The sequence below is a fragment of the Centroberyx affinis genome, unplaced genomic scaffold, assembly GCF_046629955.1.
Source record: "Centroberyx affinis isolate AG114_WGS23_722 - 3 ecotype Tasmania unplaced genomic scaffold, CSIRO-AGI_Caff_v1 ptg001521l_1, whole genome shotgun sequence".
Classification (NCBI taxonomy): Eukaryota; Metazoa; Chordata; class Actinopteri; order Beryciformes; family Berycidae; genus Centroberyx; species Centroberyx affinis.
The window spans coordinates 203,175-343,616 of NW_027279983.1; the positions used below are offsets into that span (position 1 = coordinate 203,175).

General features: G+C 40.5%; 14 protein-coding genes across 16 annotated transcripts; 8 read left to right on the top strand and 6 right to left on the bottom strand.

The window, feature by feature from the left end:
- Positions 1-7,780: 7,780 nt before the first annotated feature.
- On the bottom strand, positions 7,781-11,010 carry LOC139650634 (monocarboxylate transporter 2-like). The gene is made up of 4 exons (XM_071527360.1): positions 10,794-11,010; positions 10,411-10,554; positions 8,093-8,959; positions 7,781-7,980 (listed from the first exon to the last, which is right to left on the bottom strand). The coding sequence occupies exons 1-4, from the start codon at positions 11,008-11,010 to the stop codon at positions 7,781-7,783; spliced, it is 1,428 nt and encodes a 475-aa protein (XP_071383461.1).
- A 2,548-nt stretch (positions 11,011-13,558) lies between these two features.
- Positions 13,559-15,329, top strand: LOC139650636 (uncharacterized). The gene is made up of 3 exons (XM_071527362.1): positions 13,559-13,585; positions 13,787-13,975; positions 14,437-15,329. The coding sequence occupies exons 2-3, from the start codon at positions 13,934-13,936 to the stop codon at positions 14,629-14,631; spliced, it is 237 nt and encodes a 78-aa protein (XP_071383463.1). The 5' UTR covers positions 13,559-13,585; positions 13,787-13,933; the 3' UTR covers positions 14,632-15,329.
- Positions 15,330-17,895: 2,566 nt separating this feature from the next.
- LOC139650620 (calcium-independent phospholipase A2-gamma-like) lies at positions 17,896-21,493 on the top strand. The gene is made up of 8 exons (XM_071527342.1): positions 17,896-18,513; positions 18,728-18,880; positions 18,973-19,130; positions 19,221-19,315; positions 19,460-19,631; positions 19,724-19,781; positions 20,037-20,231; positions 20,695-21,493. Exons 1-8 carry the CDS (start codon positions 17,959-17,961, stop codon positions 21,151-21,153), a joined length of 1,845 nt encoding a protein of 614 aa, XP_071383443.1. The 5' UTR covers positions 17,896-17,958; the 3' UTR covers positions 21,154-21,493.
- Positions 21,494-25,625: 4,132 nt separating this feature from the next.
- Positions 25,626-35,544, top strand: nfascb (neurofascin homolog (chicken) b). Its single transcript, XM_071527341.1, has 26 exons — positions 25,626-25,701; positions 25,815-25,920; positions 26,029-26,219; positions 26,847-26,969; positions 27,201-27,419; positions 27,917-28,028; positions 28,213-28,400; positions 28,475-28,606; positions 28,715-28,858; positions 29,412-29,523; positions 29,633-29,796; positions 29,909-30,056; positions 30,225-30,349; positions 30,427-30,528; positions 30,684-30,881; positions 31,000-31,070; positions 31,413-31,635; positions 32,117-32,232; positions 32,728-32,938; positions 33,137-33,259; positions 33,655-33,828; positions 33,957-34,088; positions 34,209-34,278; positions 34,849-34,860; positions 35,096-35,131; positions 35,310-35,544. Exons 1-26 carry the CDS (start codon positions 25,626-25,628, stop codon positions 35,542-35,544), a joined length of 3,543 nt encoding a protein of 1,180 aa, XP_071383442.1.
- A 3,191-nt stretch (positions 35,545-38,735) lies between these two features.
- On the top strand, positions 38,736-42,109 carry LOC139650622 (acidic mammalian chitinase-like). The gene is made up of 10 exons (XM_071527343.1): positions 38,736-38,764; positions 38,995-39,219; positions 39,426-39,482; positions 39,603-39,768; positions 39,943-40,067; positions 40,170-40,293; positions 40,403-40,585; positions 40,755-40,871; positions 41,563-41,688; positions 41,852-42,109. The coding sequence occupies exons 1-10, from the start codon at positions 38,736-38,738 to the stop codon at positions 42,107-42,109; spliced, it is 1,410 nt and encodes a 469-aa protein (XP_071383444.1).
- Positions 42,110-48,012: 5,903 nt separating this feature from the next.
- LOC139650608 (acidic mammalian chitinase-like) lies at positions 48,013-50,693 on the top strand. Its single transcript, XM_071527323.1, has 11 exons — positions 48,013-48,037; positions 48,131-48,157; positions 48,337-48,541; positions 48,624-48,680; positions 48,769-48,934; positions 49,043-49,167; positions 49,254-49,377; positions 49,487-49,669; positions 49,843-49,959; positions 50,094-50,226; positions 50,407-50,693. Exons 1-11 carry the CDS (start codon positions 48,013-48,015, stop codon positions 50,691-50,693), a joined length of 1,449 nt encoding a protein of 482 aa, XP_071383424.1.
- A 1,312-nt stretch (positions 50,694-52,005) lies between these two features.
- On the bottom strand, positions 52,006-56,914 carry LOC139650627 (N-fatty-acyl-amino acid synthase/hydrolase PM20D1.2-like). Of its 2 annotated transcripts, none has more exons than XM_071527349.1 (13): positions 56,665-56,914; positions 56,437-56,523; positions 55,595-55,830; positions 55,382-55,468; positions 55,109-55,242; positions 54,691-54,810; positions 54,408-54,483; positions 54,239-54,300; positions 54,079-54,157; positions 53,896-53,967; positions 53,637-53,802; positions 53,445-53,544; positions 52,006-53,070 (listed from the first exon to the last, which is right to left on the bottom strand). In XM_071527349.1, exons 1-13 carry the CDS (start codon positions 56,882-56,884, stop codon positions 52,941-52,943), a joined length of 1,569 nt encoding a protein of 522 aa, XP_071383450.1. In that variant the 5' UTR covers positions 56,885-56,914; the 3' UTR covers positions 52,006-52,940. The 2 variants fall into 2 exon arrangements, with proteins under 2 accessions (XP_071383450.1, XP_071383451.1); XM_071527350.1 differs by having other exon boundaries at positions 52,006-53,087.
- Positions 56,915-57,848: 934 nt separating this feature from the next.
- Positions 57,849-63,624, bottom strand: lemd1 (LEM domain containing 1). The gene is made up of 9 exons (XM_071527361.1): positions 63,436-63,624; positions 62,150-62,261; positions 61,604-61,753; positions 61,442-61,510; positions 61,101-61,162; positions 60,829-60,987; positions 59,999-60,088; positions 59,501-59,574; positions 57,849-58,170 (listed from the first exon to the last, which is right to left on the bottom strand). Exons 1-9 carry the CDS (start codon positions 63,622-63,624, stop codon positions 57,849-57,851), a joined length of 1,227 nt encoding a protein of 408 aa, XP_071383462.1.
- Positions 63,625-77,918: 14,294 nt separating this feature from the next.
- On the top strand, positions 77,919-81,029 carry mfsd4ab (major facilitator superfamily domain containing 4Ab). Its single transcript, XM_071527357.1, has 10 exons — positions 77,919-78,148; positions 78,340-78,538; positions 78,809-79,051; positions 79,276-79,438; positions 79,613-79,728; positions 79,884-80,057; positions 80,229-80,376; positions 80,467-80,537; positions 80,682-80,802; positions 80,938-81,029. Exons 1-10 carry the CDS (start codon positions 77,919-77,921, stop codon positions 81,027-81,029), a joined length of 1,557 nt encoding a protein of 518 aa, XP_071383458.1.
- Positions 81,030-81,899: 870 nt separating this feature from the next.
- Positions 81,900-85,281, bottom strand: LOC139650607 (acidic mammalian chitinase-like). Its single transcript, XM_071527322.1, has 11 exons — positions 85,257-85,281; positions 85,089-85,118; positions 84,702-84,903; positions 84,482-84,538; positions 84,211-84,376; positions 83,775-83,899; positions 83,457-83,580; positions 83,075-83,260; positions 82,748-82,867; positions 82,346-82,487; positions 81,900-82,225 (listed from the first exon to the last, which is right to left on the bottom strand). The coding sequence occupies exons 1-11, from the start codon at positions 85,279-85,281 to the stop codon at positions 81,900-81,902; spliced, it is 1,503 nt and encodes a 500-aa protein (XP_071383423.1).
- A 3,341-nt stretch (positions 85,282-88,622) lies between these two features.
- Positions 88,623-90,428, top strand: LOC139650637 (CMRF35-like molecule 1). Its single transcript, XM_071527363.1, has 4 exons — positions 88,623-88,660; positions 88,764-89,129; positions 89,664-89,724; positions 89,907-90,428. The coding sequence occupies exons 1-4, from the start codon at positions 88,624-88,626 to the stop codon at positions 90,073-90,075; spliced, it is 633 nt and encodes a 210-aa protein (XP_071383464.1). The 5' UTR covers position 88,623; the 3' UTR covers positions 90,076-90,428.
- Positions 90,429-91,504: 1,076 nt separating this feature from the next.
- LOC139650628 (cell division control protein 42 homolog) lies at positions 91,505-96,599 on the top strand. Of its 2 annotated transcripts, none has more exons than XM_071527351.1 (6): positions 91,505-91,611; positions 92,199-92,333; positions 92,496-92,568; positions 92,673-92,782; positions 93,650-93,847; positions 94,753-96,599. In XM_071527351.1, exons 2-6 carry the CDS (start codon positions 92,229-92,231, stop codon positions 94,840-94,842), a joined length of 576 nt encoding a protein of 191 aa, XP_071383452.1. In that variant the 5' UTR covers positions 91,505-91,611; positions 92,199-92,228; the 3' UTR covers positions 94,843-96,599. The 2 variants fall into 2 exon arrangements, with proteins under 2 accessions (XP_071383452.1, XP_071383453.1); XM_071527352.1 differs by lacking the exon at positions 94,753-96,599 and adding an exon at positions 94,040-94,725.
- Positions 96,600-96,682: 83 nt separating this feature from the next.
- LOC139650624 (F-box only protein 6-like) lies at positions 96,683-101,987 on the bottom strand. Its single transcript, XM_071527345.1, has 6 exons — positions 101,605-101,987; positions 100,252-100,513; positions 99,577-99,691; positions 99,392-99,487; positions 98,885-99,020; positions 96,683-98,795 (listed from the first exon to the last, which is right to left on the bottom strand). Exons 1-6 carry the CDS (start codon positions 101,722-101,724, stop codon positions 98,541-98,543), a joined length of 984 nt encoding a protein of 327 aa, XP_071383446.1. The 5' UTR covers positions 101,725-101,987; the 3' UTR covers positions 96,683-98,540.
- A 1,889-nt stretch (positions 101,988-103,876) lies between these two features.
- LOC139650625 (dnaJ homolog subfamily C member 11) lies at positions 103,877-111,294 on the bottom strand. The gene is made up of 16 exons (XM_071527347.1): positions 111,195-111,294; positions 110,332-110,461; positions 110,076-110,149; positions 109,500-109,601; positions 109,262-109,390; positions 108,963-109,085; positions 108,737-108,810; positions 108,449-108,638; positions 108,262-108,347; positions 107,883-107,999; positions 107,150-107,305; positions 106,930-106,999; positions 106,601-106,658; positions 105,060-105,202; positions 104,643-104,772; positions 103,877-104,337 (listed from the first exon to the last, which is right to left on the bottom strand). The coding sequence occupies exons 1-16, from the start codon at positions 111,264-111,266 to the stop codon at positions 104,312-104,314; spliced, it is 1,680 nt and encodes a 559-aa protein (XP_071383448.1). The 5' UTR covers positions 111,267-111,294; the 3' UTR covers positions 103,877-104,311.
- Between the last annotated feature and the right edge of the window lie 29,148 nt (positions 111,295-140,442).

The window sequence follows — 140,442 nt, forward strand, 5'->3', positions numbered from 1 at the left end:
CAAAGAAATTTCCTTTCATTTTCCTTTGTCGAAAATTCTGCAAATAGTTGCATTCTTAGACACACACACACACACACACACACACAAACCCCAGAATCACTGTACACTGGACCAAACAAGTTAATCAGAGATGTTCTATTGGCACCTCCCACGTGTGCTCTCTCTCTCTCTCTCTCTCTCTACCTCTCTCTCCCTCTCTCTCCCTCTTTCCTTTTCGGTGCCCCTCTCACTGAAGGGCCCTTCAGACCAGCAGCAATCATCCTATTTAGACAGCTGAGAGGACTGCTTTTTGAAACATGGTACTTTGGTATTGTATAATGCTGCCTGTGCTTGCAATCATGCTCTTCACTCTGCAATGATGAGGTTAATTTTGGTCTTTTGTGTATATTTTGCTTATTTGCTTGTTTGTATAAGCTGTTTATTTACCTGCAATACAAGCTGGTTTTAATTTAAAAAAATCAGTGGTCAACACTGCTTATGAAATGACTGATCATGAAACTATGAATCACAGCCCATTTCAGGGATTCAGGTACCATTTCAGTATTTAAGTCCAGACTCTATCAATTTAGCATTTGGCCTAAAATTTACCATAACTCCCTCCATACCAACTATTATCCCATCTTCCCCTGCCCGAGGGGTCTGAGGGCCTGCACACCTGCCCTGCCATTGCCCTGGAGCTCTTTCATATACACACATCTATTTGCATGCACATACACACACATACACCTCATCTCATTTCTTAAAATTAAAATTGTAAATTGTTCATTTTAATCTTGTTTTTAATCAAAATTACCTGTCATTTTGTTGTTCTTTTAAAGCACTTTGCAACAGCCTTACACTCTTAAAACACTTAATAAAACACTTAAATAAATTTGGCTACTTTAGTAATAGATCATGGACTCAAAAGAGTTCAGTATTTCAATGGACAGTAAAGGAAGGAAAAGACTTAACAAATTTGTTTATTAGCTTCCCAGATAAAAAACATTTTCTGAGGCAGGGCCAATCCACCACTACTGACCTACCTTATGAATACATTACAATACATTAAAGTTGATTGGCTGCGCAGGAGGCAACTTGTGAGTTATGTGGTTTGTATTCAGTGCTAGTTTGTCAGCTCCCTCAGGTGATTATGCATACTATTCTCCGTTAATGAAAAAAGTTAGCCAGACTTCAGTGCAACTGTTTTCTAGAAAATCTCTATGAAAATCTCTATCAAAATAATTCTTACAGGCTTAATTTATCTATATAAATGGGAAATGTTAAGAAAAGCATTTCTAATTCTTACGTCTAGCTTCATTGGAGCCTACACACATATTGCACTACAAACAAATACTTGATAATCAAATGCTCTAGTAAGCAATTTAAGGTTTATCTGGAATTGATCTGTCTTTCCTGGCAAACTGGAATGACAGCATTGATTTCAGAGGGGGTAAATAACAGAATTATGACTTGTGAAATGATGTGGAATCAGTGTCTGGTGTAAAGACATGAGCTGACATTAGGAACCAATATATTTGCAACACATGCAATAAGCTACACATTCTGATTTCTTTAAAGATCACATGAATAAACCAAAGCGTTTCCTTGTAGATGTGGAAGAAGACTAAAGCAGCAACTAAGCATCACTGTAAACATAAATTGTTTAGACACCCAAACTGTGGTTGCAACTGAGCAGCCACTGAATGCGGAGAGTTACAATTCTTATATTGCTGGTACTTGAATAACACTAACTGTCCCAAAAACACTCTTTATAGTGAGTGTTCTGAGACATATACTGTAAATGGTGCATTTGGGCTCATGATATAAAATATTGAGCACCATTCAATTGAGTGCTTTTGACATATTCACACATTCATTGCATTTATTTATTTAGATAATCTTATTTATTTAGATAATCTAAAGTAAAGAGGAGTAACATAAAACATTGGAGAGAGAGAGAGAGGATAATCAGTGTGAGAATTAAAACCTGTGACATTATGAGCATGTAATATGCTTTCTATACCACTAAGCCACTGGGATCCCTGCAGGTTTGAACTTAAAAAATATATATATACAGTATATATATACTTTTCCTTCTAAAATAAACTCACTGTCTACTAATGTCAGTACTGTATGGTGTCAGTCTTCATACCTAGTTAATGTGCACTTTTCAGATGATGATAGTGTGATAGTATGTGTCAAAACATACTGGTGTTATGGTGTTTTAAGTCATGCTCGCCACACTTCATAGCTAATGACCTCGAGCCACACCTCAATCCTCAGCACTGCCTGGGTCCAGTGAATACAGTTGGAGATAATGGCTTCTGTTAAGAAAGGAGAATGTTTCAATCAATGTGCACATAGGAGGTAGGTTTAAAGTATGTGATGTTTCTTTTTTGAAAGAAGTCTGTGAAAAACCCAGTAACTGGTGGTCATGATGCTGGTGCCACAGATGGTGAATCTGGAAACTCTGAGATAAATTTTGGCTGTTATCTCAGAAAAGGTTTTCAGATTATTTTCATATGTGTCAGTGCCCCCTGTAAGCTGCTTTAAAATTGATGGGTAGCTGGGAAAAAACCTAATGGACAAGTGTGCTGTGGTATTATAAATTGAATCTATCTGATGATAAATTGAGAACATCGGTTTGAGCAATGGGAAGACAGGATTTCTCGCGGATCTGTTTTAGGACTGTGCTTCTGTTTATTGACTGTCATCTTGTTTTTGTCTGTCACTTATTATGAAACGTCTTTATTGTTCTCCAGTTTTAACTAAACAGACTGCTGCTGTCTTGGCGAGGTTTGCCTTGAAAAATTCTTGTTTTCAGCAGGACTAACCTGGATAAATTATGGTTAAATAAATGAAATGAAATATTCAAAACATACTCGTGTTTGGAAATCTCTTCCATTTTTCAAAGACCTCATATGGGTTTTATTTTGGGAGACCTTGAAACAGCATTTCTAAATTACAAAATAATACTTCTATTGTCTCAAGCCATTGGATTTTGAAGCACTTTCTTCTGCCTGTGTATTCTTACAACTGCTCTTCAATTGTTACTACAGTATGTGATGTAATAAAACAACAAGATCGTGCTACATACAGTAGACTGTTACACAAAGACACAATGTATACCTCCTGAGAGCATCCATTTTCTATCACCGTGTCTTTGTGAGAAAGCCTATAGTGTCCACACATTCAAGACTTTTTTATTGACTTGACCATATGGTTTATGGGTTTCTAAATAGCTCCACCTCTCTTTAGGAAAAGAATGGGAACTTAATCACACACCTTTGGCGGGCTTAGAGAGGCAGCTGTCACAGTCAACAACCTCATCATGTCTGTGTGAGACTCAGGAGAGACTGCCCTTGAAACACAAAGAACCTCTAAGGACATCGATTCACTTCAGCTACTATAGCGCTCATTCACAACAGTAATTGCCAGTGTACTCAAAACTTTTTTTTCTGCGCAGTAAGGGGACAAAAAAATGACAGTGCACTTTGCAGTATCAAAGTAAGAGTCAAATGCCTCCCACATTCCGAGTGATGGTACAAAAGCTACCATCATCATTGACAACCATTGGAATTCCCTGTTCGTCTGCCATATTGGCTCTGGGTAATGACACACTTAATGATTCTGTGTCCGAGCCAGAAACGTGCATATGACACAATATGGTAACAGAATCCCAGTATTACAAGGTTCCTGATATGTAATTACACAGATGTTATGACTGAAACGGGCTATACGGGCTCGCAGTTGATTTGTGCCATCATGTTTCATCCTGCTTTTCATTTTGAGGCAAGGACAAGCCGATACGCCTCAGTTGCTCTTATAATTATTTCTGCTCTTCTCCTTTCTCCATGCCCAGTCTCTCTGTCATGCTTTCAGTCTCAGCCAGGGCCTGGGTGTCGATCCCTAAGGACACGACGCTGGAATGGCTATCTCGGGCGTCTGCAAATGGGGATTGGGAACTATCTTAGATTCAATACGATTTTCCAAATTAAGACTGAGGAATTAAATGAAATCTTACAGTGTTATCTCTCGGGTCAAATTGGTCGCTCAATTGTGCTGCCCTGATAGATTGATAGCACAGCCCACTTACTTTTTTACCATCCCCATGCCACAGCTCACATCTATCTGAGGGCATGACTGCACAATGTGTGCTATGCTATGTGCACATGCTAACACTTGTGAGTGGTTTTATTGTCATTCTGTTCTTCAGCTCTTCAATCAAATGTGTTTATATGTATATATATAGCAATATAATTCGGTGTAGTATTCAGAGGCTAGATTGTAATCCATGGGACAATCCATTCTTCCTATAATATGCTCACAACAGCACCACCATTCTCAGACATGCAAGCTTTAGTGGTTGTCTGTGTTCACCAGATAAAGAGGAACAATGGTTCTAATAGGCTGCAGAGAGACTCCACAACCAATGTTTCGGAGACACGCATTTGTTCTCACAAAGGCTTAATGTATTTTGAGTGGCAGATTAAGGATATTGGTCAGGGGCTGTGCATTGTCAACTCTGAAAAGTGGGGTAAATGTGTGTGTGGATGATAATTCACACATTCTTAGACTTAACGGCAGACAAAAAAGCCACACTGTTCTCGGTTTGGGGAAATGTGTTTCACAGTTTGTTAATTATGGGTAACATAATCTCATTAAGTCCTTTTGCTTTGCTTCTCAATTTCTTTTACAAGTGTTAGTCATAATTGAGTAGTTTGGGGGTTTAAGTTCCGCTTTTGTCTGAGTTCAAAAAATGGGCTTCTTCATAAGGGCTCTGTTTGGTCCCATTTGCATTCCACGAGGAAGCCAGATGTGCTGTACTAGCACAGTTCGCCTAGCCTAGAGCCTATAATATCAAACTGTCTCACTCTGGTAACATGGACATTTATATTAGAAACAGGGATTTCGACGGAAAGTATTCACCCAAAATTAAGGTAGTTGAGGTTTATTTTTACAATATGATTTCGCTATGTCTTTGACAAATAACCAGTTTATACATCCTCGGTACAGTATGTCGCTCTCTTGACATCTTTCCACTTGAAGATGAACAGTATCTATTTTAACCAGCCATCTGTGTATTTTGTTGAATAGTTCTCTTCCATCTGGATAATTGATGCAGTCTGCCCTCTAGGGATTGTCGAAGGTAAAACAAAATCTACACATCCTCTGCTCTTCTTTCTACACACACTACGTTCAGATGTTTTACAGAGAAAATTCAAAGTTTGACCACTGGTGCTATAGTCAAAATCAAATTGTCAGCATTATATATGGGAATATTGACTATCTTACTGCGTGTAAATAACAGGGTGACCATGGGCCATGTTATGTTCACTGTTTGCCGAGTTTATTGATTTTGAGTGCAGAGTGGGTGAATGCTCCTGTGCTGTTTTTTTCACCCAATGTAGTATTCACAGTAAATCTTGTGCTTTATCAGAGATGGTGATCAACAAAGACACACATGGTGTCTCTAGTCTCTGGGAGGTGTGATTGAGTCCTTGAAAGCTCCTTGGACAGATTGGCATGGCAATTGCTCCTCTGTCTGCTGGTACATCTCAACATCCCCAATATATCCATGTTAGAGGCCCAGCTATCCATGTTTATCTTGGACCGGCGACGTGTTAGAGTTAATAGCTCCATCCACAGGGCTGTAGAATAAAGTCTTAAGTCTCTGGTATTCACATGACGTGGCCCTCCCTCAGAGTGTAAACATTGTGAAGACAGATTAGTTCTGCTGCTGTGGGTAAAGAAGATTAGCGGAGATTATTAACAAACATGTTGGATTAAACAGACGGTATCACTCCCTACTTTTCAGACATCCCAACCACGGTGTTAAAACAGGAGTTGGGGTGCAATTGTTCAAATTGATAGCTATTCAGTTCTGGAGCTTTGAATTAATAGGTCCACAGTTGCATAATAAACTCTTAGTGGTGTCCCCAAATGGAAAGTGAACTCCAAAAATGAGTACCCAATTAGTCCCCATGATACTGTTAACACTCTCATTAGAATATGATGTGGCCCAATATCTGTCGATACAGTATAATGAGTATCCTTCAATCTTAATCAATACATGGCATAGATTAATATATGGCAAACACGATTTTATAACATAAATGCTTGCTAAAAATATTCTCACATCTTGCTGTATTATCTTTAATTTCTGTAGCTTGCTTCATACTGTATGTCTCCCCACAGTAGCAGTTATCAAAGGGATTGACTGCAAAGCTGCCTGGATTCAATCTTCTGGGTCTCAATTAAAGTCAGATTTACTGACATCAGTCACAGTTCATCACAGTGATTATGTTCAAGCTGTTCAGTGAGGAGATGATACACAGAGCTTATGGGAACTGCCACTAATTGGAGGTCCTCACTTTCTCAGTTTGTGTCCGCCCATTGAACTTCCCTGTAAATGCCATCAGGATTGCTAAGTCACCCTGGTCCTTGTGCCAATCAGCCATTTGCCCATACATGCAAATAATTACAGTAACACCTGCATTATGAGTAAGGACAGCCTTTAACAAATCAGTCATGCCTGCTCCAAGTTGAAAATGAAATCAGAACCTGCAAGAGAAGACCACCCGCCCCTAGATTCTTTGCCTCGGACTTACAATGTTTATTTGTTTTTCAGATAATGTTATCAAAGGTTAGAAATACACATATTGATTCCCTCAGATAAGCAATTTTCCTGCCATCTGGAATATGGGGTCAATATGTGCCTTACAGGGACACGATGAGGATGGATCATTTGAGGATCTATCTGTAATAATAGCATTGTTCTTTTCCGTAATGGCCGTCCCATGTATCTTGTATTGGAGTTGCTCAAGGCTCAGCACCGGGCCTGTAATCATACAATATTTTATAAGGTCTGATCTGAGACCAGTTTACTATATGGGCACGTAACCTGGCATGTGATCATTGGTCAATACTCCTGTTGTGTTCTGTGTAATTACCCTCACAACAGTTGCTGTCAGATATTTTCTGCATCATGTGACAAAGGGGAATCTTTGATCTCACTAAGATAAAGTAAGCTGACGATGGGATTATGTACTGGAATACACTTGCTATATATGTCAGTTATACGATGCTGGCCTACAAAATTACTTTGGTCTGTGAAAGATAAACAAAAGATTAAACACTACAAAATATTTTGTATTATAATAATAATTTGTAGGACTGGCCTGGCCTGTACTCTAAGCAAAATTGTTTTGGAGCTTTTTGTCAGTAAAGCAGTTTGAATTTTATATGACAGAGCGCACTCTAAAGACCAAACTACTGCAATGAATTTGCCTCTTGTTTTATTGTAGGAGAGATGTGTGACACCTTGATGTCTCACATGATAGTGTTCAATGCCATCTAGTGGTAAAAAGACAATAATAATAAATACATAGTAAAGCATACACGCATTTCCCACATTGTGGATTTTGAAGGAACCACATCAATTTATAGAACCATAACAATAATACTACTAAATGGATCAGGGACAGTTCTGGATGATTTATGATCAAAGGCTATAAACAGCTAACACATAATGTAATAATAACTACATATAAAAATAGCCATTAAAAATACCAAATGTTGATCTACAGATATGTGCCAGAAAATGTTACCAAAAGTTGTCCAACAGTCAAAGTCCAAAACAGAAAATCATTTTAATCAATCACAACCAATATACAGTATTTCCTGTAGTAAAGCCCATGCAGCATCATCTCCCATATACCCGTTAAAATAAAATGATGGTCAGCAGGTTCAGCCATCTGTCTCATTCGCTGTTTTATCATCCTGGCTCATTCTGAATTTGTTATTCATCTCCCTCCTCCATTACAGACAGCTTTGCAGTCCTCATCTCCATAGCTAAACTCTGCCTCTCCCTCTCCTCCTCATCCAGTCTCTTGTAGTTGAAGTAATGCATTATGAAGAAAAATATGCCAGGCACCAGCATCATCACACCACATGCATAGTACATGTATTTGTAGTCCCCGTAAACATCAACCAGTGCCCCTGAAAGAGAACATGACAAAACACTCAGAATTTTACAGATGCCTGGATTTCCAGCAAAGTTAAAGCTCAAATTAAAAAATCTTAATTTCCATGAAGCTGTAAATGTACTAACCTGAAATTGGAGGACCAAGAAGCACTGGGCCACACTCAATAATGGTGACAAGTCCAACTGCACTGGAGAAGCGCTGAGCTCCAACTAGATCCATCAGAACTTCAAAGAGCAGTGAAGAAACCATACCGAAAGCCAAACCAAAGAAGACAGCATAAACAACCAGGCCTACATATCCAGGTATCAGTGGGCATAAAAGGTGGCATAGGCCATTATACGTAACTGCGAAACTGAAAAGATATTGGATCCTAGGCCTAATCCATTTGGTGTTGGCTAGGAGACCAGTCGCTGGTCTGATAAACATGTCCACCAAGGCAAAAAGAGAGAGCAAGAAAGCGGCTGAATATTCATCGATCCCTTGATCCTTGGCATATGGGGCCAGGAAAACCACTGGTGCAAAAAAGCCAAAAAACATGACCACATTACCAATGAGGTAGATCAGGAAGCCCCGGTGTCTGAAAAGTGACACATCTATGAATTTGCCTGCACAGCCCGGACTCCTACTGCGCTCACTTTGCTCTCGTTCAGTTAGGTGGCCAGCTGACTGTGCACCAGTGTCCTCAGCAGCAGCTTTCTCAGCGGCCGCTCCGTTCGGCTGGGGCGGTTCAGCGTCAGGTTTGGGTTTTACCTTTTTGTTGACTGGCCTCATCAGAGAACCGGCTACACAGCAGTTCAAAACACAGCCTCCCAGGATGAGGAAGCTCCCTCTCCAGCCGAAGGAATCAAACAGGAACTGATTGAGAGGAGCCAGAGTGGAGAGGATAACTGGACTTCCCGTCATAGCGAGCCCATTTGCCATCGGCCTTTTGACCTGGAAGTAAGTACCTATGATTGTGAGGGCAGGCTGCAGGTTGAAGGCAAGGCCAAAACCTGTTGAAATAATATGCTTCATTAACATGTTATGAATAAGGAATCTCCCTTGGATCATATGAACATACAATGGCAATAAAAAACCCTTATGAAACTCTTGTGAAGTGGTCTGTTGTCTTATTAGAATCAATTTTTAATTTGATAATCACAGTACAATACAGTTTCTTTCTAGACTAGATAAAGGTTTAGAAGAAATTATCTAGAAGAATGAAAAGTGACATTTACGTTATCTACAAAAGAAAAAATCATATTAGTATCCCTTGAGGAGAAAACAAGTGGACACCTAGTTCAGTAATAGATACAAAAAAAATATTGCCTTGGAGAAATTCTTGACCAAAATACTGTATTTCATTTTTTTCAATGGTGTTAATGAGTTTTCAGCAGAAGACCAGCTTTGCGTCAGACTACTCTGGAGTGTGTGACATAAATTGATTGACTTGTTGCTTAAACTGCAGCATGAGCAACCAGAGGAGCCTGTAACGCTCATCCTACTGCCTCTCAGGCTGATAAAGGCATTAGCCTTGAAAAACCCCACAAGTGAAACACCCATGTCCACCGTAAGGAGGCCCATTGGGAGGCTGACATTTTTTAGCTGCTTGGAGTACTTAAGACCTGGCCATTGGCTGAGCAACATTAAGCTGATTTATAAAAAAAAACAAAAAAAACAACAACAACTATATTCTGGATTTACTCCCAGGAATTGCGAAACACATTTTGCCAGACTTACAGTTGTAAAACTAGAGTTCATCTGATAATAGATGTTTGGTTACAAGTAAATATTTAAACTTTTTTTATTATTTCTCATATGACATTATTTTTATCTGTACAATGGACAAACACTTTGATTCAAAATATGACAAAAAAAAGCAGTCTACTTTGGTTATTTACACATACTGTTTTCCTTGCCACAGTATCTACACTAGAATAAAGATTCAGTTTAAAGTCTGAGAAGTTTGTTTGTGCAGTAGATTGTTCACTGTGAAGTGAAGCTACACACTGATTCAGTTTGGCATAGATGCATGTATAGATTTTCCAAATAAGCCAAGTTGAAATGACAAATCCCATTACTTCAATAGCACCCAAAACAATGCCTTTTTGTAGGGCATTGATATTTTATAATGACTTGACCATGACAAATATTGACACACTGCACAAAATGGCCCAAAATGACCCCACACAGGGACGCAGAGAGGATCCTAGTGGACTGGCTCTGAATGATCAAAACACTACTCTTGTCTATGAGTGGGAGGATATAACCCTTACTCTACTATCAATTCATCCTCCTCTGTTCCCAGCCAGTCAAAACTAGGCAACATAAAGCAAACATTAGATAGAACAGCAGCAACCTTACTGGAGAATTAATTAGTCTGAAGTCTGAATTAACTAAGGGAATTTGCAATTAACAACAAGGAAAATTATCATAAAAGAAACCAAGAAAAATTATTATTTACCTCCAATTACACCAACACACAGATACAAGTGTAGGATACTACTGCCAAAAGAAGCGGTCACCATGGCAGTCGAAACCATGAGCCCCCCGACCATAACTACAGGTCTGCTGCCATAGCGGTTAACAAGTATACTGCTCACAGGTCCTGCACAGAGGAGAGAAACACGTTACCTCTCTGGAAGCTTCTTTTAATTTTCTGTCACAGTTTACAGCACTTAGGCGGTCTCTATTTTGCTGAAATACAGGGATAAGAAATTTGTATGACAGGAATTTTAGAATCACGTCTAAAGTCTAAATGTCCTTGGAATATGTTGTGTGGGAATGTGCTGATTTTTTTTTCACAAGACTTTGTCAAATAATCCAAAATATACAAAGGCTACTTACCTCCTGCATACATAGCAGCAAGCATAATTGAGGACACCCAGGCAATCTCACTGTAGGAAACTGAAAAATACTCCTGAATCTCCTTAAAGTAGATGGTTAGGGACTTAGGAAAGGCATAGGAGAAACCTATGGAGATGAACGCACCAAAGACTACAGCCCAACCCCAGCCTCCATCTGGCGGGGTGTAGTCTAGGTTGGTGGCTGCCGCAGGGGGCATTATTTGTTTCTTCGGCTGGATAGTAGAAACAATGTTAAAAGAAGTGATCAGAATCGAAAAGCAGCTGTATATTTTCTGAGCAATGCTACAGCAATGGTAATGCATGAGTAAAGCATAAGTATCTTAAGAGCTCACCTCTGCACAATCCCTGGAACTGTGTTCCCCAAGTCCTGAACAACGTCGATGTGCCAGGCTGTGGATATCTTTCTTAGAAAGGCCCTGTTGCAAGGCCTTTGATCTGATCACGTGTGCTTGGTCTGCTCCTCTATTGATAAATACAAGTGACCATACACAAAAAGAGCAATAACCCTAGCTGATGATTTTGATCTCCAGAGGTCTGGCTATGAGTCAAAAAGTAAAAGTCAATCCCAGACAAGGTCAAGTAACAACATCTATCGGTCAAGTAAAAACATTACTTATTTTTTTCATCTTTTTCAAGGCTGGGGGATGTGCTCGTGTTAAGGCCCTTTGTACCGTGTGTGTGTGTGTGTGTGTGTGTGTGTGAGAGAGAGAGAGAGAGAGAGAGGGAGAGAGAGAGGGAGGGAGAGAGAGAGAGAGAGAGAGAGAGAGAGGAGACTTTGACTTTTGATGTTCTTTAATAAAACATCTCACCTAAAACAAACACCCGAAAAACCAGCCACTATGCTAAAAACCCCATTCCCATAACACTCCATAACCACCCTCACCCACACACACACACACTTGCTCACACCTCCCACCCAAAATGTCAAACTGACCGAGCCACAATGCAACACACTATAAAGCAACAATACACATGGCATACATCGGTAGACATTGAAATGAACAAAACATGCAGCGAAACATGATGCAAAACAATACTCACAGCCAAACAGTAGCACACACTGCAAACCTGAACAGCCCCTGAAGAAAACTGTAACAGTTACATATAGACACCCCTTCTTCCCCAGTAGTACATACAGCTCCAGACACGACACCACACTCTGAAATCCAGCAGTATCAATAACCAGAGTGTAATTCTGCCCTAAGGCACGCAGAGACCATCCCCCTGAACATTAACAGCGGGTCTGTGGGCCCACTCCCCGGCTACACCTTGTGTCTCCTGGTCAGCCAGGTGGCCAGTTTGGCCTGACCAAACACGAAGCAACACACGTTTAGCTTTCTTGCTAACCATCTAATTCTTCCTTAATAGACTGGTCCCAAACTAAACAGCCCCACAGGGAAACTCCTTGCCTCCCACAGAGTACATCCAACAAATCCAGAACAGGTTCCACATGCTTACATTGTACAAACACATGTTGAACAGTCTCAGATGAACTTCAAAATGGACAGCCCTTCTCCACACTTAGTCCACCCTTGATGGAATCTTGTTTGTTGCGAGGGCCCCATGCCCCGCTGCAGGTCCCCTGACCTCTTAAGAAGGGGGAGCTTGGAAAGCACATTCCATCTAAAGCCTGGCATACTCTGTTTATCTAACTTAACCCCTTAAAGGCTATAAACTAATGTGCTACCTTTTGTGGAGAAGAAGCGTTCCTTAAGCATTTAATGGACATCGGCTGAAACTGAGATAAACCGTACTGTACAAGGCACGGTTGTCAAATTTTGACCTACTTAAAAAGACAGCATTTTTGATCTTTAATTGTTTATATTGTACAATATTGCCTTTTTATTGTACTTTGCAAGTTATTAAATAAAATAAAAATGTTCTGTTGTCTTCGGGACTAGATGCTAGTAGTAGGTAGCCTAGGTGAGCACGAGCGCCATGAACGTCTCCGCCCTTTTCTAACCCAACTGTTGTTCCAAGGTCTAACTACGCGAGATTACAGCCGCCGACCGTCCTGGAACGCTGGTTTGAATGCAATCTGTTTGAATGCTGAATGGGAATGCCCGTTCTATCCAATGTATTTCTATGGCCATAACACACCACGCCCCCTCCATGCTCCGGACAGCTGTGGCCGAACCAACAAGGTTATGTAGCGTTAGCTGGTGTCTATCAAACCATAAATTCAAAGCTTGTGTGGAATTAATGTTGTGAGACAAAACAGGCGAGGTATAGTGCCTGCTCTGCGATTGACCCAATACCCAGTTTCTTACGGTTTTTGTTGAACGACATCAGTGAGCGTCCATTGCTTTGAGTGTTATTGTTACTCAACCAGTTGTGTAACACGTGAATGTAATGTTAGCTTGTAGCTACATTAGTTACATGGAGTTTGCTAACGTTACCTTTTCATTCATCCTAATAACTAATTATATTTAGGTTTAGCCTGGTGTGGCTGTAGTGAAGGTATACACTCTGGGTGTTGCTACCTAGCTGCTTAGTTCGCAATTTTGGTGGATTCACTGTATTTCCAGATGCTTGCCAATGTGAGAACATGCCTAATCTCAGGTTTGGTCAGAGGATTTCCTACCTGTACTAATTCAAGGGCCGTGATAAGGACGACACCAGCCCTCTTGAACCACCAGCATCGGACCTTCACCACTGAGTCTGGAGGTGTCAGGGTAAGGAAAGTTGCTGCCATAGACATGTTTGTGTTTACAAAGCTAGTTACATTATAAGGGATGGGCAGACCGTGTTCAAGCAGCCGAGGTGGAAAGGGTACTGAAATATTTAACCCAAGGACAAGTACTGTTCAGTTAAATATTGTTATAGCTTCAAAAAGCACAGAAGTATTAAGTTACTAAGTTACTACTTCTCTGGTTTTGCTCTTGTACTGTGAGTGTAATATGCTAAGTAGTACATCTAAACACTAGAATGAAGGCAGGCGTGTTTTATGATCCATGACGTTCTCTGTTACAGGTGCTGTATGATGGACTTTGTCCTGTATGCGTGACAGAGATCCGGTTCCTCAAATACCTGCAGAGAAATCGACCGGGGAAAGTAGAGTTTATTGATATCGCCCTCCCAGGTTATGATGGAGAAAAGAACAAGGGAGTCAGCTACGAGATGGCCATGGAGGAAATGCATGTGATTGATGAGAAAGATGAGGTAAAGTCCAATTCCATCCACTTTACAAGTATAAAGAGTGGGATATGTCAAAGTACCATTTTGGAAGTCTGTTTTAGTTTTATGTCCAACAACTACAGGACAAAATATTGCATAAATATATGAGGTGCAGCCAGGGATGAAACATGAGGATTGTGGGCTCCAACCTGGCTTCACTGTGCCATCCCCATTAGCCCACATTCAAGCTGGCAAGTGAAGGTGATTTTGCTCTTAACCCAGACTAAAAATGATTAGCCGCGGGCAAACAGGCTATCGTGATTCAAATCCTCATATATATCTCTCACATAATGCCAAAAGTTGGCAAATGAATCATGGTAACGGCACAGAGCAAATCATAATATCAAAAACCTGCTGTGTCAAAGGGGAAGTTTGTTGTGCATTCCTAACAAACTAGCCAAAATGTAGTATTTTGCCTATCTGCTAACCTCCTGTGGTATCGGCAGGTTCACCGTGGGATTCCAGCATTTGCAGTCATGTACAGTGCAGTGGGCCTCGGCTGGATGGGTCGCTTCATGATGTGGCCACACGTGAGGCCGTTTATGGACAAGTCATATGCCATCTTTGCCAGGAATCGCCTGAGGTGGACTGGGCGTGGGGATGAGTGCACTGCAGGACACTGTACAAGGAAAACACAATGACCCTTGGTCAGAGAAAAAATGATGTACTGTATATGCTAAGTAAATTATATTCAATGTTAATAAGTGTAAGATAAAAACTGTATGGATTGGAAGAGTTTTAAAGCTCCTGTGTTGCTGGAGGGAAATATAGGCTGCCTGATGAAATGTGTATGTTGTTGTGAATTTCTTTGCCTATGACAATTAGACTCGGTCTGAATAGACTTTACTTAGTTCAGTTTATTTATTTCCACAGTGATAAAGCATAGAAGCAAAGTGATAAAAAAATACTGCATAAACAACAAATGATTAAAAAGTCAAAAGATGACAAAATCAGCAGATTTGTGTTGGTGAGACTGCAAAAACGCTTAAAAACAAGGGTCTTAAAAGATTTCTAACAAAACAAACAAACTTTTGATGCCAAATAAAATTCGAACCTAACAATGGGTAACATGAATACTGTATTATGGATTAAGTCTTTTAAGGAAGTAAAAACAGTCAATTTCTTGTAGTTTAACTCATAGACATCGATTGGACTGCAGATAAAAGTAGATCTCCAGTAACTGTTGTGAACCTGCCACTAGATGTCATTGTAGTTCTAAAAAAAAAAAAACATTCCGCTGTGAGTGAAATTGTTACTACTCAGGGATTGTCTGATATATAAAAATAATGATTGGTATATTCACTGAATGTTTCATTTTATTTTTAAGGCTAATAAATGTAACCTCAAATGACAATGAATGTTATCTACAATACCAGGTAAAAATTTCTATGTTAGTCGATCTGAGAATAAAAGCACCTGTAAAACCAAAATTGAGCGAAGTGACAAAATATTCTCAGTAATTTCTCACTATGCTGGACAGTCGCATACAGACACTCAAGTCTGTCTAATCTCCCATGAGCCTCTCTTGTCTGGAGCATGTTTCATCAACAATACAGCACAGAGAAGCAAATATGGGAACAGCATGTGCTTGACAACGGTTGAGGGATGCATGTGATTCAGAATGATGTTTACAAAACAGCTCTGTGAAATATGACATCCCCATTTCAGTTTGTTTTATATACTTGACTAGAATCAGCATTTTGATAAACCATGCAAGACCATACCATATATACCCAGTGAACTGTGCACAGTTTCTAAGAATCAAAGTACTGGTTACCGGTTTTACTCCCTGTCTGTCCTATACCTTTATCAGAGGGAAGTGTGTTTTCATGTGCTGTGACGTAAGTGCCAACCTTAACTCACTGAGACCCTTGAGTTATCGCCTCACCTAATTTTAGACTTCTGCTTCCAGTCCTGCAGTCAGCAATGACAACACATGACCTTAAGCCTGTGTGGTCTTACATTGGTCAGCCAGAGGGCAGGCACGTCCGCCCCTCAGCTGAGCTCAGCCAATAGGATTAGAGCCCTACACGGGACAAGAATGGAATTAAGTATCAAAACATGGTTCTTCTGACAGCATGTCTGAAGTGGTGTACTGGACATCAAAGGACAGAATTGGTTAAAGAAGAATTGCAAAAATAGAAGAAAAACTAGGTATCGTGTCTCAGGTAACTTTTCAGTCATTTTTCAGACATTTTCTTTCAAGGTTAGACTAGCTATAAGCTCCTTTGGTACATGACCTTCCCCCACTCAAGTGGAAAACAATCATGGTAGATGTTTGACTATAACGCACCTAAGCCATTTGCCTTTCTCTTTGTCAGTGCTCTGAAGAAAGCTGTTTTTATGTGTGTATATGTATGATTATTTATGCACTAATTATGTTTTATTCAAGTTACATAGTAAAAAACATACAGATGTGTATGTGTTAAGATATGTAGCCAAACAAGAGCAACTAAGGACACAGCTACCCGTGTTCTCAAATTTCTGTGACCTTGCAGACAGATCTTGTGACTGTAGAGAGATTTATTTTTACAGGCCATATAGATTGTTATATTGCTCAAAGGCTTCATGTTACATTTCAGAAGGGACACAGTACTAGGAAATAGTGGAAGTGCATGGCTATTTTGGCACATGTAGTGTTTGTACACAAAGTGATCAGCTCCTCCCTTGGTACATGAAAGCATGCACACTCCTTTAAGAGCGACTTGTTTATACCAGTGAGAATGTGGCTCTGTTCTGACCAGTCATGCGACCGTGATATTGATATACCACACTGGTAGGGCCCCATGTGTTGAGCATAGGTTGCGTTTTTATTTTTCAACTTTGTCATGTTTTTCTTCAAGGGATGATAGGTTGTTTTCAAACTTTATATTCTGCATAAACAGAGATAGAAGTTAGTACAAATTACATGTAGCTTTGTTTCAGAACTTGGTCACTGACATTGAAAGGAATATTAATACTGTGTATCTTCTTGTATTTCCTAGATACCTGATGGTTATGCTTCTACGGCCTAAATCAATATAGGCTCAAAAGTATCAATTACACAGTCATCACAGTCAAACATGGGTCGCTACCTTAGCATCAACCTACGTTCAAATTCCTTGGATGGGAAGACGTTACGATCGTATTGCAAAATCAAGTACCTCATTAGCATTCTCAGAAACTTCCCTCATCTGGCTAAGACGCCCCTCTCCCTGGACCTCCATAGATATTCACTGCTGTCCTCTCCTCATCCTCCAAGCTTTATGCGAAAAGCCATCTTTAGAAATACAAAGTTAAAACACAGTACTGCACGCTCTACCTCTGGCCACTTCCCCAGAGATTGTACCATACAAGTGACACATCTCCAGGCTGTGCGTTTTTACTCCTCCTCCAATAGGGATGCATTCAAAGCTGAGGCGCCCATTGGGGTCTTTCAGGACGCACAGAGCACTTTTCACTTGAGTTCACTGGGAGTACGTCTTGGTCAATCATTTAATCAACTATCCAGACACATAAATATTTATTTCAAGAGAAAAGACATACCTATTGTCCCTCTTGCTGGGAATGCCGGTCTTGTTGTCACAACTCCAGAATATCTAGGCAGGTTACAGAGGCGCAGTCAAAGTCAGAGGGCAGCCAGAGAGAGAAGAGTATCTGAGGGCAAAGATACAACACATACCTTGAAATGCAAAGACCAGCAAGAAACCTCAGAAACCCAGCCAGAAACAAGTCCTCCACTCCAGGCATATTCTGGACTGCAACTATTTCACATCAGCACTCTGGCAACAAGATTTGGAGAAAGCTACAATTATGTTGCTAATCACATCAACTCAGTTTTCTCCCAGGGTCCTGCAAAAGAAATTCAAATGCAGGAGACTTTGGAAAAACTGTCTAACACCAGAGGGTCAACCAGGAGGCAGAGGAGGAGAAAAATTCAAACAAGTTACAATAAAAACCCCAAAGAAGCTGAACAGTCTGAAGTAAAAATGGATTCTAACCAAGCAACAGTGAAAAGTAATGATATCTCCAGTAACTGGGATGAGGGTTACCTTCACTTTACAAGACACATCAATAGATACTTTGGTGCCAAAGTTACAGATGAAGCTGATCATCTTGCTGTGGAAAATAGTAGCGCTTATCAAAAACATTTCTCAGCACAATCTACCTCAAACACTCAAGATGCATCGTCACAACTGAAGCAGGAAGAACATCGCATCCCTAAAACTGGAGGCCTTTTCCACACCAGCAGCCATACAACTAATTTTGGGGAGAGCTACTTCCAAATGGCTGGTCACATCAATCAGTATTTCAAGGGCCAAAGTGCTTTGGAGGAAGAAATGGATAGAGATCTCCTTATTGGAATGGAGCCTGGATCTGCTACCACCCAGAAACTACAGACTGTATCCTTCATGGACTGCTTTCGGCACCCCACAAGTGCCATTCCTAACCTGCTGGGTGGCTATCTAAAACTGGGCCCCTGGGCGCAGACCAATCAGTCCAAACCTGCCACAGCTTCACTGGAGACCACATTTAATAGAAGGGTGAGTTTAATAATTAATTCACTTTCACCAAATTCAAGTCAGTATTATTTGTACACCTGAAAAAGTATGCTTAGGTTGCGGGTTCTCTGTAATCTACTAACAAAACACTGAGGAATTCAAAATGTTGCTTGTCCGATTGGGGGAAAAAGATAAAATGCCTAAACCCAGTTGTTACACAAATGTTTGTAACTAATACCTGTTTCTGTGTTCTCAGCTTGTCTTGAGTAGGAGGCAGGCAGAGGAAACGACACATGGGTTGATTGGCAGTCTGGGACAGGCCTTGTCTCCAGAAGCTCTGACTGCCTGCATGGAAGCACTCAATGAACACCTTATCCACTACCCATCATGCAAAGCTTTACTGTGGCAGGTCTGTTACAAATTAAACAATTAGATGATAAAAGCATTTGTGCAAACTGGTTTCTAACCCAGTGAATGATTCAAAGCTGGCTCTATTTCCAGGAGAAAACTGCAGTTACACTGTTGAAACAACGGCGCAGCTATAGAGACAACCAGGAACTTCAGAGTGCCATAAGAGAAACCTTGGCTCTGATTGGCTACGTGGATCCAGTCAAAGGTCGTGGAATAAGAGTGCTCTCAATTGACGGTGGTGGTACAAGGTACTTGTGAGAAACTCACTTCATGTGTACATGCTGTATGTAGAGCCCCATTTAAGACAGTCTCAATGTTTTTGTACATGCCTTTTCCAGAGGAGTGGTGCCTCTGCAGGTGTTGAAGCTGCTGGAAGCTGAGACAGGCAAGCAGATCCACCAGCTGTTTGACTACATCTGTGGAGTGAGCACAGGTGAGGAACAACACAACTGAGGAGACATACCAGGAATAACATAACCTATATCGTATTGTCATAAACAGCTTCATGCTTCTCAACCTAAACCTTTCATGTCTGCTTGTCCTACTTTTTCTCTCTCTCTGCTTGTGTATATAAAAGGCGCAGTTCTAGCCTTCATGCTGGGTCTGGCCCGTTTCTCTCTAGAGGAGTGTGCGGACATGTACCGTCGATTCGGCTCTGACGTCTTCCGTCAGAACCCCCTGGTTGGCACCGTGAAGATGGGCTGGACACACTCCTACTATAACACGGAGACCTGGGAGACAATACTACAGTATGCACAGTAGTTAGAATGATTTCTACAGATGTTGAAAGCCAGCATTCTGCTCTTAATGTATATTTCATTTCTGTTTTTATCTTATTCAGAGAAAAGATGGGTAAAAGAGTACTGATTAGAACTGCCAGAGATGAGTTAAGTCCCAAGGTAAGGAAGCTGCCATCACCATGGCTGATTTTATGATCAAAATCACTATGAACCCCATTACAGTAATGTAATATTGTTGATGAGGCTACAATGGCTATAGAGTGCCCCAGTGTGGTCAGACTATAGATAGCAGTTACAATTTATGTAAGCATAAAACTACAGCATAGTCTGCTCTCTCCTCTCTGTAGTTTAATATTGCAGTAGTTTTTGTGAATATTCCAAAGATAACAGAAGGTGCTGTTAATATCTGGTCAGGTTTCAGCAGTCAGCGCAGTGGTGAACTGGGGTAATAGTCCAAAGGCCTTCGTCTTCCGTAACTACAACCACACACCAGGCTCTCTCAGCCGCTATGCAGGAGGCTCTGGCTACCAGATGTGGCAGGCAGTGCGGGCATCGTCAGCTGCCCCAGGCTACTTCCAGGAGTTCCCCCTACAAAGCGACATCCATCAGGTAGGAAAATACAGTCACTTCTGCCTTTAAAGTTGAATGGTGCATTATGGTTGAGAATGCATTTGTTTGACAGTCTACCAGTCAGCTTGTTAAGTCAGCAGAGTCAAAATGAGGTTACTAAAGAACATATCTCTTTATTTTTTGGCTGAGACACAAGACACATCATTAGATATTTTGATGCCAAAGTTACTGATCAGCTATGTCCAAGCCACAAAGTGCCTGATCACAACTGAAGGAGGAGGAAGAACAAATCAGTTCTTCTCCACTCCAGCAGCCAAAAAAGTTTTGGAGACAGCGATTTCCAAATGATTAAGAATGCATTTGTTTACCAGGCTATTTGTTAATTAAACATAATGGACACTGTTTTTTATTTTTTGGGTTCACACACATGGCTCAGAGTGAGACAGAATTGAACAAAATGCTTATCTTGTAGAAACAGGCTTATTTCTGTGTCTCCTTGTAGGATGGAGGCATTATCCTCAACAACCCCTGTGCCTTGGCTGTCCATGAAAGTCGTCTGTTGTGGCCCAACCAGCCTTTCCAGTGTGTGCTGTCACTCGGAACTGGTCGCTATGACAATGCTAAGAGGGGCCCCGCCACCTCCACCAGCTTGAGGGCCAAAATCAGCAACCTGATCAGCAGTGCCACCGACACTGAAGGGGTCCACACCCTGCTGGATGACCTGCTAGCCCGAGACGTCTACTTCCGCTTCAACCCCATGCTGAGTGCTGAGGTGTCGCTGGACGAGAGCAGGCCGGGGGCCCTGGACCAGCTGCACAGAGACACCCAGATCTACCTAGAGAGAAACCGGCCCAAGCTGGCCAGGCTCTGTTTGGTCTTGGGTGCAGAGCGTTCACCTGTTAGCCGAACCAAGGACTGGATCAATGAGAGGGCCTGGGAGATGAAGCAGAGATGGGTATGAGAAGGTATGAGGCGTGGATACACGAAGATGCATATGCACATACAGACACACATACATATGCACACATACATATGTACTACATTAGTATTCTGTTCTGAACATGTCTCTTATGTACTGTAGTAGTTTGATGACAGCTTGACAGGCACACACAGAGACAAATATGCACATGCAATGCGCTTTAGCTTTATAGAGCATGCTCATTGTGTAATCAGTACAGTACAACATAAATACTATCTTTTGAAAATGTTACGTTTCTCAGTGTTCACAGGTTATTGACTCTGTGATGTATGAATACTGCTCACTGTATATTTTCATGTGACATAGCAGCTGATGTAACATAAAATATTATTGTATTACTTGGGCATTTTGTGGGTGTATGTTTTAAATAAATTGATATTATTAATTGTGAATTGTCTTTTATTCTTGATGTTTAAAAACTCCTACTTAAACTTGTACTTCACACTGAAGTAGTTATCTACACTTCTCTTTGCCCCAGTAAGTCATCCTGACCACGGCTAATGATGTAAGAGCTTATCAATAAAGAAGAAATCGTCCGTGCATCGCATTAACTAGGAATCACTTGAATGTGACGGGTTAAATTCACCCCCTTGTGTCTGGAAACTGTGCCCTCCCTGTCCACAATAGACTGACTTTGTTTGAGACAGAAAAGCTTTGTGTGAGAGAGTGTGTGTTCGTGCCAGCCAGAGAGAAGATACAAGGTCAGTATCCCACCCCCCTCCCAACACTTCACTCCACTGAAAAACAACAGCACTGATTAAAAACGACATGAAATTATTTGATCTCTTAAATAAGATGTAGTTTTTTGCTGCTAGATTAAGGTGCAGGCATGCAGGTTCAAATAATCAATTGATGGATGACATATCATTAACCTTACTGTCCTAGTACAATGGAGATGACGTTATATTTATGTGTGGATTTCACAAAGGATTTATTATAACAGGCGCTCAGGCCCCGTTTGCCAGTCGTGTGACCAGAGCTTTGGACAGCCGTTCAGATGGGCCACATGGGCCTCTGTTATCTCATCTGTCATTCTAACTCACCTGCTCAAACATGATGGAGTAACAAATAAGACTCTAAAAACAGATGCTGCTGGTAAAGTGAAGCTCAGAGTGGAGATGCTGCCTTCAATCTACTGTGACAGAAGAAGAGAGGAGGCTGCTGTGTAACAATGTAGCAGCCAGCTTTCAAGGCAACGAGTGGAAAAAAGTGACCAAGGAGCAAAGAAAACACAGGCCCTTAACTCAAAGGTAGGACCTTTAACATTCAGCAATTACTCCTGGTTTAGCCTATGGTGAATATTGATGCTTTGAATATAAAGTATACAGCATTAAAGCACCTTAAGATGCCGATGATGTGCTCTTTGAATGTCCCATAAGAACGTACTATATCACCATGTGAAGGAGTGCTTTAGTCCTCGCAGCTGTAATTCATTCAAGACAGGCATCACTGGAAGTCAAGCTTTTAATGATGTCATGCTTCAATGAGTGGAGGGCTGGGTCTGCAACTGAATCAGCAGTTTTGTATGAGAGTGAATACTATATTGTTTGGTTCCCACGACTTCCATTGAGACGGTTGATATGCATTTACATCATTCTTCCTTGTGGCACTGGTCTTTTTCGATGCATTTGACTTATTTAACTTGATATGAACTACTTACCTTATTACTTACGATATTAGGAAATCAAGTAAAATTTTAATGTCATAGGTTTATAGTGCTTAATATGCATGGTTCTTTGTCCTAAACAATTTTTACAGGATGCTTTTGAGAAAGTTTGTTGTCCCAATCTATTAAATTATAATAAGTTGAGTCAACAAGTCAAGCAGTCAAGTCTGAAAGATGTAGAGGTTCTGATTATACTGTGGTGATAACTTATAAATAGGTCTTTGTATGTAGTATAGGGTTCTGCTCAACAGGAATTTCTCCCCTACCCCTCCTTGTACTCCCCCTGATGCAGTGACGTCAAAGTGTGAGTGATAGGTGCTCGCTGAGTCTGAACAGGCAGCTTGTGTGGTTGAACACTCCCACATGCCATCTGCTCTTACCAAAGTCCTGGGCACACGTGCCAAAGGAGACCCGTGAGCATAGAGACCTTCTTGTCGTCACTGAGCTGGCTCTGTCTGCCTCTCTGCCTCTTCACTGTGCAATCTGGTGCATGGCACTGATCACTGCTCACTGCCAGGCCTGAATGTATGGGGAGAAAAGCCCATTCTGGGAGCCAAGTGTCCCAACATACTCTTCTGCTTTTGTTTCCTGTGTGAGGCAACTCAAGATGTGTTTCAGTCATGAAGACGGAGGTGGGGTTCGGGGCCAGAGAAGGCAGAACGTCAGCTACTCTGGCTGCGTCATCTGCAGTGCTAACAGAGTCTTTAATGGTTTACGTCACAAAAAGATGATACCCTTTGCAAATGTGCATGAAAATAAATCCTATCCATCCCTTATGAGTAATGCAAATAAGAATACTTCAGTTCTAGTAGTAGGCTATAAATATATGTAAAAAAAAAAAGGTTTGATTTCATCTATAGGGTGTTATCCCACCTTTTTTTATTTTATATTTTTTCCAAAGCTATTGTTTAGCCCAGTCAATGCTGGTCTATATATGGGGGCCTATGTGGATGCCTGAGTGCCTACACAGGTCAGCACTCTGTGGACAGCCTTCAGATGGCTTTTGTCTCGCACAAATAAAGCTCCTCCTGGGTCCTTGGCGCTGTTTCTAGAAAAGAAAACTTTTTCTTCCCTGCAGGGTTTTTTTATTCAGCTGAATAGTAATGACCTTTCTTCCTCTGAGGATATGCATCTGGGTGGCTGAGTGAATCTCTGTTCCACACAAAAGAGGATGCTAATTGGTATCTGGTTACAGAAAATTGAAGAAGTGGGAGGGTGTGGAGGAAGTTTATAATGCAGAGTTTCACACCACAAAAGGTTAGCATGAAGAAATACTTTTTACAGTTTTAAGTAGCTCCTTACTGAGAAATATTTGAATGTTCTTTGATATTTTTGTCCTTTCTCACGGCTATTGCACTCTAGTCATATGACAAGAAATTTGCCACATGTAAAATTCATATGAGAGAAACAAATACTGCTTTCATACTCTGTTCCCTGGTTCTCCCCAGTCAACAATAAAGCCCACATTTTGATGTCATGAAAACCAACAAGAATGCAAATTGCACAGAATATGGGTTGTTTTGTGCTTTCATTAGGCCAAAGAATTTCTATGTTAAAGATTATTGTTTTATTCCAGGTTAAAGAAAACATTATTCAGCTTTGAAACAAACTCATTACTGAGGCAGTTCTATGTGGCTCATACTAACCTCAAGAAAAGGATGTCATGCCCTGCCTTTCTCTGCCAGAAATAGATAAAATACCACATTATTCCTTCCCCGAGTCTTGACGTAAGCAATTTGAAACAGTTATTGTCACATTTCTTAGAACTTTTGTTCGTTATGTATTTATGTCTTTATGCAGACAAACTTTGTGATTGTGCTTGATGGAGATGAGTTGTTAAGAATCATGAGAGCCTGGCAAGAGCAGTGAAGTGGGTGAGGTGTAGGTGGTGTATGGCGCTCATTCATTATTCATGAGATGGGTGGGCAGAGTGTAAGTGGCAGTGACAGACAGAAACTGTATTACTGAAGCTTATCCACTCGCCTGGGGTTCTTGACCTGTTATTTGAAGGACTAAGGAATTAATTGGTATACTGCACAAACAAGGATAATTTCCTGGAGAAATTCATTGGAATTATCAATGAATTGGGGAAGCCGCAGAGATGGGGAGGAGAAATCCCTGATTTGACTTTACATGAGAGAAAGGTAGGCTAATGCCAACTGTGCCACAGGAAATAGTTATGTTTTGTTATGTTTATACTCTGCAACATAAGTCATGGTTTATTACATATTTATAGTGATAACTTGAGCTTTTGAAGAAACATCTAATGAAAAGCATTAGAGCCACACTGATTCAGGGTCTCTTGATGTATTGTGCCTTTGTTTGTGATACTGTGTATCACAAGTCCTCATTCTACTTCCAGAGACTGTGTTTTGTCCCATTTAATTTCAGTTGCTGTTCAACCTAGTCAGACACAGTACAAGCGAACACTACAATTTACTCCTGTAATGCATTCAGGGGGTTCATTTTCATGGATGGGATGCAGTTGGCTTGAGACACAGTTTGACCCCTGCTCTCGTGCTGCTGGATGTGATGTGTGAAAATTACAATGAACTGCTCTGTTGGAGAGTGTGATGGTGTGATCCAAGTGGGAGAGATGTTCATTGCTGCAAGGCAAATGCATTGTGGAGAACGTTTAGGATGCAAGGTTTCACATCTTACGTTTAGGGTTGTCATTGCACAAAATGAATGTCTTGTAGATGTCGTCTTTTTTGTGTTTTCTCATTAAATTTTGAGAATAGGAGAATTAGCAGACCAAGAGTATTGCTGGATTCCATGCACTGTAAAGATGGGGACACTGGTCGAACCAACTCTACTGCTGCTTTTATGGCAGAGTGTATGGGCTTTGGACATACCACTGGAAAGTGAGTCAATAACTTATGTTCTGTCCATTTGCTGCTTGTAATTTGTAATATATATTGTTGTCTCGCATGATAAGTGCCTGATGTACTAAGGTAATTTATTTCCCCGCCTACAGTCAGACAGCCCCCAACCATCATAAAGCAGTCTTTGAAGGAGCATATTGTTGACCCCAAAGACACCATGGTCATAGAATGTGAAGCCAAAGGAAACCCTCATCCAATGTAAGAGCTGACGCAGCACTATCAACACTTTTGTAAATAGCAACTTCATTCTCTGCAAACCAATTCATGGTTTTTCTGTCTTGCTTCACGCTTTGCTTGATCACCAAGTTTCTCATGGAGGCGCAACGGGAAGTATTTCAATGTGGCACGTGACCCTCAGACATCGATGCGCAGACGCTCGGGGACACTGGACATCTACGCCTGGAACAATCCTGAAGAATACGAGGCAGAGTATCAGTGTATTGTTTCCAACGAGTATGGCTCTGCATACTCCAACAAGATCAGACTGCGACTATCCAGTGAGTTCATTATGATGACTATTATAGAATAAAATATTTGTATGTATCCATTACAGACACTGACAGGAGATGTACAGTGACCTTAGTAATATTTGGGCAGAAACATAATCCACATGATTATTACTTTGTAAGTGAAATGACAGTAACAAAATGTTTTCATCGGTATTCACACACATTAAGATTGTATACAATAAACTAATAATTTTCCATATGTAGTCACACATTTGTACTGTGCAATGGCTTGTAAAAATCTGCAATTCATAAACATCAGCAGATGTGACATCTGTCAAGGTTTTCTTTTAATCCCATTTCCATTTCACTGTTTCTGTGAGGATTCAGCTTTCTTTATGCTTGGCTGTATATTGAATATAATCTTTCAATACATGTATAATATGACCAAATACTGAAATGGGGGAGGCTGTATAAAAGAGTTCAACATCAACCAATTTATTGCTGTCCAGATACTTATGGAGCTCACTGTATGACAGCAATGAACATTAATCAGTTAAATAAATTCCAATCTACTGAATATGTTTACCATTTCAAATCTCAGTCTTCAAAATTTAACTTGAATCAATACTACAAAGAAAAATCTATGAAGAAATGTACTCATGTGTGTTTCTGCAGGAGCTCCTCTCTGGCCCAGGGAGATTCTGGAGCCTGTGGTGGTCAGTGTCGGCTTGCCTCTGGTCCTGTCCTGTGACCCGCCGCCTGGCCCACCTAAACCTGACACCTACTGGATGTCCAGCTGTAAGTGCCCCTCTAGACTTAAATCTTGTTTATGTAAAAGTTTCTGATACACAGACGTGAACTGGTTATACCATACAAATGAAGTGCATAGTCAAGCACTGATATTGTTTAATAATCTGCTCTTTCCTGGACAAACAAGCTTTCATTACTTCAGGAATTCTGGCTGTTGTGATACATCTTCTGTGATTTGACTTTCATTACATACATTCACAGCACCATTTTTCATTTCAGGTTCCTTTGCGAGACCTTTTAACTGGCCAATTCAGACCGCTTTCCCCACCATGCAGCCCGTGCGGCAGGACCGCAGAGTATCCATGGGAGTGAACGGAGATCTGTACTTCTCTAACGTCCTGATCAATGACTCTGCCACTGACTACTGCTGTAATGCCCGCTTCCCTCACAAGAATAGCATCCAGCAGAAGATGCCTGTGGTTGTCAAGGTGCTTACAAGTGAGTAATGATTGTGCACTGACACTTGGATACTGCGGCACCACACAGGCTGGATGGAGTATTACAATATGGACATGGAATAATAATCAATACATTGTCAAAGTATACAGATGAGCTTCTATTCTATTTCTCTGTACTAACTAGCCTTTTTTTTTACTCTCTAAGTGTTTTGTCTATTTTCCCCATTACTGCTGGTAATCCTGGGGGTTTTTTTTTATCATTGACATACTTACAGACTTATGGAGCATTTTGTTTTATTTCAGACAATCCCTAAAAAGACTCATCATTGTTTCACTCCAGCCTTACTTTAGTGTGGTGAGTGTGTGCTCTGCTTCAATTGCCCTTCCTTATTTGCTTCCTTGTTTGCTTCCTAAAATGAATGACCTCCTCTTCTTGTCAACCTACGCTGCTGCCTTAATTCTCTTATGCTCAAACCGGCTTCTTAAATGCTTGAGGCTCGTATGACTGGTGTGTTGTGGTGTGTGTTCCCTCTGCAGCTCGCACAGTGGCCGAGGCTGCCCCCACCTGGCTGTCTCCCACAGGTTCATCCAGCTCCATACTGGTCCTGCAGGGGGAGGAGCTGCTCCTGGAGTGTATCGCTGCAGGAGTGTGAGTCAACTCGAAATCCCAAGAGGACCAGTTGTTGCAGACCATTCTGTCATGCTATATTCAATGCCAGTATTAAACTGATGAGACAGACAGAGTGATATGATAGATTTGTGGGCATGTGTGTGATCTTCACTTGATTTCATAAGACATCCTAACTAAAGCTTTGTTTATCTTTATAATGAAGGCCAACTCCTCACATTACCTGGACCAAGGATGGTGAGGACTTGGTGGTGACATCACACATGAAAGTAAAAAACTTCAACAAGATGATTCAAATCCCCAAGGCGTCTTTTGATGACGCGGGTGAATATGCCTGCACTGCTACCAATAAGATTGGATACATCGAGCACACCATAACGGTCCGAGTCAAAGGTGAGACACATTTTCTCCTTCCTTACCACACAAGAATGTTTTTCCACAACTAACATAGAACTTGTGTTTGACAGCTGCCCCATTTTGGCTGGAGAAGCCCACTAATTTGGTCTTGGCCCCTGAGGAAAACGGACGCTTGGTATGTCGTTCTGATGGGATCCCTCGGCCGACAATCCGCTGGTTTATCAACGGGGAACCAATTGAAAGTAGGCGTCCACCCAAACAGCATTGCAGATCATACCTACAAGCTGTAAATAACATTTCTCAATAATATTACAGATACAGTATTTTTCTACTATGTCTCTCATCTCCAGCTGCCACACCGAACCCTAACAGGCAGGTGTCAGGAGATACGCTGACCTTCCGTGGTGTGACACTTGCAAACACTGGTGTCTATCAGTGCAATGCTTCAAATCAGTTTGGATACTTAATGGCCAATGCTTTTGTCAACGTACTACGTAAGTTACCACTCTGTCATCCATGTCACATACAGTGTACAATATTGAATACCATGTACCATGAAATACCATGGAAAATCCACCCTAAAACACTTTAACACTGTGCCTTGCATTTCTGGGTCCAATTTGTTGTTTAGTGGTGTACTTTTCTTATTCCATTAACTAGCCAAATGTAGACGATGCAGTGTCATGTCGAGATATTTCTAGCGCAGCTACAATGCGGTTGATAGGAGAATATTTTTTTCAGTTATCTAAAACACAAATGGTAAATATGAGATTTTGGTGTCAATCCATCAGAATCAAAGAGCAAGGGCTTCTTTCTAGACACATGTCCATTCTGTGGATGTTGTCAAAAATCACTTACTTAAGTAGAGGTGGCTGATCCAGGTTGAAGGAAAGTGGGTACACCAAAAAAGCAAATTACAATACTTCATCACAAAATAACTCCTGGAATGCTTTGAATAACAGTGTAAGTGTATGTGAGGGGGGATTTTCCTTTAAGTTACTATGGCACTGGTCTTGCATGGTAGAGTGTTGTTTTCTATATTCCTAGATGCAACGCCACGTATCCTCGGGCCCAGGAATGAGCTCATTAAGGTGGTAGAGGGCAGCCGCACCCTCTTAGACTGCCGCTACTTTGGTTCTCCAGTGCCTGACTTGCGATGGTGAGGACATGCTTTTTATCTGATACTTTTCTGTAAAGAGTATCTTCACACATCAGCTTGGAGTGGTGCGTGTCTGCATGTGTGTGTGCTTGTGCGTCTCTTCACACAGGTCTAAATATGGGCAGGGGAATCTCGAAGGAAATCGTTTTAAGGTCTACAGTAACGGGACCTTAGAGATCAAGCGCATACGGGTCGATGACCAGGGAACTTACCTGTGCATAGTCAGCAACATCGCAGGAAGAGACGAGAGTCAAGTCCGAATAGAAGTTAAAGGTGAAGTTTGCAGTGGTGCATGCCAAAAATCTTTCAGTTAGAGATTATATTATATGATACACAAATACTTTTTTCCCATTTAATGCTGTATTTTTTCATCCATTCCTCTCAGAGCCTACTATGATTACCAAAAGACCACAGAATATGAAAGTTATCCGTGGAAGCGATGTGCGCTTTGAGTGTGGCGTGAAATCCGATGTCAGCACTTCTGTCGCAACCACCTGGATGAAAGACAAAAAGGCAGTCACCTTTGGCTGGAGGTGAGACATTTTTAATAAATGAAATCTTCTATTTGAAATTGTATCTATAAAGACTGTCAGTACAATGGAAGATACACTTTTTGTTCTCTCGTGATTAAATACTGTACAAGACTGTTACTCAAACCAGTGAGCTTCCTGGTGCCACTAGTACTTCTTTGTAATCCTCAGGATCTCTCTGGATGAATCAAATCTGGTTATCACTAATGTAAACAGAGGGGATGAGGGCAATTATACCTGCATCATCACGACTGATATGGACCAGAAGTCTGCCTCTGCACGCCTAATGGTGATGGGTATGGCACGTTTAAAATAAAAGACATTTCATTGAACATATGTTATGCTTTGTAACTTTTCATCCTCTTTTGTGCAGACCGTCCTGACCCGCCCACTAACTTGCAGTTATCAGATCCATACGAGCGCAGTGTAAGACTCAGTTGGGTTTCTGGAGACAGCAACCACAGCCCCATCACAGGTAACAACCCTGCAACTAACTAAACCTCTACATGTATGATGTGTGTTATTGTTTTATGTTCATTCTTGTTATAATTACCAGACATTTTGGCTGTTTTCTATCAGTAAACTATATTTGGATAATCAATGGCTCGCCCTTGTGCAATTCTCCAACAGAGTTCCTTGTACAGTATGATGAAGATGACTGGTTGCCAGGCAAGTGGAGAAACCTGTCAACTTACCCAGGGAACTTCAACTCTGTCATTCTGCAACTTTCACCATTCAGTTACTATGAGTTCCGGGTCATCGCTGTCAACGCCATTGGACCAAGTCGTCCCAGTCGTCCATCCATGCGCTTCCAGACTAGCGGCGCACGTGGGTTTCATGCTCAAGAACAACAGACATTTGCTTGCTTATGCTCTGTTCTCTAACAAAATGCATATTTGCAGTCAAAGGTCAGTGATCTCATGACTGGATTTGTTTTCCTGCACAGCCCCTGATGTCATCCCAAAGAACATAAGAGGAGTGGGTACATGGAGAAATAACATGGAGATCAGCTGGGAGGTAATACATATTGTATCCTCCTAAAACTGTTATGCTTTTGATATTTATCTTAATTATTGAATCTTGAATATTTATCAAATGCTTCCTATCACAATAAAATCAAATGATAATAATCATTGTTAAATATGATTTCCCTTGAAAGAAGAAAAGGCTTCATGTTAAAATGTCATCAGTAAAAAAATATGCATATGCACACTCTATGCATATTATGCATAGGGTGTGTAATGCTTTTTTCTTCTTTCATGTGAGATTTTTGTGCCAGTGATCAGCCCCTCATGAACATTCTTTCTGTGTGCATAACGTCCACATGAATATGATTTCCCTGTCTGATCTTGTCCTCAGCCTCTGACCTACAGAGAGTGGAATGGGCCCCACTTGAAATATCTGGTATGGTGGAGAAGAAGAGATTCCAGAGAAGAGTGGAAGAATGCCACCACAAAATGGCTGAGATATTACATCTATGATGCAGACACCTTCACTCCGTATGAGATAAAGGTCCAGGCTGTCAATGACTTTGGGCTGGGCCCAGAGTCTCCTGTTGTCATTGGTTACTCCGGGGAAGACCGTAAGTATCAACATCATCCATTGCCAATCAGCAACATTACGATCAATAAATAGATACAGGTCCCATTAATAGTTTTCTCTGTCTCATGTCCAGCTATGGGTGTCCAGTGACACTAGAAAAATAAAGAGAGGAGATCTAATGCAAAACGATAGTTTAGGCTACATGCTTCGAATGGATAAACTGTCTTCAGGCAGTCTCAGACAAGCACTAGCTGATTTTATTGTGATGTATGTATTGTATTTCCATATTTAGTTTTCATCTTTGTGACTGTTTACTTGAATCAATAGTGTTCTTTTTGCATTAGTTGGAAAGCAGAGAGGGAGACAGAGGAGGGGAGACACAGGGGTGATAGTTCTGAAAGAATTTGATGCTTGGCCAGCAGGGAAACACACATAGCTTCAGAGGCAGCGGACTTAACCACTCAACAATCTCTGAACACTTCTCCCCGTAGTAGTGTATCATCTGAGCGTATGTTCCCCAGGTCCCCTAACTGCACCTATCAACCTGAGAGTGTCCGACATAGAGAGCACCGAAGTGACTGTGCACTGGGACCCAGTGTCTCGCAGCTCTATCATGGGAGAACTGAAAGAATACAAGGTGTGTCTACTGTGAAGTGTAATATGGGCGTATGGATTAAAGCTAAGATATGATCAAGATATGAAAAGCTTATGCCTGTTCATAAACAGAACAAAAGAAATTCAGGGCACACTTAATTTGGATAGTCTAATGCTGATGCACAACTTACTATTAAGTGACTATAATGTGTCACTAAAAAGTCTACTGAGTTTCAGGTGATACAATAGTGTGAAAAGTAGTAAATATTTAAAGTCTGGGTTAGGGTTAATCTTAGGGTTGTGCTTAGGTTTAGAAATGGGGTTAGGGTTAGGCTAAAGTCAGGATTAGGGTTACATAGTCTGTAGAGATGCAGCAAACAGGCAAATGACACTTTGTTGAGCATCTACTTTTTGTCCGGATAGTTGAGTATTAACACTGGACTGTCCAAATAAAGTGTTACTGAAATTCACAATCCAATGCTGTTAGGGCATTGCAGCAAAATCAAAATGCTGGGTGTGTTGTTTCTCCATCTCCCAGGTGTACTTCTGGAGGGACAGCAGCCAGCTGAGATGGCTGAGTGTCAGCAGGGCTATGAAATCTAAAGTGTTCTCAGGCCATGACCCAGAGCTCTCTGGGGTCCTTTCTGGGCTCTTACCCTACAGCAACTACAAGATGTACATAGTGGTGGCCAATAATCGATACGAAGGGCCGCCCAGTAATACTGTACATTTCTCAACACCTGAAGGAGGTAAGAGTTGTCACATAACCAAAGTTCAGGGTTTTTCCTCACTAATATTACCTTGCAAGGAAAAAAATATGAGTATAGGTATAAAAAAAAGACCATTTTCGGTCTGTTTGTCCTCTTCCCAGTGCAAGTAAAGCTCAAGTAAATATGTTTATTTCCAAACCTTATGCTTGTGGTGTCCTGCTGTGTGTCTGCCTGTAGTACCATCTGCTCCCAGATCCTTTAGGATCCAACAGCGACATCTGGACACTATTTATGTCGACTGGGACCGGCCGGCAGAACCCAATGGAATCATCACTGGGTATTCCCTCAAGTACCAGACAGGTAGGCCAGCTCATTATTGGAAACTCTTGAATACCTCCAGAGATTTTTCAGCCTTCATAGACTACACATTCAAAGTATAATGTACTATTCTGCTTTCCTCCTTGGAGAAATACTAAAGTTTCTGTAACAGGTGGGGATATATTCCACTAAATACAGCCGACAAGAGTTTTCACATGACACTTAAATGCGCATCCCCACAGCACATAATAGCGCACTTAAATATGCACTCAAAGACCAGGATATTCGTCGAACCCACTGAAGTGTGTTCTTGAGAGGGCAATAAACACTTATGTAGGCACTCTTAAAGTAGGTAAGGTACTTAATAGCTCAGTCGTGTGCACTCTTGCAGCATGAAGAGGTCTCGTAGCTCACTGACAGTTTCCCTCTCGCCCCAGTGAATGCCACCAGGGGAGAGGAGCTGCGGGTGGAGGAGTTCCCTGCAAATGTATCAAGTTTCTCTGTTCGGCGATACGACCGCTACACTCGGTACAGATTCTCCCTGGCAGCAAGAACTCGTGTCGGGATCGGGGAATGGTATACCGAGGAGTCACCCCACTACACCACTGAAGGTAACACTACTTGGTCCATGCATCAAGACATTTAGTGGTCTAGCAAATCAGCATGCGAACAATGACTTTGATGATGTGTGTTTTTTTCTCCATGTGTGCTTTTTGTGTATGTGTTTGTGTATCTACAGCTTATGCTCGGGACCAGGTGGACATCTCCACTCAAGGCTGGTTCATTGGAATAATGTGTGCTGTGGCTCTCATTGTGCTCATCCTTCTCATAGTCTGCTTTATCAAGAGAAGCCGAGGAGGGAAATACCCAGGTACGGTGATGCGATTCATTGCACTTTTCTCATACAGCTTTTTATGTAGAGATCCATATTTCTGAACCGGATGGGGAAGAATGTTCACGTCGCTAACAAGAGAGCATGTTTCAATTTCAGTACGGGACAAAAAAGATATTTCATTGGAGCCGGTGGATGACAAAGATCAGGAGGGTTCATTTGACTATCGGTAAGCTTTAAAACTGATTGATTGGACTGATTGGAAATTAATAAATGACTTAAGGCAAGCGTCACTGCTGGTACCAGAAAATAAAATGTTGACATTTAAGTACATCTTAAGTTATCAGTCTGTCCCATGTCTTATCAAACATAGTGTTTTATAACATCTCATTTGAGGTTTCAAAGGTATCTTAAACCATGTACCAGTATTGATAGCATAGCATGGTAATAATACTCAACACTCAATAAGTCATTGCATTTCTAACACTGTACCACACAGTACTATCATTGTTAAAGAATATAATGACAATGGGCATATTTTTACATCAAGTTGCTCTATAACTGTGCATTAGCATTCTGTTTGGTGAGTTGATACTTTTAAACAAAAGTAATTGTTGCACAGATATCAGAAAGACTTCATGTAAAGTGCTGCCCACAGTAATAATGTCTTTATTTTTGGTAACTTCTTGATCATACTCCCAATATCTTATGAATTTTTCTATTTACTCTACCCTTTCTATCTAAACCTACTTTTCCCCCAAACTTCCACCCCTATTCTTTTCGCACTGGACCACTCAAGGTCTCTTGAAAGGTATGAAAAGACTAAACATTGACACATTGACACTATTGACACTTAAACTGTATGATTTAATATTCATTCATTTGTTTAAATGTAACAGACAGAAGTGTGGAAGAGAGGCTATTCAACAGGCTACTGGTAGTACTATAGGCATGTTTTGAGTGGGTGATAAATATTATCAGATCATCTATACTCTCAAACAAACCCTTTCAATAATGATCTCATAGAAACCCTTCTAATATTTCAGGATAGCACGTGTCTCCACTCTTCCTTATCCACGGCGGTATGTATTCTGTCAATGTATTGCTGTAAAATTGATACATAAGAAGCAATTATATCATCATCATACTTGTATAAATCCCTGGCTAGTGACAGTTGAGCTTTAAATCTGCATCTTCTCTACCGCTGATATCGGGTAACCATAGCAAATTATGCGTCTAATGTCATCTTGTTTTTTGCAGGGAGGAGGAGAGAGGGCTCCAGAGAGGCCAGGCGTCTGTGGAGGCAATGATGAAGCGAACAGACAGCGACGACAGTCTGGTGGACTATGGCGAAGGTGGTGAGATCCCGTTCAACGAGGATGGCTCGTTCATCGGCCAGTACACAGGGAGCAGGAGAGATGTCAGGGAGGAGTTGGACTTCGGTGGGAGTCTGGAACTCCACTCTCCAATGAATGCCATCTACTCCCTGGCATAACCTCCAACCGACCAGCTTCCTCACTTAAACTCCACTCTGTCGTCTGACTTTACCATGCTTGTAGCCTCCACCTTGTATTAAGAACCCGGAGGAACCATGGTGCTTGTAGTCTATCTTTGCTGTGCCTGCAAGAGGGAACAATTGGAGCCTCTATCTCCTCACACCTTGCTCTGCATTGACAATGCAATACACAAGCATTTTAACAAGAATATGGTGGAACAGCTGGGACAATGCTCCGGGAGATGAGACACTTACCCATCTGATAAAAAGGAAGCTTTACACTTTGTTACTTCTGTTGCATTTCCTGTAAATAACTACACTGTGTGTGTGTGTGTGTGTGTGTGTGTGTGTGTGCGCGCGCGTGTGTGTGTGCGCGTGCGTGCGTGTGTGTGTGTGTGAGTGTGTGTGTGAGAGAGAGGGAGAGAGAGAGAGTACCTACTAGTAATGGCGAGATACTGACTGCACATCAAAGGAGATAGCGGTTGTTGAGTTTATCATGTTGATAAAAGCTGTTGCAACTGATAAAGAAGACCAAGTTAACTACTTGTGCTACATCACTTCTTTCTTTCTTTCTTTCTTTCTTTCTTTCTGCTAATTTGATTAATGAGAATCATGTTTTTTTTGTTTTGTATGATGATAGTTTTAATGGACCACATACCATACTTTTCAGGATCACATGACACATTATATAATCCCAAAACCTATATTTGCCTCTCTTCATTTTATACACCAGTGATGAAAGTACATTGTGGCAGTATGTTCTCGGTGATAGGTGAAGGATAATAAAATCTCTCCAGAGACTAATGATTCTTCTGCACTGCCAGTGTAATATTGTTGGTTCTCATTTTGATAGTTCACTATTGATGGGGGACAAGAGGTCAAGCCAGCAAGGGAATCAGCAAGCAGCAATTGGCCACAAACCAGCTATAAAATCAGACAGTCACTGATGTATTTCTATAAAATGGTCTTATTAGATGTCTCTCTATTTCACTCAGAACGGAGATAAATGGATACAATTAATCTTAATGTAACAGCCTTACTGCTTCTTTAGTTTTTTTTCTCTCATAACATTATTGTGTATTACCACAGTTGTGTTCTAAAGTAAATAAAGATCTTGTTTTTGATGGACAGATTTGCAGCATTTTTTTTTAGATGATTGTGAATATTGAATTGAGCAAGTCTGTTTGAGTGGCAAGTCTTTTTGTATGGTCTTCATCAGTTTGAGATTTGAGTTGAGATTTTAGTTATATGCTCATGTTTTGAAGTTATGTTAATGTACTGGTCTACTGTCCAGCATAACCTTGAAGGTCAACCAGACCTGACTCAAATACTAGCAAATAATTATTATAGTTAGTATTAAACTGTTACAGTACCAAATGTATGGGGTTTATGGCACCTGGACAATTTAGACAATGTAAGGTAAATTGTGAACTTAAGACAACTCATAATTACTTCATCCAGGGATCATACAGTTTAATGGAAAACCATATCTTATCTAATAACCTCCTCTACTTTATGAAGGATCTTATGCAATAGCCTTGGACTAGCATTATATTACGGTTTTATTGTCGTAACACATTGATAACAGCAATGAATGTCAAAATCTTAAAGTCTGGGGCGCCCTGGTGGCTTACCGAGTAGGGCGCGTACCATAAGGCTCAGTCCTTCCCGCAGCGACCCGGGTTTGAATCCGGCACGTGGTCCTTTGCTGCATGTCCTCCCCTCGCTCTCTCTCCCATACCTTCCTGTCTCTCTCTCAAATAAAGCATTAAAAATGCCAAAAAAAAATCTTAAAGTCTGAAGGAACTTACAACAAGGGCTTTAGTCAAGACCACCTTAGCCAATTCCAAGACCTGGTCCAGTTGAATTTGAGTCAAGACCAGCTCCAAATGAGGTCAAGACTGAAACCAGAGTGAAGCGTGGTATTCAAGACCAAAACAGACAATAAACAATGTACATGTTTTTCCATATATAAATATAATGCCTCTTATCTCTGTTTCTTTAGGATTAAAGGATAAATTTGGCGATTTTGGACCTACTGTATATATAATTAGTCTCTTACATACCTGTAGTACTTGGACCCGCCAACAATATTGGCTCTCCAATCAGCTGTTGGTTGAAATCGCGAGCTCCATTGCTAGCCTCTTGCTGTTTAAAATGAGTCCAAATGGGGTTTGTCAAAATATCTCCAAAAAAGCCATTTGTAGTTGAGAGTAAACGTAAATTAAAATTAGCTCTGATTTCATAACACAATTCTGCCATTATGCACACTTTCACTAATCAGGAAATCACAGAACTATTTTTCTCTGCCGCAGCACAGACAGCTATGGGGTGAAAGTGTGTCACTGGCAACGTGATCTAGTTTTGCAGACAGTCAGGTCAGATTGTAAACAATTGCACATGGAGGGAAAAAAAGTCAGAAAGAAAATAAAAAGTCGAGTCAACATCCAGTAGTGGCTGAGACCAAGACAGGTCCGAGTCAAAACTGGACTCAAGAACTACAGGCCTGCTTACAACATTAAACAAATGTTGTTGCCAGAGGTAGGCCCTACAATCATGATGGCGAGTCTGAAAGATATTATGAAACTAAAAGCTCAGAAGTGGTGTGTTAGTGTCATCCTTCATGAGCACCATGGAAACTATCAATGTTCCCAAATCCTGTAATAACCTAAAATACAATGCAGTTGCTCATGTTTTTCAAATTAATCTTATCTGTATGGATTGGTCACTTATCATGATCTGAGCCACTTTACAGAGACATAGTTTACATAACCTCACCTACAATAAAGATAAATCTCTGACAGCTCATCGTAGTCTAACCTGACTAACTTAACAATGACATTATGTATCCTGTCCTGGAGAATCCATTACACCTTCCTGAAATACAGCCTTTGCCCCCGTCTTATCACAGCTACATATATAAATGACTCCCAGAGGAACCAGAGGCTTTAGTCCCTCACTTAGAAACAGGTAAGTCACAACAACACACTGTCGCTTTTAGTATTACTTTAACAAGTTAGAGGAACTCAGGTGTTGAATTAGGTGTAGCATTACTACTTATTGTGGTACAAGCGATAGCCTGTAGAACTGGTTACAAAGGCATATCGTAATGCAACCTTATAAGGATTCATGATACACAACTATTTCCATCCTTGCAGGCCACTTTGAGAAGAGAGCCCAGCTAACACACCATGGCTCGCCTAACAATCTTGGCTGGTAAGTTAGATTCTTACTTGCCACTAGTTGCTGTAATTCATTTAAAGGCAGTGTTACTGTACAAGTATGGTGCAGTTTCTCAAACAAAATGTCTATTTTTTTTAGGACTGTCGCTTTTAATGGGCCTTCAAATGGGTATGAATCAATTCTCTTCTAATTTAATATTTTATTGATATTTGCAATATTATACTCTTCGTAATTGCCATTACTCAAAAGGGAAGCTTTATTTTAAAGATTTCTCCCTTATCCAAAAGTGTCGTCTACCAAACTGGTGTGCTACTTCACCAACTGGTCCCAGTATAGACCAGGCGTTGGCAGATATACGCCTGACAGTGTTGACCCCAACCTTTGTACACACCTGATCTATGCCTTCTCAATAATCAACCATGCCAACGAGCTGGTCACCTACGAGTGGAATGATGATGTTCTCTATAAGGCCTTCAATGGACTCAAGAATAGGTGAGTTGAACATGCTGTGCAAAAGACCAAGGATTAAACTTTACTGTTAGCCATAAGTCTGTAGTCATGTCAACTGTTATTTTACAATAACTAGTGTTGTTGAAGTTGGAATGTTTTCCATATGACTGGCTGAGGTGTTTGACAAATATTCTATTCAGTGACACATTCATTGTCAATCAGAGAGTTTCTATGCAACTCCTTTACAGAAACCCTGAGCTGAAGACTCTGCTGGCTGTTGGTGGGTGGAATTTCGGATCAGCACAGTGAGTTCAAAACGCCTCAATAGCATGGAGTCTTGAGGCCGTTGGATTACATTATTTATCTTGTTTATATTGAAGAACACTGTCAACAGTATAGCTGTTGGTTGTTTTTCATTTCTACAGATTTGCCATCATGGTTTCATCCCCTGCTAACCGCCAGAGGTTCATCCAGTCTTCTATCAGTTTCTTGCGAATGTATGGCTTTGATGGGCTGGACTTGGACTGGGAGTATCCTGGGGCACGGGGAAGCCCTCCAGAGGACAAGGAGAGATTCACACTGCTTTGCCAGGTCAGTTTGAAAATTAAAACCTCAGACTGAAGTACCAACAGGATCCTACTGGTTGATTTATTATCACAACAACACAGCATCATCATTTGAGCTACACAAATGATGTTGATTCAAATAAGAGTCATTCTCACATCAAACACATGATTATCCTCAAAATTTCCCTCTTGGATTTAGGAGTTACTGGCCGCCTATGAAAAAGAAGCTATGGAGACCAAAAAACCAAGGCTGCTGCTCACAGCTGCAGTGGCTGCTGGGAAGGGAAACATTGACAACGGTTATGAGATTGCTGAGGTGTCAAAGTGAGTTAATGTGACAAAAAGTCAGGTCCTTGCTTTAAAATTGAAAAAATACTTTTAATTTTGTCATCAATCCGCTTGTGTCATTGCGTGTCTGTATAACAGGTACCTAGACTTTATGAATGTAATGACCTATGACTTCCACGGAGCATGGGACCCATTCACTGGTCACAACAGCCCTCTGTACCGCAGTTCTTCAGATATGGGAGAACACATCTATTTCAATGTGGTAAGTAAAATCCTCAACTAATTTCAGAAAAAGTCATCCCATCACAGCACCTGCATACCTAACAAGTGATTGTTTTAAATATTAGGCTAATACACTTTTTTTCCTACAGGACTTTGCTATTAAATACTGGAGAGACCTAGGAGCTCCTGTTGAAAAGCTCATGCTTGGTTTTGCCACCTATGGGCGCACATTTCGCACATCTACAGCAGCTAATGGTGTTGGAGCACCAGTCAGTGGAGCAGCCTCTGCTGGCCCCTATACCCGGGAGGCTGGGTTTTGGTCCTACTATGAGGTCAGTGAAACTACAGCAACAGTAGTCAATCTGGGACACCATTTAATACAACACAATGGAAAATTGAGTTCATATTGTTCAAACCATCTAGTTAACATAATTAAAGAGATGGTTTAAACCGCAAATTATGTTGATGGTGTTTCAGTATCATATTCTTTCATTTCTACAGATTTGTACCTTCATCCAAGGAGGCAGTCTGCAGTGGATTGATGAGCAAATGGTGCCCTATGTCACCAAAGGCAATGAGTGGGTTGGGTTTGATAACAAGCAGAGCTTTGAAATCAAGGTAATATATAACATATCAGCCTTACAACCCATGCTTATAAAGACTGCAAACAAGTGAAAACTAGTTACATGTTTGACAGCTTTGAGCAGTCTAGATTACTACAAAGCCAAGACAGCTAACAACAGCAACTGGATAGCTGATCGTAATGAAGCTGAACACTTGCATACAAAAGCGCAAAAAAAACAACAGTCGCCATATTTTCAAAGTTTGAAAAGCAACCGAAAATATAACAAGTGTGCTAGTACTTTATAGGTGCTGGGGTGGGGGATGGGAGGGGGAGTATGGAGATGACTGCCACAAGTTGAAAACTTGAAACTGAAATTGAAAGTTTTGAAAGGATGAAACTTAGTTTTGAAAGCTGGAAGCTAGTTTTGAAAGGTTTGAGATCAGTTTTGAATCTTCGCAGGAATTGATTTGTACTCGTGTTTGAGGCTCTGTGGTTGTAAGAACATTATTCACACTAGAAAATAGAAAAATCTATCTCTGTAATTCCAGTTTGAATACTTGTGAAAAAGTTTGAATGCTTACAACAAATTGTAGTAGTCTGATTAATGGTTACACGTAATGAAATCACCAAAATTTTAAATGTAAAGCGAGGGCACCCTATTCCTCCTCTGTTGAATGTGATAGACTATATTTATGTGCAGTATCTAGCATGAAGTTGTTCTGAAACCTAATTGTTATTCCATAGGCACGGTATCTGAAAGATAACAAGTTTGGTGGAGCCTTCATCTGGGCTCTGGACCTAGATGACTTTGCTGGACAGTTCTGTGGGCAGGGAAACTACCCCCTTATCAGCTACTTGCGCTCTCTTCTGGCTTCAGGTAAACTGAAACTAGATGTCAACACTGACTTCAGCATATAAAAGTTAATCACTGCTTCAAAATAAAGACCCTCTTTCTACAATTTCCTTCACTTCAACACAATTTACTTTGCCAGATTTGCCAACTCTGCCTCCCATAACCACCCATCTGCCAGAGATCACAACGAACGTCCCAAACCCATCCATCACCACCACTACTGCTGCTGCCACTACCACTACTGCTGCTGCCACTACCACCACAACTACCATCCCTGTTCCTGGCAGTGGTTTCTGTGGGGGGAGGGCTGATGGTCTTTACATTAATGACAGAGACGTCAACTCGTTTTATCAGTGTTTCTCGGGACACACCTACCTCCAGAGATGCCCACCTAATCTTGTTTTCAGTGAGAAATGCAAGTGCTGTGACTGGCCCTAAATAAACACGTGGAAATTATTTGTCAAGGAAAATAAATCCTAAAACCCTGCACTTTATTGTGGCTCTTGTGTGTGTGTGTTGGCCTCTTGGTGTGTGCTGGTGTGTGTCTTGGTGTTGACACTGCTGAGGTCTGATACTAGCTGGTTCCGGGAATCACATTGTAGAGATTGCTGGTTGCAGAGAAGGGCTTGATATTTTAATGATTGCTGGTCTGATTGGTTTAAGTGTTGCCAGAATTTATCTGCTATTTTGGTTGACTTATTCAGTTTTGGGACAAGTCTTCATTGTTTTAAGACCTTGATTACATTTTGTGCATGGAATTAACTGTTTGGTTAAACAGTGGTATTAAGATTTGGTTAAACAGTGGCATTAAGAGTTTTAAAAAAGCTCAGTAATATCACAGCAGAAGAGGTGATGTTGTATCACATCAGCATGACTCTGATATGAGGCTGCAGACAGTTTATACCATGTCTACTGTCATATTTATGACACTAGACTCAAATACCTAGGAAACAATGCTGTCAGCAGATCTCCCCCTGGCGTCAAACCAATGACACTGTTGATGCTCCCTGTACTGCAGTGTCGTGTTTATGACGCCAGGGGGAGCTCCACAGACATTGGTTCCTTAACATTTAAGTCCTGTATTCAGCCATTCGTTATAGTCACTGCCACCTATAGTGTTTCTAAGGTGATCCAGTCAGTCACTGAAAATATGACCATCTACAGTGCATTTTCACTTTGTAAGATACACACACAGCTTTCTATCTCTCTATTTGGCCCTCTGTGCCCACTGCTACTACTGCAAACACCAAGTCAAAGTGACTGTTGTAAGAACAGTAAGCACACTTACATATTCTTCAGAAAATTTGGCCTTTTCTAGTTAACAATACGGCCTTCCCCCTTCCCACTATAGACTGGATGAGGTCCAAGACCTAGATAACAAGACAACACACATCTTGTTCAACTGTGATCATTCATGGTGAAAAAATAGGAATTCTCAAGAGGAGACTGAAAATACTGACCCCACCTAATAATTGTGTTAAATATAATTGTGTTAAATGGATATGTACATTTACATAAGCTTGAGCAATGGATGGGATGACATTCACCTGTGACGTGCTAGAGAAGTTTTTTGTCAAGGAAAAGAGAATTGCTTACGTTCTCATAATTTCCTGTAAATTACCTTTCTTTTTTAAAAATGGTAGCTGTACCTTAACTCCTGCATTAAACATGGTGACAGCTGTGTGTGTCCTAACAAAACCATTGGTGTCTGGTCTTTCCATTACACTGCAACATAAAACATAATAATAATATATTTAAAAAATATATATAATAAAAAATAGGAATAAAAGGTAATACAAGAGATAAACAGGTACAACAAATACAAACAAACAAACAGGGATACAATTAAGATGGAACTTTAAATAAAAGTGTGTGCCAAAACACAAGAAAGCAATAAAAAGGAGATACAGGTACAAGTAGGCTACACTACCTTTCAAGTGTCCGGAACCACCAAGAAATCTCCATGCCCCCCAAAGACACCGATACCCCAATCCACCAGGGCAGCACCAAACTGATCAGAAATACAGCCGAGACACCGACAATGCCACAAACCAATACCTCCACTCCCCAAACCCCCCGCCCATCAAAGAATCCCCCATGCGCAGCAGTGACAGTCCCGCAGACCCCAGGCACTCCAGCCGCCAGGCCCCCAAGACACCCAGCGAAGCCCCACCCCACGCCCCCCGCAGCACCCGCCACCGGTGCAAACGGCCCACAGGGCATCCCCCACGGAACGCATGATCAAGCCGCCCCCACAAAAGCCCGACAGGACCCGGACCCAGACCGGGCGACCGCACTGGCCAACCCACCAGAGACAGCACCAGTCTCCACAAACCCATCAGCCGACTGCCGCCCCGAGAGACAAAAGCCACCCCTAGCGCGACACCGCCAAGAAACCGAAGACCGCCACACAAAGGCGCACACCCCAGCATGAAATCCCCAGCCTCCCGGCAACCCCACGCACGGAAACAGCCCCCTGCCTGAACGCAGGGCCCGCGAGAAACGCCCCATAAGCCAATCGCACCCATGGCAAGCGCCGCAGGAAGCGCCCGGCGAAACCCCAACCGAGAATCCCGAAAGCCCGACAGCCAGAACGCCCAAGGCCAGCAAAGATGTCACTGCCACAAACGGAGGACTGCCGACGAACAGAAAGTCCGAAGAACAGAACAGCCACCCGAAAACAGAGGCAGCGGTCCCCAACACCATCAATGCCCCGGCTGCACTCCCCGACCAGTTCAATGCCACCCTAGCGAACAAAAGCAGGAAACCCCCCCCCCCCAGGAAACACAAAAACCCCTCAGTGATTCCAAACTCCCGAACAGCAGTGCATAGGGAGTGATTCACATAAAAGCCTGTTTATATAAGTGTGTTTTTAGGAGGGATTTAAAAGATGAAACTGATTTAGCTAGCCTAATTTCCTCAGGCAGGTCATTCCAAAGTCTAGGCGCCCAATAGAGAAAGCGCAGTCACCTTTAGTCTTGAGCCTCTGTGGAACAACCAAAAGGGCCTTGCCTGAGGATCGAAGGCTGCATTCCGGCTCATAAAGAGTTAAAAGGTCAGCAATATAGCTAGGGGCTAGACCTTTCTGTGCTTTAAATGTAATCAGTAAAATCTTAAAATCAATTCTAAATCTTAGTGGTAGCCAGTACAGATGTGCTAAGACTGGGGTAATATGGTCTCTACGTTTAGTGCCAGTTACAATTCTAGCTGCAGCATTTTGAACAAGCTGGAGACATGAGATTGATTTTTGACTGAGGCAGGTATAGAGAGAGTTGCAATAGTCTAGACAAGATGAAATAAAAGCATGAATTACCTTCTCTAAATCAGCATGCGATAAAAATGACTTGATTTTTGATACATTTCTTAGTTGAAGGAAGCAGGACTGCACGCCTCTCTTTACCTGCTCCTCGAAAGTCAGGTCACTGTCAAAAATCACTCCTAAGTTTCTGGCCACAGGCTTTATGTTAGATGATAAGTCACCTAGATTATGTAAAATAAGATTTCTTGCGTTGGGCTGCCTGAATAAGACTATTTCAGTGTAGTTCAGTACTTATGAGCCAGGTGGTCAAACGTCTCACGTTCAGCCCCATGACCAAATATCTTCGGCATGGGGTTCTCTTCTAGTTTGAGAAAATAGCTTGAGGCAGCAAAAGTCTTGGATTTTGATCAGCAACACAATACAAAAAAAAAAAAAATGCAAAGATGTAGTGGAACATATGGTCCAACACATGAACACTTGGTCAGGGAGAATCATGGGAATATATCACAAAGAAAATTAAATGAGCTCAGGATCTACCAGTAGATAAGTGCGGAAAAAGCTTTGATTCAGAGACAGAGCAGGTTATGAACCCTGGTTCTGGTAAGTGGTCTGGGTTGGGGAGCAGGATATATACCCTAGGAATAGGGGCTAGGCTGATGGATAGGAGATCAGGGGGCGAGGTAGAGTCTGAAGAGATGGGTTTTCAGTCAGCAACAGAAAATGGGGAGTGACTCTGCAGTCCTGAGGTGATAAGATTATTTCACCGCTGGGGTGCCAGGAGCTGAACACAGGGCGCAGGCTGGAGTGTAGGGTTGAATCATGGTCTGTAGGTATGAGGGTGCTGTGCCCTTGGTCGCCTTGTAAGCACCAGTGTTTTGAATTAGATGCAGAGCCACTAGGAGCCAGTGGAATGAGGATAGGAGGGGAATTATGTGGGAGAATTCAGAAAGGGTGAAGAGAAGCTGGGCTGTAGCATTCTAGATGAGATGTAACGGTCTAAGAGTGGAGGCAGCGAGGCCTCAACTCCAACTTTTACACCATGCATCTTAAGTACTCCAAAACTGATGAGGATGGTAGGAGAATTGCTGTTACAATTGCTTGAATTGATTTTGCTTTTTGTCCATTAGTGTTGTAGTACTTGAGATTGGCCTAGAGACCACATTTTTAAACTCTCTGTCTCGTCTTGGAATCAACTGCATTTTCACTCGCTCTTGACTGGGTCTTGGACAAAGAGGACTCGGAATTTTATTTCAACACCGGTCGAGACCACAACTGCAGTAACATCATTACTTGCCTGTGCATTGTCTGATTTATTTTTTATTTTTACTGCAACCAATAACTATTTTAAGGTTGAAAGTTTATGTTAATTGTTAACATTACTGAAATACCACATGGTAATAACATTACTTAACGTTAAAGTTTGTAGTGCAGCAGATCCCGTTAGTAACACAGAGTTTGGAGCAAATTGCAGAATTTTAAGTTTCACTTTAGTTCCAATTCTGTCGGATTGAGTACACTGCTTTCCCAAATGTCAAACATGACGTGATGTGTACATTAGCCGCATTAGAGATCAATTTACATCAATTTCTGTACACTGACCAACATTTTATTTTGTGGCAGTACGCCGCAGATCAGATGAACCTATGTATGGGAAAAATTGCATCTCGCAGCCAAAGACGCCTTCTAGAGGCCATCTCACAAAGCATTGTTGACTGCCTGCCTGCCTGACCTGAAGATGCCTTGTGATACTCTCGGCTACACCATGGGAAAAACACTCAGCAGAGTGTATAATTTCAGTGTATAATGTCAGTGGCTGATGTGACAATTTGGGGGACTCATAATTTAGCAGCAATCAGGTGTTTTAACACTTCTGTTTCATTCTTCCCACTGTATTGAGCCTTTCCAAAGGTCAGTGAAATGGAATTACAATGTTTCCAATCAAATGATTGCTTTCTGTCACTGAGTACGTATTTTACCAAAATTCCTAAATAATGCTATCTTTTTTTACTAAAATTCCTAAATAATGCTTTCTTTCTTTTAGAATTACAGCAGAAAAATGTTACAAATGTTGAGCCATGACTATGATTAGTCATGGTCTTGAATGGGACTCACATTGGTCTCATCTCGTTCTTGACTCAGTTTTGCCCCCCTCAAAGTCTTGGTCTTGACTCAGACTTGATTCGCTCTGGTCTTGGTTTTGACTCAACCTCGGATTATGTGGTCTTGACTACAACACTACTGTCCACTATCTTCCATGGCCCGTTACCTTCAATGGCGACCGCATGCAGAGAAAAATGAAGCCCTGTTTACTACAGACACAGGGAAGGCCATGTCCAGGTCCTGGTTTGTTGCCCTTGCCTGATATCAGACAGAATTGTCAACCCGTTACACTCCATTTCCATCTTCAGCAGCAGTCAACTCGGTGGAGTGGGCGGATTCAAAGGTCTGGAACCAGGCAATTGCTGCCTGACTCCATCTCTTGCGCTAGTGCTGTGGTCTCTCTCCTGACCTGTACACCACCCATTCTTTTAGTATTGGTGCAGCTTCCTCAGAAGTTGGACTGCAATTTTAAAGGCCATGGGACATTGGTCTTCAGATGCTTTTGAACGTTACATTAGATTAAGCTCTAGTGAGATTATTTCAGATCAAAGAGCCATGGGCGTTGATATTTTAATCAAACATGCTGTAAGTGCATCCTACTAATAAACATGCTGCATTAAAAACAGTGCATTAAAAACGATGGCTAGGTTTCACTTATGCTGACGATACCGTATATTTCCTTTATATCACATGGTACAGCAGCTACGGACCATCTAGCATCAGTACACATGGTCTAATGGAGCAAACTTGCTCCATTAGGAGCAATCTCATGACTCATTTAATCTCATGATGAGAGTGTTTCCTGACTGAACTCTGTTATTTGACTAGTTGATGTAGCAACAGGTTCATGACACAAGCTTGGAGTCATATGATTTGTTCCTGGTTAATGATTATCATAGTTTGTGTTTTTTTTCATGTGTCTTATTTTTCCATTTTCCCTATTTCAGGAGCCATTTCAAGAGCTCATCAAAGCGGTAACACCATGAGCAAGCTAATTCTAATTGCAGGTACGGCACATTGCAAATTGATTAAATTAATGTTCCCTTTACTTGAGTAAAATTTTAACCTTATACTTACCAACTACATTTGTGATTTTGAAGGTCTCTGTTGCACCCTTGGCAGTTTGGGTGAGTTGACAAATTGTATCAACAGTTCATAATACAGTCTTATCAGCAACTGAACAAAGTCCCAAAATAAAAATGATCTTTAATTTAATGACGCATGAAGTATATGAATTATAACGGATTATTCTTCAAAGATGAATGAAAATCAAAATTTAATACATGCTTTTTCTTCCATGTTTCAGCCTCTTCTTACAGACTGGCATGTTACTTCACTAACTGGTCCCAATACAGATCTGGAGATGGGAAGTTTATGCCTTCAAATATTGATCCAAACTTGTGTACCCACCTGATCTATGCCTTTTCTGCCATTAATGATGCCAATGAGCTGGTCACCGTAGAATGGAATGATGAGGCACTCTACAAATCCTTTAATGGACTCAAAGACAGGTCAGTCCTTTACACCAAGATTTAGTGTGAAATGTTATGGGAAGTAATCATTGTTGAAAACTAACGTTGAATGTTCCCATAGGAATCCTAATCTCACAACACTGTTGGCAGTTGGTGGCTGGAACTTTGGCACACCAAAGTGAGATGTTTTACACACAATATATCAGAACATTTAAAATCGATATCCACTTTTGAGAACACTTTTTTTTTGTTCAAATGCTCTCCAGATTCACTACGATGGTGTCAACACCAATCAACAGAAAAAAGTTCATCCAGTCCTCTATCTCTCTGCTGAGAAAACATGGTTTTGATGGGCTAGACCTGGACTGGGAATACCCTGGAGCACGAGGAAGCCCTCTAGAGGACAAACAGAGATTCACGCTGTTATGCAAGGTCAGATCCAGAATTATTCTTCTTGGATAGTCACCATTAGAAATACATATGACATATATGTTTGATGTTTAACACAGTCAGACTACTGAATGCTTCTGTATTGTATAGGAACTCCTAGAGGCCTATGAGGCTGAGGGACAAGCGACTGGCCGTCCCAGATTAATGGTCACTGCTGCTGTGGCTGCTGGGAAAGGAACCATTGATGCTGGTTATGAAATAGCAGAGATTGCTAAGTACACCGAAGTTTCATTCTCCACATCATTCCCACGAGTAACCGTTGTCATGTGTTGGTCAACATGATCTCACTTCATTTTCTCAGGTATGTGGATTTCATTAATGTGATGACATATGACTTCCATGGTACCTGGGAGAAAGTCACAGGACATCACAGCCCCTTATACAAGGGATCCCATGACACTGGAGACCAAATTTACTTAAATACTGTGAGTACAGGGATTCATATTTTAGCTACAGGAATGTATTTCTGTCTATTTAGAGATGTGTTTCACTCTCTCTTCCCCGCCCAACTCTCTATTTTTTCTCTCATTTCAGGACTTTGCCATGAAGTATTGGCGGGACCAGGGAACACCTGTAGAAAAGCTGAATTTGGGGTTTGGTACATATGGACGAACATTTCGCCTCTCCTCTGAATCCAGTCAGGTTGGAGCACCAGCCAGCGGTCCTGCGGCTGCGGGCCGTTTCACCAGGGAGGCTGGCTTCTGGTCCTATTATGAGGTGAAATTGGCAGTTATGCATCCAATGAATTTATCTCTACAGTCTCAAGGCCTAATAATTTTCAGAAAAGCTTCTAAGAAGATTTATACATAATTTTTTACCATATATGGTTTGACAAGTTTCTGGTGATTTTAATGCATTGCATCAAAATGTGATATGTGACCCCTTTTCAGATCTGCACTTTCCTTCAAGGGGCCAGTGTCCAGTGGAGTGAGGATCAGAAAGTTCCATATGCCACCAAAGGAAATGAATGGGTTGGATTTGACAACAAGGACAGCTTTGAGACTAAGGTAGTCATCTGTTCCTACAAAACTATGGCTCGGTAATTCCTCTGCAAATGGCCAGCTGTACACAGGTACAGCTACAGATACAGTGCATAGACATAGATTCAACTGTTGAAGTGTTTTCTTCCTTATTCACTCAGGTCCGTTACCTAAAAGACAACAGGTTTGGAGGAGCCTTCATCTGGGCTCTGGACCTGGATGACTTTGCTGGACAGTTCTGTGGACAGGGCAACTACACGCTCATCAGCCACCTGCGCTCTCTTCTGGGTTCAGGTAAAACAAAAGGTTTCTGAAAGTGTCAAACCCTATCTTATACTATCTTCATGTTGGTGAAATTTTGAAGGGACAGATATTGCTAGTTAGCAATATATTCTTTAATTTAATGTATTTCAGCTTATCCTTAATTCTCCACCTTCGGTCACCTTCAGTTAAAACTGACTCTCACTCCTCCAGATCTTCCTCCCCTTCCACATACAACTACTCCAAATCCAGTGACTCCGTCTACAACCAAAAAACAACCTGACACTTCAAGTGGTGGCATAACCACAACCACTACCACCTCTACCACCCCCACCATGGGACCTGATAGTAACTTCTGTGCTAGAAAGGCAGGTGGGGTGTATGCCAAGCCCGATGCTCCAGGCTCTTTCTACAATTGTGCCAATGGCATGACCTGGATCCAAAACTGCCCCGGTGGCTTAGTCTTTCGAGACAGCTGCAAATGCTGTGGCTGGCCTTGAAGAGTCACACATCATTATACAGTCCATAAGAGGTAATAGCTATATGCTTTATAACATGTGCATTATTGTAAGTTTGGCAATTTCTTGTGATTCATCACGTCCTTTATGTTTACAATTCAGACAATAGAACAGAGATCACAACACATTTATTTTATTGTCAAGCTTTCTTCATGTTAATTCATTTTAATCAACTGTACTCAAGTATCTCTGACACTCAAGACAGCAGTTTTCAGAGGGAAAGGATAAATCTTAAAATTTCTTTTAACTTTTTGCAATGAAATCAGTGCCTGAAATGGGCCAGTACTCACCGGTAATGAGTACCGGCACTTCTGATGTTTGTCCACATGAGTACCCTTACTTCTTATTGCGTACCGGCACTTCCTGGTACGCCTTAGTTGAATGAAGAGAGTATCTCCATATGAAAAAAGTGCGCCATAAACTTGATAGAGCTTCATTTAAGCAGACAGAATCCTACAGACTGAAGGCAGCGCTCCGCTCACACAGAGTGAGTCAAACTGCAGCCGAAAACAAAGCTGCATAGCTCAAGTGAAGAGGTGTCACTCTGGCCCTAAATTAAATAGCCTCTTTTAATTACCGTGTTCTGCAATATTAAAAGCATTCTACTGACGTTTTGCCCCGCATAGACAGATTGTAAAGAATATAATGGCTTACATTCTGATGCAGGACTTTGTGGGCAAAACGACAGTGGAATTATATTGTGTAGAAAAAATAAATACATTTATATTGTGACTTGATCTGATGGAGCAGAGCAGTCAGTGGAGCCCAGGGCCATTAAAGTGTCAATCATGAAGAAATTCATGGTAATCAAACGACAATATGTCCAATGAACACTACTGGTCAGGTGCCAATAGAGAGAAAAGAAAATAGAGGATGTGTAAGCACAAATGAAAAGTATGTTATTGCGCCAAGGAGGAATATATGTACGTAAAAAGTTACATAATGCTAGTTTTCTTATATCATGACTGTCAACAACAAAAGGTCAATATTGCTTTGTTGCCACTACCTCCAAAGAGCACAGACAGCTCTGTCCGTCAGTTATATAAAGACAATAGTGGCCTCTGTCTTCATCAGTCTTCTGTATGCTTGTAAGTATGTAATCTTTCTCTGATGTAATCAGCCCAACCCAGCACATTTTTCTGTGTTTATTTTTCTTTTTAATGGCAATGTTTTGCAGCTAAACTGACTGCAGTCTTGTTTCATTTTCAGTCGGTTTTATTGTAGCATATATGCAATATTATATTTGTATGTAAAAATACATTTGAAGTGGGATATATTACCAAGATATGCGTATAACTATAAATATGTCCAAGACATGCGATGCTCATGTCATGCAACTGCTGAATTAGGGTACTGGCACCTTTTTTGGTCCAATTCAGGCACTGAATGAAATAAATGATAATGGAGGAATTCCAATTTCATTAGTGTACTGTGTGTTGTGTTCAGAATTAAAGAATGTAAAATATATCAATGAAAATAAACACCTAAAAATAAAATAAAATAATTTGTGCCATTTTTCAGCAATGCGTCTCACCCTCTTGTGTGCAAATTCATATTACCTTTACAACTCATGATTCATTTTCAAGACCATAGTGGTTGTCAGTGAAACTACAGCATTTTAATTACTTATTTTACCCTATTCATGCATGCACAAAAGGGTAAATAGTACAATGTCATTGTTTCCACAGGGAGAGAATCTGGCTATGCAAAGCACATTTTTCAACAAGCACAAATCATCATTTCAAGTATTTCCATTTCACATATTTTATAATGAACTATCTTTTTATATTATTGCCTATTACACAGTATTATCAGCAGCCAAAACAAATAAACAATTTATTTTTTAGGTTTTGATGGTAAAAGTGACATGAAATGATTATCATCACAACTGCCTACCACAAAACCAAAATCATTATGGATGTAAAAAATGCAAATGGGCTCCACAGAGTTGACCAGTGATCATTTTTCCACAGCAAGGCCAACACAATATGTTAATCACACAAAATTAAAAATAATTCTTTGTTTAGCGGAAATGACAGGCCATTGAGCAAATCATATCTTTTGGCTTCAAAATACAAAATCTTAAGTGTTTTGTTTTGGGGTTGAGTGACAAATGAGTGAGTCAAAGCTGATTCTGCTTGGTCCTGTGGAGAAATTAAGACTATTGAATATTAACAGCCACAGTAGCACAGGCTTAGGATTGCACTCGTTACCAATACTGTGTTTCCCTTAGAGCTCATGAACAGAGTTGTGGGGATCGGGGAGCTTCTGAATGTCGCAGTTTTGAATCAGATTGAAGTAAAATACTACCAGCTCCTCGTAGTTCTTTTTCGAAATCCTTTCATTGATGCCATGGAACCTAAGAAAAAGAAAAGACTGACATATTTTCCTGATATCCTGCCATCTTACTGTTCCTGTTGAATGCGGGCTTTATGTTACCAAGAGATATACCAGAGCAGAGAGCTCAGCTCGGCTAAACTTTGGCTCTATACATAAAACCCTTGTTATTTGTTCAGGGGGGACTTTAACTGAACAGTGCAGCTGGGTCACATGGTTAGATCACAAGGCTGTGAGGTGGTCTTGTGACCAACAACAGAACGCTGCCTTTTGTTGACCAGTCTCCCATCTAGTTTGCCAGTTAATTATACTGCACATGTAATTTATTGTAATGACTGCAGCAGATTGCAGAGTAAATTTGTACTCAGTGTTGAACAATACATCTGAGATTCTTACCTCTGAGCATCACCTGGTTTAAACCAGATAGGGGCAAAGCGATAGGTGTCATTGGTCAGCTCTTTGAAGTGACGGCTGTCTGTGTTCCCAATACAAATACCTGCATATTCAACACAACATCAAAATACTTCAGACATAGTATGAATTAAAGAAATTAAATTTGTATGCCATCACATCTATTTGCTTTCTGACCTGGGGCGACTGTAACTCCTGGAAACAAGTCCAGCACAGTTTTCTTAATAATCTGGAACCCAAAAGCCTTGTCATCATAGGAGCTGACAGGCAGAGGGTCAAAGCCTTCCACCAGCTCCATCTTCACACGCTGGTCCCCTACTGTAGACTGGATGAGGTCCAGGACCTAGACAGCAAGACAACACACATCTTGTTCAACTAAGAGTATCCATGGTGAAAAATTAGGAATTCTTAAAAGAGGAGAAATTGCTGACCCCACCTCTTGTAATGACTGTGCTGAATGGATACGTAGATTTACATAAGCTTCAGCAAGGGAGGGGATGATGTTCACCTGTGAGGACGCAGATAATTTGGGGTTTCTTTTAGAGACAAATGGCACTGCTTACTGTACATTATCATTTCCTGTAAATTACATTTCTTTTTCAAAAATTGCTCGTTGTACCTTAACTCCTGCATTAAACATGGTGACAGCTGTGGTCGTCCTTACAAAAGCATTGGTGTCTGGTCTTCTTTCCATTACCCTGCAACATAAAACATACTTATTGATTTATTCCAATGGTTACGGGAGAAAACATGCTGAATCCAATGTAGGATATAATTACCTGCCAAGGAGTGGAGAAAACAGCCACAAATTCGACATTATGAACTTCATCGGGAGCTTGAACTGTCAAGTCAAAGAATCAGTAATAAAAATATTATAAGGAGAGGTATGACCTGGTACACACATTGTATGGAGTAGTAGGCTAGTAGTAGGTTACCCCAGTGTCTTACCTTATGAGCCAGGTGTTCAAAGGTGCCACCTTCAGGCCCATGACCAAATAGCCTCGGCATGGGGTTCTCCTCTAGTCTGAGGAAACAGTGTGAGACAGCAAACATATTGCATTTTGATTAACAACACTTGTTTTTAGACATTCTAAATGGCAAGAATGGGGTGGAACACATGAAGACTTACTCAGGGAGAATTACCGGAATACATCACAGGAAAGTCAGTGAGTTTAGGATCTTCCAGTAGATTAAAGTGCAGGCTTTGATTCAGAGAAATTTTTCCTCTCACCTTTTGACAGCTGCAGCCAAGATGCCAATGCTGCTCTCACTGGGAGGCATGGAGGAGTGACTAGGGACCATAGACACACTCAGCTTCACTGTAGCCTGGCCCTTCTCACTTATCCCAATCCTACACAACACAAACACACATATAACACTGAATATGCAACAAAAGTCAATACATCACCTGCATTTTCTAAACAATTTAGAAACACTGGTGATTTGCATTCTACTATGCTAGGCAACAAATTATGTTTCTTGGCAGACAAAGGTAACTGGGAAAACATGATTTCTGTTGTGATGTGTTGAGGGTTGGCCTAATGGATTAGTTTTTTAGTAACAGCTACAAAGTTAAAAGCATGTTGAGGATGCCTCAGGCTGGCACAGAGAGTTTGTTACACTAGAGAACAGCAGTGGTAGGTTCTCACAGAGCTGCAGGTCCCTCGAGTCCACTGATGACTCCATCCAGTACGGCCAGGCCCTCGTCCAGGACAAACGCCAGCTGCACACCACGCTGCTTCAGCACACGCACTATGGTCATGGCCCCCTTGAAACCACTGATCTATATCGAAATATACGCACACAGAAACAAACGCTCAAATCTAATATTTCAACCCTCATTTACATTTGCAATGTCAAATAATAAAAATAAGCAGGACATTAGTGTATATTTTGTCACAATTTGTCATAATTTGGCGTACTTCTTCATCATGACCAAGGCCAATGTAAAATCCCCTGCGTGGTGCATAGCCCTTTAGCAATAAGTACTCCAGGGCCTGGAGAATTCCCTGGAGGAAAAGTATTTTAGTCAGACTAGCACAGGTATTTTACTTACCAAGAAATGTTGGATTAGTTAAGTATGTAATGTAAGTATTTAGTGGCAAGATCACACAAAACATCACATTATCACTCACCATTACAGACTGCTTGTCGTCAATGGTCCCTCTACCATAGATGAAACCATCCATTTCCTTGGCAGAAAATGGCGGAGCCTCCCAGCCGTCCGATTCTGAGGCGGGCACTACGTCGATGTGGGCCAGCAGCATGTAGGGTAGCAGGGCCGGCTGGGAGCCCCGCACCCAAAACAGGTGGCTGTAGTCTGCCACCAATTCATGATGAACCAAGCTTGAAGAGAAGACTGTTGGGAAGGCTGACACAGGAAGACATGTACATGATTACTTACTTCAGCATTACCAATTTGACACTTTCTGACATGTCTAAACTTGTTTTACACATTGTTACAATATTGACAGGTTTTGAATAAAGCACTCCAGAATTGTCAAATTAAGTTCAACTTCATATTAAAAATACTTTCACCTTTTCAATGTCACCTAACTTTAACATTCATTTAGCCTTCAAGAAAGCCGATGACGACCTCACTGTCTTGGAGAGTGATTCTGCAAATTCCCCAAATTATTTCGGGGTCATGAGTCTCAGCAGTTGAGGGAGGGAGTGAAAAGACTAGCGTTAGGTTACAGTGAAAAGTTTTGTAAGACATACACGCCCACGGGGTGTAGCTGTGTGTGTGTACATGTCTGGCAGCCAAGTTGTTGACGAATTTGCACCATTGTAGTCTGTAGTTTTATAACTCATAGTCGCGGTTGATTGGCCGAGTCACGCGCGAAGCCATTGTGCAATAGCCATAAACACACACACACTTTACACTGTGTACGTTTATCGGAGCACACTAGCCTATGAGTTTATGTAAACGTTAAATATAATCACCACTACTGTGTTACTGTCAAATGGGACGTACCTTTCCGTAATAGCTTGTGAAACTCAACCAGCGCGGTGGTGTTGAAGTCTGTCTGTGTGGATGACACGGTGGGAATCCGGATAGCCTCTGCATGAATGGAGAGATGCACTGGTTGTCACAAATGGCTAGCCTACTACACCTTTCTTTGAGAGGTCAGCAGGTGCAACTTGCTTCATGTTGTCAACCTTTATATTTCGACTCAAAGTAAAAGCAACCAAAAAAAACCACCTTTAAAATTAGCAAGAAGCTCCTCTCTCTGACGCTGGTTTATCTCAGGCGTGAGGTTGTTTGTCTTTTCCCACTGTGCAACCTGAAGTCCGACATTCACGTCCAGCGAAAGTGTCCTGACAGAGGCTACGGTAAACAACACTAGGGTAATAATTAGTAAGCTACAAATAATTATCTTTAAAAACTTGCATACTCTGAACTTTGGTCCACGATCTGTCATTTTCGCTCATCTGCGTGTTGACAGCGGCACTCATTCGCTGGCTGACTGTCGGTAGATTGAGCTGTGAATTGTTGTATGAGAGCCACCTGCTGGCCTGAAAGCAGAAAATCATCACAACCTACATGTCAACTATTCTGCAAAACCCCCTACAAATGTTATATGACAGCGTTCCCACCAACTTTCACTACCCACTGGTACCAAGCTAAACCATTCAGTGCTTTGTAAACTGTCAGAAAGCATTATAGGCATCAACAAGAAATAAAAATAAGATCGTTTTTAAAAATTGATTTTGACACATTTTTAATATTCCTTGTGCAGCTGTATGATAAAAGCATGCTTCACTGTATTAAAAATCATTAGCCCTCTGTGTACATCTACCCTACACCTGAAAAAGTAATTCATATGCATTTTCTCACGTATTATGAATTATCACAGACACAAACAGGCCTATATGAAGCAAAACATCCTTTATTGAAACATGGTCCAAACATTAAAAAACACCCAAAACATACAAAATTGTACAGTAATACCCCATCTGTTGAAATAGCACCATCACACCAGACAATTTGGGTTAGGAAATAGAAAAAGGAACCACATCCACATTATTTTTTATAAATACTAAATTTTAGAAAATCTTCCAAACTCTTTCAAGGTTTGACTGCATCTCTGTACTTGTGCCATTGGTTTGACTATAGGAACAAGTGCATGTTTGTAACACATACATAAAAGCTATGAAAATGTAAAATTGGATTTTCTAGTGTGCTCCCACAGAGTCACACAACACAGTCAAGTATTTAAACCCACAAGTGACAAGACTTTCCTGAACATATTCCAAAACAAGGTCATCCTGGCCTGCTGGCTTGGTAAAAACTGTAACATCAGCCAAGAAGCAAAGTATAAACCAAATTAATTTCCAATAACCTCTCAGCTGTAAGCCACCAGAGAGGGTTAAAATGAACTGGAGTTACTCCTGTGCAGAGAGAGGGTCCAGCACTGGTGTGTCCTGAGTCTCCACCTGAGGCAAAAGCCCTTCCTCACCGTCTGACCCCTGGCTCAGACTGTCCAGTAAGGCCACAAAAGGATTGTAAGAGTTGTCCTCCACACAGACATAAATGAGGTAAAGGAGGCATGCCACAATGAGGAACACCAAAATCTGGATGTAGATGGGTACCAGGCGGCGCTCCACCTCCTGTCTCTCCAGGGTCATGGGACTGAGAGGGGTGTCTGGGTATTTGAACTGGACTGGTCTCCCTGCTGCACCTTTGATAGGCCTCCGACGGGTGGCGCTGGAATACAACAGGATCAACGTCAAGGGCGTCACTTTGTGTTGAAAAGTGGTGGGGACATAATAGGGCTGGGCGATAATTCAATATTATTGTTTATCGTCTTTCAATGGAATCATATTGTGATGATATGAAGGTATTTTGATATCGTGACACATTTCTGCAGTCTGAATTGATGATGACAAGCAAATTTTACTTAAAAACTCTGATAAAATGAGGTATGGTAGGAATATTATTTGAATATTTCTGTTTTGTTTGACATCACACCTAACATTATCATTCGGTTCAATGAGATGAACATTCATTTGATTATTCAACATGATTTTGCATACATGAACTATATCGTGATATATATTGATATCGAGAACAATCCTTATGATTATCGTGATATTGATTTCAGCCATATCGCCCAGCCCTAGGACATAAGGGCTCAGATGAAAAAACATTTTCGGTCTTCCGCATATGTTATTTTAGGCAATGTAATGGGGAGATCGGTATGAGGTCAGAGTAGATAATTACGGTGACAAAAAAATTGCATAACATAATTTTAAAATCAATGGGCTAGGGGGGATTTTTTTTTTTTAGCTGATGTTACTTTTTTTGGACAATGCGCATTTATTTCTTCTATATTTACATTGCGTTGTATGTTTTCTTATTGTGCAAATAAACCTTTCTCAAAGCGTTCTCATTTGTTATTTAACATTTCTTGGTGCAAGCTATTCTTCAGAACATTTTTAACAAATTATGCTTTTAAAAAGTGATGGGGACAAAATCGGCCATTTCAAAAAGTGGTGGGGACATGTCCCCAGCGTCCCCAGTGTAAATGACACCTATGATCAACGTATTGATACACAAATCCACATTTGGTCAAATTCAACAGACCTCCCAAAAATAGTGTCAAAACAGCCAATTCGTTACAACAGCAACACGAGGGAACTCAATTGACGTGCTTCATTTCTATCTCATGGTTCACTGGTGCAATGTACTGCTGGACACTCACCACTCGCAATGCCACCTGAAAGCACACAGTAATTTAATGCTGAATGTGTATTTGTACAGTAATATGTATGGTCTAGTGTCTACTGTCTTCCACTGTTCCCTTGCACCATATACAGTATGAGGTTCTGTTGTCCCTCTACCATGTGTGTAATTATATAATGTGTTACTCTGCAGGTTGTCTATCTGCCTCTGCATCAGCACCACCAATTCAAACCTCTGTACATTTCTTGTACTTTGCTGAAAATAAAATGATTCTGATTCAACAACAGCTCAAACAAAAAGTGAAGAATTTATCATTGCCGGATCGTAATACTGAGGATATCATTGTACTCACTAGATGCCTGTGGGCGTGGGCACAGCATCTGGAAACATTTCCTTGAGAATATCTGTCACAGGCTCCTGAGGAAGCTAGAACAGAAGTTGGAAATTATTGACAAACAGCAACAGACGAGACAAAAAAAAACTTCCCAGCCGCCAGTCACCAGTGTCCCACAAAGACAGAAGATCAGCCAGTCAGGTAGAAAAGGAAACGGTGATAGTTAATCTAATGAGCAAAAGATCTACTTTAAAACAGAGCACCTACTATGGTTATTGTGCAATACTGTGTTACATACTGCCGTTATTCAAAGACAATATGGTATCTTATTTTATAACCAGTTTAAACCAGCATTACATTTGCTGGTGTGAGTTTAATATAGCAACACTGACACACTAAAACAGTTACACATTAGCCACCAAATAAAGAGTGTCTGGCAGACTTTGTACATGCCCCTATCAAGTGATCAGAACAATGTAAAGGAAATAAACCAAGTCAGAAAGCAGTTGCATGTGCCTTCATTTCCAGTTTGTCAGGGGAGGCCTTGGGCGTGTAGTACAGGGATTGGTTCTTCATGGTATACTTGTCCGCCTTTGGCATGTCAAGCTAAGAAAATGAGACGCAACAGACATGATATGCTCCAATTACTCTACATCTCCTTCGCAACCGTGTGCACCCAAATACAGCAATGCAGACTGTGCCTGGTGAACTCTTTAACTGCCACCAAAGTTTGAGCTGAAAGTAAATATATGACTGAAATATATGACAGCACCACTGACCCTGTTGGACGGCGGCCAATGTTCCTGTACATTGCTCCCGTTAAGCCCTCTCTCCCTGTCTGCACTAGGAGAGAGAGAGCTCCGACTCTCCATCTGTTGTTAGAGTGAGAACGTACATCACTCAGTCAGCACTCCAGCAGTGCGTACTCACAACACCCAATGAAACGCAATGGTAGGGTAATGTTTAAAAAAAGTCGGACTGTGTGGACCAAATACTTATGGGTCTAACATCCCTCCTCAACCATCTGAGTGATGCTGAAGGTCTGAGAGGAGGATGAGGTGGAACCGTGGAGCGTAACGGACTGAGATGCAGATGGAACCTGTGGGGGTTAGTGTTACTGACATGTTAACAGAACAGAGGTTTTTTTTTTTTTTTTTTTAAATAAGTTTACCACCCAATCCTTACACCAGTGTCAGAGAAGTGAGAAAATTATGACCATCTCTATAAAACAAGATATCCCATGGCCAGTGTGGGAAAAAACTCGATATGGAGTTACTCTGTCAGTCTAAGCACTGGACTGCTTAGAATTTAAGATCGAGAAGAGAGGTAGAGTAAGATCAGCATACCCCTGATCCTAATCCTGCGGGTCGATCTACAGAGGATGCTCTACTAAGCCCAGTGGGAATCTGTGGGCAGCGAGACCGACTCCACTCTGATGATGACTCTACCACATTCCCTGCATTCCTCTTGAGACTGGGTTCCCAGTGTCTAGGTGCACGAGCGCGCTAGACGAGGCCGGTGGCAATCCCATCAAACACACAGAAAAACCTCAGTTTCACCAGAGAATTCAAATTTGACAGCATTTCGTACAAATAGTGTGAAGATCTGTCGTAGTTACCAGTCTTGATGAGAGTGAAAAGCACTGGTGATGAACATAACCACCATTCTGCAAATGCAACTCTGCCTGTGAAATGTTAAAAAAAAAAAAACTTTCATAAAACAAAAACCTTTAAGATACAAGTGCTTATTCCAGAGAATGGGCACTTTCCATTGGAGCCTGAGTTTAAGGCCACTAAGTGGCACTGCAGGGAAGAATTTTTCATCCAGCCAGTGAAAAATGGACATGTGAGACAATACAAGGCCTGTTTAGGTGCAAAAGTGAATAGGTGATGTAAGCCCATAATTTCAGCCAATTCAAGAAATACTATTCATAAAGAAGAAATCATTCTGACAATTTACTCACCTGGCTGCTCTCTTGCTGGGCCTGTTCCAACTGTGAAACTGTTTCATGTCTTGCTTGTTCTGAACCTGTAAAAGTCACAGAAAATAATAAAATGTTACATGCAAATGATTATCTGGATACTAGCCATGGGGACAATCTAAAAACGTTCATGGTCATACCTGACTCTTCTTCCTCATCTTCCCCATTCTCCTCCTCCTCCTCTTCACTGTCAGAGTACAGGGCACCGTCCCCCGTACCGTTCGGTCTGTGCTGGACATCAGGCTGAAGCAGTTTCATAAGCTTCTTCTCATACAGGGCCCTGGTGGAGGCTAGCACAGACAAACAAGCCTCAAACTTTAGGTAGCTGGTTTTCTAAAGGCCTCTAAAATACAATATCTGAAAAGGCAAAATAGGGTAACGGACCCTACTCTCCAGACTGAAGGTGGATATTAGGCTTAGGGCTGCACATTTAATAATAGTAAAGAAAAATGCATTAGTGACGACAGCAATTTCTCTATCTCAAGAGGCTACATTTTGTTGTTTATCTAGGGAGGGTGTTTCAGACCTGCAAATGCTATGCAGAACACCTGGCCTACAAAGGAAGTTGTGCACTGCAGTATTTTCTACACAGTGATTTTTGGATAATTTTGTGCTTTTTAGAGTCATCAATGTCTTGGTCAAACCAACAAATACAGTTGAAGTCAGTATATTCTGAGCAACCTCACCAACAATGGGTCCAGCTTTAACCCCATGTTTGAGCAGCGTGGCCTTGAGCTCATCATCAGTCAATCTACTAGGGTCCAGCATCTCTGGATCCCCTGGATCCTCTTCCTTGTCCTTTTCCTGGCAGAACAAAAATTGCCCACATATCACAAAACAGAAAATGATAAAGACCTTCATTAAAAGGAATTCCACTAACGAATGCTGTTGAAAACATGACAAAGACTGGTTTGAATGCCAACAGTTCAAAGGCATATGATGTAGAAGAAAAATACAGCTGAAGCCTCTGAAAAAATTGCTGCTTACATAACTGTTAAATTTCCATCTAATCAAGGTCCAAGTCTACTGCTATTAAATTTGCCTTTATTTATACCTAATGAACAACATGAGAAGAATAGTTTAATACGGTGAAAGATAGACATGCAAATCTTACAGCCTATTCTTATTTTTAAATTCTATCCTGATCAAGCAGTACGGTTAATTTCGAAGTGGAACCTATGCCAGACCAAAATAAACACAATCTGCCCAAACAGACGGTCCTTTTACCCCATGACACAACACAGCAATAGCTTTAGACTTGAAGTGCTAGTACAGCTCCTCCTCCTGGCACAAGTAAATGAATGTGACAGGTGTGAAAAGCAGGCAACAGCAATGGCAACCACTCACTACAGAAACGTCTCATGTAAATCTATACCAACCATACAGCTGGTGGTTCAGAAGTGAATGAGACCACAAATACGAAAGCAGGCTGAGGGACTGCTTGGTAGCAAATGACCCAGATTGCACTTCCCCCCACCCCTTCCCACCCCACCACACACACACACCACCCACAGACCCCACTGCAGTCCAGCGTGGTCAACTTCACAGCTGCTGACCTTGCAGGGTATCAGTTCAAATGTATTCACAGCAGCTGCAAAGGTTATACCTTGGATTGTGCTGCAAGTGTCACTAAAGACAACATGGTTTCTTCACCAGCTACAATATTTTTTTAAGGACACTTGAAATCGTCCAGTTCATTTCCCAGACATCTGGGGATTTCTACTCAGAATGAGAGCTCTGTCATGATTTCTTTGGGCAAGTTTGTTTTGGTCTGTAAAGTGCCCGATCTGAAATTAGACCCTGGTGACCATAGTGCACTGGACTGGGTGCTATCATCACCTTGCAGAGGCGTGCCATTATGCAAGTTACAATCAAGAGCAAAATGCACCAACCTGCAAAACTGCACATTGATTCTAGAAAAAAATATCCTGGTGCAAAACACCAAAAGGTTTATAGATCAACTCACATCGACATCTTGTGTTTGATCCTCCTCATCGCTGGAGAAATCGGCTGCATTTTTCTGATCAACGTGTTTCAAATACAACTCCACATAAACTTCTTTTTTGCTCTCCACAGGTGGCAACGCGACGTTGTGGGCAATCAAGTCCGACTTCAGCCTCGATTTGGAGAACTGAGCGGGATCCTCCACGAACACCGGCATGTCACAGCGACGAGACCGAAAATTAAAACTAACCTTATGTGATTCGCTTTTCTTACACCAGTAGAAAAAACGTATTTGATATCAGATGCAGTAGAAGAGCAACTCTCGGACAAAATCCTTTTCTGCTCAGTGAACCACACGGACTGAACTGGGAACAGCTGCAACTGTCCACTTGATTGACAGCCAAGTAAATAACACACAGCCAATGCAAGCGCGACCAGTGTGTCTGCAGGTTTGATTGAAATTTTAATTATATTGAATACTTTTTAACACCTTTTTAATGCCGATTTTAAGGATATACAAAACAAATCTCGTATTTGAAATAACGTTAACTTGACAATTATTGACAATCATAGACCCAGGTGTGGTGTTGGATAGCTAACGTTAGCTAGGTTAGCCGTTTTTGTTGGGTAACAGATAGCTGACTCTCTTTCAAGCTTAACCTAATCAATAAAAGGAAGTCCATACTGTTGGGTTTTGATAATGTTGAATGTTCAAAATCTGCACATAAGCTAGCAACTTCTCCAGCCAAGCCAGTAGTGAAATGACTGTATGGTTATACCGTGAACCTCCAGGTTTGGTCGCCGTTGGTGTCGTCGCGCCTCCGTCCGGTGAACAGCGGGACTGCATTTTGACTGGAGCGACGCCACCTAGTGGAGCAGGTAGAACAAGCGGAGTGAGTAGTTTCAAGTCTTGAAGATCATTTCTTAACATGTCACCAGACCTATAACATATAAGGCTGTAGGCTACCATATAGCCTAGATCAGTGTTTGTCAGTCCCTGGGGCCCAGAATAGCCTACTGCTGCTTTTCTATCGCATTCACCTGGCGTTCCAGGTATAAATCGGTCTCTGATTAGATGGCTAGAATGAAAACCACCAGGGTCCTGGCTCCTGGCTCCTGGCTCCCAAGGACTAAAATTGAGAACCACTGCCATATATCGTATGTTCAGAAAATGAATCACCTTCCAGTTTGCAAAAGTGGGCTTTAAACCTCAGGCATGTGCTCCCTTCCTCCTGTTTTGCTTCAGGCACAGACACCATAGCTGTTATCTTAGCAACCAATCTGGTAGCCTACAGACCTGAAACAAAATTGTTTTTCTCAAAAACTGCCAACACAAAGATGTAAATTATAGCTCTGGATGATAACAGTACTTCCACCTTGGGTGTAATTTGGTCCAAATAAACCTTGAATGTTTTTAACAAGAGATATTTGCAAGAGAAGGCCATCTCACAAGTTTCCCATTAATGGCAATTCACTGAGAGCAGAATGGTGCATTTTTTTCCCCACCGCATTTTGCGATGATGTTTGTGGTACCCAGAAATAGGGGCTGAAAAGGGCATACTCATTTAAAGCTGCACCAGGCAACGTTTGTGGCCCTGAATGGCAGCAAGAGGTAGCCTAACTTTTTGACTTTTGAGGGCTTGAATACCACAAAATCACATAACATAATGTCAGTAAACTGCACACTCCTTGGACCTAAATTTCTTCTAAGAGGAGAGGGTGAAAAAAGTATTTTGGCAGCAGCAAGTTAAGCCGTCGTTGGTGAGTCCAGCTTGCTCACTGCTGTTCAGGAGCAAGTTATGCATTTCGCTCTCAAGTTTAGATTTGCTCTGCAGCATTTCCCTCAAGTGACCATACCCGACACCACAATTTTATTTGGACAAATTGAGTGAATCTACGGTGTCTCAATTAGGGGGGATGGGATGATCTTCTCTGTTGCAGCCCTGTCATTTAGGCAGTCAAGATGGGTGTATATTTACATAAAAATCATCCTCTTCCTCTTCGGGGAAAACAAAAAACAAAATATATTTTAACAACTCAGGAGATAAGGAAATGTTTTGATACATTTTGCCATTGTGCCGACTTGTCAGATTGTTTGCCCTTCTCCATGGTTTAGTTGTTGGCCAGTTTTTGCCACTGATTCTCTGCCAGCCAGTACATCGCTGTTAAAATGAATGAAATATTTTGTTTGTCTTCAGGGATGTTGTACTTTAATGTTTTTAAGCCTATCAAAGCAATACATAGGTTTAACATTAAGCTGTGATGTGAAACAACATTTAGAGAGTGTATTAAGAGAGGCTATACAAAAGATTTACTGATAATTAAAAGTCTCAATTCAAAAGTCTTAAAAAAGTAGAGAATTAAGACTTTGGTCAGCAAGTCTGGTGTGCATACTTTCAAGTTCAAAGTCAGAATATATTCAACAGAGAGGTATTAGGTTTTCAGGGCCAGAATGCTGAATGCTCTTGGAATGCTCTTGAAGCTCCACTCATGTCAGGAAAGGGGCAGGAGCCATGAGAGACCACATGTGAAGGGTTTAGTAAAAACATTCTGGTGGGTAAGGCACATACCATGTACCTGCAACATCCAGGGTTCAACATCAGTCAGGGACTTTTGTCTATACTGTAAACTATTAAATAAAGCAAAAATGCCCCAAAATAATATTTAAAAGGTCTTGTACATCAAGCCTGCAAACACCAAAATGCTAAAGATGGGCAATTTGGAAATGATTAGGTAATTTTCAGCTAATCCTTTTAATTAATTGAGTGTTCATTACATTGATTTTTCATCACAGTGAAACAAATAGAACAAATAGTAGAGTTGTGACAGATGTCATGCTGTCGAGCTCTGCTACAGGGCAGCATACAGTCTTTGCTTGAATTTGGACACCAACTCACTGTCAGTTGATGAGAGCCGTTCTGAAGCAGTGATTTCTGCTCATCGGTCACTGGAATTTAATATAAACAAGGTGAGTCAAAATATTGCCTCTTTCTACTGAACAAAAAAAGAGAAGAGCCAATTTTGCATCACCACAAGCTAGGTTAAGTTAGGTTATAGGGATGATCAGCATGATGTATCAAAGTGGTCCTGGTTGGAAAAGCAGGGGGCAAAGACCATGTCTGGTATCTGGAACTTCTCTAATCTAAAAATCCCTTTTGTTACCTCAGAGTGAGAATATGGTTCTTAATTATTCTGCTTGTGGCAATAATATGCTTTGAGTGTTCCCAGTCTTCACACTTTGCTGTCGTCGTAAAATGACATCATTATTTACTGAAATTAAAATTGTTCGTTAACCACTGAAATGCCAGCTGGCTGGTAGAGAGGGAGAGCAGGCTGTCACAGTTGGTGCATGCCATAGTTTTAGCGCCAAACTCTCAAGAGTGACTGAAAGTAACTAATATCACTACAGTGAATGACATTACCCATTTGTTTTCCTTTTATTTTCCCTTGGCTTGTGGGTGTGGCATTTTTTTTGTATCATTGCCACTGCTATTTATTTAGCAACTAGCAGCCAGAGGAAAACATAAAACACAATAGCAATGCACTGTACAAAATCTGCAAAAACATCAGAACAATAACATTGTCATTATCAGCAGTAATGCATATGAAATTATTTGTAAATCTGACTGCGCAGGTTTGCAACACAGTCAACTAATATAAACCATTAGTCATAATCACTGTGTTGGTGGACCTTTGCTAGATACAATTTTGAGTTGTGATTTCATATCAGCATTGATAGCAAAAGCTGAAAGGAGACTGGTGTCAGTTTCTCAGAAACATTTTGGTGTGGAAGCTTTTTGAACGTCCTCACAAGGGATGGCTTAGTGATCAGTAGCATAAGCTTAAAAAATGCTGAATCTCCCCTTTTAAAATGACAGGTGGTACAGAAGACGATCTCACAATCGTTAGGAAATAAACAAATGCCAAATGCATGGAGTTGAAAGAGACTTCCCCAGTATAAGTGCTCTAAGCTCCTCCTGGAGAATGGCTGACAGTAGCAGGAAAAGAAGTTTCATTTTCATGACCATCTGCTACTCCACAACTTCCATGAAGACCAGACATCGTTTCCCAAAACAGTTCTAGCTGCTGTCACTCTCAAAGTATCATCATTTGGCCCATATCTCAATAAGGTTGTTGCAAGGAAAGATGATGTAGGCTGCCACATTTAAAAAAAATACCAGTATGTAGAATTTTAGAATTCTTTTTTACATTGGCCACTTGGAAGCTGCATATTAAATGACACAGAAGCTGAAATTTACACTGCAGGTTATCAAAAATAAAAAATGATGATCCTGTGTTTGGAAAATGTTCACTGATATAGTTGACCAGGGGATCTAAAGTTAATAAATAATCATAATACAAAAATAGCGTGGTAATGATGTCATGCCAAAATAGTGTTAAAACACAGTGTATGCTTGGTTGAGTGTCCACTCTGTACCCAATGGCTTTAAACCCTACATGACATGTTAGAAAGAACTCACATAGGAATAGAAAGCCATAAGACACAGCTGTGGCATGATAATGGCTAACACGCTGATTAAAATGTGTTTCTTTTGTTTGTTAGCCAATAATATGTAATCAGCAAGTCAGTTGCAGTTTGAGAAATCACGCTGTCAACGCCGAAAGCTTAAAAACAAGGAAAGAAGAGAAATAACAGGGGCAGGTTGCAGACAGCATTCAGGATTTAAAACTCACATCCGCATGAATAATTAACCAAAGGAACTGGAAGTATTCATCTGGGGCCTGGAGGGAATGAAACGATACTGTCTTGTGATTCTTTAGAGAGTGGGAATTGTATTTTTGACAACACAAACTCAAATATAATGACCTCTACTTGGCACTTGAATCTTAAAGCTATATCCTGCAAGCCCTTCAATTCCTGAGGGTTTGAAGAATAATCTTTGACTAAAAATGCTGCTTTAAATCGATGCCTAGGGGAAAAGGTACAATGTTAATCAAAAGGATTTTGTTATTGAATTCAAAACAGATTACGTAAACTCTTTTTTTCTGTATTCTGTGGTTACCCTCTCCTTGACTTTCTTGAGCACAAAGGAGATCGTTACCTCAGCTTTTTAATTCAACAACCACGCACAGAAAACTAAATATTTTTGCAGATAGATATCAAGTTAGTATTTGTGAAGTGTCTTTGGTCTCATAAGCTACCATTCATGGCATGCTTATGTTTCCCTACAGCGACCCTGGGCCCCCTTGAATCAAAGCTGTCAGGCTAATGAGTCAAACAAAACATCATTCACACAAGGATTTCAGTAGTATGCTTGGTTTATTTTCATTTTGATAAGTTAGTTCATTCATACTTTCATGTAACTTTAACAATAAAGAATTCCATTAAAAATGGTCACTTGACCCAGTATCATTCCTATGTGCTGCACTGAAACACCAAACTATTAACCACAAGTTAAAACACTAAACTGTTGGAAGGTGTTTTTCAACTGCACAAAACATAGAGATACAGGACTATTAGCTATGCAGGCCAAATCTGCTCACCCAGATGTCCACTCAGAAAACAGTAGCCTTTACAAAAACACGAAAAAAAAGCTTGTGGACAGAGAGGAAACAGGCTACTATGGAAGACAGAGGAGGCATTTGTTGACATTGTATCGAGTGCAAAGCTGAGGTATTTGAGGCACAGAGGGGCCAGGTATTTGTCAGTCAGTGTTTCTTGTGCTTTTGCTGTCTCCAACTCAAACAACAAAAGCCCCATTGAGACAGCCTTCTTTTTTCTCTGAACAAGCACACAAAGCTTCCTGTACTAGGCTGCAACTGTCCACTACTGAGAACCACTTCTAGTCGTCCTTTTATGCACCTGTTTCAAGTTGTTCTGGCAATACAAGGAAGTATCACATTTTTTAGAGTAAAGAACAACTTTGTTTGGCTATTTCTGTTTTTTTTTTTCATATCCTTTCCCTTAGCTTTGCTTTATTTAGCTTTGCTTCTTTAACTGCCCACAAGATATCCTAACTTTAACAGAAAGTGATACAGATAGAAACACTGTGAAGCCCAAAACACGATTTTGAGTTTGTTAAACTAACTAACCATCAAACTGGTTATACACTAAACTATCTCTCATTGGCCTCACATATGCTGAATATTCATGTGGCCTCAGAGTGTGAGAGCAATACCTACTGAGTGAAGTGGAAGGGTGTTTACTCAAACACACTAATAAGCTCTTTTCACTAGACACCATAGTCGAGCCCCAGGTCGACAAGCCCACTGCCACAGAGCTCCAGGGAGCCTGTGCTCATGCATGTCTCAGCATAAATTAGTAAAGCCCCTGTGTCAGACTCTGTCCAGACAAGAAGGTGAATCTCAGCCACAGGGAGGATTAGCTTTAATCCCAAACATCGTACATGGTCCCTCTCTACTGGGAGCCAATTTTAGCAATCGTCACTGGCCAGATGTTTTTTTTTTTATGGCTTTGAAATATGGCCATAGTCAGTATTTTCATATACGTGCTTCTGACAGTGGAATATGAACAGTGTAGCAAATTTCTCTGAGATAGTGTAAGTGCAAAGGGACTCAATCTATAGGGCCCCTTTTACTATAACAATGCAGCAAATGACTAACATCCCAGTATTTGACATTCAGACACTGGGATTGATCAGAGCATTTTTTACAAAGGCTGTTACATCCTCATTCTCATGATATAGGGCTGGTACCTGATTTAATTTCTTATCCCATGCAGTACTATTCATTCATTAAACACACACCTAACCACCTTCCACTGTCAGACTAGACAACCACAACACACTGGAACACTGCATACAACACATGAAAGCCCTAAAGCAGCAGTGAAGCTCCCTATCCTCTCTGTCAGTCTTGATGAAAACAAACAGCTATTTTTGACCGGCACACTTGATACTTTTGAAATTAATGGCGGCATGCGTTCAGTGAAGGATGGATTCTTAAGCTATAAATCTGACACTTACCTCCGTCTCCCCCTGCCTGCGTCCCTCGCTGGAACGAGTATGGCATCCCCTCAGCCTAATACTGTATAGAGAGACAATGGGTAGTGGGGGGGGAGGAGTTACTATGTGAGCAGGAGGGAGAGTGGTGAGACAGAGGGAGTAAAAGCAGAATGAAAACTGAGAGAGAGAGGGAGAAAGGGGGCTCTGGGAGATCAGTGGCTCACAATACTCTCAAACCACGAATCTGACGAAACGTTACTTGAATGGCAATTCTAGAAACCCCCAGATGCGATGTCAGAGAAAACAGCAACCAAAAATCCCTCTTCACATGGGAAATGTAAGGAAAAACAAGAGAGAAGGAGAGAGAATGGGTTCTGGTTTTAAACAAGTCCCTTTCTTTGGCTTTCTTTGAATGAGTTCTTAAGATTCCAAGTTGGCAGAGTGCCCATGGGTCCTGGATGGAAAGGATAAAAGAGGGGGTGAAATAGGGGGGCTGTCTATTGTGTTTGTTCCCTTCCTTTCAGACCTGGCACTCTAGTTGATCTTTGCAGCCAGTGGGTGAATATTCCAGTTACTCACTCCTAGGTTGGAAACAGAACCTCAGATTTTCATTATTTTCTGTTGATTTGATGTTCATGTTATCTTCCTGTGATGACATTAACTTTGTTTTTGTCCTCCTTCTCATATTGACAATTTGGAGAGGGAGAATCAATGATAGAAACCCAGGAAAACCGCAAAAAAAAAAAAAAAAAAAATTATACAGAAGCAATTGGTTGAAATCAATGCTGGAAGAATCTGGTATCCTCAGAGTCTCTTTTTCAGAAGTCTTTGTTTAAGCCTCTTTTTTCCTTTCTTTGTCCTCTTAACAGTCCATCACTAGCAGAGGAAGAATGCTGTTTGCCTGGCGAATCTGGGATGAAGACAGCAGGTGCTGTTGCCCCTCTCTGAGCCACATTCACTCACAGCTTTCTCCCCCTCCATCCGTTTCCTCTACTAATACACCCCCTCTCTCCCTCCCCCCGTCTTCTGTGAGGTTTCAGTGGGGGGTGGGGGGGGGGGGGTAGAGTCAGAATGAACTACTGTATAATGAAGCACAAGAATCACACCCAGAGAAAAGATACTGTTTGTTAAAGATTTAATGGATGATGTGATGTCATCCTGATCAAAACGGCTGATGAGCTGCGATAGTGTGATGGTGATCATGTAAAGGGTGTAAAGGATTAGTGCATCTGTGTCTCCTCTCACTCACCACTGTGCTTGTACATTCCCACCACAGCTTGTGCTGCATCAGTGCCTCAAGAAAAGCCCTGTTTTCACTCACAGTCTACCCCACCACCACCACCACCCCTCCTTTCCCCGCAAACCCTACCCTCTCTCTTCCTCTCGCTTTCCCTCAAATAGACACACAGGCTCGGTTCATTACTATTCACCAGGTTTCACTAAGACACGCATCATTGCTCTGCTCTCTACAACTGTGTGGGGAAAGGAGGGGAGAGGAGGACAGGGGAAGAGGGAGAAAAAGGAAAAGGGAGTGACATCTTATGATAGAAAAGAATAAATCACCATTGTGTTATCTCTGTCCGGATGTGTGTACAAACATACATTACTAGACAACTGTATGCATCAGTAATTCAGTCTGTGCCTCTGACAGCAAATATCAGGGAGAACAATGCTGGTTTAGTCCTCATTGCAGGAATCTATTATCCCTTTTGGGGTTTGAATTCACCATTTGCCTTTCATTAAGTCTAGAGTAGGTCTTGTGCTCCACCACAGCATTCAAATTATTATCTGTGCTGATACACTGATAGGCCATTTCATCCATGAAAATGGGTACAATGCTTGATTTCTATTCCTGTGTTTGCTCAGTATAAGTCTTGTATACTCATAACACCCTGTCACATCCATTTCAGGAAATCCCTGCTCCACTATGAAACTAATCCTTTGTTATCCCATTTTTAATTTTACACTTTAGTCTACCATGGTTTTCTTCTTAGATTACAGCCAGTGCTATAATGACAGCAAAACCATAAGGGAGGAGAGACTAAGCTGTAATGGTAACTTCAAAATAAAATCCTGCAAATTAGATTTGGATTTACAAGGGTTAAGCTGAGACAGTGGTTGACCTCAACTGCGTAAACTGTGGCTGGGTTTTCCAGCTTGAGCTGCTGTTTAAACTTGGAAACATGATCAAGCATGGCAGAATACCTCCTGTGATAAAGGTGTGCTTTCTTTAAGGCATTGGGAGATGATTTGTCCTTGTCTGAAAATCTGTCAGTATAATGATGGTTCCAAATATATTCACTGTCCAAAAAACGGTATAAATTCAAATAACAGGAAAATCTAATTTGCAAAAAGTAAATCCACCTTGATTCACTTGGGCTAAATTGCCTAATTACTAAAAAAAATCTCATAGCAAAGCATTTCATAGCAAATATTATTCAGACTTCATCTCAGGTTTTGATATGGGATTTACACTATTTTTCTTCCTCCAAAGGAAAGTTAATATTAGCTTCTTTCAGTACATTACATTGGGATTTTAGGGTATAGAGTGGAGTTTGCTGCACGGTTCACTTATGGAAGGCTTTTGAATCCTGTTCCTGAGGTTTCAAAGAATAAATAAATCATTGCACTCCCACAAGGATTTGAAAATACAGATGATGCCATTTCATTTCTTCTTCTGCATAATATCACCATACAGTACACTGAAGGTGGACCAATTGTGTTTTCACATAAAGTGATGGAAGGATGATCTATTTTAAACCTCATGAATTGGACTTGAATGGCATCTGAGGAACGATATATTCCAGGATTTGCTTAAGCATTTTGAAGTAGAGCCCACCCTACACTCTAAAATCCCACTGAGAGACTTAATACCAGATTTACTGCATCAAAAGGAAGAATTAGATCAATTTTTAAACCAAAAGCCTAAAGATGACATTCGAGTAGAATTTGATATGAAATATGGGGCCTTTTTGAACAATGTTGACAAATATTAAATAGCATAAATGAAATATTTTATATTATTAATTGCATACTTTAGCATATATTTCTGTTACCTATTGTCACCTTTGATCAAATTCACTTTGTTGTAGATCCTGGACAAAAATTCCAAATATGTTTTATTTTGTAGGACTGCAAAATATGCAAAAAGTTAGAAGATTAAATATAAAAGATTAATTTTGTTTTGTTTTATTTTTTAATTTATTAACAGCAAATTCTGACAAAATGCCAATATTTTATGATGGCATCAGCACATCATCATGACATTGGGTCGTGATATGATGGTGAAAGATCAAGCGCAAAGACGGCGACCAAAATGAATTGGCCTCTAATAAATGTTTTATGATAAGGCCAATAATAATCACCACTGACAGCATTGAGAATTGGAGTGTAATGAGACAATAACAATCATCCACAGCTATTGCCGCTGCTCCATTCATCTGGATTACAGAGTGAGGATTGCCTGACAGAAGTCATTATCTTCAGAGGGCTCCAGATGTGATCGGCTGCTGAGCTTTTAGGAATCCTGGGTGGGTATTTCTGATTGAAGTGTTTGGATGAGCAGCACTGCTTCACTGAACTTTAATCTCAGTTCACAGAATGAGAATTTAGAGGACGGACTGTTGAGGAATGACGCTTTGTACTCCGTCAAATAAACTACAAGTCTCTCATGGTATTCTGAAAGACCTCATGTCGAGCCATCAGAGAGCAGTTAAGGACACAAGAACATCATTTTTTCTGATCTCATTTTAATGAATTGCGATAACTGAAGTCCTGTTAAAAGATGCTGGTAACCATGTCATATCATCAAATAGGGCAAAGAGTGTTAAAATTAGGCTTCAGATCCCCCCCTGCTAAGCCAGGCCTTTTTATCCTGTTCTATCCAAGAATGACATGTCTAGCTTGTATAAGAAACAGTAGTGACAATGTTAATCAGCGCTTAAAGTTGAAATTGCCTTCATCCCAGTTTTATTTTATAGCAATGACTTCAAATGCCAGTGACACTTCATATTGTCACTTTTCTCTCAAATCTCTCCTAATCATTGGACTTAAATAACCATACTCTGATATAGGGCAACTATACTCATGTACTAGGTTTCATAACTGTTTTATGTCTTTAACCGGTTCACCAGGAGCTTGTTCAAAGGCACAGGGCCTAGCAAAGTGCTGCTGTTTTGCCCTGCAGACATGTCTGTGTCCATACCACATATCCCTGGCTCTATTTTGGGCCTGAGGAGAGGTGTAGGGGGTGCACTGGAGGGCATTTCCATCCAGGGCCACGGGGATTGACTGGAGAAATGTGTCTCAGAAATGGGGATAGGTGACAGATACATTTCCCACTGCCTCCTCCTAAGAGGAGCCTGCGCCGTGTCTACTTTAGCTAATCCCCTCATTTGTGTTAATGCATATACTGAATCATATATGCCCTGACTCGACAAGTAATAATACACAACACATGACTTTCTCACAGGCATTCAGATCTTTCTTCTGCTCACTCAATTGTTACTAAATATACACCGTGGGCTTATGAAGAAATAAATTGGGCCCTGTAAGGAGGCATTATCAAGCAATTTATAGCATTTTTCCCTTCCTTGATCATATACAGCAATAAGAGCATGTTACTCCGCAGGCTCACTGAACCCTAAAAGAAAATATAGGCAAAAGGCGCTACAGCTGAAACAGAGAACAAATGAGGAGCAGAGAGGAAAAAGTAGAGCATTCAGATTAAGATTCCTATCACATGGTGACCTGGCACTGTCTCAGACCTCTGATTGAGAGTTGGCTAAATGTCAGCCTATGGAGATGAGACAGAGAGGAGTGGGGCAACAGCGCTTTTCCCCACTTTATACCCAGTTCCTGATGTCTTTGCTCTTTATGTGATTACTGCCAGCATACCATGTGTCAACAGGCTGCAAAAGAGAAACTGTGATACTGTGGTGCGTGCGTGTGTGTGTGTGTGTGTGTGTGTGTGTGTGTGTGTGTGTGTGTGTGAGCGAGAATGAGAGCGAGAATGAGTGTGTGTTTGTCAACTGTCAGCAATAGCTTTCATTTCATGTCATAATTAATAGGCTGGTTTTGTTGCTTCTTTACAGCTATTCTATTTCTATATTTCAGTAGATCATATACTGTATATGCAGCACAGTTACACCATCTAGTGTTGAAATTTAGAAGACAGCACGCATAACCAATATCTCAGAATGAATTGTGCTGTTGTGCAGTGCTGTTTTATATCATATTAGATTGATATAATGTTAATTAGCATGTCTTAGTGAAAGCTTAAGAAATTATTTGAAAATGTAAATGCCAACTGTATTTACATTTTCAAAAATGTAAAGCATAAGTACAGTAAGTGTAGGCTGCATTTGCTTTCCTAACATGTGCTCTATTAGGAAGCAGTTGTACACTTTGTCTACACACATTTTCAAAGCGCATTTTTGTTCCTTGATTGCCAAAAAGATACAGCGCTCATTCTTAACTCTGCTTTATTTTTTAATTGTGCTTTGGCACTATAAGTCCCTTCAAAAGGAGATGTTGTCTACTTCAGTGGCCAGAAAATGCTGTTGATTTTTAACACCCCCTTACACACCTCTGAAATCGTGTTAGTTGACAGTGTTAGTTGACAATTACCTGAAAAAGTCACTTTGTGTTGGTATATATCGAGAGGAGGAAGTGTGGGGGATGATGGGTGTTAATGAATGCCTTTTGTATAAACACGTATATTTCTCAAGGTTTAGTTGCAGACCAGCATCTCCACCCAGCAGGAGATGTTGGCAAATCAGTTACACAACTGAGAGCTTTGTAGGCCGTGTGATTTTGGCACATTTCGCTCACCTCCACCATGCTTCTACTGTATGGAGACAGTCACAGAACAATATGTCATGTTGTGTAATAGTAGCAAATACCGTGCATTCATCAGTACAGATAGAAAGGCCCAGCAAATAAACAAGACTTTTTTTAAATCAGTCTGGTAATCAAGACATGTATCATACTTCATTGTTAAGTGACAATTGAAATGACCCAGGAAATTGTGTCAATGCAGCAGCAACCAATATGATATCGATAAGAATAGAGCAAATAGATTATATTTAAGATACAAACAACTAAAATAACATATTGAAGATAATGCAACAAATCAAACATATTGATATGAAGACAACAACTTTGTCATGCTAATGCAAGGAAAGTACCTGGAACAGTAAAAGCCAATAGGAAACTCCTATCGGCTTTTATTGTGCCACTTACTTTCCTAAACTGTAAACTGTAAGTTAAAAGATGAGTGAAATCAAGGTTTAGATTTGCCTCTGTTGTGATGTTTTTTACTTGCCCCCATTTCAACCTTGCCGGAAGCTCCTACTTGGCTACAACCAGTAGAGCTTTGCTTGTCCCATGCAATCATTAAAGAGATTAGGTATTAAGTCCTATCTTTTATTCATACCCTTTAGTGTTTAAGTAATACAAATCATTACTCATCAGTATTCATTATGAAAGACACATATTTTCAATATCCAGTGGACAGAAAAGTTTAGGCTTCCCAAACAGCTAAATCAGCATGCAGTAACCTTGGGATATCCCTGCTAGTTTCTTGTCAGTTTTACATCCATTCTGAAACTATATCAAGCTGAACATTGTAGTGTCATACCGCCATATTGTCCATCCTCAGTCACCCTGAACTTATAATTCAGAGAGAGTATCAATGAGATTTTGTCAAAGGGGCCAGAAATTTTTCCTGCTTTGACTCTCACAAGTATTAATGTTTTCACTAATTTTCAACAAGTCCATGCTGAGAATACAAAGCCCACAGACATCCTTTAGTCTCCTTGGTTACAGTATTCAGAAAGATTCAAAATACTGTAATTTCATGGAGCTGGGATAAAATAGTATGAGAGGAAGGGGAAGTGAAAGCTGATTTCTTACAAATGATACATGATATAAATCATTATAAATTAATTATGACAGTTGTAGTCACAGCTGAACACCTCATCATGCTATAACAGAGATCTGTAATCCTGAAGAGAAAATAAAATGTATTTTTTGCTCTATATTTTATGGACATTTATGGCACATTATGCAATTTTGGAGCACAAGCTTCTTCCATGAGCGCAGCAGGACTATCCAGGTGTGTCAAAACAACAACCTGTCCACCAGGAACATCTGTGTCATCCTTCATTGTTTCCTGTATGATACATTTTCCATTGACAGGGCTGGAAATGCTATGACACACAAATGTACTCTTTCAGGTAGCATTTCAACAGAGATTCATTTTCACAGCAAATCATTGACACAATTCAAATAGGCATATTATTGTTAGAGAGGTCTCCACTTCACCTATTAACTCAAGAGGACATCCTTTTCAGTGAAGCAACTCAAAGAGGAGGGAGCTAACCCTGAAACGCTTTAAAAGAAATCAAGAATGGAAAGCATCATACGATAACTGGCATCTACCTAAGTAAAAATTGTCAGAGTCGCTGCCATATATTGAAATCCTTATACTTTATAGTAAAAGCCTTGGCAGTCTTCTTCACTTACATCTTTTCTGTGTTGTGCTGAGGAGATACACATTACTCTCTTAAAAGTACTGGCCAGGATGTTTGTGGATGAGCGGATTTTAACTCTGTTCAAAAGGAATGCCCATCACACCTTGACCTACTGGAGTGTTTTCTTCAGTTTTGGACTCTGCATTGCTTTTCTTGGACCTACAATATTGGACTTGCAATGTCAAACAAACTCAACACTAAGTCAGATTACATGGGTATTCTTTGCCCAGCAGTTCTGCTTGCTGATTGGAAGCTCTATCGGCGGTGTTTTCAAGAAGACGTGAGTAGCTGTTCATGAACTCACAGCTGGGGTGTTCTTCCCCAGATACTACAAGCAATTCTAATGTTAGATAAGTGCAGTTTTGTTTGCATGTTCATGTGACTACTGAGCGCACAAAAGCTGCCATGTTCAGCCCAGGAACTGTTGACCTTCATTAACACTGTTTTTGTTTTCTGTTTTTTCCCCTAAAGGTTGTTCAGTGCTCTGTCTGCCTTATTTGTCTCTGCTCTCGTCATCTCTGTAATATTTGCCATAATTCCCCTGTGCAATAATGTTATGTTGCTGGCCATTGCCATGGCTGTGTCCGGTTTGGCGATGGGCATTATTGACACCATCGCTAACATCCAACTGGTGACCATCTATCAGAAGGACTCCGCTGTCTTCTTGCAGGTGACAAAACCTGGACTAAAGCACCAGCACTGTATCTATAGAAGCATTCACATTCAATGAATAGTTAGTAGCAGACATTATAAAAAATGCAAGTAATGTGTCCACTTTTTTTCTTTCGCAAGATAAATAAAGCACACATCAATTTAGAATTTTTGACACTATGTTTAAATATATATATTTGTCCAGTTAGAAGCCAATTATACTGATTTCTTTAAAACAAAAACAAAAAACTAGTTAAGTAATGACTCTGTCCTTTTCTGTACTTTGCAGGCACTCCATTTCTTCATTGGGTTTGGAGCCCTGGTGAGCCCACTGATTGCAGATCCTTTCCTCTCAGAGACGGGCTGTGGGAACCACACAGGGAACGGGACTGAGATCATGCATCATTTCAGGAACATGCTGAGAAACAGTCCCATAGCAGAGCACAACATAACCCAGAGCCACCTGCCCCACGAAGCAGGGGAGGAGGAGTCCATTGTGCACTACGCTTTCTGGATCATGGCGCTTATCAATGTAAGACGCTGAATAGACTTAAATATGAGAGCAGAGTTAGTTTTTTCATGGCTTCTTGATTTACTGTGTCGCACTCATCCCAAGCTTATACCAGATTTGAGCCGGTCCCCAGAGATTATCTCCAGTGAAGAATAGTCTAAACACATCTTTTTCATTGGTTTCAAGATTGAACTTTGATTAAAATATGGGTGAAATTGATCTGATTATCATTTGTGTGCCCCCAGCTGCCTGTGCCCATCGCAGTCCTGTTCCTGATGTACCGGGAGAAGCTGATCCCATGCTGCCCCGGCAGCACCCCTCGTCTTCTGGACAAAGATGAGCTGGCCATGGAGAACCAGCAGGGGGCAGAGGGTCCGGAGACGGAGCAGAAAGAACACGAAGTTGGAGGTAGAAAACTAATAACAGTGATACATGAAACCCAAGAGGAAAAGTTTTCAAACAGAACTCTTTTTAAGATTCTTAATGCATACTTTCCCTGGGTTTTCAATCAGTTTAGCTAAAAAAACAACTGCCATTTTATATGCTATAATCTGTCATTTGTGAATGCTTGCTCTGTCACAGGTCATGGGGATATCTTTAGCTGTTGTCAGAATGATAACCTGCGTGGGCTGCCAGTATCCTTCTTTATGATTCATATCCTCGGTGGGATGGTGCTCTTCATGACCGATGGCATTGTGGTGAGTGAGGGGTGCAAATATGAGGGACATTATATGAATGATATTTAGGAATATCGTTTTGTGAATAGCTTATAGATATAATATGGGCCAAAATATATTTTTACATAAAACACAGGTAGCAGAACATATCTAAGGACTTACATTTCTGTTTTCAGGGTGCCTATGCAGGCTTTGTGTACACCTATGCCGTGGCACCGCCTATGTCACTGACCCATAAGACAGCAGGTTACTTGGCCAGTATCTTTTGGGCAGCGATCACTGCTGGACGCCTGGTGTCCATTCCTCTCTCATACCGCTTCCAGCCTGTGAGGCTGCTCATGTTCAACCTGGTAATGCCACTAGAGGTGCCATTGGGGTGCCATCACATTACAATGAGACATAGTCATCACTAAATTCCTGTGTTCCTGACTATATTCTCTCTCTCTCTCTCTCTCTCTCTCTCTCTCTCTCTCTCTCTCTCTCTCTCTCTCTCTCTCTCTCTCTCTCCTTTGTCCTTACAGGCAGGTGTCATTGTCACAGTGTTGATGCTACTTATCTTCTACACCAACAGTGTCTTTCTGTTTGTTGGGACCTGTTTATGTGGGCTGTTCCTCAGCAGCATCTTCCCCTGTATGCTTGCCTACACTGAAGACATCCTTGACTACCAGGGTACAATGAAGTAGCTATAGCACAGTAACGATAACACATTAATGGAGTTAACGTAAGAACATAATATGAAGCATCTCTTTCTCACTGCAGGATGTGCAACCTCAGTCCTGGTAACAAGTGCAGGAATGGGAGAGATGGTTATGCAGGTTCTGGTTGGCTCGGTAAGACTGATGAGTGTGTAGTTATCATTAGTGTGTATATAGAAATGGGGAGATCAGGGAAATGATATTGGCAAAAACAAACAAAAACCCAGTAGAGATGTAGACTGAAGTCCTAGTAGCTTAATGTTGCCGTCTCATCCCCAGATTATCCAGACTGAAGGCAGCTACAGCTTCCTGCTGTGTGGAATGATCATAGGCTGCATTGGTTTCATCCTCTTCTTTGGTCTCTTACTGTTCCACCGGATGCACAGAAACTACCTCACAGGTATGCTATTAACCAGCTTCCTCACACTGCCTGGGAATCAGTAAGTGTAGTTATGATGAAAGTGTATTGGCATTCATTTCACATTCTTCTTCATCCTCCCCCACCCCACCACCTCTCCCCCCTGCATCCCAACAGGAACGATGAAAAAGTCAGCCATGGTGGAGGAGCCAGCAGCAGAGCAGAATGGTTCTGCCAAAACAGAACAGAAAGAGGAGGAGAGCAGCTGAGGAGGGCAGCAGCTGTGTGTCGCCTGCCCAGTGTTGTTCTTTACCAGCTACTGGAGAAGATGGAATTGTTTGGAAAAGTATTACAAAAATATATCATCAAATTGACCACTATTCATCTTGCCTAAAAGACTACAAATGTTCAGTGTACCAAATCATGTCACTTTTATTGTGCTGGAGATAACATAACTCAATACTCACATAGCCAGTTTGCAAAGTAGATAGTTTGCCACTGTTAGAGATGATAGTTCAAACTTTTAGCTTCTTTTTCTTTTTTGTAAATCGAGGACAGTGTTCATCAAATATTGCATCAGTGTTCTAAATGAACAATACATAGATTTGTAAAATATAATAGTGATTATGTCAACAGTTTGCTTCTGGGAATATACTCATGCTGTATGAAGTTTTATTTGGGCTTCAGGTTCATCAGATGTAGAGTGATTTGATCATCTGTTTTAACTGTACTGTTTGTTTTCTCATAAAATGTTTGGGCTGTACTTATTTTCCCATTTCTTTGTGGATTCATTAATGAAAGTATACACACTGGATTATGTGTATATTATTAAGACAGTGAAAACATTGTATTGATACAGTGGACATAGTTTGAATATTTTTGATAGATACCATAGAGAGTTTATTATAATTGGCAACTCAGTCAAGAAAATACAACACATCTTCAACAATTCAAATGTTTATTTGATTGCTTTCAAAATTAACTACTCAAGAAGACAGCCTCAAATTTAACATTGTTACCCATCCAATTTGGTAGGAAGGACTTTGTACTCAGAATGGCATTACTATGCCTTTGAGACAGTTAACAAATCTAAAACAGAGGCATATGAACAGTTAACCAGTCAATCTATAACTTCGGCTTTAGGGCCAGTTGCAGCAAGAGCAGGCGGTGTCAAAGACCAGACCAGCGGCACAGCGCTGGAAGTAGGTCTTGCCTTGGCTGCAGTTGTAGAATTGGTTCTTGTTTGTTGGGTCTGGGTACATACCGCTGGCCTTTCCAGCACAGAACCCGCTGTCCATGCCACTGGTACCAGAGTCTCCACCAGAGGAGCCGCCACCACTGGAACCACCACTGGAGCCTCCACTGGAGCCTCCACCGGAGCCGCCACTGGAGCCGCCTCCAGAAGCTCCAGTAGTGGTGCTCATTCCTACAATTGGAGGAAGGGGAGTGGCAGGAGGGGCACAAGCTGAAAAAGACCAGAAATTACATTAACAGATTAATTTATCATTTAATGACCTCTTTTCTGAAAACGTCAATGTGGATTTCACAGTGATCACTGATGAGTAGGGTGTTAAGATACTCTTACACGCTTGTTCCAGGTTGAGGCCTTTTTTGAGGACATTGATAAGTGGGTATTTTCCCTGGTTACAGAAAGTGCCCATGTAATCGTCCATGTCAATGGTCCACACCATGGCTCCTCCAAAGTTGCTCTTCTTCAGCCAGTCAACCTACAGACAGCCAGAAGGGGGCATATCAGTTGTCATGGACCAAGCATTTAACAAGGTGTTTCAACTGAGGCCAAAGACATTGTAGCAACATTTATTGGTAGACTTTGATACAGTGCTTGATGATAACTGCAGCAATACATACATACAGAGCAAGAGACATGAAATACAAACTTTCACATGCATTTGCCACATCAAATGAGTTGCTATGGGGCCAGGGTACACTTTCACAAATGGCAATATTCTGTGCATCGCTTCCTTACCTTGATCTGGAAGCTCTTCATGTTGTCATAGCCGACCCACTGGTTTCCTTTGTAGGCATATGGCACATCCTGGGCCTGGTTCCAAACCTCAGTTGCTCCATCTTTCAAAAATCCACAGATCTGTAATTTAACAAAACACTGTATTAACAACAGCCAACAAACCCATTCATTTCCTCATCCAAAGTCATCATATTATGATGAACCAACCATTTGGCAAGCAACTTGTAAATGCTTTTCTCAAACATAACAGAAGAAAATGAATCAACACCAAATAAACATATTCTAATCCAGTCTTTATTGCTCCATCACAGAAATAAGAAAGTGTACCTCAAAGTAAGCCAGTTCTCCAGCCTCCTGTGTGTACTTTCCTGGAGTTCCAGCACCAGCGATGGGTGCTCCAATACCGTGGTTGGCAGGGTTCCTAAGGGTGAAAGTGTTGCCATAGGTAGGGAAACCAACGATCAGCTTCTCAGCAGGGGCTCCCTGGTTCTTCCAATAGTTCATGGCATAGTCCTGGAACAAAGTAAAACGGCTTTGGAATTACACATGTAGGCTATTGAACTAGACAACTTTCTGGATGATTTAATGTCACACATGTACTTGCATGTACTTACTGATGTACGTTTACAGAGAAAATGCAGATGTATTACTTTCACAGAGCCAATTCTGGCAATTAACATATTGTGTTTGGAGATGTTCCTCTACTCACCACATTGAAATAGATGAAGCCACCGTTGTCCTCAGGGCTTTTGTAGAGGGGACTGCACTCGCCTGTCATGGGGTCCCAAGAGCCGTGGAAGTCGTATGTCATGACATTGAGCATATCCAGGGACCTGGGAGTGGAAAACGCAAGGGAAGAGGTACCATGTGACCAATTAGCAGCTTAAAGTAATTAATTTTAGGGAATAGGAGTGAGGATCAGATTTGTCACATCTCATTATGTGTCCCATTATGTTGTTAAAATATTGTTAAAGTGGCACGCATTAAGGCAAGTGTGTTTAACACCTATATGGCTTCATATGCTTACTGGCCAATCTTGGGGATCTGGTAAGCAGAGTCAATGGTTCCCCTTCCAGCCGACACAGCAGCAGACATCAGAAGACGAGCCTTGTTGGTCTTCTTGGCCTCTTCCTCAAAGGCAGCTCTCAGCTCCTGTTGAATGTGAACAGATATAAGAGATTTACCATTGACCCAACTATAGCTACAGAAAGACAAGATTTGTAATATTGTCAGTTTAAGTTGTTCTGCTTTTATCTGTTTAATATTTATTCACTGGGGCCCTGTGGTTTTAGGGAAACACCTTGGAGCTTCATTGTAGCCCAGAGTTTTTTGCCAGGAAAAATTCCAGACAAGCTATAATGTATTTGACCTTCGGTTTTCCTATCAGATAAGATGTTATTTAAGCCTCACTGAGAGAAAGAAAAACTGGCAACCAAACAGAAAACCAGGCATGGTTAACACACCTCGAGGAAAACGGAGTAGTACTGCTTGTCCTCAGGAGGGCTTCCTCTGTTGGCTGGATACTCCCAGTCAATGTCGAGCCCATCAAACTCATACTTCCTCAGGAACACAATGATTGAATTGATGAAGGTCTGACGGTTGGTAGGGCTGGCGACCATTGCTGAGAAACTAATTTGGGAACAGAAAGTTATTATTGAAACACAAAATCCCCATCGCTTAAAGTGGCGAGTCTGCAAATCGATATAGATAGATCATCGATATAGATCATCTCACCCTGCAGAGCCAAAGTTCCATCCGCCAACGGACAGGAGAGTCTTCAGGTTGCCATTCCTGCCAAAGAATCAGACATTTTAGACTAAACTATTTTTTATTAGAGAGACTTTACAGAGAATAACATCGATTTTTTTTCTCATATACCCAAGGAAAATACACACACAGGCATATTCATAGAGAGTTCAGCGCACGCACAGTAACTGGATTCTTAGTGACTCACTTGTTCTTCAGGGCGTTGAACTGGCCGTAGAGCTCCACATCATTCCACTCGTAGGTGGCCAGCTTGTTGTTCTTCATGGTGGCAAAGGCATAGAGAAGATGGGTACACAGGCATGGGTCGATGTCATTGGGCATGTAGATGGTTGGGGGTGGTCTGTACTGCGCCCAGTTTGTGAAGTAGCATGACAGAATGAAGGATGAGCCTTTGATAGAAAATTGACATTTAAAGAAATAATTAGAATATATTCAACTGGTTATATAATGTAAGGACCAAACATGATGCAATGCAATTTCTGACTGTAAATAATAAAAAAAACACATACACACAAAAATGTGATATATCATTTTTTCTTATATTCACAAATATTTTGTGTGTGAGTTTGCTTACCAAGCTGCGCATGCAGCAGCAGGGCCAGAGCTGTAAGAATAAAAGTCACATGGTTATCTCCCACCAAAGGCAAATCAAGAGAAAAAGAATGGATGTCCAATTCTTGGAAGTGATCATCTACATTATAATTTCAAGAGCATTTTTCAACATGCAGTGCAGTTGACTTACCCGTCACAAACAATACTTTGCCCATGATTGCCTCGTACAAAGAGCTTGTCTGACAGGTGCACTCCCTTTTATACACACTCAATTTGCTCAAACTTTACTAATATGGGACATTTGCCAAAAAGGGGTTTATTTGCAAAAGATTGTTTCACAAAAGATTATAAAATGTGCTAACATAAGGAACAAGATGCGATTACCTATCATGCTTTCTTGTATATTCTCCACAGGCACACGGTGCCAATTTTAGCTTTCTCCTTGTGTGAAGGACTAATTCATGAATAGTCAACCAAAGCAAACACAGTACAAACACAAATTCTGCTGCAAATAGGCCATTAAAAAAACACATGTAGATGTTTATACCACAAATGTTTGTTTGGGATTTGGCTACAATAATTTCTGACAAAATATGTCTGACCTGCCATACAGTAAATATACTTTTTGCTGTTTGTGCCAAATAGTAATGAAAATTGTTATCTAAGAGCTCACATAAGGGAATTTAAGTATTTAGATTGTGGTAATAAATAAATTGGCAGCTCTATGCATGAAGATATAGAGAAACGAGATGACTAATGTGACTAAAATGCATTCATCTACGATTTCTTATCAAATATGCCAGACATGTCATGCAGTAAATATACTTTTGCTGTCCCTGCTGAATGGTGACCTAAAATATTATCTAACAGCTCACATAAACAAGTGCTAAAATTGCCTTTGAAAAGTATTTAGATTGTTGATATGTGATGATAAATATGTTTGACAACTCTATGCATGATAAAAGAGAGGGTTGTGATATGTCATAAAGAGGGATTTACGTTAGAATAGAAAGCATTCACAGGGTCAGTGGAGAACTTATCTAATCATTTTGCTCCCATTATAATGTAGCCTATCTTATCTCAATACATTTATGTAATATTGAATCAAAGATATGCTGGTGTCAGCGGAAAACATTGTTCTTGGCTGAGCTGGGGGCTGAAAGCAGAAGTAATTTGCTTGCTGTTCCATAGCAACCCTGCCTACTTTTTCATGGTGTGTCTCAGCAAAGACGTCAAGAAAATGTCAAGGGGTCTGGAAAAGGGACACCTCTGTTAATTCACTGTTTTGCTCTGGTTAGAGGTGAAAACCGCTCCAATTTAAGAATTCACTCAGGATATGCTTATGACATTCTTAGGACGGGTCAATTAGCACTTGTGAATTCCTTCTCCAAGCTGCAAATCAGGGAACCAAAACTATAATCTGTGATATAATTTACAGTAGATGTACATTCTGGAACTGCTCCAGTAAAAAGAAAAGAATTCCAGCATTGTGGCCTCATACAATGTTAGTCTAAATATTCACAAACCAAAACATGCTTCATACTCTAGTAGTGTTATTTGTTCTGCATGAGAAAATCATCCCCAGCAAATAATCTGGATTCTGTCACAGTCACTTTTCCATCTTTTGCAGTTCATTCTCTGTGGAGCTGTAGATCAGTGTAATGTCACATATTAGGAGATGAAAGCTCTTCTCTCTTGTTTCTGGCTACAACTGACAAAATGAAAGCTCACTAATAACAGGCTAAATTATCCAAGGCATAATAACAGCATCTGTCAAAAGGTTTAAAATATGTCATTTTTATACACAAAAACAGGTCAAATTTTTTCAAAAACAGACTTGTGTTTATCGATGGTGTAACCTTGAGGGTGGTTCCCCACCACCATGGCATGTGTCACCAACAAAGTTCTGTTTTTTCCTCCATGGGGTGACCCTTAGTCACCAAGAGTCAAACTTCAAATACACCATTCAAGTTTCTCCCTGGACTGTGAGACTTTATTTCCTATGCTATTACAATAAAATTGTGAATAAATATAGATTGGACAAATTTTGATTGGATTTCATGTCTTTAATTATGGTGTGTGCAGTTCAGTGTGACCTTGTGTTGGCTTTGTCAGCATTCAGTAAAACTCAAACAAAGATATGTACTTTACTGTAATCTCATACTATTGCTCTCTATAATGAAACTTTCCTTCAGATAAAGTCACTCAAGTATGTATTGCCATTTGTTGTTATCTATATGATTTTGTTTCCTACACTTACTATAAGCTTAATTTTACTTTTTTAATAACTTCTACAATAGTTTTAACAGCAGTAGCAAAAACAACAACAACAGCAAATTGCTCAATAACACAAACAATTAAATCCCAATTTAAGATGATAGTTTGTAGTTTTGGGTAATGTCCGTTCAATTTGAACTGGAACAAATAATACATCCTTTTTCATTCTTCTTGTAAGTAGCACAAAGTAATTAACTGTTAATGAGAAAAAACTCAATAAAGACTAAGATGACAAAGTAACATCAAACACAAAAACACAACATGAACTGTGACATGATTAGACCTAATGCCACTGACACTGAAGCCAACTCAAGTCTATAAGAGTAGACTGTTGCCAAGTCAACAGTCAATAAAAAAGTCATAGTCCATGGAAAGAAATCTAAAAATCGAATCTTTCTTAATAATAATGCTGGCAACAATGACGCCATATAAAGCAAATTGTTAAGTGGCACAAAATGGCAAAAGGAAAACAATTAAACTAGAGGAATGAAAGCCTGAGAAAAAGTCTGGACAGATGACATGTATGAGATACATTAATAGGGCAAAAGATAATATTGTTTGTCCCACAGCAAATAATGTTTGCAAACTAGATTATCAATTGATGGGCTGCTCAACTGATCAGTTGGGAACAAAACAGAATTAGCTTAGTTAAATACAGTGATGGATAATGTTACGGATGGATACACCATTACTCAATTTGTTGCTTTAGTTTAGGGACCTCTGGAGCAATATCTGGGCAGGAGAAAACTCGGTAAAACATATTGACTGTGCAGGCTTTCTCAAGGCTGCTGCTCAACAACAGGAATAAAATGCACGATTGTGAAAAGGAAAGCAAAATCTGCAACCTTCCTAATTCAACATGATCTGCTTTTCTCTTTATCCGGACACCAATCCACCTAGCTTTCTAAAATACCATTAGAAACAAGATGACTCAAGCTGGTTCAAGCAAGTTTCAAGCTGATTTACAGCAGTAGAGCGCAGTATAAAACCTTCAGTGACCTCTGACTGTCAGGTCTTTGGTGCCACCTGCTGTATGTAAGCAAACTGGACATAGTGCTTACACTGATGGAAAATATACACAACATGAGAGAAATGTTACAGTATGTGCAATCATCTTCAGATTGCATTCATACCACAAACATACACAAACATTCATGTCATCACATTGATTTACCCAACCACCAAGTGATTGCTCAACATGACCAAGGGGAAGGAAGAAGAGGAAGCCCTAAATACTGCACGCTATTCTTCTACTTCACACTATTCTTTCCATCTCCATCATGACGGCCTCTGGGTTATATGTCAACTTTCTTAATGGTAATGATCGCATTTTTAATAGCTCTCTAATGGCAGAATAACTTGGAAAGAATGCTTGATTTTATGTACTAATATAATGTGAAATGTTCTTTGCACTTTGCAGCTCCATTTCTCTGCCTCCTCTGGCTAATGAGGCATAAAGTGGACTCACTTCAGCTGTCGGCTCCAGCGGTGGTAAAAGCAGAAAACGGTGGATCTGTGACAATCTCTTGCCAGTATGACCCTTTTTACAGGGACAACACAAAGTACTGGTGTAAGGGACAGGTTTACGAGCTGTGTAAGATAGTGGTGAAAACACCCAAGAACAGACGCAGGGAGAGATGCTCCATCGTTGATGATAAGGACGCAGGCTTCTTCAATGTGACCGTGACTTCGCTCAGGCAAAGTGATGAGGGCAAGTACTGGTGTGTCATCTCCAGGTCTGGGAGGAATGTCTACACTGGTGTCAAGCTCCTGGTCTCCCACTCAGGTATCACCTCATCATGGGTCGGCTGGGGAACATCATCAAATGTGAAGCAATGCTATGGCAGCTACTTGATAGTGATGCTTTGATACTGATGTTTCAAAACTGACCCAGAAAACCACAAGTCTTAAATTCATGTAACTATGACTCTAAACTTTCAAGTTTAACAAGGAGTGCTTTCAAGACCAATATTGTATTGCAGCTGCTGATAGCTGATTTTGTGCCAATAGACAATAGCTTTGAATTTTTCCAGTTTTATGCCCAAAAATTACAAATATTCATTATTTTCTTTCTATTCTTTATAGCTGGCAGGGCAGAAAAGCATCTGAACAGTATTTAGACCATCATGGGACAGTAAAACTCATACAAAAGAAACTGGGTGACCCACTCTTCATATTCAGTGGTAGCTGTGGACAAACATGGCCGGCCAGTATTTGATATTTAATCAAAGGCAAAGAGATATAAGTCTAACCCTGTTGTAAAACATATTGCCTGAAGATGTCAGTTCTTGATTTTAATGCAAGGTGTTCTTTTTCACAGTAATGACGCCTACCAACACCACACCAACCACTGTAGTGATACAGGAACACAATGAAATAAGGTGAGTAGTCATCATGTCAATAATATTGCTGATAGTTTTACATTGATAAAACAATAGTCACCCTATATTAACCAACAGTAAACATGAATAAACAAATAAGCATGTGAACAATAACATGCTAAACCCAAAGTAAGATAATTCTAATCTCAATTATTGATTTTTTTCTTCTTTCTTTTCTCTAGTTGGTGGGCAACTCTACGTTGGATCCTTTTCATTTTAATGTTGTGTTGTTTGGCAGCAACACATATTGCTGTGTGGAGGATAAATACTGTGCCGAAAATATGTCAGCGCCAACCAACTCACTGTCAAAACTTTCACGTCTATGGCTCAAATTGTGACGATACCACTTAAGATTTACCTGCACAGTAACAATTCATGGGTGAATTGCAAACACACACACGCACACGTATGCATTCTGGCAATGCACATTCTACCAGTGTCTGGAATAAGCTGAACCTGTTCGTCGCAAGAAATTAAACATCAAATTAAAAAGTGACTTTTTTACTTAGTACTTTGCTGATTGAAACCTCTGAGGCTTGCAGCTGATTTATATGCACATCTCTGTTGGATGATCATGGAGGTTGTTATTCCATTTGTGTCGAAACCACGTTTGTCTGGGTTCATAGGAATTTCAGATAAAGCCAACATCCACCAGTGTTGTACTCCAAAGATCTAAAGTGCAGAAAAAGAGCATTTCCTACACAATGCCCTCATGCCGATATAAGGGCTCAATTCTTGCAAAGTGTTGGTAATAAAAACGAAATATGGACAACAAATTAACTGTGCGATGTGCTTTTCTCCCTTTTATTTATCTTTTTAAAGGAAGGTTTGCTGGACAATAGTCTTCTTTACAGTCATACAGCTACACACATTCAAGTGAATAATTTTCTCAAACCCATCTAAACTCAATTTATCCATATTTTTTTGGTTTGTTTTGGCGAAATAGCAATTTTAGTCTGAAATAAATATTTATGAGATAAATTAATAGCATAAATTATACTATCAGACTGGTGTAAGTTAATGAGGATATGGTTCTTTAAAGGAAAAAAACATAATAATGCTTTTCTGAAAATATTATAGATTTTTATTTATATTGGTGGTGGTTTCTTTGTTATGATCACTGACTGGAGGACAGTTTACTTTTACTACCTTTCTACCTTTTATTTGCCACAGCATCATAAGTTGTAGGTGACTGTTAATATGTGTGTTTTGGTCATAGCACTCTGAAACTTGGTTAATTTGCAATTCAGTTATTAGTTCTATTAGCAGCAGCAGCAGCAGCAGTAGTAGTAGTAGTAGTGGTAGTGGTAGTAGTAGTATATACATTTGAACTGGACATTTTCTCATGGTACTTATACTCTTCGGTGGCAGCACTGTGGATGAGGCAGCGCTCAGATTCAGATAAGGAAAGGAACCAAGGAATAAACTGAGGAGGGACTGAGGAGGTTACGTCACCGCTTCTGCGTCTAAACTCTAAGTGTGTCAAGTCGGCCGCAGGTAACCGGAATAATACCGGAAAATACACTTTCAAAGTAAAAGCATAACATTTGTCACTGGAAAAATACAAATAATCGGGATGTACAGGACAAAAATATCGTAGGAATATGAATATATGATGTGAAAAGTATATTTTTGGGGAAAAAGGACAATTGTATTTAATTTAATGCTGATTCCATCTTGGAATCTTTAAAAATTCGTTGGTCCTGTCAACCGTTGCCAAGCATGTCAACACCTTTATTTGGAAAGTATGACCGGATATTGTTTATATTGTGGCAGACTTTACGCTGGTGGAAGTCTGGACTTGAAGCTCAGCTCCTCACTGAAGCAAGTTGCTGCTGCCAACGCCCGGCGAAGCAGAAAGCTTTGCAGATATACAGAGGGATACTGGTAGGAAATTCAAACATTTTCTATCATTTCCATCTGCAATTATTTCACACATATAGCCATACTTTCAGATATTCGTTTTATGTTTCGCCTTGCTAACAGGAAATCAGTTACAGCAACTATGCTAGTTAGCAAGCTAACGTCAGCCGGCCGTCTGTTTGGGCTTAGCGTTAGCTAGCTAACTAGTATTGGCTACGGTTGCTAGCATCAACTTGCTGACCGGCAGCCAAGCCGTTATTCTTTGTTAATCCAACAACGTTACATGTTTGTTATACGCTCAGTGTAACGTCGATAACGTCATTTTGCGTGATCGATCAACTACCTCCTTCACAGGCACAAGCAAAGTAGCTAGCGATTAGTCAACGTTGTCATTAGCCAACGTTAGCTTCGCGTCTGCCATGCAAGACAGTGTTGGTGATGGGGTGTGACACTTAATCCTGGGAAACATAACGTTAGCCCTTCTTCTTTGAATTCTTTGCTCAGCCGAGTGTGTCATTAGCAATTAGACGAGGCATACACTGATCATCATTTCAAGGCTGATACTCACATGATGCGAAAATATTAATGAGCTATCATCTGTCCTCTGCCAGCTATTGCAAGCAGAACCAGAAAGCACAGAGATGCAGACTATCAAGTGTGTTGTGGTCGGTGATGGAGCAGTGGGAAAAACCTGCCTATTGATTTCATACACCACCAACAAATTCCCCTCCGAATATGTACCAACAGTAAGTAGCCTAAGTTTGGTGTAATTTCACGCCTAGATGGATGTTGACAATGAGATTTTTTGGATCTGAACTTTTAATTGAAATCATTAAAGAAACACACAACCCTAGTCATTAAATATATTGAATGGGCACTCTGACATTCTTTTCATTCTTTTAACACAGGTGTTTGACAACTATGCAGTAACTGTAATGATTGGGGGTGAACCATACACCCTAGGCTTATTTGATACAGCAGGTAAAACTATTTTTTCTTTGAAAGTCATTCCATAATTGATTGAATGAAGTACAGTTTTTAGTTTCTCACATGGTAAGTTAATTTGTGGTGTCGTCTCTTTACAGGTCAGGAGGATTACGACAGGTTACGACCATTAAGCTACCCTCAGACAGATGTTTTCTTAGTCTGTTTCTCAGTTGTTTCACCTTCCTCATTCGAGAATGTGAAAGAAAAGGTAAGTAAATGTTGTTGCCTTTATCACACAAGCTGAAATTAAAATTTCTTAAATGATTTACTCCACATTTGTAACAATCAACTTGGTACTCTCTACTGTATTAGAATTATGAAGTTCTACGTTTAAGTTTATAGATTGATTGATGACAGTTGGAATCGTAACTCCGTGTTGAAAATAACACTAAACATTTTGGATTTTCTGTAAATATGTTATTGTCTGTAAGTATGGTACCAAGACATTCATGAAAGAAATGTAATTATCGAAATCCCATAACATCCTGTCATGTATGAGTCCAAAAAGGTGGGTAAATAAGATGTTTGGATAAAAAAACAACTGTAGGCCTATATAGTCTAGCTGGACTGCTATCATATTGCGTTGCAATGAAGAAATGCAGGTGCTGGTGCTGCTGGTACCTCAAGTCTGCTGCCTGCTATAGAGACATCAAATAGCGCATGTCAATTATTGCACCTTGTGCATTCAGGCTTGTGTGACAACACCTGTCTCCAACATTTGCTCCATTTCTAGTCCCCTGTAAGCCAGTCTGTTTCTGTCAGTCTATTACAATATTTCCCCTCCTTGCTGCTTCTGCCGCGTAACCTTCCTGCCGCCCACTGGGCACTGGAAGCCATTTTTCACAGCACATTGATCCTGGTCTTCTTATCTCAGATACTGGTCCAAATAAAAGTATAAAGCAGGTGATGGGGGTTCTGTTTATGATGGTGACAATCATCTTTTTTGCCAGAATTATACTGTCATCAAAAATGATTTCATAGCATTTTTATGAATAATGTCCTACATGTAAAATAACTTTAAAATTAGCGTGTTTTCCTTTTGGTGATGAGCATTTTGCCTTTGTCTTTCTTACAGTGGGTTCCTGAAATAACTCACCACTGTCCCAAGACCCCGTTCCTGTTGGTAGGGACTCAGATTGACCTGCGAGACGACCCCTCCACAGTGGAGAAACTAGCCAAGAACAAACAGAAGCCAATCACCCCCGAGACAGCAGAGAAGCTGGCCCGTGACCTTAAGGCAGTCAAATACGTTGAGTGTTCAGCCCTAACGCAGGTAAGACATTGCATCTAGCAACAGTGTGTGTTGTTAGTATGGCGAGCGTATGCCTTAAATGTCAGTTAGTTGCCTAACCATGGTGAAATGCTTTGCTCCATCTTTTGCTAACATCTTTTGCTAAAAACTCCATCTTGGATCTAACTCTCGTGTTGTCCGCCTTTCTTTCTCCCCTCTTTCCTCTTTCTATAGCGGGGACTGAAGAACGTATTTGATGAGGCTATCCTAGCCGCTTTAGAGCCCCCTGAAACTCAGAGAAAGAGAAAGTGCTGTCTGTTCTGATGTCTTCTTGAATCTTGCTTTGCCTCTTGATTGTCTGCTGCTTATTCATCGTAAAGAAATGTCTATTTGTCACTAAAATAACCATGATGCTCTTTTAAACTTTGTGCTCATTAACTTTTTTTTCCCATCTGTTCATGTTTGCTTTCGTTTCAACTTGGCCAAATCACAATTACCCATGCTGCCTTGGGCTAAACGACAAGGGTGCCAATCTTTACTTTTCCTTTCTGTTCTCAGCACCTAGTGTGCAAGTTTACATGTGGCTGTACGCAACTGAGTTTGTTTTTAACTTAAATTTCTGTCATTACTTCAGTCTTTAATTCTTCAGTTTTGTTTGTACCCCTACAAAGCATTTATGCTATGTGCTGTCTTGGACAGTAATACTGAAGTTATTTATTAATTTTTTTTACCACTGCAACATCAAACTTTTCCATTGGCTTTTGTCTTAACTCAGACAACTTGATCACGAGGGGGAGTCTTGTATTATGTTATTTGAATAAAGGAAAATTTTGATTGCCCTGCTCCAGTTCTAGTCAACTTTCATTTGCAATCAGTTCCCTGAACAAGTTGTCAATTTGTATTTGAAACATAGCTCTGTTTTGAATATGAATGTTTTGTTTCCACAGAAAGGATTAAAGAATGTGTTTGATGAGGCAATACTGGCTGCCCTGGAGCCTCCTGAACCTAAGAAAAAACGTAAATGTGTACTGCTCTAAGTTTCGGACCGGCCTTGTCTCTCCACACCAGCTCCTAAGTCTAGGTTAACAGTATTGAAGAATATTGTTGTCCTTCATGAAGTATATGCCTCTTGATAGACTCTGTGAACCCAGATATCTATTGGATATGTTGAACAAGATTTTAAGATGTAGTACCTAGCGATGCTGTTTGAGATGATTTGAGACTTTCAAAATGGTCTTACATGATATGAACACTGGATGCGAAAAATGTAATCATTTACTATGAGTTATTATCAAACTGTGGTAGACACTTGCAAACAACTGTTGAGTTTGATTACAGTATGTTTACAGTTCATTCTGGTAGAAGTATAGGCTTACTGCTATACTAGAACAATTTTATGTAACATCTTGAAATGGTATTTTCATGGAACCGCTGTTGAAATGATGTTTGTGTAGTCTCATGGACTTTAATGATTGGCAGTTGTGTTGTCCATTAGTGACTGATTGAGCTGGAAGAGGCACACAGCTCCTGACAATGATGGAGCAGTGAGATGCTCTAGTGCCGTCTTAGTATTTCCTACATCTGATGCTTCTCCTTTGCCTTTTCCAATGCCAGTCTTCATGCCATTCCTTTTTTAAGTTTTTTGTTCGTATTGTATATGCATCCCTGGCACTTGCAGCTCAGTTTTTTTTGACAGTGTATGTTATTGTTTAATTTTCCATTATTGACTTGGTTTCTGGCAATAGAAATCTTGGGGAAAGTCACAGAATTTGAAAATTGCGTTTTCCAAATCTAGAAATGTTTGTGAAAATTATAATTTTCTTAACGGTTTTGGAGAAGCCCTGGAGATTTAATCATTTATTTTTTCACTTGGTCAAATGTTCAATGTCAAGTAATCTCTGAAGGAGTATGACATCTCTAGGCTGTGCTCCATGTTAGTTCTAGCTTGCCAAATCAAAACCTGGGAAATTTACACTTGTCGGAAAAAAAAATCTAGAGATGCTGACAAATAAGTGGTAAATGTATGGAATATGAAAAAAAAAAAAGAACGCTCCATTGGAAGGTGAGCATCACAAATATTTTTGGATTGATGAGCATTTTACACATTATTTCAGTGATGGAATGTAGTTACTGTACATTCCCAATTTGAGAGAAATGAAGCACAAAATTGTCTCTAAATCATTCATTGTTTGTGATGGGCAGGGGTTAGCAAGGTCATGGCCATGTGTGTCCTGATCCTCCAATCAACACAAGTTGAATTAGTTGAATTTTGTCGGGTGTGTTTGATTCCTGGTAGCTTTTTTTTTTTTTTTTTTACATTTTACTAATCGGCTTACAAACCCAGGAAAGTGTACCAATTTGTAAATTGAACAAACTCAGTGCTAAGCTGCTGCACCAGAAAGTCAGATGACAAATTCTGACAATACTTGCTTTATGAACTGCTTTACACTCTCTGAAATTCTGTAGACTTTTGAATGAGAGAGCTTGTATTATTTGCAATCGTGTCCAATACTATGGCTACACCTGTTCAGTGGGTTTGATCTATAACTGAGAACAACCTCCTAACTTATTAATTGACCAATGAAAACATGACATGCATTGATGATATTGAGATTCGGAGAGGCTGAGGTGAAGCTGAAATCAAATTAATGTTGATAAAGTTACTTTGTAATAGATTTGAATAAGTTATCTTAGAGTGTTTTTTTTTTCTGTTTGACTTAAAAATTGTACTGTATCTTGCTTGTGATAAAACATCACAATAAACCAGTATTATGAATAAACCTTAATTGAAACATCTTATGTTGTTGACTGACTTGATAGTTAGCGAAACAAGGTGACAACCAACCTGGTCCAATATAACAGTTTTAATAACTTGTATAAAATGCCACAGCTGGCATGGAGAAGAGAAATAAGGGAGGGAGTGCAAATGCTAAAAACAATCAAAAACAATCACACTTTTATATTAGAAATGTCAGCATCACACCTTACAGTTAACATACAGAGCAGTGCAAAGAGAAAACATTTTAAGACTGATAAGTTTAAACATTTGTGCTGAAACCTTGAGCACAGTAACAGAATCATTAACAGAAGGAATCCCTTATGATCTGAGGGGAAGTTTAGCATTTTGTTGTCCCAAAACGATGTGGCACTCACCGTGACCCTAACCAGACTCAATGAAGTTTCCTTATTGTCAGTAATGAGTAGGAAGTATTTTATTCTAAGTGAAGCACCTTATTTGGGATGAGCAATCACAGGTCAGGTCACTGTTACTCCGCTGTGCTGCTCCCTCAGCTGAGAGCAGTACACACTGACTCATCATATGACTTCACATTTGTCATCATCACTTACACTTACAGTGAGTACAGTGAGACACACCAGATAAACAGATCAAATCCCTTTCTTCATAGACTTGGAAACTTGGAAATGGGCGTGTGCTACTGTAGTATACCAAACTACAAACTGGACTATGTTCCCAAGGCTCGTAATGGCACTCAGGCCTGTGAAGCATGTATCCTCTTTGGTTAGACCTCACTGCAAAGATATTACTGCAAGGCTGTTATGGGAGTGTGGATAATTATACACTGGCCCCCGTTTTAAAATTACCAGCCATGGTGTAGTGAACAGTAAAATTTCCATCCCTGTTAACCATTTTTTAATGGTCTCTGAAGGTGCTTTTACTTTCACAGTGAGATATGCATAATTTAGGTGAAGTCAGCTTCACACTGGTTACAACTGCTCTCATTCTAACATTTCCAATTCCACTTGTGTTGCAGCAAATCTGTTGCAACTATTCAAAGTTCTACGAGTTTGTACGACCCTCCTTGCACCAAAAGTGCGCCGTGCTAAAGGCATAACATCATGTCTTCTCAAGACGCTGCTGTGGACAATTACATTGAAAATTACATTTCATACATTGAAAATTATATTTCTTAAAGAAACAGACACATATATTCAAGCTTTTATAGCTGCAGCAATAATCTTTCCACATTAAAAATAACTACAGGTGACATAAGGCAGATAAGACTTCAATAGGTGCAGTTTCAGGCAAAGGCAGGAGGTAGGAGTTAGATGAACAGCTACCTGTCTACTGATGCTGCCAGTAGACAGGTAGCTGTTTGCCTCCCATGAAAAAAAAAAAAAAGGCTGAGGTTAGCCTGCTGCCAGCTGTCTACACTGGCAGTTACCAGCATGACTGAATGTTTGGTACTCAGTCAAGTTAGTGTTTGGTGACAGTTAAAATAAGTAGGCTGCTGTGTCTACTGAGGAGGTAATGTTAGCTAACTCTATTCTTCACCATATTGGATAGCTTGCATCTTGTCTAAAAAGTTGCTTTGCATGGCTCATTATTGTACTGTAATCAAACAGGTACTGTGCTGGCTTTTTGTATGTACTTTATAATCATCATCTTTTCAAGCTAAAGCCGGTGTTGTAGCAGGGCTTGGAGGAAAAAAAACAAAACACACTTAGCTCTCAAAAAGGACCAGTGCACTGTAAAAAATAAATGACTAGAAACCAGATGATATCAGTGCAGTTAGTTGGAAGGAAAATACAACTACATAAAACACTGTAATTCTAAGATGGAAATCATAGTTATTGTTTTTATTAATGAGAAACAAGCCATAGATAGATTGGCTGAAAGCCTACTGTAACTAATAGCTCTTCATATCGGATCTGTCTTCTTTTTAAGCACCTGAGTCATTCTTTCTTCATTTTCAGATAGCCTTTTTGAAAGTTACTAGAAATTAGTATTGTGCAGCTGTGTTTTTAAAGAGTTTTCCCCCGAGGGAGTATGCCCCCGGACCTCCCCAGCCGAACCTGCCCCCCCCAGTGGACAACTGCTTTCTACGCCCATGACTGATGGACAAATCTCAACGCAGCTGTCAGTGACCCGAACTCCATACCATCCTGCCCAGAACTGCGTGTCCTTGCCTCCGTGGATAAAACGGATGTATCGCACTCCTGGTCCATAGTCCTTGAACACATGGGTCACCTGAAAAAATAAAGATCAGTAGGTAAGAAGTCTATTGCTGTCCTTCAACACGATCATATCCATTAGTGCTTTATGCTCATCGTCAATACCTGATTCCATTGCTGATCATTCCACTGCTCAAAGTAAACCGTCTCAGGAGCAAACGTCTGGACAGGCTTCTTCTTGTGATTCAGCAACTCGACACGGATCTCATATTCACAGCCACAATCCCATCGTGGTGCATACCTAGAAGAACACACACACACTTTCAAATCAGGAATTTGTCTAGTGTTATAGCTTTCATTTTTAAAACCCTTTGGCTGAAAAAAAAAAAAAAGTTTTATCAGAAAGAAATAAGTTATTCCCATGTTTTGCAAAGGTTAAAACAGATTACTTGTTAATTCAGTCTAAGCAAGGATAAAAAACAATGTACTCATGCTTAATGCCTATATACACGGCACACTAATGAATATGGGCAAACACTATATAATGTCGACTCAGTTCTTAACACTGCAGAATAGTTAATTACAAAAATCTGGGATTGTGCACATGCCTGATTAAGAGTGCCATCAATTTAAGAATTAATCAAACTAGCAGTGAGAGTGTATTTTTCTTACCAATCAGATATTTTGATATCAGGCTGGAAGTGGTCCATGAATGAGGGGTTATAGCCCTCCTTCACCAGGTCAATCAGCTGGGACTTCCTACACATTCTAAAGACAACAGAACATGTGTTGAGTACTTTGCAGTATGAACACACAGTTGCCATATATTTGCTGTACTTCTGCTGCTGCATACTCACTGGTAAGAGGTCACAAAGACTTTCTGGACGGTCTCATCTGGATGTGGCACCATCGCACCCTCTACTTTCCATTTATCGCCGCCATTCTCCAAAATCTGCCAGCCGTTTAATATTTCTGTAAAAAAACAAGGAGGTGGGTCATGAGAGAAATCCTATTGGTAGTGGTCATTTGTAGCTCAATGGGAAAAAAAACATGGCATTAACACCACCTGGGTTAAAGGTTTGATTCCCATTGGGGCCACCTACTAAAAATGTTTGGACTCCTGGTGCTGTAAGGCACTTTGGACAAAGGCATGTGTTACTTAGAGCAGTGATTCTCAACCTTTTCCATATCAGGACCTAATTTAGTTCACATTAGGGCTACGGACCCCCATTTGATGAGATTTTGTCTCTCCGGAACAAATCTGACAATATTTGTATTGCTAGATATGAACTATGATCAAAACAGTCATTCTTCTACATTCTCTAATTGTGTTAACTTCTTGGAAATTAAATAATGGTGAAGTTTAACAATCCATCAATTTGCTGGGGACCCCCTGGAACCCCCTCAAGGACCCCTGGTGGTCCCTGGACCCCACGTTGAGAACCACTGACCTACAGCACTGTTTGCGCTTACAGTACAGGACAAGTACTGCACAGTGACTGTTCAGTTAAGCTGGTGTTGTGGATTCTTACGTTGCCCTCTGGAGTTCTTCAGAAGATTCCGCCTCTTCTTGCACAAGAAGTAAAACAATCTCCAGTCCGAGGGTGTTTTGGTCGCGTCGCGGAGGTGATATCCCTCTCTTCGACATCTCTCCCTCCACAGAGATTCGCTGTCAACCAAATCTTTCCATTCGCGGCACACTAACCGGCAGACACACACCACCTGATGGGGAGCAACATTCATGAAGATCTCCTCCAGGACCTCCAGGGGAAGAGCAGGGAACAGACCTGTGGACTGGCGAGAAAACAAACAAGAAGCACATAAACTGAAGCTCTGGCTGACCATTATCATTTTCAAATGTAATCACAGGTAGCAATCACTGACTTGGGATCAATTCCCCCCGCTGCTTTCTTAACTGTAGCCTTTTAAATGATCTAACTTCAGCATTTAGTCTCAGTTTTAAAGGAAAATATCCACCCTAAAACACTAACACTGTTAAAAAGCAGCTATTGGTGATGTGCCTTGCATTTCTGAGCCCATTTTGCTGTTTGTTGGTGTATTTTTCTTAGTTCTGTGAATAACTGGCCAAATGTAGATGACATCACATTGAGATACTTCCATCGCAGCTATAATGGAGTTTGATAGCAGAAAATATTTCAGCAATCCAAAGCCTCAATAGACCAGAATGCAATGCAGCCACAAGACATGTGTTTTGAGTGTGGGGCACGACTCTCAAACCCTCGCTCTCTTGCTCTCACTATGCTATTGCTCTGTATAACCCCCCACTGAATGCAACAAGTTCACACCTGTTCTCTGGGGGTTTCTGAAAGTCATTCTGGGAAATGTGGGAAATCACCAGGGTGAAAGTAGATGAGGCGATGAGAGTAACTCCTGGAATGCACCCAGCATCACTGAACAGTGTATGAATATCAGAGGGTGGATTTTCCCTTTAAAGCTGGGACAACATGGCAAGACTCGAATGATAGAGTCCGTCCCATTGTGTTCTACACTTAACGTCTAAAACATGGGCGAAATGAAAAAAGCCAACAGAAAACTAGTTTTGTTACAGGGCCCATTTTATCAGTACTTCTAACCAAAGGCACTTGAACGCATGACAAGTCGTATACCACTAAAAATAGGAAGTAGGAGCTTAGAAGCAGCACTTGAACGCAGCACGTGTGACTCACTATTATGGGCAGCGGGCCTTCTACATGAGCAGCACAGCTCAAAGCGCTCTATATGGAAAGGGAACATTTTAACTCACTAAGTTCAGTAACTGTGTAATCCCCTGTCAATGTTTGTCTGTTATCAATTAAACATACAGGCTGCTGGCATGCAAAGCTGTGTGACAGTCACACCTGTTGGGGTCCTGCAACGCTACTTACATCTGCAGGCTGAAGCGGGTCTACAGTGTCACTTGAGGTCGGATTCCGGCTCTGACTCTGATTTGGGTCTGAATCAGAAGTACCAGCACTGTGAGTTGCACCCATAGCTCTCTTCCTCATTCCTGTGATAGACGCAGGCTGGTTATGTATTTGCAAGCAAGATAACACAGGGCAAAAACGGTTACTGCTTCAGGCCGATGCCCGAAAGACACGGAAGTCCAGTTTTCAGCAAAAAACTGCGCTCTAAAGTGAAATAAACATTAGACGTAGCGTATCAGTCGAGATTTAACTTTACAACAGATTTAAAAACTGTGAGAGGCCCGTGCAACTCCTCCAGTTTCTGAAATGACAGAGGATCACGTTCCTTCTCGACGTTGTTTATGAATCACCTCTTCCTTGAAATGACGTTGAAACCAAGGTGAGCTCGCTTTGTGTCCGCCCACACGCCGGGCGCGCGAAGCTCGCCCAAGATTTAGCACAAACTCCGCTCGCTCGGTCGACGCTGTATTAAAATACGAGCTTCGATGGCTCAGACGGGACTTCACAGCTTCAGATAAGGAGACAATCTGATATATTGTACCCAGCCTGCATTGCTACATAATGTTTGTAAGGTTAAACCGTTATTTTGATCATTACATGTAACTTTGTTGTATGGATGGTGAAGGTGAAGACCATTTTTTCTTTAAAATGTATTTACTCAGTATAATGCCAAACCCCACAAAATTAATCATCTCCATATTCCCAAGACATACTCCCACTCTTGTTGCTGCAACTGAGTCAGTAGTCAGGTTAATGTGTATCAAAACAAAAGAAAACAGTATTGTCCTCGCTGAGTGTGAGTCCAGTTCACAGTTGCCTACTCTCTTTCACTTCTGACAGGATAAAGTAAACACTGGAACAGCAGATACTGTAGCTATGGACAAGCAGTTTATACTGCTCCAGATGGGCATATTTCAACACTACTGTTAGTCATCCAGGCTTCCCACCTCCATTTGTCTTCTGAAATAAGACTGCTGTGAGAGGATTTCACCCTACCCTGGACTGGCTTCATTCTCTAATCAAGCAACTCAATTCAGCTTAGGTCAGGGGTTCCCAAACTTTTTCATACTCCCAAATAGATCTGCGTTCGACCACAGACCCCATTTAATAAGATTTAAGATTTTTGTCCTATGGAACCCCATCCGAGAAGATTTCTGTTAAATATAACTCAGTGCAGAAATATATAACTGTATATACTGCAGGTGAGGTGATACCAGCCTGGGTAGAGAGTGAAACCTATAAGGAAAATAGTCCTTATGCATACTCTCATTGTGCTAACCTCTAGGGAGTGAAATAATGGTGAAATTAAACCATTGCTCATTTTACTGGGGACCCCCTGAAATTCCCTCAAGGATCCCTGGGGGTCCCCAGACCCCACTTTGGGAACCACTGGCTCAGGTGAACACACATTCAAGAATTTTGAGCCAAATGCGCATCATTAAATCCTATGGCACATGTACCTACATGCACATACTAACTTGATGTAATCTGACAAACATTGCAATGATAAACTAAATCAACATATTGTATGAATCTTCCTCATCAATCACATATTCTGATATCAGGCTGGAAATGGCCCATAAATAAGAGTATAAAACCCTCCTTCACTAAATCAATCAGCTGACTCTTGCTGCAGGAGCTAAAATAAACAGCAGGGATACTTCAGACAAACTAACAATAGATAAGAACTAGGTTAGCCTGATAAAGTAATGTACTCACTGATAAGAGGTCACAAAGACACTCTGAACAGTGTTATAGCTGTTGTCTGAAAGTGACACAATCATCTCCATTACTTTCCATTTATCAGCAGCATTCTTCTCCAGTCTTCACAGTACAATCCTATTATACACCGCCTTAGGTGTGACTTCTGAGTAAGAACTCAGCAACTTAAGAGAACTACTGAAATCTGTGTGGGGGAGCTTTAGTTCATAAGTGCAAGTTAAATTCACAGGCAATAAACTGGCATATATTCAAGTCACTGACCAATGCCAAAGATAAACCCACAAAACATTCAAGTTGCCCTAAAGCTATGTAGCACTGTTGACAGATCATCAGCAGTATCACACTACCCATAAAACAGGTTTAGTTCAAGTTAATTAATTGGCTTTAAAAAAAAAAGACAAAAAAAAAAAAATCACATAACCACGATAATTAAAAAAATAATTCAGCTCCAAACAAATGCAGCAACAAGATTATTCTTTTCAGAAAAAAAGTATCAAAATGGTTAAACAACTTGGAAGAGATTGATTTTTAATAATATGGCAAATATACAGAGGTGCATTCATGTCTTCAATCACATAGGCACTGCAGTTTTGTGTACAATACAGTACAATATAACTTGATCATACATTATAAGCCATACCAAAAATAAATGGGTACCAAGGAGGCTAAAAGGCCTGGGAAACAAGATAGTAGCCATTGATTTCGGTGTCACTTTAGAATTTCAAGCAGGCCACAACCCTGTCAGTGGACACTGAATTATAATCAACCCAGCTTGTGATGCTCTGACTCCACTCTGCATATTTAAATTAACAATATAAAGACAAAGGAATATGCACGACTTCTGGGGAACAAGGACTTAAATCCGTGTCATATCTAAAACAGGAGTTTATCCATTTTCTGTCAAACAGTTCAATGACGCGTCTCTGATTGTTCAGTGGAGGAGCTCCTATGTGTCTGCGTCGATCCTGTGAGCTGTACAGTGGAAGTAGGAAGAAAGAAGTTAAAAGTGGAAAGCACCTAAAATATGTAATACAACTCAATGAATTTGAAGAGACACTTTCAAACGGGGTACATCAAATAAATCTACAAATGCACAATATTCAAGTACATTTCCCCTGCTGTCAAAATGACCTGAGAGTATAAGTTCAACTGGATCACAAGCCTGCACTGAAGTAGTCAAACAGCTATAGCAATGGGGCCAAAATTGTGACACAACCCCCATGCAGCCTCTGTGAGTCACTATGCAGTACTATACAATACCAGTCTTTTCGACTTACATTGCTTTGGTATCCTGAGTGCTTCCATGTCCCCTGACAGGACTTGATGCATGACTCCGCGGAACTGATACAGCACCTTCAGGCTCTTCTCCTCCCCCACGCAGGGGTCGTAGAACCCAGGGAGTCCTGACTGCAAAGACAACATAACGTCATGCACCAGCAGCACACTGAATAACCCTACAGCAGATTGAAGACATAAATTTGTATGCAAATTGTACACCCACAAATTTGTACTCGCAAAGTAAAGACATTAAAACCAGTATGTGCGCATATAGGAGAATAGCTGGAGTACATGTGTGTCTCAACCCCTCAATGCATACGGTATCATTACAGTAGTAATTCATGACAAAAACTTATTTTAGTGTGTAGTTTTAGATACAGATTTGGGGGAATTGTGCACTGTATTTATTTACATACCTTTGTGGCCTCAGTGAGGATGAGCTTTGAGTCTTTCACCAGGCACTGCAGCGGCACAGTCACATCAATGACCTTTGCCCTCTCGTGTCTCTTACTGTTGTCTGTCACAAACTTGCCATACCAGGCATTGAGGATGATGAGACCTAATCCAGGAAACAATACCAAGGAAATTTAATGTTACATTCATATACTGACCTCTATTATGTCTTATATGTGGCCCTGGCCTTACTAATGAACCCCCCACCCCATTACTTTTGTGCCATGATACAAGAATGCAGATCAGTCACCAAAAAGGCCAATTTAGGTTGTTTTAGAGTTGATTTTAGGAATCCGGGGGTGGCAAAGCACACAGACAGAATCTGGCTTGAATCTTGGCCACTGGTGAGCTGGTATTATCAGGAGAGGTCTGGTAAATACAATTATGACCCGAGCATCTCAACAAATTTAATGCTAGTGATTCTTCCCAACTGCCTAATAAAAATTCCAACATAAATCACCTGTTTTTTTTCTGTAATTTAATTTAATTTAAATGCCAGCAATTTCAGCAACACAGCTGATTACTAAATGGATTAGAATTGAACAAATTCTTATTATTCTTGAGACGTTTGTTCAAATAATTTTCAAAGTACACAATAAAACACGAGCACAATTCATTTCCATTTTAGGCTACATAGATTGTACCTTAATCATTACACTGAGTCTAATCCATTGAATAGAGAGGTGCAGCTGTGTGTCTGTCATTACACACAGTTATTAGCAGTTGCTTTACAGGTCCCAAGTCCAGGGCAACACTGGTAATAGTGAAACCAGTCAGAGCAACCTCTACAATGACAGGTGTCGTAAGCCAATTATCATTTGCCATTCAACCCCGGGTGAAAATCATGCTGTCTGCAGAGAGCTTTTGGTTAGTGCACTCTTCAAAGGCAAACTAAAAAGCCCCAATTATCACTAGTCTACATGTGTGTGTGTGTATGGGGAGGAGAGGGGGGATGTCCACCCAAATGTAGCTCTATTTTACAAAAATGCACCCACATCATAACAAAATCACCCTAGATACTGTCATAGTGTCCACAGAGTAACTCTCCTATGCTTTGTTAATGGAATAAGCCCACAGACTAGTCTCCCTGAGTGCAGTCCCTTCACACTGACATCTATGTGTACTGTCCAAGATTACTGAAAATCATGCGTATTTTGCTTTAGGTTGGATTTTTTCTTTAAAGGATGGGTAAACTGGCAATTCATATGCAATATATTAATTTTAAGGAACAACAGAACACCGAGCAGCTGCTAAGTTTCTGTAATGGGAGATTGGTTTTGTCTAATATAGTGAGAGAAAAAAACATTGGAACTGCATCTCAGAGACTTGATTTTGAGGTGAGGAACATTCAGTCAATCATAGCTTTCAGAATATTTAATCTAAAATGTAATAAACCAGTTATGCATCTGATGGAATCAAATAGTTTGATGTTGGGCTTAAAAAAACACAGTATTCACAGGATACGTTCGCCTCTCCTCATCTGGTTAAATATTACTGATCTTACCCATTCTAGATTCCTCAGCTTCAATAATCCTGCGCACAGACTCCTGCATGAGCAAGACCTTTATAGATGAAAGAGGCAGAGAGAGAGGGGGGGGGGGGGGAGAGAGAGAAAAATTAAGATAGACAGAAACAAAGGGATTTCACATCATACGGACTGTACTAATAAACTTCACAAAGACTCTGTATACATCTATCTAATTCCACCTTCCGCCCCATCTTCATGATTGATTTGGGACTCGCCAATGTTTCTTGATACCTGTAATCATCTCTTATCTAATACTCAACCTCAATGCACGATTGGCACCCCAGCTAAATGTATAGAGGACTCACAGCAGACTCTGCCTCCTGTCTCTTCCTGGCTGTGTCAGAGGCTGAGCTCTCCCGCTGCTTTTCCAAGTCTCTGTTGAGTCAAGAGATAAAGGGAGAATTAAAATTGGCTCTTAAGATAACTCTGGGAATAATAATATGTGTAGTACTAGTTTTATTAATGTTTCTTTCATGAAACAACCGACTTCAAAGTGATCTGTTACATAAGAGAGGGATTTCTTACTGTTCCTTCTGGGCGCGCACATAGGGCCGGATAACAAGCCGCTGGATGGCGAGGTAGAAAACCAGTGGTCCAACTGTGGCGTAAAATACTGCACTAGGCAGGAGTTGGTCGGTCAGGTGAATAGGGAAGAAATACGTCTGGCTGGCTCTGTTTAACCTGTGGACAGAGAGTTAGCTTTATTTATTTAAGCTTATTTATTTATTAATTTAAGTGTTGATAGAATAGATCTTTCTGAGTACGATAAGAGGATTGTGGGAGTTTTGTCCAAAAATGTGAAAATCTGCAGGTAGGTGTAAAGCTTCAGAACAGAAATTTAATTTATTTGTATTAAGCAGATACTTAACTAAAAGTGTGCTAGCACTTTGTAGGTGTTCGTGAGGTATGCTTTAGTGTCATAAAGCAGTAAATATAAACATGCTCGCACGTCCAATCTCAACACCATGTAGCACCTGAGTTCGCCAGCACTGACGAACACATATGACATACTGAGGTGCTCTGTCTCGAGCACCTAATGAACAACATACATGATTTCTAAAATATAAATTTCTCAAGCGCTGTTAACCGTTATGAATTTTTATAATGCACAGGTATTGAACAGTGAGTTGTCTCATGCTTGATTGGCTGGCCATGACCTTGCCTCTTGATGCCCATGGCGCCATGGCAACAAGCACTGTGGGAAAAACCCTCTGGAAGCTACACCAAATAGGAAACTGGAGCAGTGAGCCGTACTTACTTGATCTTGAGGGAGACACCTTGGGGCACTCCCACACTGACGGTGGCCCCCAGGACACTATGTCGACTGATCTTCCTCTCAGCACCGTACTCTATCACAGTCCCAAAGAAACCTGATCTGCAGCGTAAAGACAGAGTCACTACCTACACCTCTGCACTCAAAGAGTACTTGAAGTTGAGCTCTAAGTTCTTGTACAAGTGACTAACTATACTGATTCAAAAGAATAGAAAAATGTGTAGCTGTACAAGCAATTTCCGATCACTATGAACCACTAATGGGTGCTTTAATATGAATTTAAATGAAGCAATATACCACAAAGGACATGCTTTTCTAATTAGTTCTCAGGACAAATAACAGTTATTTCACTTTGACAGCATACTTGACTGAGCCCTTGATCTTTGTCTGGTCGTCATCCTGGAACTTGTACTGGTAACTCATCATCACAAAAGAATGAGGAATGCCAAGCTGCAGAAAAAAGTAAGTAATTATTCTGGCACAACCCTGACGAGCAATTGTTGATTTAATGGTGTTCTGGCCAAAGTAAAATCTAACTGCTGGCTACTAACCTGCATTGCAAAGGTGAAATGGCTGCTCTTGGTGTCCCTGACAATGCTAGTGTTCATAGAGGACTGGACCCCCCAGCGCCACTGCAGGTAGCCCATAGTATTCTTGTCGAGGTGACGGGCCAGCACAGTGGTAACTCCAGGACGTACGCCACGGGATGAAAACTGGAGCCCACACTGAGCAGTCACAAAGCTGGGGAAATATAATCATCCGAGGACTTAACCAAAATGTTCATGTGATGAATGAAAATACGGATTATTGTTGTTTTTTTTTTGCATTTCTAGACATACCAGCGTGGTGTCAAGTTTCGGAATATCTTCATTCCAAAGAGAGGTCCGTGGGTGTCTCCAGCACCAAACTCCAGCTGTGAACACAGAGACAATAGATGAAGTGAAAAATGACACACACACATTACACCACACAGAGAAGAGGGCAGATTTCTTTTGTGACCATATTACAATAAAAACATCCAAGTAGTGTGGATGTTGCAGCATAAATGACAGAATAAGTCCCTACCTCTCCCCAGCCCTTAGCTGAGGTGACTCTTCTCAAGGCCAAGTTAATGTTGCCACCTCCATTTCCATTGTGGGTGGACAAGGAGCCAGACAGAATGGCTGTGTCTGTAGTGGTAAGAGGGGCCTGCAGTAGACAACAAAACACAAATACAGCACGTCCATTGATATAAATTAGAGTTCTATAAGGTCAAACATCTTGCCTCACAGCTGTCTGGGACTTCATAGACTGTGATTACACACATTTTGACACAACACAAAACAGTAAAAAACACTTGTGTAGAATTTGGTGCAATCCGTTACCTCTATGGATTGTGATATGTGCATCTTGTTGATCTCCACATGAGGTACACCCCCTGCAACCATATCCTCATAGTCCTCCTCATATCGATCAAAGAGGTCTGTGGCATCAATACCCACACTAATCGTTCCCTAAGAGGCACAAGTTCACTAATTAATACATGGGCATGATATGCCTAATGGCGAGTAATGACTTTATACAATCAATTAAATATAAATTATTATCTTCCCCTCAACACACCTTTGGATTGGTCCTTTGCTGGAGCCTTCTCTCCTCTCGCTCTCTCTGAAGACGCTCATACTCTTCACGAATCTCTGCTGGTGTTCTTTTTCTTTCCACCACCTGGAATAAGAACATATACGATCTGAAATGCATGCACTGCATATTGTGGATTGACTGCTTCGGTCAACAGTGGCTGTAGGAGCAAGTTTGCCATTATTTCAGGCTCTGATATATGTTTGTTATGTAAATTTTTATATGTATCACATGTTCTGTATTGTCAAGCTCAGATTTTAGTAATTAGATCAATGGTAATGGTACATACAGACAAAGCAAACCAAGAAATATTGCACACATATTGAGCACAGGCTTCATGCCATACAAGACTACACTGCCATAACAATATTATGCTCATATATGATATATACACTTTGCATAACTATGTATTCTTCCAATAAATGGGTTAACCTCAACTCAAGACCTTAACAGTGCAGTTGGTTGACACAGAGCATTGTTTTTAACCAGTGTGTAGTAGCTAGTTTGGAAATTCTTGGCAGCCATATGGAATTTAGCCGTTACAGTCACTAATGGACTTACCTCCCATCCTTCAACATCCAGTCCTCGTTTGCCATAGATATCATAGATAGCCCGTGCCTGTGGGTCACTAAGGACTATAAAGAGATATGGATAACCATCAGTAATATTACTCAAAACAGTACAGTAGGTTTATAAACATATACATTTTTTAAATACCTTAATATAGATCACAATTATCCAACACAAAATCAGCTGAATTGGATGTGCAGATGAAAAGGGAGCCAAATATCTTTCATGTCGTCATGGCTTTTCGTACCTTCATAAGCTTGATGTACAAGGTTAAACAGCTGTTCTGCTTGTCGCTTCAGCTCCGGGTCCCGGTGCTTGTCTGGGTGGTACAGCATGCACAACCGTCTGTATGCCGCCTTCAGCTCATCCTGTGTTGCCTAAAGCACAATATTGAAATGGGAACAAAATCTTGAAGTGGCAAACCAATATTGAAACATCAAGACATTCGCATCAACTACGTCACGCTTAAGCTCAACTCACCTCGGACCAAGCTAATTTCCAAATGAGCTTAAACTTATTTGACTTTCCTAAAGTCTACCAACTCTGGTGTCATGCCATCAAGGGCTTGTACTTCTAGTGACATAACAATGTTGATGCTTAAAAAGGTAGGTCAAAACTATTAAGGATCAACCTGCCTCACATGAAGTATCCAAAATATGCGACAACTGGTAGCATTAGCTAATTAGTATTCTCGCACACTCAAAGAGATTATTTTGAAGTTGAGAGCGTCTGTCAGTTAACGTTAGCTAGCTAACATTAGCGCCCAGACTATCGCAGTAACATTCATTTGACTATCTTGCTTGGTTACTGTTAAACTTGACAGCGACGGTTGGCAAACCACCAACGTTACAACTTGTTGTTCGCCTCGTAAGTAAAACTCAAGTTAACGACCTCATTGACGAGAAACAACTTAAAACTAATTCCAGCTCTCATTACTAACCAAACAGTCAGAGAACAAAAATCAATGTCGAGGGTCACAAGCTAGCTACCTAGCTAACGTTAACTCTGATTATACACGTAACCATCAAAGATCGGTGCAGGAAAGTTTGAAGAATGACTGCTATATGCATAAACACAAACATTTATTCAAAGCGTCATTGCATATTGTACCTCTCTCCTGACATTTAGAAGGGAATAGTAATCATCATTGTCAATCTCATCATCTTCCAAGGCGGACGCCATGTTTACCTCCTGTCATCCCTTCCTCGTGTCATTTAGCACGCGCCCAGACCCCTCTGTGCTCTCCGTCGCCACCTTGTGAAGCGGATGACTGCTTGCTTCATAGACGTGTTCATGTTTTCTGGTTAGTGTTCATATTCGTGCATATTTCTGATCTCCATTCATTGAACTTTCAAATTTACAGTTGTCCGTCTTCATCAGCGATTGCTTTGCGTTGTAATATTGAGGTACATCATGAGATCTTCCAAAATTAAAATGCAGACTGGAATTTTGCCACATCAGCCGAATGCCGTTTTCCTTTCAAATTGTTTAAAATCATCATATGGAGTTTTTCTGTGAATGGCAACATATGTAGGGCAGTTCATTTTCCATTTTTAGGGAAAACATCTTTTTGAATATTAAATGTTCTGTTTCAGAAAATAAATCGTGCCTACATTAGGAAGATAGGCACATGTATGCCTCATTTTTAAGGAAATGTCTGCATCCCATCGACCTGTACACAATTTAGGCTGGGGTAGACAACATAAATTCAGTCATTTAGGGCTTTCCTTTCTGTGATAATTTCTTTGCAATCCCAAGAAGGTCTTCACTGTACAGCGTGCACTGGCGTCAGGCAGCAGTACCCTCCAAGAGGAGCTGTCCTTTCAGCACCACCAACTACAATCCATTTCAACATAGCAGTCGCGGTCCACAGCAAGTTTAAATGGGACAAAGGCTGCTCATAAGGTCTCACTAGTGTCAAATGCCAAGTCTATAGTAGGCTACAATAGTTTGTAATTAGATATTGACTAACCTATGTATGATATTGATATGAACTGGAAACTTTCTAATTAAATCAGACCATGCAGACATCTATTCGGTGTTATGTAGGCTATTGTCAAGGAATGAGCGCACTGTATGTAAAGATTTCATTGTTTTCTCTTGAGGGATCTTTAATTACGTTGTTTTGTGAAACGGACAGTCGCCATCCTCAGTTCTGATGGGCTGAGTCACGCTCGAAGCTTTTGTGAAATAGCCTACCTGATGAAGGCAGTTAAACAGTTAATTTAAATATTAATGCACAACAGAAATTCACCACTCATACTGGTAGGTTAGTTATGTGTCGCTTAGCAACCACATTGTTTATCTACTGTTGAATAACTGTTATGCTAGGTTAAAGACTTACACTTAATAGGCTACTTCTTATATAATTATTGTTGATTAATAATAAAGGATGTAATGGACATTTGCGTTCTTTCTATATAATGCAATGTTACCATCGTTTTACAAAGCACATCGTGCCAGACAACGCCTCTTAGCTGTTTTGAAATCGCTGTAAAACACGGCCTCTCGTGGCTTATTGCTTAATTATAGTTGCAAGGTAAGGGGAGATGTGTTTTTCACGCTGTCACAAGTCATCCCGGAGCCTCACTGTCAGTCACTGCCTCACAGCCAATGGTAAGTTCGCATTGGTCGGACTCGCTGCTTGCTCCTCCAGTCCCTCCTCGTGCTGTCCTCGCCGTGCACGCGCGTGGTACCCACGGTCGTGAGGAGGAGGAGGATGTTGCGCGTGAAGGGGAAATGGCTGCCGAAAACAAGCCGGAAGGTAAGAGAAATATAATGGGATTAATTTACCAGTATGACCGCTATGTGATTTTGGAACAGTTCTAAGTCTGTACGGAAATGACACACGCGTAAAGACAAGTAAAGAAATTTTTAGTAGAATACGGCTCCGGTATTTTCCTCCGAATAGGCAGCTTAAACGTGGAGACATTACCTAGCCAGCTAATATTAGCTTGCATTCTAGCCAGCTACTATTCCCATCGTAGCCCACATTTAAAGCACGCCACGGGGACAAATAGTCAGCATGATCAAAGTACCAAATTAACCATGCGTTTTACTCAGTATCCCTGACAAATAACCAGCAATCTAAGTTGTTAACAACAAGGCTAAGTTAATGACAACATGTCATTGCCATCGACTAACTTCTCCCCTTATTACCCAGCTTTCAAAAGCGGGTTGTATTTTTTTAGTTTATCTGCCAATACGTTTGATGTCGGCAGCTTACAGTTGGATTACAGTTTGTTTTGGAGGCATTGTAGTAATAATTTGAACCCGTCTGATTAAAAATGTACAAGTCTAGATATATTTTATTTTCCGTCCATCCTTGGAGAAGGTCCTTCAATTCCCTCTTCAAGCGCGAGGATTTTCTTTGGCATTTGGCGAACAATGTTGCGAGTCAGAAGTGATGCATTTTTTAATCAATGAATATGCTTTCCAACTGCCAATTAATACTTGGCCTATATTTTCTTTGAGACACAGGCACCAAAACGTTTTAATGTCCGCTCGTCTATCGCACTTGAAATGGAATGCCACCACACCAGAGGAAACTGAGAGAGGATGGAGAGTAGGATTTCCAACAGCCTGCCCATTAGACTACTTTACACATATCACAAAAAGACGTTTTTTTACCAGCTCATTTCATACGGCTCACTAACTTCAAATGAGATGCATTAGGCGTACTTATTCCCTGTTTAGTGCAATGTTTTGCTGCAAAACCTATCTGTAGGAGATTTGATCTGACTAAGATATGGATTTTTAGGTTAATTAAAAGATATTTAGAAGAAGGATCAGATAAAATACAACAATGTTAAAAGGACTAGCTTTCCTATTCAAATGTCAGCCGTCTGCCATTGAGAGCATTTGAACTAGACAGGAGTTGGTTATGTATTTGCCATCTCTGTGGAAATAACAGATAATCATACAAAACATAGACCCACTTAAAAGTTGCTTTTCTAGAATCTTTTTGACAACATCAGAGCATGTTAACTTGCTGTGTGTATTTGATTACAGTTTTCTGATGTGTATGCTGTTGTTTTTGCATTATAATGGCCACAGTTTCATGATAGCGTAAACTGTGATAGCAATAGTCTCTAACATGTGAGACTTTTCTTTTTTTGATATGCAGAATTTTGTATGATGACAAGTCATTAACACAATATGTTCTCCCCTTTCTTTTATGCCTGTGGTTGTCAATGTATTTAAATTTATGGATTTATTTTGACCCATGGGGTGGAGACAAACAGCAATCTTAGACTTTTAAATTGGCTGCAAAATTTGTGGTCTACAAGCACTATTTTCCTAAACGCAAAAAAGGTTTCCAGAGGTTTCTGAGCTGTTCATTACATAGTTATGTCAAGCTCCAGGATTGAATAGACATCAGTCAGAGTCTGGTGTCTTTAGAGTTTCTTCAAACACTAATTCTCTTTAACATAGACCTACTTTAATGATTCAATGAGTGTAAACAAATTCTCTGTCCATGTGAAAGTAAATGATAACAAACATTGGAGATCCAGTTGTTTGGATGCCAATGTGCCAACCTGTAAACGAAGCCCCACCAGGGGGTGCTATTGAGCTGTACAAGTCAGGAACCAAGCACACTCAATATTTGTAGGATCTGTCTGTGTCTATGACAAAAAATGAAGACATCTGGTTTTATGATAGTAATGACTTCACTGTGGTGTATAGGCCTGATGTATTCATCCACATAGCTGAACTTAACAAATAGGCTAGCAATTGTTAATTCCGTTGCCTCTCCGACACAGGGAGCTCTAACTGAAAACCCTGACTTGAAAGTCCCATTGCTGAGCAGGTTAAGTTATTTTCAGTGTTCCTGTGAGGTCGGTCAGTGGAGGAGGAGGAGGAGGAAGGGGAGTGTGGAGAGTGCTTCAAACCTTCACATAAACGCAATGTCGTCTCACGCAAACCTGGCCCTCAGAGTTTTTACATAGAGCTGTCATGCTGAATCTTTATGTCTGCATTCAGTGTTTCTTAGTAGTGGGTACCCATGAATATAGAATAGAATTTTAATGTACAGCTCTATTCTGGCTTTTAATAATGCTTCATGACAATTTCCCTGTAGGTCAGGGAGCTGTAGAGAGAGCCGAACAGAGTCTCCTTAACCTTTTGTCCTTGTGCTATGCGTGCAGCGCTGCGTGGACTGATCACTCTCAGTTGTTTGGCAGGTCTTATGACGGCCCGTAATAACCGAGGGTCACATCTTGTGTTAAACCCAGGGGCCATGACCCAGTCTCACTCAGTGGTCTAATGTTTACATCCTGGGGTATTTCTCGCCCGCCTAACTGATTGTCAGGGCCCTTGGGGGTACGTTTTTTTTTTCTCCACACTCATAAAAAGCACCGTGGGTCTGCTACTTTAAGTACAAGGCCTGGAGGTGTCTGAAAAAGGACAGGCTTGATATGTCTTACACTGAGACTGCGCTGGATAAGGCTACTACAGCCAGGGGTCTTATGAATCCACCAAGGCTGTGGCTCTGAAACTTTGTCCTGTACAAGACCCAAATTTTAAAAATTTAGATGAGCACTGGGACTCGATCTTTTGTAAACATCGGCTACTTTTGTCACGTTGGGACCCACCAGAAAAGAAACCCCATATTAAAGTTAAATCTTGATACTTTCAGTTTCTGAAGTTGAATCTTGATACTTTCAGCTTCTACAACCGTAGAACTATTAGTACTAGCAGTGTAACACATTTTTACATTAATCAGAGAGAGGCAAGGTCAAACACATTTGCTCGAACATAATGAAGGGATAGTTCACCCAAACTTAAAACTTAGGCAGGTGCGCCACATAAACTGCTTTTTCTACATCAAAATCTAAGGAAAGGCAATTAGAGCTTTGGTGACAATAGAAACAAATATATAGGTTGATTTTTAAAATCTAGTGAATTAGGCTTATTCCATAACCTCACACGGAGTACCATTTCTCTTTTATTTTCAAGTCAGCTCAGTCTAAAAAGTTTCCTGATTTTATCATTTCACTCAAAGTTCGGGGTGAAGCGGCAGCAAAACATCAAGTAAGCACGCAGTCAGCCATTAACTTACAAAAGTGCTTGTGCAGCAATGGTATAAATATTTCTCCGCTGTTTTGTAAAGAAGGATGAATTTAACCTCCTCGTGATCTCAGACGTCTCACTCGTCCCGTTTTGTGTTGAATCAGGCTGTAAATTTTTTTCCACCCTCCTAATTGAATTAGTGAGGTGTGGATGGACGGGACCCTGGTCCAGTCTGTGGCTGCTGAGACGCATCATTCCTAATGCCTGTCTCTAACAGACCTTTACCGGCTGCCTTGCACGGCCTCCTCTGATTGATCCTATTGATTCATCCAGTTTACTTCTGATGCGACGGGGAACGTTATTGACCCAAATCAAACAGGGCCAGAGCTACAGTGACCCCAATTGCTAGGGACCATCTCCACTGTTACAAATGGAATAATAGACTAATGCACTGTCACCAAAACAAAGGATGGAGAATTGTTCTGATCATTGTTATTATTAATTATTATTATTATGATTATGATGATTATTATTATTATTTATAGTAATTATGTCTCTCAAGCAACTTTTGCTCATCAGTGTTGTGTGCTGTTGTGTGTTTTAAATGTACTTAAATATGCTGTCTAGCTTCTGTTGATATTGCTTGCATGGGGGGAGTTTGCTTAGTTATGGCAGGCCGGGAGACTGCTTCTTTTCCTCGATTTTCTCTACTTCTCTCTTTGCCTCCTGAAGGACTGAAGAAAGTTCGTAATCCGGATCGAATGTACAGATCAGCAGTGTGTTATGCTGGCCATGGTCCACCTAAGAGTATCAGTGATGACACAGAGACGAACAGTAAGAGTCAGTTATTAATACTGCATTGCTGCTCCAAGAGGCCACTAGCCGGCCAATCTATTATTCATTCATCGATTCATTTATTTACTTCTTGATTTCATCCGTCCCCATGCCCCCCCCCCCCCCCCCCCTCCTCTCCTCCTCCCCTCCTCTCCTCCTCCAGCCAACACCTCCTCCGGGTGCTCCTCCAGGAGCGCGCTCTGTTGATTGAAGTGTCTGCTTTACGGGATCACGCTGTCAATAGCTGAAGTGTTGTCGTTAACTAAGAGTGATTGTTTCAGGTTGAGGCCAGGGGATCAGGACCTGAGCAGACCCTCAGAGAGAATGCTTACACTTTGAGACATCAATTATGGCCCTGTACTTGCCTTTCCTCTGCTTTTCCCAGGCCTGTGTGTAATGGAAAAAAAACTCAAGTTAATAATGTGCATTTAAATTTTACAAAATTGGATTGTAATGACCAAAATATTTTTGCAAGGCTGAAAGAATTCATATCCCGTGATATCTCTGTCTCCTTCAAATGGACTAATCTCTGCCTCTGCCTCTCATCACATTTGTGCTCTATGAGAACTGTAGGCAGGGTGTGAAGAACAAAGACAACCCAGCATCATGGCTGAGTTTTTTTTATGACTTCTAAAACCCAGCTTCTGTGGGAATTGCTCCAATGCACTTACAAGTCTGTGCACTAGTGCTATTTTCTGGCACAACCAAAACAAATCATCCAGAAATATAGGCCAAAGTCTTGAGCTGATTTGTGGTTGATTTTTCCTTTATTCCTCTTTAGAGAATCTCCTTTAGTGTTAGCCTCTGTCTTTACTCAATGTAAAGACTGTCCTCTGTAAAGCAGATTGTTTCTCAGCAGAAAGGAGCCCCTTCATGCTTAATGAATACACCAGCCCTAGTCTCTTCACTGCTGGAAGACTCTGTTGATCTAGACTAGAGTCTGGGTAATTAAGTGTGCTCATGTATTGTCATTTCTAAATAGAGAGTCTGAAATCACCACCAACCCCTTGTTAGACTCCTCACTCGATATCTGTCACTGGGAGAGCTCTGCTGCACCAAAGCTTTTGGTATTTTTAAAAGGGAATGTTTTGAGAGGAGCAGAGATTTAGCGGCAGGGGACTGCTTGTGCAGATCTATGAAACAGGGATGCAGACTGTAACAGGGACACTGTTGATAGACTTTTGCATTACCCCCTCATGTGTGACAGCCGTGACTGACAATAGTTTTTGCCAGTCTTGCTATTTCCCTCATGTTATTGCATGGTATTACAGTATCCTACACCCATGTCAGACACCCTGTTTAATGCATTCTGCCTGGAGGTTTCTGCTTCACGGGGACACTCCGATGCTGCATACAGCAACTCAAACAGGCAGGTAAACCATTGATCTGAGTAATCGTCTGAGTAATTGTGGGAGTAGTTATGATAAGGAAAAAAGGCTCTGGCGCAGCCCTAAAGCTGTGTGAGTGTATGTGTTTGTGTGCATGTGTAAGCAAGAGAGAGAAAGTGAACGAGAGCAAGAGAGTAAGGGGGAGAGAGAGAGAGAGGAGAGAGAGAGACCTCACCTCTGCTCTCCTTGAGATGGGATTTTCATGGATGGGTGAGCTTGGTGAGGGCTGAGAACACATAAAGAGTCATTTTCAGTTTGTTGCAGGCAGTTAACCATGTGTGCATGTTTGTTGAACTTCCAGTAATAGGCCCAGGCTTTTATTTTTTTTTCAGCTGTTTGACTTGTTGACAGTCTTCCCTTATTATGCTATATTACACTATATTATTACAGCTATACTGAAGCCACAGGGCGTCCAGCATAGCCATTGAGGGAATGTAAACAAAGTCATTGTAAACAATGAATGCTGCCACACTGCACATGTTGTATCTTGTCTGATGGTAGCCCAGTAGCATAAACAACGGTGTCCAGCGAGATTCAACATAATTCAAATCTCTGGCTGGCATGTGTGCTCTTTATCTTTCCCACTGTATAAAAAATCCCTTTGTGTGTCTTTCACAACAGCTGTCTTGTGTGTAGCAGGTCAAACTCCCATTCTAGACGCTACCGCTGGAAGCCATGCAATGTTCTCTTTGTAGCTTCGCCGTAACATAGCAACGCCATGGTGAAGTTCAGTGAGACTTTTTGGCTTGTGGGCGGTTAGTAATTTCACTGTATGTAAGAGTGTTGTGGAACAGGCTATAGGCCAAATGATAAAGATAATTGGTTTCCCAGTCCTACACTAAAACATGGCTATTTTAAGTCTGCATATCCCTCTCCATGTCCCCATCAACAGCCATCAGACTGCAGGGAGACTGGCCTCTGGACCATTGGCCAATCATTGTTATTACTGCTAGGGTAATATGACACTGCTTAATTTGCTCTGTGTTGTAGTAAGTCTCAGCTCAGGTCCCCCCCAAGTAGTAGGCTAGGCTTTGGTCTAATCAAATAGTCCTGTTCACTGTTCACAACTAGAGGCCAAATAGAGTCTTCCTTGTAGCCATTCATACAGTATAAGACGGTATTATGCTAATGCTGCTCATCAAGGTCTGTGCAAATCAAATACAGTATGCAAAATTCAGTTATGTTTCAGGCCTCTTCAAAATACCAGCTATCACATACAGCACAAATGTGACCCTAAACGGAAAAACAGGCATGTTGTTGGAGTTTTTGTTATTCACAGATTATTGATCTTTGCATTTAGAACTTTAGAACGATAGGGGTCAATACATTATTTTCTTTGAACTTTTCCTGACATATAATGGGTCTCCTGTAAAGTTAAATGAGCCTGGGGGTCATGGCATTTGGTCACAAATGATGAGTGAGGTTAGTTAGCAAGATTTGTGGTGCATAGCTAGTAGCCTAATGTGGAGGTTGGAATGGGGCAATATTTAGCCCATCGCTTTAAATGCCATTGCAATAGCCTATTGCAGTTTAACCCCGTTCTTTACCTCTCCCCCCTCTCCTTCCAAGTCTCACAACCAGATTGATTTCTTTTGATTGACAGCATGTCATTAGTCACTGCACCTTGACTGACAGAATTTTTCTTTGCTCCACATTTGACTTTATCATTTTCCTCCCAATAAACATCTGGTAACTTTTTTCAGTGTGTTAACCTGTGAGGCCAACCTTGTCTTTGGTCTGAAAGTGAGTTTACCAGCGATAGATTATATTATCCATGTCTGGCCCTCCATGATTGAGACATTTTGGGTGTCAGTGGTATGGAATCACTGAAAGCAGTTATTAAGTCCACTCTGTCACACATTGTTCATTGGTCTGACATCTGGCCTGGTCCTGATCTGATCATTAGACTTGCTGCATGATGCATCCCAGTGCGATACCAGACACTGTAATTGTAGGTTGTTTTGTTTTCGATACCTGGGCTGATACTTCTTGTCATATCTTTGCATTTCACTTATTTTTACATGTGCCCCTTTGCTAAGGAAAGCACATGCTGTAGAAACTGCATGTTGTTCGGTTGTGTGATTCTTTTCTGTGCATGCTGTGAATGAATGCCATTTTATGTCTTCTGTTTGTCTTCCTTGTACACTGTGATAGGCCTAGGCTTGTGTGTGTGTGTGTGTGTGTGTGTGTGTGTGTGTGTGTGTGTGTGTGTGTGTGTGTGTGTGTGATTTGTGGGACGGACGTAGGCTGTATCTTTTTAGGGGTCCATGCACTGCAGGTGCTGGAACCCTATTGTTTTTGTTAGGATTCTTCTTCCTTGTCTTCTTCTTCTTCTTCTTCTTCTTCTTCTTCTTCTTCTTCTTCTTTTTCTGCTTTAAAACGATCTGTACCTCAGAGACTGTCGCTCTTTCTCAGTATGCGTTCTTGTGTGTTCTTGGTCCTCCATGAGGCATTTTACATAATATCTAACTGCCAAAGCATGAGTCCAAAACAAAAGAACGAAAAGAACGAGGACTGACAAAGATCCCAGAAATGTACTTGCCAGCTGAGGATGTATCTGATGGTGAATGGGAAGCCCCCAGATTCATTGCGAGAACGATGCATCATGTCCTAGCAGCGCTATCGTCTACAGTGGTTGAAACAACTGGGAAAATGAACAGCTGTGTGTCTTAATTGATTGTGTGAGCGACATCAAGCACGCAGTCTATCTCAAACTGAAAGGAAGCGTCTCTGTGCTCATTTCATGAGATGTTTGTTCTTTCCTAGAAAACTTGGGAAGGACTCTATCCACAAGGACACAAGATTTGATAATCAGTCCATAATATCTAGAGCAATTAAATTTGACGGATTGGTTTCAAATCTCCCCCACTATTCAGGCAACAAAAATTACATAGTTCGGCCAGATGGTGACGCTTTAAAAGGCAACTTTACATTTTGGCAAATAACTCCTGAACCGTAAGGTCTAGAACAACCAAACTTCAAGTACATATTTGTGATGGACCTCAAAGTGCGACAGAACACATTTGGTCATGCTCACAGAACTTGAAAGGATAGAACGGTCCTTCCACTCTTTGTCATGGTAATTTGGTAATTTCAAACCTCTATGGAAAGCTGACGTTAGCGATGAGGTTAACATTAGCATTATCAAACATTGTGCTTCTTTCGCTAGCTCTTCTCGTCAAAATCAGCATATGAGCAAACCTGGTAAGCATCATCAACTAGCCCCTTAAATGTTACAAACTAACATAGCTTAGCCTACAATAAGAAAAGTTACCATTTGCTAACTTCAAACAGCTAACGTACATCGGCTCAAACAGATTAATTCAACTATAACCACTTCCACTAACTGCACAGATGTGAAAACTTTTGAGCTACTAAAATACAGCAGCAGCTTGTAAAACACCACCACCTAGTGGTGGCATGAGTGACAACTTAATTCAGCTGCAATGCGAGTTTTCCAGAGCTTTGGTCCTTGCTGCAAAACCTGTTATTGGTTCATACGGAAGCTAGCCCAACGCTACACATAAAAATGGCCACCGCTGCGACCATCCAGAAACGTTGACTTTAATGGGAAAGACGTTCTGTTCATTCAGATTCTGTGGTTGCACTGCATAGTGCCAGCATCAGGCCAACCTTGCTTGATGCTACATTGCCTGATGCTTACCTGGTAACTACCTTTTAAAATTTCTCCTACAAAGTTGATCCAGCATGACTGAGCTGCCTACATGTTGCCTCTTTTACAGATTTTTGACTGGCCTTGGCATGTGAATAAAGTTGTTGACGAAGATGCAAGAACAGGAAGGGAGGCATAATTCATAAATGTGTTAGAATAATCAAATTTGGTAAATAGGTTTACTTGATCAGCCAGATGGTGGCGCCAATGTGCAACTTTACATTTTGGCCGTAACTCCTAAACCATGAGGCCTAGAATATTTTTTCCCTTCAGATTCTGTGGCTTAACACAAATCCATAGCACATATTGGTTTTCATTTCAGCCTTGACAGTTTTCCGCCGTTTTGAATTTTATGCAAAACCTATTTTTTTGCTATTTGTCCTGCAAAGTTATTCTTATTTTTGTATTAGTTTCAAATCCCCTACTAATAATGCAAGTTAAGTGATGTAAAATTAGATTTGTTGTACTGTCTCTGTCCCTCCCAGTCTCAGTATAGCTACTAGTGTTATTCTGTCCAGTGATCAAAATATCTGTGAAGTGATCAAAATATCCAGTGCTACTCCAAAAATAAGCCATAGATGCAGCGCTGTTTGTTTCATGGGTGGAATGGATGAGAGTGCATCTCTGAGTGACACACTGCTACTTTCACCTTTAAATTAGGATGCAATGTTGGCAGAGCGGCCTAGTTGCCATATTTTGTTAACGTTGCTTGTGGGAGTTTGAAAAACAATTATATTTTCATGATGTTGATTTGATAGACTTGTAAGCAGCGTTAAGTTACAGTGTTGATGTGGGACTCTGCATAGCAGCAAGTTTTGATATATATTCAAATTTTCAAGAAAAATGTAGAATTAATGGAGTGGAAGGTTTCAACAAAATTTTCATCAGAAATACATTTTCCCTTGATAATGGTTTTGTTCACTGAGTGTTAGTGATAGTGTTTGTATGTTTGTATATGTGTGTGTGGGGGGGGTCCATTTCTGTATGTGTATTAGTAACCAGAATTCTGTTAATTTGAATTTTACAAAGATCTGTTGTTTGTTATTAAAATTAAGGTATAGAAAATAACTTTTGTGCCAACATTATGGGTTTGCTATTTCATTTCTTACAATCAAGAGCTTTATTATTTGCATATCATTCTCTACTATCAACGACTTGTTGCTTAGCTACAGTTTTTGTGCAGCAGAGGAAGCAGTATGGTTTTGTTTTTGTTTAGCTTGACTTTTCTCACCCCAGTTAATGAAATATATGTCCACGCTAAGCTCATTAGGCCAACCGGGCTAATTTTGGAGCTGAATTCTCGAGGGCATTGTTGGTCCAGCCCAATGGATGGCTGTCATCCAACCTAATGACAACAGACATGGCCAAAGGCCTAATTCATTTTTACAGCACTTCATACAGGCCAGAGATGAGAGCTGAATGTTTATCCAAAGGACTGTCTCTTTTTTGTGATTTACCTCCCAAATTATTCAGGTATAGCTACAAAAAAGCTAGACGGTAGACTGTCCTTATCATCCTTAAGTCATATTAGTCATTGAATTGTTGTGGAAAATGTTTGTATTCAAACTGTTACTTTGGATATGCACCGCCGGCAGTGGTTTGTTGAATGCTCTATAGCCGAAACATTAGCTTGCAATTTCTCCACAATGTGGGCACAGATTAAAAAGAAAAACTGTCACTCCCGGAGCGCCCTGAGACAGAGACGGAAGAGAGAGGGTTTTGCGTTGAGGGCTCGGGTATTGATTAAAGATTTGTTTTTGTCAGCCTTTCCAGTCTCATGACCCTCGCTCTCGTCTCTAGGGTGGGGCTGGAGCAAGCTAGCATGACAGATACCCTTAAATTCGCCCCAAGTGTTTGCTTCGCAGCCAGGATCAGTGATAATCCAAACATCAGCACACAGAGTTATATATTTTTATACCCGTTTGACTGAGGGTGAGGCGACTTATGGAGAGGCATGCCCAGGCTGCCATAGTTCGACACACAAATGGCCAGTGTTGGCAACATGAGAGTTTCAGACCTGTAGACCTGTAGACCTGTGTCAAACAGAGCTCCCTTCCCTTTGTACCCTTTTGTACATGGGCTCCTTCATCAAGACCAAGAATGTAATTGGCTCCAGTGTGGGCCTGCTCAGCTCAGCACATCCTCTCATGTAACAAGCTCTGGTTTCAGCCTGTCTTGCACTTTAGTGTTTTACAACCAAATAGTAGTTTTCTGTGTATCTCTTTCTTGGCTAATGTACAAGCAGTCATTAAGCCTGCTGTTTAGCCTCCAAAATAAATATTAAACCTTACAGGGAGTGTCTACACGAGATGAAGTAAAGTAGAGAGCCTTTCAGGCTTTGATCTGCTTCTGGTATAGAAAAAGCTACATTTACATTTTCAAAGGCAAATTTTTGTGGTTAATTTGTTGTTCATGTATTGATTAATCAGACCGTTTGATTAGGAAGAGCTTGTCTATATGCTGTAAACCTATTCCAAATCTGGCATCCAAGCTATTCCCATGTGGGCTGTTTTCAGCTGACACACCAACTATATGTGGATTTCCATGCCACAGCGGACAAATCTTTAATTAGTAAGCAATACTCTGTTGGAACTCTCACTGTTCCTCCCTCACATCTGTGGAAATGCCTGGTGGAAGGAATCAGACGGTAGACGTACTGCAGCTGAAATAACATGAGAGTAGATAAATAGCAGGTGAAAGAACAAAATAGTTTCGAGTAATGATAGCATAATGCTGTAGAAAAGAAACCTCAGCACTCACCAAACAGTTATAATGAGTTCACTTTTGTATGCTTTGCGAGCCTAGTAAAAATCATTCAAGTGCAAATAAAAACAGGAAACAAGGCCCTTCTGAAGATAGACAAGGGCTCCCAGATTAGAGAAGGCCACTTATCTAAAAAATAAGTGCCATGCCTAAAACATATTGCTTATTTAACAGTATGAGCACCATGCACTGTTTGAAACATTAGACTTAGCCTGACAGTCACCTGATGAGATATGAACCTTGAACACAGAGGTCCTCCCTATAATCGAAGAGTATAGTCCTTTTCTAAATGGACCGTGTGCATAATAGTTGACAGACTGGACAGCTTCCTGGTCTGAGATAATTACTTTTTTTATAGCCATAGTTTGGGTGTAAGTTTAGCATCCAAATTTAACATCCACTCCTGCCAAACTCAAATAAATAATGATATCATGCTAAAAATATAAGACACAGAATATAAATGTTAGATGCTTTGTCCATTGCACTGGTAATGTCGCAGACACCAGGCTAACATTTCAGAATTTTTATCTAATTTTGGATATTGTAAAATGACACAGCAAAGGATAATTTTCTGCGCCAAATGCAAATATCTGAATAATTTTTCCATGGCCTAGGTGAATGGTAGATTCTGATTAGCTGGAGGCTGTCCATTATTTTTGTATAACTGTACACCTCCAGCAAAAATTGCATGATCATCATCCTAAATTAATGCAGTAGTGAGGTTTTAGCATTCCTAGGGTTTACCCGAGATAGCAATCAAGTCTGATGAAAACTGTATTCCTCAAAAACTGGCATTGTTCATTCCAGATGTTACAGTGGAGCTACTCAACCTTAATCCTCTCACTCTTGCATCATGACATGGCTGTTTGCCTAAACTGACCTGGCTGTGCTGCTTCCTTGAAAAAATCTGTATATAAACTTCATAACTAGTATAGCCAAGAAGATGTCTGAAAAAGAAAAACAATATCAGTGTTTATGTAGATAAATGTATAAATAATCTTTATGATCAGTATGTATGATTTTTAACTATATCTAAACAATATATATGCCTATGGGTGAATATATTACTTAAAACAACATAGAGGTTTCAAAGCAGTTTAGTGTTTATGGATACAGCATTTATTCAGTTTATGAATGCAAGGTGTATCTTGGCTCACTGACATTAACTCATCAGCTGAAGTGCAGGTGAGAAATGCCATTTGTAAAAGGACTAACATGCTAAGTAAAGAAGTAAGTAAATAGATGAATGTGTAGTGGTTTTCCCACGGCGCAGCCAAGGGCATCACACGGCAAATTCAGGTCATGCATTCAGTCAGTCAATCAGTCAGTCAATCAGTCAGTCAGTCAGTCAGTCAAGTAACGCTTTGCGAGATGTCGCTTCTTGAGATGGTCTCTAGAGGGCGTCTCTGGCTAAGAGATGGCCTCTCGCGCATGGGCTAAATGCTACACTGATAATACCACATTGGATCTCACCAGCCCCAAGTCTCTTGACAGAGGAAACAAATCTAGGCTTCATCAAAGGGGTCATTGAGCCAGAACGCGCCGGTACGCCATTCCGGGAAAAAAAAAATACAGAGCAGTACCGGTGGTTATACCTGTTTTAGGAGCTTAAACTACTGCATCGGTTCGTTTTATGAACACTCTGTACTTGTTTAATCAGCGGTTTACAACATGACCATCTCACCCAGACAAATTTTTGCAATGGACAAAACAAGCCAAAACTGAAAATACAGTGTGGTGCACTGTAGGGTGACCTGTAAGGCTGTAAGACCTCCTCCAGGGTGCTAACGTGCTTGGAAGGAAGTGTTTTCCAATAGATTACTCTTTTTGTCACGTGTCCACAGGAAAAATAATTGCTTAACAGACCGTGTGCGTATTTATCAATGGATCCTTACGAAAATGTCCTCATAGTGGAGCTGTGTCTCCTCAGTTTGTTAGTCCTGCAGGGTTTACATGGTTTGCTGTATTGCTTGAGGGGTTGTTAGCTGGCAATGGCTTAACAGTTATTTCAGAGAGAAATGCATTTATTTTACAATTGTTTCACATTCGCATGTGTACAGCGCCTTGAACTGCGGCGCTTTGGTAGCATTGTTATGTTGGTAGTGTGAACATAACAATGCTGTACAGCAACAACATGCTAACTAACAGCTGTGCTATGACCAGTGTTATTCCAGGCTGTCAAATGATTCAAAGCTGTTTTGTTGCAATTGTTTAGATCCTTAATATGTTCCCTTCCTAAGTCTTTCTTTCTGCTTTGTTTTGCTGGTTGAGCAGACATCTCCTGCTACAGTAGTTCCTCTCTAGACTAGCAGGGCTCTATGGAGGTCGGCCAGCATGCCTACTGCTGCTGACGGCTGATTGCAAAGAGCAAGTCTTCAGAGCGCTCATTGTCGGATGGGAGATGGCCAAGACTTGCTGCTGTATCCGAGTGTGGATCCACTGTGAAAGATCCATTTCCCATCCAATATGGCACTGCAGTCAAGCTAGACGATAGCTCCATGCTTATTTTAAGTTACTGCATAGTAATAAAGCTACACATAAACTACAACTTCCCTCTCGCTAATTTGCCCACTTCCTTTTCCCTCTGCCCTCTTTTCCTTGGCACTTCTCTGATCATTCAGCTGCAGCGTGTTTTCCAGTTCTGACAGTGACACCACTCTGGTGGTACCTAGGAGCAGATGCTGCATGTGATTCTTAATTGGGCGAAGCGAATGATTACAGATACCTGTTCGGCTCATATAAAAAGGAGTCTACACATGCAGAATTACAGGTACAGATGGATATGGCAAATACTACAGATCTACAGACCTATTCCTGCATTCCTTTGGGAGTGATACTGTGAGCATCGCTCTGTAGCTGCAGTTCCTGATGTGCCGCCTTACACATTACACTTGGAGGCTGCTAGCCAGGCCCCTCTCTGTAGACCGACTGTATTCGCTCCTGTTGGCTTTTCCATATGGAGGTATCTTGGTAGTATAACACAGCACTGTTGCTGTGATGTACAGTGAGCTACATACAGTCTTGTTATATCCTCATAATCAAGTGCACTGCTGGATTATTTGCGTTGGCTTTAAAGTGATATTTTTGCTTTGGTAGAACATTCTCCCTTTTTTACAGTCAACCACTGATATCAGCTGCCCCAGGGATCCATAGTCAGCACTGATTTTCAGGCTTTTTTCTATCTCTCCATGCACTTGCCCATTTTTTGTAACCTAGCCTACAACCTAGACTAAAAATCAACATATATACAAAGGAAGGCACCTCGGATATTTTTTTTTCCCTGTTCCCATTGCCATTTATTTTCAAGACAAATTATGTTACAAATTACACTCGAAATTAATGCATTACCTGCTGTTAACTATAGTGAATTTATTTCCATTCTGTCCACACACGTGAGACTGAATAATAGGCCCGTTTGCACATGCCGTAAAATTACCTGGATTAACTGCAACCTTACGCCTACGTTCATTCCAAGATTTGCATTGTTGTAGTTTGTATATGCATTAGAAGTGTGATAGATCAGTTGCTCAGGATCTATACAAATGAATGGGGGGGGACAGAAAAAAGCCTGAAGTTAAATGGCGACTATGGAGACAGAGAAGCTGATATTGTTGGCTGGCTGTTCCATGAAAATCTTCAGAGATATGCATGTTAAAAAGAAATGTTCGACCAAAAATAAACATTTTTCTCAGGGACAGAGCCTTACATAGAGTATGTCAACTCATTACAATGAAACATGCACTGTTTCCACATTATAGTTCTCTTTTTTATAATAACAATATTCAGATTCAATTTCAGGCCTATTTAATTCTGAGGCATCTGAAGTTAGCTTGTTTTTGAGCAGTACTGTAGCCTTGTCCTTGTAAAGGTTCCTCTGTCATGTCATTATGATTGACAGTCACTGCTTTTTTCCATTTAAACACACTTTTAATGATTAGTTGCTTGCTGAGAATATCCTCATTTTGTATGTAAATTGCTGAAGCTATGGACACATAAGCCTACATCTGGTTTATGTTCTACATTCAATGTAATTTTTTCTCTCCAAACAAATACAATTTGCACACACTTAAGTTTTGGATGAATCACCATTTGCATATTTAAACAGGAAGTAAGCAATGGAATGAAATGAACAATTGAATATAACCATGCATGATAGCATCTCCAAACCATACTGCTTTATTATGCTTGTGAACTGATTGTGAAATGTAAAATACAGACTGAACGACATACATTATAATGTAAGCATTGGGGCTGGTAATTGTATAATTATTTCCCTGAATAATATACTAAATCATGGCATGCAGCACACAGGCTCTCATGCTAAATCCCCATACGCTACAAAATCACTCAAGGGTGTTTATTGTGTCTAAATAATGAATAGATACAGTCTTCACAAGTTGACAGTGAAATATTTACAGTGAACTCCCCTGATAGAATGTATTTCACAGTAAAATAATTTTGTGAAGTGCAATGAAAAACTTATACAGCACTTAATTTCATTTTCCAAGTTCAGTTGGGGATACTTATTTTACAGTCAGCATATTGCTGCAGATAGACTGATAGACTGATAAAGAGGGAGACGGGCGAGTCAATAAGGTATGAGCTATGTGCTAAATATTCTGTTTCGTCTTACTTTTGTTGTAGATGAACATGGACATTTGAAAATATACCTGCCCAAAAAGCTGCTTGAATGTCTACCAAAATGCTCCTCGCTGCCAAAGGAGAGACACCGGTGGAACACTAATGAGGTAAGGCCACCTCTCCTTATCACACAACTTTCTCCTCAATCCATCACTTTACCGGAGTCGCTGTTCATACGACATGTTGTTCTTTCAGGCCCTTTTTAGACACATTGGTAAGCAATGTGAACTGTTTTCAAAATCTGCAGTCTCAACATAAACACCTTTACAGCAGTTTCCCTGATCCACCAAAATATTGGCATCAAAAAACAACTTTCACTCAACGGCGTGCATATATGTTTACGTCACATGGAGACAGTGAACCTACATGTGTACCTAATTGTATTATGTTTAGTTTTTTCATTCTTTCTCTCATGCGTTCCCTTCAGACAACACTTATTGGACAATTCAACACGATTGTTTTGCTTCTCTTTATTCCTATTGTATTTAGAGTCCAACTTCAGAAACATTTTACAGCAGATCTGTCTGTTTTAATTTGACCCAAAGCTTCCTCTGATCGTTGTTTGGCTACTGTAGTTAGAAAATCTTTCCCTAACATAGAGAACACACTGTCATTGGGCTCCGCATGGATACCCTGACCTTTAATTGTGATATGATCTCTGGCAGAATAAAAGACAAAATAGATAAAACATTCTTTCCTTCTGTCCTCACATAAAATGAGCCAGTTGTAAAATGTATGTGTCTTATGGTGTAGTTTATGTTTCTTCTTCTTATTCTTATAGGAAGCCATGTTTGGCCTAAATCAAAAGTTACTGTCAATCGCATATTGATTCTTATTCACAGGACTTCACTGCTGCTGTATTCAGCAATCATTATGAAGGGCTTATAATGTAAACATAAACAGTGTTTAACATAGGCAGCATAAAAGCCTCAAGGTGTCTCATATTTCATATTACATCACAATAAGGGAAAATAACACAGTCTCATTCTGTCTTGAAAATGAAAGCCAAAAATGTTTTTATTTGTATGCTTGTGTAAGAAGCCACGAACACTGTTTGCTCTTGCTGTCCTTGACCTATAGGCCAGCCATTTTAAATTAAGCCATGTCTTCTCAGTACAGCTCCTTTATCATTTAATAGAAAGGAGAAGTGTCTTGCCTGATGTTTATGTTTTATATTTCACGCACGCTCAAAAATAGGTTTTGTATATCATTCTACCTACTTGGAGACTGCTGGGAATGTGGAAATGAACATTATTTAGTTGCTTAAACTTGTGTTGATGTGAAGCAAGTTCAGTTTAAGCACATTAACTTGCAGCCAATGGTATCATCAGAGGAACAATGCCAAACAAGTAATATTAGTAGCATCCCCTCATTAATTAATGCTGTTTAAATCTTAATCTATTAAAGAAACGGGGAGGACAGTTTCAGAGTAATTTCACCTTCGGTTTCTGCCATCCTGTCCCATTTGTTAAATGCAAAACAAGAGAAGAGAAAATGTTTGCTTTTTATCTATATTCAGATGGAGGCTAAAATCAATACAATGATCACTGACAACAACAAAGCGCCAAATACATGCAGAGATTTTGAATGAATTCCTAACAAAGCTGTCATTTTCAACAAACATCATCATATATGCATTACAATGTCAAGATTTCATCTTTGATTACTGAACCATATGCACCACCATATGCACACGTTTTCAGCTCATGAGGTGAATTTAATGTGTACTATCCCTTTAAAATTTGAGAAACATATATATATATATTTTTTTTTAAATAATGTACATCTCCTCTGACACTAAGTGACAAGCCATCAGAACTTTAGAAATGTAAACAATGCAGTCTCTTAACTGTGGCTCATTATTTTAATTAACATGCACATTATGTACATTTGTGCATCCAATACATATGACATCGACCAATTTACATATTAACATATTACAGGTACCAATTTTTGCCTCAATTGCCTCAAAACTCTTTTCCTCAGGTTGCAGATCCATGAATTTATAGCTTTAATTTCCAATATTGATAGGTGAAAATCTTATTTAGTATTAAGAAATTGGTTCTTCTTTTCAGAGAATAACTGGTAGTAATTAGACCTAAATGCACTCCATGATGGATATGAAAACCAATATGCTAAAATCACCCATCCATACTTTTGATTAACAAATTGTGACCATAGAAATACAGTCATCTGCAGTGATGAAAGTTAATTGACTGAAAAACAAGCAGAAAATATGGCACAAGACTAAACATGCCACACTGGTTTCTGAGCCAAAGGATATACCAAAACACAATATATCATTGACATAAACTGAGGTAATTATTTTTTGTTACAATTTTACATTCTCTCTTTGTATAGGCTATATGCTTTAGAAGATAATTGATTTGTGGTAAACACACAGATCTGTAATAATAGGATAAATTACAGTGCTGATTAAGATGGCAAAAAATATACAAACATCTCCTCTACACCACTTTCAGTCTCCTCTAAGTCTCCATCTGCCTCATCTTTGCTCACTAGCCCTGGCCTAGTTATGAAAAAATGTAAAACGCTTGTGTGTTTCTAATTGGCTGATGTTGTAACTTGTTTGCCCTGTCTGACCTGCATTGTGCTGCTAGCAGTCTAAATTAATTAACACGTTTTTGAAATTGATCTCAAAATGTAAGCCTAAGCACTTGTTTGGGATAAATGCTGTCGGCTACAGCTGTTGGCATGTCTTGTCATTTATTACCAAATCAAATCACAACAGACACATTTTAGGAAAAGCACCATGTTGTGTTGCTAATGTTACTGGGCTGGAGTTTCTTCTGTGGATGTTATAGGCACTGGTAGGTCGATAGGATTTTGGTGATAAATGAGCAAAAAATAAGATTCCAGTGGTGTTGTGGTATGCATGCCAATAGTGTTTTCCACGGTTGAAGAGCGCAAAGCAACCTTTCCTAAAATCAAGGACGTTACTTTTTTATGCACACCATGCAAACCAGTGTGTCTGTGCCTTATTGGTGGCAGACAGGCAGGCAGGGAGGGATCAGAGAGTCTCTTGTCGGTGCAATTGTGTGACTCTTAGTGAAAGTGACACCTCATCAATTCTGTGCATATTTCTGCCGCTAGTTCAGCATGCTTAATGCAAACTTGTTGTTCTTCCCTTCCTTACATTTAAGGAATCTCAATATTCTGGTAGGTTACAGCTGTTGATGATCACTTGAGCGAAAAGGAAATTGATCTACCATAGTTATTACCTTAACAACAGATGGCCTATACGGCTCGGTTAAAGAAGGCTCCTTTGGCTACATTTTGCATGAAAACTATTGTTGTACTGATCACCAGTTGCAGATTGACATTAAAAGCAGTTGTATTGCTAAGTTAGCTTACTGGCTAGGTAGCTAGCTAACAAAGACAACAAGGAAATTGTTTAAGTTAACTGAGCTAACTGAACTCATCTTTTTCTAGCCCTGTTGTATATTTAGCCATTATTTGCGTACGGCCAATTATCCGACGGCCCTGCAAGATGACTGGTGTGCCAGTCATGGCTGTATTTCTAACATAACTGCAAAACCCCTCTAAGTGGTATAAAAACACCTATTTTAAACTAATACTGAATTAATGCTACTGTAAAGTAGAGTTGTCGCGGTGGTGCCATACTGGTTATACCGCCTGTCGCCACTAGGGGGTCTAAGCGCCACCAAAGTCAGCGTCACTACAATGAAAGTGAAACTTAAAATTCCTCTCCAAACTGTATTAACGGCATCTGTAAACATAACAGTTTTTAATCAGAGATTTATAACACTGCTCAACACTCAGAGAGTTAATGTGAGTGCAGTGCAGATTCTGGCATATTGCCCTTCTTTAGGCTCCCATTGGATTGTACTGGACACATTACTGTCACTAGGTAAGGACAAATAATTCATCCTATTCATCCTAATCTGTCATATTAGCAGAGATGCTCACAAGTCATTTTTTGCAAGTCAAGTCTCAAGTCTCTTATGGTTGTAATGAGCGTTCTATCATCTGCTGCATGCCATCCGGTCTGCTTAGAACACTGCATAGCTATATCTAAGGAATTCAAAGCATGTACTGTATTATCATCACTCCCCATCTCTGCATATTAGTAATCAGATATTAATGATCAGTATGTTTTTAGTATGTCCATTTATCATTTAGTAGCCTAACTTGAACATGGAAGCTCTGAATATGTGCTTTTATTTTACAAAATACAAAATAATGGTATTCCTGGTGTGGTGCTAATAACACCGGTATTGACTCCAAGACCGTATGCCACCGGTAATACCGCCCACCGCGACAACCCTACTGTAAAGGAATGTTGGTAAGGTATGTACCTCGCCCCTGTCAACCCCTTCTTACAGTTTCAACATTATTTGCACCTTCTTCTTCAAATCTGGAAGAATTCTATTTCAGCCTCATTCATGAAAAGGTACACATTTCATTTTCCTTTAGGTGGAAAAGATTGAGGCTACAACTTGCTGCTCGGAATCTGTAATCTGTAAGGAGGGAGCGTGGGGGCTGTGGTGATGCTGGTGTGGTGAGGTGAAGCTAATGCAGAACTATTCATTTCTATCTCATTCTCCTGATTCCCCTGTGTACATTTATGAGGAGAAGGTGTGCAGGAATACATTTCAAGCATTTACCGGAAAATTAGATAAACCAATCTGATCAAAATTCAAGGGGGAGCTAGAGGGAGGGAATGGGACTCCCGTCACTGACTCTGGAGCAGCCTGCAAGGTGGGGATATGCTATCAGCCTTTAAATTGTCAATGAGAGATTAAGAAAAGTACCTGGCAATGCTTGACAATTCACTTAGTAAATATAAGCGTAGCAGAAAGAAAACGAGGTAGTGTATTGTTGAAAAAAAATACATGAAATGCATAAGGAGGTCATGGCCAAAATCACAGTATTGTTTTTGTGGAAATAATGAATAAAATTCCTGTGATTTGTGATCTGACAGCATCAAATGATAGTATAGAATAAATAAATCCAGGAAGTCTCTATTTACCTTGTTTGTGTCACTGCTCCTTCAGACCACGGTGTCCCCATGGCGCTAAGATGAGCCTCATAGGAACAAATCCTCACAGAATTCCTCTCAGGTCCGCAGCCAACTGCTATTGTCTGCTGGGTGCTCTGGCACGATGACCTCTATTTTGCCAGACATTTCTGTTGAGATTAGAATCTTTTTAAAGAAGGACATCTCACACGGAAAGGGCTTTAGGCTTATATCCCTTTCAAGATCAAACAGAGCCAGCCTGATGTTTGGTTACGCTGGCATGAAGGTTGCACGCCTTGAGATGTGCTGGAGAATTGCAATTTGACCAGTGCTATTTTCAAGATACATTTCTCGCTCTTTGGTTCACTTTAGAGGTCTGATTCAGGCCATGTGTTATATAGATTCAAAGCAAATGAATCATCCAGTGGGAAACTACCAGTTACAGAGAGGAATGGATTTTATTTAGGCTACATTTTTGTGCTTTTCAGTTTGAGTCGGCCCTGCGATGTTCTGCTGCAGCAACTCTTAAGGGCCTACAGTTTTGAATGACAGCGTTTATGACTCCCTACTGGAGTATTGAGGACGAGAGAGTGCAGTGTTTTCTATGTTGCAACATGCTACAAGTTTGTCTACTTGTAGACATAAACCATGGTTTTTGTCAACCTTCAACAGGAAGTTCAGATTGTGAGACATTATAAGGCATTAGCAAACAGAGAACACTTACCAAATTTGTAGAAGAATGTTGAGATTCCTAGTCACTCAGTCTTAAAAAGCAGAGGCAGAGGAGTACAGCATGAAGCCTTGGTCGAGAGGGGACATGGGGCCTAAGCTGGTGTGACACCCTCAGCCCTTAATGAACGGCACAGCACTCTGAGTACTGTGAGCTCCCACTCAGCTTAGAGGGACTGCCTCTGAACTGGTGCTGAACCAAAAGAGACAAGAGAGCATCAGCTCAGGCCTCTACCGGCCTGCTACACATTTAATGCCCCTGTCGTCAGGAATAATCCTCTCTGCCTTGTGCTACCGCTGGCAGAAGCACAGCATGGTGCCTACATGCAATATGCCGCCGCTCAGGACAGAGCATGAGCTCGAGCGGATACTCAGTGGACTCACTGGGCAGTGGGTGAAACAGGCAGGGAAGCGACCAGCGACAGTGGTCAGAAACCACAACTAATGAAATAAAATGCAATAATCTTGAGAGATGATCAGTGACACTATATGAGATAGGTGCTATAATGACAATGGCAATTGGATACACTGTGGTGTAGTCATTCAGTCTTTATCTCTGACTGAAACATTATTTGGGTTAACCCTCGTCCTGCCACATTGTTATCCTATAGCTCCTGCTGTTATGATTTGAGAAACCACAGTAAAATCTCTCAAAGACAGCTGCAGGAGATGGCTTCAAACAGATTCATATTTCCTCTGTTCTTTTGTGACAGTACTGATTTCTTTTTCAGTGTTTTTCAGTGAACAAAATATAATAATAATAATAATAATAATAATAATAATAATAATGATAATAATGATAATAATAATAATAGAAACTTTATTTATATAGCATTTTTCAAAACAAATACAAAGTTACAAAGTGGTTTACAGTTTGAGAAAAAGCAAAAAGTTGTGATGTTCAAAGTATAATTGAATGAATTAAATCAAGGTAGAGCAAATATAAGCAAGAAAATAACACAAGTGAAAGTATAGCAGAATCAAAGATAAAACAAGATGAAACAGGAAATTATAAAATTGGCTATAATAAAAAGGCTTGTTCATAAAAGTGTTTTTAAGAAGAGATTTAAAGCTGGGATCCGGGACTTTTTTCCTGTAAGAAATAGCTATTTTGTCCAGCTGGACCATGAAGTCAGGATACACAATACCAATTGGCAGTATTACCATGGTTGGAGACGCTCTCCATAGACCGCTATTGAAATTTTTACCGGGTAGGAGGAAAGTCTGTTAACTATCCAACTAATGTTAGCCAACACAGGTTACCTGTGCTGGGTAGCCAAATGCCACTAGCTAATTAGCATATTAGCCTTCCCAAAGAGCTTACATTGAAAATAATTTTTGGGTTAAAGGTTAAAATGGGCATAATATTATTCCAACTCTTAGATTTGGTTAAAAGTCTAGTGGCTCCATTTCATACTAAATGCAGACAGTAGAGGTATGAGTAGAGGGAGTAATCTAGATGAGAAGAGATGAAGGCATGGATAACCTTCTCAAGGTCAGCAGTGGATAAAAAAGACCTAATTTTGGAAATATTTTTCAGTTGGAAGATGCAACCACCCACTTAACTTGGACACAGAAACAGAGGTTAGAATCAAATAGTATGACCAGATTTCTAGCAGCAGGCTTTTACAGAGCCTGCTACAGAGTAGACAGACCCTTCAGCAGCTTGATGGAATTAGGTGGACCAAAAGAAGGAAGATATGGGACATCCAGCAATTGATATCTGAGAGGTAAGCCTTAAAGTGGGTTAAGCTGCTGGAGTCAGTAGGTTTTATTAGAAGATAAATTTGGGTGTCATCTGCGTAGCAATGGAAAGACATGTTATGTTCACGAATAATATGACCTTGGGGAAGTGTATAAACAGAAATCAGTAAGGTGCCAAGAACTGACCCCTGGGGGACACCACACAAATAATGAACTGAGGAGGATGAGGCTTTCCCTACGACAAAAGAGAAAGTTCTATTAGCCAAATAAGACTGAAACCATTTAAGACCGGCATCAGTGATGCTAACCCAGTTTTCAAGGTATTCAAGTAAAATAGCATGTTCTACAGTGTCAAATGCTGCGCTAAATTAAAATATAAAAGGACTGCAAAGGAATGGCTCAAATATGGCCATATTTTTTTCAAGTCAAGCACCCTTATCATATGCAAGCTATAGGAGGTCCATATCCCAATGAAACGCACATTCTTGGTCATTAAAAAAGATTATCTAATTCCACTATACCTTGCTGTAACTAGTCAATTTGTATGATGTGATGTACTCCACCTCCCCTTTGTATGCTCTTGTAAGGATGGTGCTCTTCCCAGTCCAACCCAAGACTATGGCTTGAAACTCCTGGTGTAGAGGCTAGAGAATCCCTCTCAGAATATCCAACACTGGCTGGATTAAAGCTTTCTCCTATGGATTAGAATGACTCATATTAGGGTGATTGGACTGTCCTGGTCAAAGTACCAAACATTTGGCTCCTCAGTGCCAGTTTTGATACATTTCTGTCACTGCACTGAAAAATTTGATCTTTTTCAGAACTGTCAATGTTGTTTTTATGGACATCAGTGCTTGGAGAATTCACCTGATTGAACACAAGGTCACGCCTGATTAAATGTTTATCTTCATTTGAGCTCCTTGCCCGGCACAGCCCACTCTATGGAGAGTAATTAAAATGACTCCCTCCAATTGCAAATGTTTACGGAAATGTTCATTAGCTTCTCTGGGGCAATCAGTTGAAATTAAAGGTCATGTTTGTCTGTCTGTCTGTTTGTTTGATTGTTTGTTTGGATAGAAATACCTAATGTTTCTGCATTAACAGGTGCTGAGCACACCTTAATCAGTAGAGTATAGGTGCAGGGCGTCCTGTGGGGATCTATGTTCTTTTAACCAAGGTTGGGATTTTATTTATATCAGCTCTTCATTGAACTACTCAGTTATGGTTTAGATAGATAGCAAAGCCCCAGCCTGATTTAGTCTGGCTGCTTAGAGAGCAGTTATTCAGCTACAGTGTTACAGTAAGACAACTTTTCACTATTTGTTTTGACAGTGTTTTTAATGGAAACACCCAGGCTAATTTATGTAACCCTATGTGGTGTGGTCATATCACGGTTTCTGCATCTTCCCACTTAAGCACAGTTTACTAAATGTGTGTCATGGTGCTTTTTGTAATCACATTTGGCTGGTGAAAGTTGGAAGACTGGTGAAGAAGACAGAAAGATAAGGAATTGGTTGAGGTTCTCTGGTTGGCTGACTTCATAGTAACTTCCTCTGAGCTTGATAGCTTTGCTGATTGCTAGTGTTGTGGCTTACTGTGAAGTGTCAATTGTGAGGCTGCGGTGTAGTGAGCCAGTTGTAATAGGAACCCACCAGTCGGGTCATTCAGGGGGTCCCGCATGCTACAGGGACCTTTTGCTTTTTCCCCTGGATGTGCACATCAAGGCAGGGGTCCTCAGTATCCTCTGAAGACAGGGGTGCCCGCTCAAAATTGCATGACCTCTATTGTAGCAGATACAGGTCACTCCACCTCCTGTGGGAAGCCTCTAAATTGAACCCAGCTTGCGTCTTCGATTTCTTTCCGGCTCTCTCTCCCTCTAGTTTCCCTCCTTTACTCTTATCTTCTGTCTCTTTCCCTTTTCCCTCATGTGTTCACTGAGCTGCAAAGCTATTCAGGTGTAGACGAATAGATTTCTACCTTTTTGCACTAAATTGCTGGGTCAGGATTTTTTTGCGCAGAACCATTTTGTAATGGACTTTATTTACTAGATAAAGGAAAAGGAGTTCTGCATTTATGCGTGAGTTCTTTGATGGGCACCTATGCTTCAGTAAACTGTCATATGGTTCCTTATACATGTCCATAAGACTGAATACCTCAGTTCTGCCAGCTGTGGGTGGGATTGAATAGCAGGAGCTAGTGTTATTAAGAAGTCTGACCATGATCCAGTCTGTAATCTAAATGGCCTCCTGGAACTTTTAAATGTTGTTGATTGCTTAGCTATCATCACAACTATGGCCAATTTAGAGTCTCCGATCTACCTGACTTGCATGTCTTTGGACTGTGGGAGAAAACCGGCGCACCCAGAGGAAACCCACACAAACACAGGAACGTGCAAACTCCAGGGAGGACCAGGGCCAATAATCAATAATAATAATAATAATAATAATAATTATTATTATTATTATTATAATAATAATAACAACAACAATAATAATAATAATAATAATAATAATAATAATAATAATAATAATATAACTTTTATTTGTACAGCACTTATCAAAACAAAAGTTCAAAGTGCTTCACAAAGAGGTAAAACCAGGAAGTACATTCAGAAACCGAAGATCGTCTTGCTGTGAGGTGACAGTGCTAATCACTGAGCCACCGTGCTGCCCCCAGTAAATTTTTGTTTAAAAAAAAAGAAAGAGCAAATTATATGTTCTGCATGACATTCTAGAACTGATGCATTAATGGATGATTTCCTCAGTCAACTATAAATAGCACTTTGATTAACATATCAGTCTTGTTGGCTGTGTGGATTGTGACAATGCAAAATATTTTGCTGAGTAGTTGGTTTGCAGTTTGATCCCCAGCTGATGCAATTTGTTTGACTATATGTAGTGATGTGCAAATCTATTTTGACACTTTAAAAACTCTTTATTGTTGGCTACCTTAAACACAAATAAGATACATCGTAGTCGTGCTCATTTCATTTGTTGGAATTCTTTCTTTCTTTCTTTCTTTCTTTCTTTCTTTCTTTTTTTTCTCTCTCTCTCTCGATTTGTTTTTTGTGTGATGTCATCTACTTAACCTAGGCGTTGGGAATTATTGGAACATTGTGAATGTACATACTTGGGTTTGATACTTAAAGCTGGTACATTGGTCAGGTTCACAGACAAAACAGGTGGCAATCTTGAAACTAGCACAAAGCTATTTTTCACTTGTTAGTTGATTAGATTATGAAATAAAGTTTCATTGTTTTTAATCAAAAGGTCTATCCCACACAACCAAAGCAGAATTGGTCTGCTTTATGACAGACTTGAAAAATGTACTTCACAAACACAACCAACCACCTTACACTAGCTAATGGTAGGCCGCCAAATCTATGCAATAATGTGATTAAAAGGGACACAAAGTAGGCAATGGGCCAACTGTAAATTTGTTTAATTAGATGTTTTGAATTAGTGATCAACATGCTGGCCCGACAACACTCACCTCTTAAATAGGGCTCCATAATTGCATAATGCATTGCTTTGTATTTTATAAATCAACAGGTCAATACACGCATGCACTATAGCTAGAAAGCTGTCTCACTTATGGTGCCTTCAGGGTCTC

Coding starts and splice junctions, on each gene's coding strand:
- LOC139650624 (XM_071527345.1), bottom strand. CDS start 101,724: ATGAGGAAGAGAGCTATGGGTGCAACTCACAGTGCTGGTACTTCTGAT. Junction 100,514..101,604: donor ACCCGCTTCAGCCTGCAGAT/GTAAGTAGCGTT, acceptor TTTTCTCGCCAG/TCCACAGGTCTGTTCCCTGC. Junction 99,488..99,576: donor GTCTTTGTGACCTCTTACCA/GTGAGTATGCAG, acceptor TGTTGTCTTTAG/AATGTGTAGGAAGTCCCAGC.
- LOC139650607 (XM_071527322.1), bottom strand. CDS start 85,281: ATGGGCAAAGTATTGTTTGTGACGG. Junction 85,119..85,256: donor CAAAGTATTGTTTGTGACGG/GTAAGTCAACTG, acceptor TTATTCTTACAG/CTCTGGCCCTGCTGCTGCAT. Junction 83,261..83,456: donor GCTTCATCTATTTCAATGTG/GTGAGTAGAGGA, acceptor ACTTTGTTCCAG/GACTATGCCATGAACTATTG.
- LOC139650628 (XM_071527351.1), top strand. CDS start 92,229: ATGCAGACTATCAAGTGTGTTGTGGTCGGTGATGGAGCAGTGGGAAAA. Junction 92,569..92,672: donor AGGCTTATTTGATACAGCAG/GTAAAACTATTT, acceptor GTCTCTTTACAG/GTCAGGAGGATTACGACAGG. Junction 92,783..93,649: donor TCGAGAATGTGAAAGAAAAG/GTAAGTAAATGT, acceptor TCTTTCTTACAG/TGGGTTCCTGAAATAACTCA.
- LOC139650608 (XM_071527323.1), top strand. CDS start 48,013: ATGAGCAAGCTAATTCTAATTGCAG. Junction 48,542..48,623: donor TTTAATGGACTCAAAGACAG/GTCAGTCCTTTA, acceptor ATGTTCCCATAG/GAATCCTAATCTCACAACAC. Junction 49,960..50,093: donor AGGACAGCTTTGAGACTAAG/GTAGTCATCTGT, acceptor TTATTCACTCAG/GTCCGTTACCTAAAAGACAA.
- lemd1 (XM_071527361.1), bottom strand. CDS start 63,624: ATGCCGGTGTTCGTGGAGGATCCCGCTCAGTTCTCCAAATCGAGGCTG. Junction 60,988..61,100: donor TTTCACTCTCATCAAGACTG/GTAACTACGACA, acceptor GGCCTCGTCTAG/CGCGCTCGTGCACCTAGACA. Junction 60,089..60,828: donor CCGCAGGATTAGGATCAGGG/GTATGCTGATCT, acceptor TCATTTTCTTAG/CTTGACATGCCAAAGGCGGA.
- LOC139650622 (XM_071527343.1), top strand. CDS start 38,736: ATGGCTCGCCTAACAATCTTGGCTGGTAA. Junction 38,765..38,994: donor CTAACAATCTTGGCTGGTAA/GTTAGATTCTTA, acceptor TTTATTTTAAAG/ATTTCTCCCTTATCCAAAAG. Junction 39,769..39,942: donor GATTCACACTGCTTTGCCAG/GTCAGTTTGAAA, acceptor TCTTGGATTTAG/GAGTTACTGGCCGCCTATGA.
- LOC139650627 (XM_071527349.1), bottom strand. CDS start 56,884: ATGACAGATCGTGGACCAAAGTTCAGAGTATGCAAGTTTTTAAAGATA. Junction 53,803..53,895: donor CAGCACAGTCATTACAAGAG/GTGGGGTCAGCA, acceptor CTTGCTGTCTAG/GTCCTGGACCTCATCCAGTC. Junction 53,545..53,636: donor AGGAGTTACAGTCGCCCCAG/GTCAGAAAGCAA, acceptor TTGAATATGCAG/GTATTTGTATTGGGAACACA.
- LOC139650620 (XM_071527342.1), top strand. CDS start 17,959: ATGGATTCTAACCAAGCAACAGTGAAAAGTAATGATATCTCCAGTAAC. Junction 18,881..18,972: donor GCAAAGCTTTACTGTGGCAG/GTCTGTTACAAA, acceptor CTCTATTTCCAG/GAGAAAACTGCAGTTACACT. Junction 20,232..20,694: donor TACAAAGCGACATCCATCAG/GTAGGAAAATAC, acceptor GTCTCCTTGTAG/GATGGAGGCATTATCCTCAA.
- LOC139650625 (XM_071527347.1), bottom strand. CDS start 111,266: ATGGCGTCCGCCTTGGAAGATGATGAGATTGACAATGATGATTACTAT. Junction 110,150..110,331: donor TGTACATCAAGCTTATGAAG/GTACGAAAAGCC, acceptor ATCTCTTTATAG/TCCTTAGTGACCCACAGGCA. Junction 106,659..106,929: donor GACAGGAGGCAGAGTCTGCT/GTGAGTCCTCTA, acceptor TCATCTATAAAG/GTCTTGCTCATGCAGGAGTC.
- nfascb (XM_071527341.1), top strand. CDS start 25,626: ATGGGGACACTGGTCGAACCAACTCTACTGCTGCTTTTATGGCAGAGT. Junction 30,882..30,999: donor CTTCCAGACTAGCGGCGCAC/GTGGGTTTCATG, acceptor TTTCCTGCACAG/CCCCTGATGTCATCCCAAAG. Junction 31,071..31,412: donor ACATGGAGATCAGCTGGGAG/GTAATACATATT, acceptor TCTTGTCCTCAG/CCTCTGACCTACAGAGAGTG.
- LOC139650634 (XM_071527360.1), bottom strand. CDS start 11,010: ATGCCCCCTGCGGCAGCCACCAACCTAGACTACACCCCGCCAGATGGA. Junction 10,555..10,793: donor TGCTGCTATGTATGCAGGAG/GTAAGTAGCCTT, acceptor TCCTCTGTGCAG/GACCTGTGAGCAGTATACTT. Junction 8,960..10,410: donor GTGTGTTGGTGTAATTGGAG/GTAAATAATAAT, acceptor TTATTTCAACAG/GTTTTGGCCTTGCCTTCAAC.
- LOC139650637 (XM_071527363.1), top strand. CDS start 88,624: ATGACGGCCTCTGGGTTATATGTCAACTTTCTTAATG. Junction 88,661..88,763: donor ATATGTCAACTTTCTTAATG/GTAATGATCGCA, acceptor TGCACTTTGCAG/CTCCATTTCTCTGCCTCCTC. Junction 89,725..89,906: donor CAGGAACACAATGAAATAAG/GTGAGTAGTCAT, acceptor TCTTTTCTCTAG/TTGGTGGGCAACTCTACGTT.
- mfsd4ab (XM_071527357.1), top strand. CDS start 77,919: ATGTTTGTGGATGAGCGGATTTTAACTCTGTTCAAAAGGAATGCCCAT. Junction 79,439..79,612: donor GAAAGAACACGAAGTTGGAG/GTAGAAAACTAA, acceptor GCTCTGTCACAG/GTCATGGGGATATCTTTAGC. Junction 80,377..80,466: donor AGACATCCTTGACTACCAGG/GTACAATGAAGT, acceptor TTCTCACTGCAG/GATGTGCAACCTCAGTCCTG.
- LOC139650636 (XM_071527362.1), top strand. CDS start 13,934: ATGGCCATGGAGGAAATGCATGTGATTGATGAGAAAGATGAG. Junction 13,976..14,436: donor TGATTGATGAGAAAGATGAG/GTAAAGTCCAAT, acceptor TGGTATCGGCAG/GTTCACCGTGGGATTCCAGC.